The 144,179-nt window shown below is 34.0% G+C and overlaps 11 protein-coding genes across 12 annotated transcripts in view; 3 read left to right on the forward strand and 8 right to left on the reverse strand.

The window, feature by feature from the left end:
• The first annotated feature begins 4,720 nt into the window (after positions 1–4,720).
• Positions 4,721–5,872, forward strand: LOC120125155 (probable methyltransferase At1g27930). The gene has a single exon (XM_039143652.1). The coding sequence runs from the start codon at positions 4,766–4,768 to the stop codon at positions 5,633–5,635; it is 870 nt and encodes a 289-aa protein (XP_038999583.1). The 5' UTR covers positions 4,721–4,765; the 3' UTR covers positions 5,636–5,872.
• Positions 5,873–13,484: 7,612 nt separating this feature from the next.
• Positions 13,485–14,460, reverse strand: LOC120125157 (REF/SRPP-like protein At1g67360). Of its 2 annotated transcripts, XR_005516337.1 has the most exons (3): positions 14,391–14,460; positions 14,043–14,276; positions 13,813–13,895 (listed from the first exon to the last, which is right to left on the reverse strand). XR_005516337.1 is itself a non-coding variant. In XM_039143654.1 (2 exons), the coding sequence occupies exon 2, from the start codon at positions 13,875–13,877 to the stop codon at positions 13,494–13,496; it is 384 nt and encodes a 127-aa protein (XP_038999585.1). In that variant the 5' UTR covers positions 13,878–13,895; positions 14,043–14,293; the 3' UTR covers positions 13,485–13,493. The 2 variants fall into 2 exon arrangements, 1 of the variants encoding a protein (XP_038999585.1); XM_039143654.1 differs by lacking the exon at positions 14,391–14,460 and having other exon boundaries at positions 13,485–13,895; positions 14,043–14,293.
• A 12,601-nt stretch (positions 14,461–27,061) lies between these two features.
• LOC120125060 (meiosis-specific protein ASY1-like) lies at positions 27,062–30,241 on the reverse strand. The gene is given in 16 exon segments (XM_039143563.1): positions 27,062–27,165; positions 27,250–27,374; positions 27,376–27,398; positions 27,708–27,803; positions 27,892–27,968; positions 28,114–28,126; positions 28,275–28,399; positions 28,539–28,580; positions 28,687–28,729; positions 28,864–28,977; positions 29,063–29,191; positions 29,486–29,527; positions 29,622–29,691; positions 29,793–29,919; positions 30,015–30,107; positions 30,175–30,241. Coding segments are annotated over 16 exon segments (1,290 nt in total).
• Positions 30,242–32,201: 1,960 nt separating this feature from the next.
• LOC120125156 (mitochondrial import receptor subunit TOM20-like) lies at positions 32,202–34,724 on the reverse strand. The gene is made up of 6 exons (XM_039143653.1): positions 34,487–34,724; positions 34,189–34,267; positions 33,927–34,096; positions 33,729–33,776; positions 33,192–33,278; positions 32,202–32,499 (listed from the first exon to the last, which is right to left on the reverse strand). The coding sequence occupies exons 1-6, from the start codon at positions 34,583–34,585 to the stop codon at positions 32,374–32,376; spliced, it is 609 nt and encodes a 202-aa protein (XP_038999584.1). The 5' UTR covers positions 34,586–34,724; the 3' UTR covers positions 32,202–32,373.
• A 5,027-nt stretch (positions 34,725–39,751) lies between these two features.
• On the forward strand, positions 39,752–40,402 carry LOC120125159 (NCT transcriptional regulatory complex subunit A-like). Its single transcript, XM_039143655.1, has one exon. It carries the CDS (start codon positions 39,848–39,850, stop codon positions 40,223–40,225), a length of 378 nt encoding a protein of 125 aa, XP_038999586.1. The 5' UTR covers positions 39,752–39,847; the 3' UTR covers positions 40,226–40,402.
• A 174-nt stretch (positions 40,403–40,576) lies between these two features.
• LOC120125077 (65-kDa microtubule-associated protein 8-like) lies at positions 40,577–44,289 on the reverse strand. Its single transcript, XM_039143573.1, has 11 exons — positions 44,142–44,289; positions 43,846–44,049; positions 43,392–43,649; positions 43,083–43,295; positions 42,683–42,838; positions 42,446–42,605; positions 42,200–42,351; positions 42,020–42,107; positions 41,655–41,728; positions 41,071–41,145; positions 40,577–40,975 (listed from the first exon to the last, which is right to left on the reverse strand). The coding sequence occupies exons 1-11, from the start codon at positions 44,223–44,225 to the stop codon at positions 40,652–40,654; spliced, it is 1,788 nt and encodes a 595-aa protein (XP_038999504.1). The 5' UTR covers positions 44,226–44,289; the 3' UTR covers positions 40,577–40,651.
• A 12,223-nt stretch (positions 44,290–56,512) lies between these two features.
• LOC120124797 (ELMO domain-containing protein A-like) lies at positions 56,513–60,185 on the reverse strand. The gene is made up of 9 exons (XM_039143373.1): positions 59,969–60,185; positions 58,225–58,331; positions 57,984–58,052; positions 57,653–57,768; positions 57,512–57,566; positions 57,112–57,232; positions 56,964–57,011; positions 56,790–56,884; positions 56,513–56,719 (listed from the first exon to the last, which is right to left on the reverse strand). The coding sequence occupies exons 1-9, from the start codon at positions 60,066–60,068 to the stop codon at positions 56,621–56,623; spliced, it is 810 nt and encodes a 269-aa protein (XP_038999304.1). The 5' UTR covers positions 60,069–60,185; the 3' UTR covers positions 56,513–56,620.
• An 8,818-nt stretch (positions 60,186–69,003) lies between these two features.
• LOC120124898 (nuclear pore complex protein NUP54-like) lies at positions 69,004–72,300 on the forward strand. The gene is made up of 9 exons (XM_039143458.1): positions 69,004–69,604; positions 69,687–69,740; positions 69,995–70,054; positions 70,134–70,244; positions 70,990–71,055; positions 71,124–71,210; positions 71,467–71,568; positions 71,659–71,808; positions 71,995–72,300. Exons 1-9 carry the CDS (start codon positions 69,104–69,106, stop codon positions 72,109–72,111), a joined length of 1,248 nt encoding a protein of 415 aa, XP_038999389.1. The 5' UTR covers positions 69,004–69,103; the 3' UTR covers positions 72,112–72,300.
• Positions 72,301–81,733: 9,433 nt separating this feature from the next.
• On the reverse strand, positions 81,734–84,156 carry LOC120124970 (protein kish-like). The gene is made up of 4 exons (XM_039143513.1): positions 84,003–84,156; positions 83,784–83,890; positions 82,968–83,002; positions 81,734–81,954 (listed from the first exon to the last, which is right to left on the reverse strand). The coding sequence occupies exons 1-4, from the start codon at positions 84,003–84,005 to the stop codon at positions 81,887–81,889; spliced, it is 213 nt and encodes a 70-aa protein (XP_038999444.1). The 5' UTR covers positions 84,006–84,156; the 3' UTR covers positions 81,734–81,886.
• Positions 84,157–122,512: 38,356 nt separating this feature from the next.
• LOC120124890 (thioredoxin O1, mitochondrial-like) lies at positions 122,513–124,356 on the reverse strand. Its single transcript, XM_039143454.1, has 6 exons — positions 124,110–124,356; positions 123,897–124,013; positions 123,718–123,797; positions 123,412–123,456; positions 123,112–123,209; positions 122,513–122,826 (listed from the first exon to the last, which is right to left on the reverse strand). Exons 1-6 carry the CDS (start codon positions 124,243–124,245, stop codon positions 122,730–122,732), a joined length of 573 nt encoding a protein of 190 aa, XP_038999385.1. The 5' UTR covers positions 124,246–124,356; the 3' UTR covers positions 122,513–122,729.
• A 19,148-nt stretch (positions 124,357–143,504) lies between these two features.
• The window catches only part of LOC120125160, a 6,574-nt gene continuing 5,899 nt past the window's right edge, over positions 143,505–144,179 (reverse strand). Inside the window, exon 6 of the mRNA XM_039143656.1 lies at positions 143,505–144,179. This exon is cut by the window's right edge and continues 29 nt beyond it. Within this exon, the coding sequence (XP_038999587.1) occupies positions 143,781–144,179 (399 nt within the window). The 3' untranslated portion in view covers positions 143,505–143,780.

Here is a 144,179-nt window from a genome sequence, read left to right on the forward strand (position 1 = left end):
GTGCATAAATTCCAGGGATTTAAGTGGTATTTAACTTTTTTTTATTTGTTTTTAAAATATGGGATTGTTATATAAGGGCGAGTGTTCGATCGAATCGAGTTAAGTAAAGTTTTTTTTGAGTTATTCGAGTTGATGATATTTTATAATTCGAAGTTGACTTTAAATTTTCTCGAGTCGAGTCAAATTTTTGAGTTTATGTTTAAATTTAATTATAAATATTTATAAATTCTAATATTATAATATTGTTTGAATCAAATTTAAATGATATTTTATAACCATGCACAATATTATACAATATTATACATAATATTACAATATATGTATATTTATTCATATATTTTTTTCATATGTGATATACACATATTATACAAAGTCGAGTAACTCGACTCAAAATTGAAATCAATCCACTAATAATTAAAAAATTTGAGTTATTCAAGTTGTATTTTACAACTTGATTTGAGCTTAAATTTTTTCCGAGTCGAGTTTCTGAAATTACAACTCCAAGTCGATTTTTTTATCAAGTCCAGTAAAAATAATAAATTTTGAGTCGAGTCGAATTTTACTAACCCTAAAATTGTATGAAAGTACTTATGAGGAATAGCACAAAATCATAAGAACCTAAGTGGCATTAGTCTGTTACCCTTCCACTGCTAAGAAAGGGAAGTTGTCGCTGCACAGTGAAACCAGCCTCACGCTATGCCTTCCTCTCTAAAAGTCATGAGATTCGAGCCTTCGCAGAAATCCCTTAAGCCAACTCCTACCTTGAAACGGGTAGGTCAGATATAAACAACTACGAGCCTGACTCAGTGAATGAAACTAATGTCCAACCACATTAATGCCCCCACTTAGGTTACAAGCATGTGTTACCATCCTGAAATCTGGAGGTTTTGAAAAAAATACAATTTTTTTTATAAAAATATATAAATAACAATATATTTAAAAACATTAAAGTTATTTTTATAAGATGTTTACTTTCTAATTTAATAATTATATAAGATTCTCTAGCATTGTCAATTTAAGTTGAACATTTTAGTTTTCTTTTTAAACTAATAACAACCATTAATTTTATTAGATAAAAAGGAAATATATATTTTTTTAAAAAAAGTATAAAATTAAAGTAAACTAATAACATGAATACAAAATTTCCCTTCAAAATATGACAGCGTATAAACTAACAAAAGAAATAAACATATAAGAAAAGGGTTAAACCCCTAATTAAAATATCAAGAAATAATAGATACATATGAATATTATTATCGATAGTGGGGAATAAATATCATCAACACTTACATAAAAATACATATAACAATCATTATTTATTGACAAACTAACATTATCATATATCAATTGTGATCTATCTTCAATGAAAGTCCTAAACAATAATATATAAAAATGATTGTTTTCATCAATTTTTATATATTAATTGTGATAAACTATTTTTTTATTAAATGAGGTGATTATAAGATAATATATGTTTTAAAATATTCTAAATCATTTGACAATGAACGTTCAAATACCATTGCAAACGTAGGTTCTCGAATCCGTGACCACTAGGGACAACAATCATCCTTTTAACCACGATGAGGTAACTTGGTTCGTGTTTAATTGTGATAAACTGATAAGGGATTACAGTGGAGTGATGAACGTTGCTCGTAGTTGAAGAATCAAGCCTAGGGATACATACTCAATCAAAGAACGAAATGGAAGATGGATTAGATTGTTGTCACAATCTTGAGTTTTAAATGGGAAAGAAAAGTTACTAGAAAGATAAGATAAGAAAGAAAAGTTACTAGAAAGTTAAGATAAGAACAACATATTAATATGAAAATAATGAAGATTAAGACAATAATATAAACAAAGACAGAAAATATAAAGATATGATGACTTAGTCAAAATTAGGGTTTTTTTGTGACGATGAGCAAGAATGGTGATTTGATGATTGTGATTGATCGATAGTTGTCTTACGAACTCTCCTAATCGCAATTGACTAGGTAAACTTGATAATCTGCTCTAACCAGCTCTCCCAATCGTAATGAGAAGGCAAATCGGAGTGTGAGGATCTCACTCATGAAGAACTTGAAGAACTTAGTGATGAAAAAAGATTCAAAGGCACAAGGCAATTAGTAGTTGCAAAAACGAACTCTCGTTGTATTATTAATCAAAGAAATCTATTTTACAATGGTGAGTGAGCCTCTTTTATATAGGGTGAGGAGTTCCATGAATTTAAGTAAATATTGAATAAAATAATAATAAATTAAAGGTAATGTTTTGATTTTATTCTAATTTTTAATAAAATAATAATAAACTAAAAATAATGTTTTAACTTTATCTTAATTCCTAATAAAATAATAAATCTAATTCTAAAGAATAATGCATCACCCTTTATTAAATTATATTAAAAAATATTAATAATTCATAACATTTACAAAATATTGTATTAATCACGTATCAGAATTTTTGAATGCATTATCTTCACTAAAATGGACGTATCTTGAGTTTCCGACATTGATTTGACGTGTTTCAAGTACCGTTAGAAAATTAAAAGACACCCGATCGTATCTCCATAAGACATTTTTACCCAATAACACATAGATCCCATTCAAAAAGTCGTCGCAAGTCTGTTGTTGTTTTATTTTCCAAGACTTAGACGTGTGGGTCAATTAAAAGAGTTAGGTGGTGTTTGTTTTCACTGTTTAAGGTCTTCAAAGCTCTTATGTCTGCGCCGCGCAGACCACGCGCAGACATTGGGCTTCGCAGACCGTTTGTTTTTTAGAAGACAGAAGCTCTTCTAACGTCTGCGTGTCCTCTTCTTGGCGTAGACGTAGACTTATGTATTCAAAGCTCTTATAACCTCTTCAAAGAACTATTTTTGCTATTAATTTTTTAAAAATTATAAAATGTCATTAAATTTAATGAATTATTACAAAATAGTCACTATAATGTTGTAATAAATTATAAAAGTTCGATAATATAATAATTATTTTATAGTATTTAGATAAATTTATTAATAATTTTTTAATTTTTTAATAAATTTAATAAGTATTTTATATTTTTTTTAAATTTTATTGAAGAAAATGATCATTTGTATATAACTCAACGATATCTAATATACTTTATTTGAAAAAAATACATTAAACTTAGTAAAAAATATTATACAATTAAACTTAGTAAACTTTTTTTATATAAAAATTTAGAAAATCACGGGGACATACAATTATTAGCATTAAAAGACAAAATAAATGTTTTAATAAAAAAATATTCACACTATTGAAAAATCTGATTCTTATAATTTAATTCTGATAAATTACAAAATTCCCTTTATACAAAATAAATAAATAAATAAATAACAAATATATTTTTTCTAAATAGAAAAATATTAATTGATGTATATTATATGGAGTATATATTATATATATTTTTTGATGTTACTAGAATCGATTTGTACAACTCGAATAAATTAAGATGATTTAAATGATATTATAAAAACGAATATTTATATATTTGTGAATCGATAATAATTGAGAATTAAAATATATTTTTTTAACAATTACTTAAACCGAAACAAACAGATTGAATTAAAATCAAATTGATTTCATTATCGATTGATTTAATAATAATTTTTAAAATGATATATTAAAACCAAAATCTAATAGTCCGTAGATGTAATAATTTATAATAATAAAATTCGTATAATATTTATTTAATATATTTTTCAAATAAAGTATATTAGATATCGTTGAGTTATATACAAATGATCATTTTCTTCAATGAAGTTTAAAAAATTATAAAATACTTATTAAATTTATTAAAAGATTATAAAATTATTAATAAATTTATCTAAATACTATAAAATAATTATTATATTATCGAGCTTTTATAATTTATTACAACATTATAATGACTATTTTGTAATAATTCATTAAATTTAATGACATTTTATAATTTTAAAAAAATTAATAGCAAAAATGGTTATTTGAGTATAGTTTAAAAAATCAATTTATTTATATTTCAATTTATTTTAACAGTCAACATATGTTAAAAAACAAACAGTCTTCTTCTTGCAGACTGTAGACTTTTGATCCACCTCTTTTGCTGCAGATGTAGTCCTCATACTGCATACCTTTTACCTCTATAAAAACAAACACTACCTTAGTCTATCTTCTTTTGATGTGAACCTTGTGATACATACATCATAAACTTATATATATATATATATATATATATATATATATATGAAAGATATATTAAGTTCATATAATTGATAAATTGATTGCGATTAAAATCAAATGAAAGTATATGTAAACATTAAAGATTGAATATGTAATTATATCTCTTAAAAATATGATAAATAAATTTAAAAGTAATAATGACGAAATTGACTCCTAACTTTTTTTAAAAATAATTATTTTGATACTTATTTTTAAAGTACTTTTATTCATAAAATTTTATTCTAGACAAAATATCTAAACTTAAATAATTAAAAATATTTTAAAAATAATTATTAATACCTCAAATATTTTACATTCATATCGACTAGGGAAAAAAACTTTATATGCTTGTTTTCAATTTCGAAAATATCCATTTTGAATTTTCAACCAAAAAAACTTTGGTATTTTTCCACTTTGAAGAACGGGAACGAAAATGAAGAATTTTTTTCTTTTTTCAAAAGCAGAAACGCGTTTCTTCTTTAAATCTCCACTGCTCCACTTCTATATAACAAAAGCAAAGCCATACGGCCAACCATATTACCAACCAGTGAAACAAAATGAAAAGAGAAGAGACCGTCAAGAATCGGCATTTCTTCGCCGATAGAAGGTGGGTCGTCCCTCTTGCCATCGCCGGTTTCATCGCCGGTTCCATAGTTATCTCCAGCTTCGTAAAAACCGCCGATTACTCCGTCCTTTGTTCGCTCGCCAAAACCGGATCCATGGCCGTCGACAAGTACTCCGCCACGCCGATCCAACTCCAAGCCATCATCTACTACGCCACGTCACAGATCGTCCCCCAGCAGAACTTCCAAGAGATCTCTGTGACCTTCGACGTGCTCAAGAAACGATCTCCTTGCAATTTCCTCGTCTTTGGACTCGGCTACGACTCACTCATGTGGACTGCGCTCAATCCCAACGGCAACACTATATTCCTGGAAGAGGACCAGAAATGGGTCCAGACTGTGCTCAAAGACGCGCCAAGCCTCCACGCGCACGCCGTGAACTACCGTACGCAGCTCAAGGAAGCCGACGATCTGCTAGCCCATTACCGGTCGGAGCCTAGCTGTTACCCTTCGAAAGCTTACTTGCGCGGAAACGACAAGTGCAGGCTTGCCTTGACGGAGTTTCCCGATGAGTATTACGACACCGAGTGGGATCTGATAATGATCGATGCGCCGCGTGGATGGTACCCGGAAGCGCCGGGGAGGATGGCGGCGATATTCTCGGCGGCGGTGATGGCGAGGAAAAGGAAAGGGTCGGGCGTGACGCATGTGTTCTTGCACGATGTTAATCGGCGAGTGGAGAAGGTATTCGCCGATGAGTTCCTGTGCAAGAAGTACTTGGTGAAGAGCGTGGGGAGGCTTTGGCATTTCGAGATCCCACCCGCTTCTAACATGAGCAGCCCCGACAGCCGTCGGTTTTGCTAAAATGCGCCCTTTTAGTAAATTATTTTTGAAATTCTATTTTTCCCCAAATTTTCTTTTCATCAGTACTACTGGTACTGCTTGGGAAAAGCGTGGAAGTAATCTCGACCGTCAGATTTGCATGATGAGATGTACTTTTATTTCAATATAAATTTCATGAGGTACCTAGGGTTTTCTAAGTTTCATTACTGTAGCATTACTATTAAAATAAATACAGAATCGGTCCTTCTTTTTCCTTAACTAGGACAGGTGGTGGCTTTCTTGTTGCCTTTTCTATAATGGAGTGCGGTAACATGAATCCCTTTTATTTATTATTTTTCGCTTTACATTTATTATGTGTTAAAGCCTAGTTGAGTAAATGTTCTATAATATTAAAGGGATAATGCCATTTTAATCCTTTAACTTCATATAATTTTTAAGATAATCCCTGAAATTAATAATTTTTTTTACTTTGGTGCAGAGAAAATAATACGATTGGGTATAGCTTAATCTGTTCTTTTTTTCAGATTTGGAAACCACTGCAGGTTTCATTTCAAATCTATTTTTAGACGATTAAGTCGTTGAATTTTCGTTTCTTTTTTTTGCTTTTATGCTTTGCTCTTTATATGATTTGTTTTTGACTTTTAAGTAATTCTCTCTTCATTATTATTCTTTCTTGTTTCAGATCTGATCGTAGATCTTGAATCTTCATTTTTTGTACTTCATTGGTAGTTTTGTTTTCTTTTGTTATTTTCTCTTATAGATCTGAAAGTTCTCTCATTTTTTTTCCTGTGTTGAATTTTGAAAGAGTAGGATTATACTTTATATTCTCCTGAATCACACGGTTAAGTCTTTAAAATTGAGTTTGCTGCTTTTTATGTTTATTACTTACATCATATTACTTATCATTTAGGTTTTATTACTTTGTAATAGTAATCTGTAGATGTATTTTATGCTTGTGTTGTTTGAAAATTAAATCTAATCTGATTTGCCAAATTTTCCCCAGATTTACACTCGATTTGCATCTCCCTTTAAGGCTGTAAATTTTTCCTCTGATTTTCCTTAGTATTACTAATTATTAAATAAACTTATTAATAAACCAGAAACATATCTCTCTGCCTTCTGTTCTCCATTTCGATTCCCCCTTTTTTTCTCATCTTTTTATATCGTTAGTCGTTAAATTAGGTGAGCTCCATTGATTCGTTTATTGAAAATTCGAAGATTTCACCTCTTCTTGGAGGTAAGGAAGTGGAACCTTGAAAAAAATAAACTTCCATAGAATTTGTTATTTACTTGAAAAGCAGTTTTGCTTTGAGTAGGATCTACTGGATCTATATTTTTGTACTTTTCTTTTGAGTATGATTTACTGGATCTGTATTTTTTTCATTGTCCTAGACTCTTAGTATCTTATATTTCTAGCGTTTTATTTGGTGCATCTTCTGTCTTATTTGGATTCCTTTTTCATAGTTCCTCATAGCTTCAGCTATAGATGATTGCTTGAGGTCATGTCCTTCTTTTAGATCCCATAGAGCGTATAGGGAGAGGGCTCGATAGAGTAGTGTCAAGAAAACAAGACTTAGAGTTTGTTCGTTGAATGTAGGCATATTAAATGCTAAGCTGCTGGAGCTGGCCGACATACTTAGTAATAGGAAAATAGATTTTGCATGTATTCAGGAGACTAGGTGGAAAGGGGCTCGCGCCAGAGAGTGTAATGGGTACAAGTTGTGGTATTCAGGCGTAGATAACGGGGTGGGTATCTTGGTATCCTCTAAGCTCAAGGAAAATATAGTTGAAGTTTGTAGATACAGAGATATGATCATGATGATTAAGGTTATTATAGAAGCGGAAGTGGTAAATGTCCTTTCAGTGTATGCCCCATACGTTGGCCTAGGGGAGGGGGAAAACATTGCTTATGGGATCAGTTAGATGATGTACTTAGGAGCATTCCGGAGGACCAAAGAGTTTTCATAGGGGGAGACTTCAATGGTCATATAGGTAGTGCAACCGACGGGTATGACGGTGTTTATGGGGGTTTCGGTTTTGGTAGTAGGAACGAGGAAGGGCGTACGTTGCTTGATTTTGCTACTGCACACGATATGGTGGTCACTAACTCCTTCTTTAACAAGAGAGATGTGAACTTGATTACGTTCCATAGCGAGGGACATTGTACCCAAATCGACTACATCCTGGTTCGAAATCGGGATCGATGAGCTTGCATTGACTGTAAGGTATTCCCTGAAGAGGCATGTGCATCACAACAAAGATTGTTGGTTTTGGTGTTCCGCGTACGCCACGGGCGGAGCACTCATAGGAGGGCTAAAATGGGTAAACCTAGGATCTTTTGGAAAAACTTACATGGAGTGACAGCTGATGACTTTAGGAGAAAGGTTTTGTCTAATACAGGTTTTGGAACTCCAAACTCAAATAATACAGATATGTTATGGAAAAATATGGCAAATTCCATCAGAGAGGTGGGCAAAAACACCCTTGGGTTGTCGATAGGTAAGGTCAAGAAGCATAAAGAATTGTGGTGGTGGAACGACGAAGTCCAAACTAAGGTGAAGACAAAGCAAACTTGCTTCAAGGAGTATCTACAATGCAATGATAACGAAAAAAGATCGAGAGCTCAACAAAGATACAAGGAGGCAAAGCGGGAAGCAAAGAAAACGGTGGCTAAAGCAAAGGATAAGGCATACGAGGAAATGTACAAGAGATTAGACACCAAGGAATGACAACGATATCTTCAGGCTAGCAAAATCCAGGGAGAATAGCAAAAAGGATCTAGGTAGTATTATATTTATTAAGGACAATAATGAAGTTCTTTTAGCGAAATATCATGATATTAAGAGTGTTTGGGGTAGTTACTTCTTTGGCTTATTTAATGACGGTGCCTCTCCCTGTAGAAATAGTATCGTTAATGGGTCAGTCGACCATCATACTACAACCAATGACTGCCCTATAAGTAGGATTCGGGTTGAGGAAGTCAAAATAACTCTTAGAAAGATGGGGAGGGACAAAGCTGTCGGTCCAGATCAAATTCCAATCATTGTGTGGTTGGCCCTAGGAGAAAAGGGAGTTAAGTGGTTGGCCAATATCTTTAATATTATTTTAGAGACTGCCAAGATGCCAGAGGAGTGGAGAGAGTCTACGGTGATACCAATCTATAAGAATAAAGGAGATCCCCAACGTTGTGACAACTACAGAGGTATTAAACTACTCAGCCATACCATGAAGCTTTGGGAAAGGGTGATAGAGGCTAGGTTGAAACAAGTTACTAGGGTTTCGGAAAACCAATTTGGCTTTATGCCAGGCAGGTCTACTACGAAGGCGATTCATCTACGTCGACGACTTATGGAGAAATATAGGGAAAAAATAAAGATCTTCACATGGCGTTCATTGACCTTGAGAAGGCGTATGATAGCGTTCCCCGCGATATTATATGGAAGACCTTGGAAATGAGACGGATCCCAACTGTTTATATCTGGGCGATTCGTGATATGTATTGTAGATCTACTACATATGTCAGAACTACAGTTGGCGACACCGAGGCATTCCCAGTGGAAATCGGACTCCACCAGGGGTCGGCTCTTAGCCCTTACATCTTCGCCTTGATTATGGACGACATCTATTGTGCGACACCTGACGGTGTTCCATGGTGTATGCTTTTCGCTGACGACATTATCCTAGTTGCTGAAACAAAAACTGAGTTGAATAGTAGACTGGCTACCTGGAAGACTGCTCTGGAAGAAAAAGGTCTAAGGATCAATATTGAAAAGACAGAGTATTTATGTTCAAACTTCAGTGGGAACCAAAATGATGAAGATGTAGAAGTATGCATAGAATGATACGTTCTCCCCTCAAAGGATTATTTCAAGTACATAGGGTCTATGATACATAAAGATGGGGGTGTTAACGATGACGTTACACACCGTATAAAGGCGGGATGGCTAAAGTGGAGGGCTGCAACTAGAGTTTTATGTGACAAGAAGGTGCCTCTAAAACTTAAGGGAAAATTTTATAGAATGGCAATAAGACTAGCGCTGCTGTATGGATCAGAATATTGGGTTATCAAGAAGGATCACGTAAGGAAGATGGAGGCCGCAGAAATGAGAATGCTTCGATGGGTATGTGGTAGGACTCTGTGGAACATGACACCAAACTCTGCTATTAGGAAGTATTTGGGGTGGTGCCTGTATTCGAAAAATTGAGGGAGGGAATACTACGGTGGTTTGGGCATGTCCTTAGGCGACAACCGTCGGATACGGTCAGGAGGGTAGAGTCGATACAGTCGACGGTGCCAGAAGGAGAGGACGACCAAGGCGAAAGTGGGAAGACTGCTTGATATCTGATTTGAAGGATTTATCCCTTACCGAGGACATGACCTCTGATAGGAAAGTATGGAGACTTAAGACCAAGGTAGCCGAGTAGTGCGGACCACATCCATAGGGTGTATCATCTTTGTCTTCTTTTAATGTCTTTGTAGTAATTTACATGATCTCTACTTTTTATACGTTTTTGTTTTGTCATTAGAATTTATAAAGGCTTAGAACTAGGGTAGTAGAGTAGTGTTGCCTTAATTTAGGTTTTAACCCTTTTGACTTCATTCTTTTCTCGTAGCTTGCTATCGTTGACTTCTGTGTATCATGATCTTCATGTTTCCTCTTTTTAAATTTAGTCGGGTCTTACGTTTCTGTCTATATGCAGATATTTTTAAACATGGATTTATTTTCAGAGATTATTTCTCATTACAAACGCGCATACGAAGATTGCATATGAAGAGTGACCAACTATGTATTTATTTATTTATTTATACATATAGTGCATTTTATCTTTATTTTTAATTTTTTGACTGTCGGAGGTCTTCCACGGAAGCTGCTCTCAACCTGGCATTGGGGGCAGCCTACTACCCTACCTTCTCTTATCCCATTACATATGAGAATAATATTTTGTTATTGTTGTTATATTATTGGACCAGCTCCAAATGTCATGGGATCTATGCACAAAGTGGTTTGGTGTATGCCACGCCACTTGATGGCATAATAAATATCTCTAATTTTTAAAAGCTTTGCCACTTGTAAACAAACAAAACATCCCCATGAAACACGCCAACTGTCAAGGCTGTATCTTTTTTATGCTCTGTTTTGAAAATCGGACCAGACCGGCCAGTTCAACCTGTTCAACCGGGAACCGTTGCTTAGTCCGGTTCAATCTAAATCGGTTGAACCGCTATTAGTGAACCGGTCAGAACCGCTGAACCGTTCGAACCGGACCGGCTAAAAACCGGGATTTTTGTTTTTTTAAAAAAAATTAAACCAAACAACGTCGTTTGTTAAACGAGCCAAGTCGAACTCGAGTATTGCTGAGCTCGACTCGAACTTGAAAACTTTAAAAGTAAGCTCAACTCAACTCAAACTCACAAGCTAAAAATTATCAAGTTCAACTCAAACTCGAAATATAATATTGAAACTTGAACTCAAAAAGGCTTGAACTCAAAAAAAATTTAGAAACTCGATTGAAGACTAAAATTCGAGCTTGATTGAAGTGAAAGAATAGTTCACTCAATGCTCACCAAAAGGCTCTTTGATTTTGAATGCTAAATTACCTATATTATTTATAGAAGTTAGTTGTGATGCGCTTCTATATTTCTTAGCAATGTGAGATTGTTTTGTTATTTTATTTTTACTCTTTAGACTTTTGGGATGCTCTTCTATGTTTCTTAGGCATGTGTGATTGTTTTAAAAAAAAATTAAACCAAACAATATCATTTTGTTATGATTTTTTAACCCTAAATTTATTTTTTAATTATAGTTATATAATTATATTTATTATTTAATATATTTTACCTTAAATATTATGTTGTAGTTAATTTGAATCATTTTGTTTCACTTGATTTTATGGTTTTTAATTTATATATGTTATGACTTGCTTTGAATATGACATGTGATATAAAAAATTATTTTTTATTAAATATTTTTGATATTTTTATTTAATTTTTTAAATAATTATGACGTCGTCCGGTTTTTCCGATCGGTCGGACCGGTTCGACCGATTAAACCAGTGAATCGATAGCATGACCGGTTCGCTAACCGGTCCGGTTCTGAAAACCATGGTTTTATGCATTTCTGGGGGATGATTTAGACAAAGGTAAAGACAAAGCTCGAGAGAGACAAATTTCACGAGTGATTGTCCAATGTGTTTTTGTTTTAGAACCGTTTTTATGAGTTGATTTAAAGTATCTTTTTCTTTCATAAAATGAAAACAAAATCATTTTATCAAAGATTGAACTCTAAATTTAATATCAACTGATTTTTTTTATCATTATCTCATGAGTTAATGGATTCAAAGTGTTGGTGATGGATAAATTATTAATTAACGTATTTATTTTGCAGAAGAAAATTGATGGTATTTTAATTAATAATTGTAGTGGAAGGTTGAGGTGTTCCATAAAGGAGGATAGATGGGTCTTTCAACATTACGAACTGAAATAAGAGTAGATGAAAGCGCAAATCTAGGGGAACAAGAGGTGGCATCAAAAGATCTTTTCCTAACAAGGAGGCAGATAGTCTTGGAAGACTGAGCATGGATGTTATCAACCGTATATAACAAAAAGTCCGGTCAGTCAAGCATGAGTGGCAGCCGGTGACCCTCATCGAGAACCAACCTCGTCGTGTCAAGGACATGCCGTGAGTTTCAATGTGCCTCCTAGATCCAATGCATCGAATGCCTAGTCGTCTCATTTACATGAGCCGTATAAGCAAAAAACCCCTCTGGACAACGTTTACGTTTTCTTCTAAAGTTTTCGCTAAATTGAGACCTTTAATCATCGAATCCAACTATGTTTCTGGTGCCGGAATAACCTTTGATATCGATTAGCCGTTGCCTATTATTGGGTTGGTTTGTTATCGCAGGGTTCGATTATTGGCCTTTTTTTCAGGAAGAAAACGGGGTTCATTACGGAATTCGCAGAGGATTTGGTGTTGAGATTAATGGAGGATCCAAAAGAGAGGGATAGGAAATTCGGGGAACACGTTTACTCGATGAAGGGTCGATGCGCAAAGACGAAGGACATGTGGAGCTATCCGCTGCGGCCTTACGGGTTTTGGACATTTGAGCGCCACAATGCTCAGCTCCACTGGGATCCTCAGATTAGCAAAGTCCCCGGCCGTTGGACTTCTTCAAGACACCCATGCCTCCAAACGAAACTGAGGTATAATTAATTATTCAACTATTTCTGGGATTCTATTTATACCTCTTTCTAAATTTTGCTCTAAATTTTTTATGGCCATTGGATTTAGAGCTTTATATATCTGTTCCAAGATTTCGGTTTTACTGGTTCGATCAACATGTTGTAGTTTTAGGAACAATTTAGGTTTAATTCCTGGTAATATAGTTTGCTTGATAATATTTCAATTGGTATTGGAATCAGAAGCCACCGGCGGATGGTTATGGCGCTTGATCAACAAATGGGAATTGGGCATTTATATCGTTTTTACTTCCTGTTTGAATTTTGTTTTCGGTTGGAACTCGATGGGTAAATTTGAGAATTGGGGACTGATTTATGCTTGAAAATATCTGTCCATGGAACTCAATGGCCAAGTAAAATAAATGCTTTGTGATGGTGAATTTATGCTTTGTTAAAAAATTTCTCGGTTACTCCATTTCGTCCCCAAATTCCCAGATGCAATGAGTTGTGATGGTTGTACATTTTGGGTCATCACCTAAATCGACAACTCAATACATTGATTCACATTGCAAAGCGTTTACAACCCACTTCGGCTAATTCACAATGGCATAGAACGTTGCCACTACGAGAACCTGAATCCGACCCAAAATTAACACAAACGAGATAGAGACTCTCAAATCCGAGCCAAACTCGAATCATCTACTTGTCTGGCTTAACTTTCTTAACAACCTTACCAAACTCATCAGCTGGAATCAATGGCAGATACCCAAACACAGGATATCCTTTCCCACTCATCTCCTTCACCAAACCGTTGTATTTCTTCGACAATTCAGCTTCCTTGGGAACAACTCTTTCTGTCACCGAATTGAAAGTTGAATTGCGATTCAGTATAACCCACAGCTTCATTGAGTTAACCACCACAAAGTTCTTGTACTCGGCTGCAGCGTAGTGCAAAGCTCCTCGTGGACCATTGGTTCGAGCCTCGTCTACTAGTTTCTGAGCCTTTTGGGTCGCCTTCTGAACCAAGTCGTGGACTTGGCTAACCACTTGCTTGGCTGATGCTGGAACATGCACATCAAACATGTGTGAAGCTTCATCTACCTGCAGTTGTTTCAATTAGTACAATTTTATTCACATTCAAAGTAAACTCTGGATACAAATTAGTATTATAAGAAAAAAAAGACTGTTATATTAATTTATAATCATTTTAGACGATACCAAAAAAAACGAAAAGGAACGGCCGAATACCTTGTTATCAAGAAAACCAAGAAGATGATCAGGAACGTCCTTGAATTTCTGGTAAAGGGGACCGACGACGGTGGTGACGGCACTCTCGACGTTGTCAACGGCGGATCTCAGCGGACCGGAGCTTCGTTAGAAGTAGTCGTAGAGATTCGAGACGCAAACCAACGCGTGGATGGCAGCTACCCGGACGAAGTTTAGGTGCTTGAGGCCTTGATTCTTGTTCTCAAACTCTACGTCCTAAAATTAAAGCCAGAAAAAAGAAGAAGAGAGAAGCCATAAGCTTAACTTTCAACGGAAGGAAAAGAAGAAGATCCAATGAATAAAGAAAGAGAAAATGAGCAATTAAAATACCTTATCCATGGTTTGATCTTGTTGAACTCTCTGATATGCTTGTAAATGAAAACGGATCGTTACAAATACTTCAATTCTCTACGGGGAAATTAAGGAAGTGCAATTTACGTTTATTTCATAGATGAACTGATGGGACGTTGAGGATATCCAACGACTTATATTGGGATGCAAAGCAGGTGAGAGTAGCAGAGTGGGAGTCTTCGCGTTTCGGCTTTTGCTTGCTGGGTGAAAGTAGAGTCTTCCAGGACACGTGGAAGGAATCTATTTGTTGGAGTTGGAAAAATATATTATATGTGTCAAAACGATTTATTAGAAAATGAGATTTTAAAAATACCATTAATTTTATTTAATTCTTTCAATTGAATTTTAATTTAAAAATAAATACGATTTAAAAGACATATCGTTTCGATTTTTTTTTGGATTTTCTTTATGATTGAAAAAAAATATGATTCAAAGAGTCGTCATCAATCTTTGATTAGGGTATGATTGGGCACCCAAAACTATTTGTTATTTTAAATAAAAATTAATTTTAATTAAAACAACAAATTAAGGTATGCGTTACCAAAATCCGAGTTCGGGAGTCGGTTACGTGAGGGGAAGGATTAGCACCCCCACAACGCCCTAAAACGGTACCTAATTGATTAATTAATGTCTTTGCATTAAACTTGACAAATTCGAACTTAATTTGGTTTATGATCCCATAAAACAAAGATGTAAATTCAATAATATTCAAAAGCACTCAAATAAATTAAATTAAAACTACCAAGTCGTTTTAGAAAGATAAAGAATGTTCGATTATTTACAAATATCGAGATCAGATCTTAAAAGCTATAACAACATTTTCTCGATAAATATAAAGCATGGGAGAATGTTTTCCATTTGGAACTAACAGAATACATCTTTTATTAAAAGCGAGCAAAAACAAACAGCTTAACACTTTACATAAAATCACCTATTGCCCCAACGTATGAATAACAGGGAGAAAGTTCCAGTGCATTACTCTGTAAAAGATTTGTAAACTACAGGTAGTTCTTCCGCGGTCCAATTGTTTAACACGAAGCCCGGCGGTGCAGGGTAAATGCATGTAGCTCTTATTACCTCAAACTCAGCATCAGTTACAACATTAATGCCTAAATCTCCCAAGGCATTCTCAACCATCACCTCAGTGTTCCTTGAATTCCCTTGGAACATATGCCCCCAGATATGAAAATGTTGTTCAACGGCGGGAAGGTCATGGGTTCCCAGCTAAGGTCTTTACCAGCCAATCTGGCCTTTCTCATTTCCTGACCCTTCTTAATTCCCCTTAGCTTATCCCTCAAAGTTGGTTGATACCCTAAACCAAATCAATCTCTTTTAGTAATAGGGCGTATTGGATTCACCGATCCTTGCAACTGTCGACCTAACCCCTTTCTAACTTTTGCTCATCTTCCAAGAGTCAATTTAAGCCCTATCTTGGTACAGTTTGACAATCGAGGCTTTGGTATCTTCCTACATTCGGCCACAAACATGGCATTGAAAAACTCCAACGATCCGAAAGAACACTCATCTGCTTGCTCATCAACTTCAATATACAAAGCAGTAGTAGAAACAAAAGCAATAATGTCCTCTTCAGCGTGAATACATACAACCCTTCCATCAATCACAAATTTCAGTCTCTAGTGCAATGTGGACGGAACTGCACCGGCCTGATGAATCTAAGGCCTTCCCAACAAACAATTGTACGTAGGCATAATGTCCATTACGAGAAATTCCACTTCATAAGTTGTTGGACCAATAGTCAGAGGAACATCAATCTTGCCCAACACTTCTCTTTTAGTCCCATCGAAAGCTCGAACCACACTTTGGCAGGTTCTCATAAGTGTACTATCTAATGGAAGCTTCTTCATAGTCACTAAGGGCATCACATTCAAAGCCGAACCATTATCAACCAAAACCCGGGACAACACATGCCCTTTACACTTAACTGTGATATGCAAAGCCTTCTGACTACCAATCATCCCAGAAGGGATCTCATTCTCAAAAAAAGATAAAAAAATTATCAGCTTGTATATTGGAAACTAACCAGTCCAATTTTTCAATGGGTAACTCTTTCGGAACAAAAGTCTGGTTCAAAACCTTTAACAGAGCATTCCTATTGGCCTCTGAACTCAAAAGTAATGATAAAACAGAAATACGGGCAGGTAACTTGTGTGTAACTGTTCAACAACACTGTACTCACTGTGCTTCAGAAACTTCAAAAATTCCATTACTTCACTCTCAGTTACAGGTTCGTTGATAACAAGCTTATCTTCTTCTATCTGCACATCAACCTTTTCCCCCTTATCAACTGCAACCTTATTCTCAGACTCTTTAGGTGGATTAAGAGAATAACACCTACCACTTCTGGTAAAGTATTCCACCTCATCTACTTCCTCGTTCTCTTTTGTTACATTTCCCATCTGGAAATCATATTTCCAAGGCACTTGTTTATTATCCCGATATGAGAATGGAGATAGAGGTGTAATAACCACTTTCGGGGCTACCTTTTCAGGCAATCGATTCTTGGGAGTAATGATTAGGGGACAACTAGCATTGTATACCCCTTTAGACGATCCTTCTGAAGCGCAAACTTCTGCTTCCTCTTCTTCAATAATCTCTTTAAAGAACTCAATTTCTTTACTGTCCATCATGTCTTGTACCAAAGATAGGAAGCCAGGACATTACTGAATATTGTGTCATTCACTGTTATGATATTGGTATACCTCTTTACTGTTAAACTATTCACCCATCAAACTAGGCTTCAACAATCCTACCTTAACCATCTGACACCACACCCAACTCATGGGTGATACCACCTCACTAACCTTCCTTATAATTCTCTTTCTTTTTTCTTCAGTAATTGCGTTAACTCCTGCCCCTGCATGGCTTGGCAACGGATTCTGAGCTATATTCGGCTGTTCACTGTCACCAAAGTTGATGATATTCCTCATTCTCAAAGCTTGGACAACCTTATTAAACGTAGTACAATTCTCAATAGAATGCCCGAGATTCCCCGCATGATACTCACACTGAGCACTAGGATTATACCATTTGGGAAAAGGATGTTGCATTGGTGTCACATGATACGATGAGACCACATGCTGATCATACAAAATCTGAAACAATTCTTTATAAGTCATCGGGATGGGTCAAATTGAGGCCTCTCTCTCCTCTGGTCCCTTGCCCCTTGTCTATTGTCATTTTGTGTTAATGACCCTACTCCTTGAGGACGGGAAACAGTGATATTATTAGAATCATATTGCCTCACGTTACTGACTTCGTTTTCCTTTTTCCTCATTAGTGGTCTCTTACTAGACTCTCCCCCTCGAGTTTTTCACTTTTAACCCCATTTCAATCATTTCTACCACCGTAACTACATCAGCAAAACTTCGATAAGGATTACCGATAAGATGCGAGAAAAAAAGAGCCCTTAAGGTATTGACAAAAAACATATTTGTTTCCTCCTCTTCCAATGGTGGATAGACTTGTACCGCTACATCTCTCCATCTTTGAGCATATTGTCTAAAACTCTCGTTAGACTTCTTTTCCATTCCTTGCAACATCATCCTGTTGGGCCTAACATCTTTTACATGTTTGTATTGCTAAAGAAAAGACTTAGTCAAGTCTTTCCACGATTTAATATTAGCTCTACTCAGCTGGTTATACCACCGGATTGCCAAACCAGTTAAGCTTTCCTGAAAGCAGTGTATCAACAATTGATCGTCCCCTATGTATCCGGTCATATTCCTACAGAACATCGTGATATGCGCAGAGGGACACCTGGTACCATCAAACTTCTCAAAGTCAGGAACCTTGAACTTTGGAGGCAAAACCAAATCAGGAACTAGACTTAATTTCTTTGCGTCGAATCCATAGACAGTGGTATCTTCCTTCATGGCTCTGACTTCTCTTTCTAACTGTTTCCATTTCTCTTCCAGCGGATTGTTTTGGTCCTTCTTGGCTTCTTCATCAAGGTCTGAAACTTGATGATATTGATGTTCTTCCTGATACGAACTAGATTCAGGTTGTACGTTAATAGAAGCACCGACTGGATTAATGTGCACCTTCCCGACATGAACATGAGTCACTTAAACGTTTGGAGATTGTTCTGGGGTGAACCCTGAAGGATAAAGTGGGTCTTCAGTTATAGCTCCTGGCACAGGGCTTTTCCCATGTTCAAGATTTCTTCCTTCCAACAGACTCGCAAACTTGGCAAACATCTTCTTCTGGGCATTCATCATATCTTCTTGCATTTTCTTCATATTCTCTTGTAACTCCAGCTGAGTTTTCTCAAGTTGAGCAATTTTATCATCCATGACCTTCTTCCGGGTATTATAGGGATGCTTGGAAGTTCCCAGTATTACTCTTCACACAGTCCTTTTATTAATGTTGATGTTTATTAATGAATTTGAAATATATGATTATGAATGAATAAAATGCGATGCAAAAATTTAAATGCATTAAAAAATGTATATGCAAAATACAGGGTGTTGATCCTAGAACGACTCCTTAGAACAACTCTTTATATTAGAACGACGTTCAATTACAAAGTTGGAACATATCACAAATAAATCTACATCATCTCTCCTATTTGTTGTACATGTGCTAGCAACTCCACAATCTTCTGGTTTCTTCAGCTTCGGGATCCAGTTCTTCAGTCACATCAGCAGCTTCCTCAGATAGAATGACTAAATATTGAGTTATTCCACGCGCGTGTCCTAGGTAACAAGCAATAAGGTCATCTCTTTGCTTAACTCTCACCTGAGCTCGCTCCCATCGAAAACGCACTGTACATCCCCCTCATAAAGAATTATCAATAGCTCACTTGCTCGTCTCTGAAAATTTTGAACAATGGCTTCAAGCTCACTCACTTGTTTTTTCAGACTTTCAACCTCCACATGGCTCGAGCTACATTCCCTGCTTCGGTATCGTCGTAATGCAGTCTCTAAACTAGAAATCTTCCCCTTCAACTTCTAATTCTGTGCCTGACTCTCTTGTAACCGCTGCTCTAAAGAATCCTTTTCTTTCGACAAAATCTTCACTTGGTGCTTGCTTTGTTTGAGTTCTTCTTGACTCTCTCCAGCTACTCTCTTGAGGCTCGCCACTTCTTGCCTCCATTCGACAGATGACTTACTCGAGCTAGAACCTGTCTGAGCTTTTACCATTCACTGATAAGTTGACCGAAGATCATCAAAGTATAGCCGAAGTTGCTTCTCCACTTTTCTAATTTGATATGCTCTACTCTTCTGAATGTCAATCTCCTATCCCTTTTGATACACTTCATCTTCTAGCTTCTGTAAAGTCATTCTCCATTGTCTCTGTTCTTCTTCGAAATCGCGCTTAGCTAACTCTAATGGAGATGGCACTATTCTCATTTGTTCTTCCACAGGCTGAATATTTTCAGGATTCACCATCGGGATGTTATCATTTACTCGACCGCTTCTCCACTGCTCGTACTCTTGAGATAACTCGAGATCATAAGTGAACAGATTCACATGACGAGTTTTCTTCCAGGCCTCAGTAACCCCTTTAACTTTACCCTTATATTGATCTCATTTGAATGTAAAATCTGACCCTACCAAGTCCCATATGACTGGAATGAACTGCCTTGACCCATACTGTCTAGAAACTAGTATCGGTGCATACCCGACATAACCCCATATACCTGGCAAAGGAACCCAATATCACTCTCCACATCTGTAAAGTATATCCGAAGAGACATTCCACGAAGCTCGCCACAAAATATCACCATCCTTGATATCCTTAAAGATGACCGTCCATTTTTCTTCGGTGAAACCCCCAGGCCATTCTTTAGAAAGAAAATCCTTCAAAGGCGAAAACCCATCTAGAAACACTCGTCCTGGTGCCCTTTCAACATGTTTGAAATGACTTAGAATCCACACTAGCAACAATGGCGCACACCCTATAAAGCGTCATTCTCCCTCGCGTCTACAAGAACTCAAAGACCGGAACATCTCAGCTAGAATGGCTGAAACAGGATCCATGCGCTTGTCTAATCTTTCAAACAGGTCAACGACTGATACATCTACATATCCTAGCACCTTTGAAAAAATAATGAGCCCATAAATCCCTAAAGAAAACAAGTCAAGCTTCTTTCTCTTATCAGGGTGATGAGCAATTACTTCTTTCAAAGAAACCCAAGATATGCGCTCACTGTCTCCCTTCTTCTTAATGTTTCTAACTACCCAATCTTCACTCATTCCGGTCATCAATAGTAATTTCTTCTTAAATGAAGGAGTGCCTGACAGCTTGGTATATACTCTATCCATTTGGGACCTCAGACAACGGACCAAAGCTTGATACTCCTCTATTGTTGGTGTCAGATCCACCCTACCAAATGTGAAACAGTTATAAGCCAGATTCCAGAACTGCGCCAATGCTCTAAACAGATTTCGGTCAATAGGAACATCCAGAAGATAAGGAATATCATCGTACAACTGATAAAACATCTCCTTATCGGCTGCTTCCCATATTCCTCATACCTCTCTTAGCTCACTCAGATCATTCTAACGTACATTGATGTGAGTGTAACCAAATAACTCTGACACGTATCCAGGCATCACACTGTCCCCGTTGGTCAGTTGGGACTATTCCGACCACCTCAGAATATCTGCATTATCCTTAACCTCTTTCTGAACCATTTGTTCTATATTATTGGCCTTCTATATGGACATCGATCCCAAATCAACACCATGTAATGGATAGTGCAATGCAAAACAGAAAAGAAACAAGGCAAAGACAACAAAAGATCGGTTAGTAAACATAAAGCAATTAAGTCGGGATAATAATTTGTTAAAGAATCCTACCCACATGTTGGCTACCCAATCATGCTTTATCAGATCCTACCCAACATGATATCTACCCCCATGCTTTGTTATTCACAAAAAGAAATCCTAACCGCATGATTTCTAATTCGCATGCTTGTTTGAAAAATAAACCTAACCACATGATATCTAGTTTGCATGCATTTATTCGAAAAACGAAAATAAATAACTCAAAAAAAGCTTTTCCTTGTGTACCCTCCTCACATGATTTTTAAGGCTCGGGGTTGGCTCAATCTAAGTTTAGGCTTTATGTTCACTATATGCTGGGTTCGGTTCTAAAGTAATAGGTTCTCGAATTGTCCTTGTCGGTATTCCCTTGGGCTATCGAAACCTCAATCCTAGCCCATCATAGGCTTTAGGGGATCGAGTTCAATTTCAAGGGAACACACCTCCTTATATCCATGCGGAGGTGATTACCATCACGAGGACCATAAGGCGTAAGCTCCAAGAGCGATCCACTATCCCATGCAGAGGTGAAAACCACACGAGGGCATAGTCTCTCACTCCTACTTAATTAGGACGGAGCGGGGTTTTAGCTCATGTCATGAAAATGCAACTGTGCAGTGTGTGAGGAAAAGCGAAAAAGCACACAATAAAACACTCAAATTTCCTAAATTCACACAATTAGTCTGAAATTATTAGCAACAAATTAGTACAACTATTTAATTGTTAATCAAATTAAATAAAAAAAAAATACAAAAAAAAACTTATTAAAAACCAAACAAGGGATCGAAAACCAAATTAAAACGAATTTATAATTTTCAATTGCAAAGACTATTAATTAATCGACTATCGGCCTGACTCTCTAAAAACAAAGTCCCCAGCAGAGTCGCCAAGCTGTCGAAACGATATTTTCTTAAATGTGAGAAAGTGAGATTTAAAAAACCACATTAATTTTATTTACCTCTTTCAATTGATTTTTAATTTAAAAACAAATGGGATTTAAAAGACCTCTCGTTTCGAAATTTTTTTGGATTTCCTTTACGATTGAAAAAAAAATATGATTCAAAGAGTCGCCACCAATATTTGATTAGGGTGTGATTGGGCACCCAAAACTGTTTGTTATTTTAAATAAAAATTAATTTTAATTAAAACACCAAATTAAGGTCTGCGTTACCAAAATCCGAGTTCGTGAGTCGGTTACGTACGAGGAACGATTAGCACCCCCACAACGCCCTAAAATGATACCTAATCAATTAATTAATGTCTTTGCATTGAACTTGAAAAATTTGAACTTAATTTGGTTTATGATCCCATAAAACAAAGATGTGAATTCAATAATATTCAAAAGCACTCAAATAAATTAAATTAAAATTAGCAAGTCGTTTTAGAAAGATAAAGAATGTTCGATTATTTACAAATATCGAGACCGTATCTTAAAAGCTATAACAACCTTTTCTCGATAAATTTAAATAGCCGAACATTTCTTTTTCTTCCATTCCCAAATTTTAAAGTAATGGATTAATTTTTAGGTGTCACTAATGGGATACACTTTCATTTTAAAATCATTAAAAGCGGACCTCAAATGCGTTATGACAACCCACTTAAAACAATTTTAAATTAAAAGTGTATTACCCTTAATCTAATTATGTAATATGTCGAGTTATGCACATGAGGATATCATACAAATTGTGCAAAAAAGGATGTCATGCCAAAATTAATTAAACAAAATTAAAAATATCATACAACGTGACATACACAAAATTATATACATGTATTTTAACTAAAAATCATTAACCATGCATATTAACATATAATGTACAAATGTGAATAAAAAATAAAAAATAAAAACATGATATGCTAAACTACAAAATTAAAAAAAAGTATGTACTTACATATAAAAAATGACCCAATTTAAATGTACGTAAAAGTAAACATATAAAATTGGAAATAAACTAGCGACTTAAACAAAAGTGCACATGAATCTAGAGGGTCTTATATACAATTTATCCTATTCGATTTAAATTAAGATAATATGCAAAATAACATAAATAGTACATGCACATTTGAAATGAAACAAGAAAATTAATATAAGAAAATGACTGCTTTGCAAAAGAGAGCATGAAATGTGAGGGCCTAAATTCTAATTTACCCAAAACTATTAATATATGTAACCTAAGTAAACTACTAAACTAGCCTAATCTTCAAGCAGAGCCGGCCGAGCTCTTCACTTTCCATTCTTATCTCCTCACGAATGACGCTCTCTCCATTGCTCAGGTAATGAATCAAACCCCTCCTACTTTCAATTTCTCTTTTGTTACAATGAAACATGACAATGATTTCTAAATGATGAAATGCTTTTTGAATTTTTGTTTTATACTCGCTTCGCTTACTCAAAAATGGATAACCAATTGTTACATTCCCTCCTCGGTCTTAGACTCTAAAAAAAATAAGACTTCTGAACCTAAACTGAATCCCTACCACGACCACCTAACCTCAACGGCACGACCGAAAGCTCTGGGGAACCTCTCCTAACGGCGATGGCTATTCTTTTCAAAAGTAAACAACCACTCATCTTCTATTTTATTTTACTGTTCATTGTTCTAATTTTAGACCTAGTTGATTTCATAACACTAACCCCAGTCCCTATTTCCATTAATTGAACCCCAAACGACTAGAATAGAACAACCAAGACTCTATCGTCATCCACAACTAAGGTAATTTTCTAATTCCTTTCTCTGTTATTTTTTTATGCTTTGAAAGAAAAAAAACAACAAGCCACATATAAAATTGCTATGTATTTCAGAAAATAAAGAAAGTAACCTGCTTTTGAATTGCTTATATTGCTTTCGAAAGAGATAGGGAAGACCCCTGTTACACTGCTTGATCTTTGAAAATGGAAATGTTGTTTACACTGTTTATTTCCTCTTGTTCCGCTGTGTAAAAAAACAAAACTAAAAGTCTCTCTCTGGCTTTTTCTATTGTTAATATATCTCTATTGTTTCCTCTTTTTTTTCTCTCCCTTCTTCGTAACCCCCTTTTCATGTGTTAAAAACCTCCGTTATTAGTGGTTTCCAGTAGTTAAAATCCCCCTAAAAAAATTGCCCCCTTTTTCTGTGTTTCCCCTGATAGATTAAGAAAACTGAAACCCCTATTTTGTTAACTCCCAATAACTACTTTTAGTTTTTCATAGAGTATTCACGTGGGCTAGAAGCTGGATCGCCGAATTGGGCCTCTAACTGCTCTGCTTCGAGTCTGCTCTGACTTAGCCCCAGATAAATCGAGTATCTACAATAGGTAGTATGTTGAGAGGAACTCATGATTATGGAGAAGGGTGACTAAAACCCTTATTGATCGGATTAATAAAAGATTTAAGTTTGCTCTTGATTTGAATAATTTAATTACATCAAATAATAAACTTGTGTAAAGAACACTTAAAGTCGTTTGTAATTTTAAAATATATAAATTAGTCCCTATAAATGAAAATTACAAAATAAAAAGTCTTAAAATATAAATTTTCAAATATTTATAAAATTATAAGAAATTCAAAATATATACGAAATTCTAAAAAAATAGATTAAATCATAAAAAAAGTAAAAAAGATAAATTTGATACCTTGAATAAATTGTTAAATATAAAAATATTGTACCTTTCTCTTATTGTGTTTTAAAAGAGTTCTAATATATATGTTTTTGAATTAATGTATTTTCACTTTAAATTTAATTATAGTATTAATAAGATTAATTTAATATATTCTTAAAATATAATTTGAACAAGTTTATCCAATTCAATTTAAAGTAGTTTAAATTAAATTAGAATGATAAAATATATCAACTCAATTAACTCTAAAATTTTCACCTATAATACTCACCCCTAATTGTGAATACAGTAAGGGAGAATCATTATTGAGTCCATTAGATTTAAATAGAGATAAAAATTTAGTACATATACTTTAATATTTTATCTAATGCGATACATATATTTTAGGCTTAATATAAAAATAAGTGTCCAATTATGTCTCGAAAAATATTTTAGTGCCTAAAGAATTTTTTGCTAAAAATAGATATCTAATGTTTTAAACGTTATATTTTAAGGTGTCCGGACGTTAACTGCCGTTAAATATCTCTGTTAAGTGACATGTGTCACATTATGATAATTTTGATTATTTTTTTTGTAAAAAAAGAAAAGAAAAATACCCCCAAACCCTTGGTGCTCCCCCTTCCCCTTACCCCTTCCCCTGCAATAGGTCACCAGTCGACTGTTCGACGGTGATCGTCACTGCAACCACCATCGACACCGATGTTGATCCCCGATCAAACCCTCGACCTTTCATTGTAACATGCCACCGTTTGTCGTAGAGAAACATTCAAAGGTTCGTTGTTTTTAAGCCATCGTTGTCATTTTTCCTCGATTCCAGCTGGCTATGACGTTCATAAGCCACACCGCTGCCATCATTTGAACCATCGTGCTATTCCGATCAAAACCCAACCGTTCGATGATGACGACGATGGCTGGCGACCGTTTGGGTTAGGAAACTGAAATTGGGAATTAGGGATTGGATTTTGGGGGGTTTTAGATTTAGGGATTTTTTGTCACGGCAAGGACGACGATTGATCAATAGGTGTGTGGCGACGGGTGGGTCATCGTTTGACGATAACGATGGTGGCCGAAGATCGCCGACGACGGTTGGTAATGGGGTTGAAATGAGAGATTTTAGTTTATAGTGGGTTTTTTTTTTATATAATTTTAGTAAAAAAATGGATTTTTTTTTGTAAATAAATTAATTTTATTTCTTTTTTAATTAAAAATAATATTGTTTTTATTAAAAAATTAAAAAAATAGACGGTGGGTACCTAAAAGTAAAAATGAGAAAACGTTAAACACCCATTTTAAGCGAAAAAAATTTTAGACACTAAAACGTTTTTCTAGATATAGTTTGGATATTTATTTTTATATTAAACCTAAATTTTAATAAAATACTAGAATTAGAATTAAAAGAAGATTATTGTTTAATTGATGTAGCATTAGAATTAATTACACTAGTTATTGATTAGCTCACTTTTGTTGAGGTGTTGATTAGCTCCTTAAACAATAAAAATAAAATATCATTTTAAAGCGAAAGACGACTAATGTCCATTCTTCAAGGGTGTAGGGTTTGGGCATTTCAAATCACTCGTAACAAGTCAGGAGATAATGCCATTGCTTAGCTTGGGGCATTTTAAATTTCATGTTTTATCGTTAAAATGTTTAATACTTACGGGTGGATCCTCAATTTTAGACTTGAAAGGGCAAATAGATCTCACATTTATCATGTGGGTTTCTCTTTCCTCCTAATTGTTCTCGAAGGAATGGATGGATCCGCGATAATATCATCCAGGAAGATAGTGATGTGGTTAAAAAGGCTAAGGAGCTTTCGGTTGACTTCACTTTGACCAATGGAGGAGGAAGCTCCCAGGATAATCGCTCCCATGCTTCTAAAACGTATAGGTAGAGTAAACCAACAGCTGGAAGTGTCGAAAACAACGTCGATAATACATTTTTTCAGAACTTTGACGACGCAACAGAGGAAATAATTGCCCGAAGTCATAACGGAATGGTGGTTAAAGGATGTGCGCGTAGCACCAATTCAGCAAAACCAGTGGAGGTGATGACATTCACCTATGGTATTCGAATGGCCATTGAGACTGATTGAGACAAGGTGATCATTGAAGGTGATGCTATCTCCATTGTCAATGTGCTAACTAACCGGCAAGAAGATTTGTCTGTGATAGAATTGTTGCTCAACGAAGCTCATAAAGTTCTTGTTAAGCACTCTTCTTTTAAAGTTTATGTTAATAGAATGGCAAATAGAGTTGTTCGTTCTCTTACTTATTGGGTATTGTTGAGACCCAATCTTATTGGGTCATTGTTTAGAGCTCTCTTGACTTCCAGTAGCTTTTTCTCTGTCTGTTTGGAGTGGATTACTCGTTTGCCTGCGTTAACAACCGATCGATCACAAAGCAAATTATCAGAATTTATCGTGTGGAGGAAACAGTAACAAGAATAGCAACACATGCCTAGCCTACGGTTGCCTTTAGCTTCGAAAAAACCATTGCGCGTCATCTTAGTTATAATCTTTCGAACAACATTCTGATTTACTTGTCCGTCCAGCTTCTTATGAAGCTTTGCAGCTGACACATGTCATTGGAAGAGCATGGTACAAAGCCTAAAGTTACAATAATGAAGTCAGAATTTGCAAACTGAAAAGACTAATTAGGCAACCCTAGCAATATGTAAGAAATATTCCTTATGACCTCATTATTGAAAGAACCAGAAAACAGCAGAATCTTTTTCATTTAAAATTTGCAAAAACTTGAAAAGCCTCGTGCAAGTTAGATGTGAAAAAAAAAACTCATAAATATACAGAGATGAAAGGCAAAGCAAGCAAAGCAATAGAATATGTTTTACATGGAACTGAACATACAATATTCCTGTTGATAATTCCAAAAATGGAAATAGAATAGAACTTGAATACCTTCATATACAAGTGATCTTCAACCTTTGGAGACTTCTGAACAATGTGGACTTGTCCATCCATTTCTTCTTTAACCGGAAATTCACACTCGGATTTCTGGTAGGGGTATTATTTTTCACGATATCAAGGAATGTGATCTAAAGCAGGTAATGAGCATACAAATTTTAAATTTAGAAGAAATAACCTTCTGCTTGTTTATGGTGTAACTGTCTTTTCCACTGCTAGACAAAACACCTTGCTTTATGAGTTTGTTCATTATTTCTGAAATCGATCCAAAGATATTAAAGGAGTAACAGGTAAAGTTAGAAATATTATTATTATAGAAGTTTGAAAGGAGTTCAAAATCAGGACTGTAGAGTACTCCCTTTATGTTTAAACTTCAATTTCCACCAAATATTTTCATTACCTTCTGTCAAAACCTATATTTGTGCGAAATAGTAAGATTAAAATCAGAATTATTATGACAACAAAATGAAACTTCAGGATCTGGAAAGCAAACCACTCTCAACTAATTTCTAGCCCCCTATTGATTAAAAATAAATTAGGAAAACAATGTAGCGCTTTTACCACTGAGATCTCGGGGAAATTGGAGAGCACATCAGTAACTCCAACAGTGTCAAGATGAAGATTATTGATCCAATTCTTCACCCTTTCCAATTGTTGTTCATCTTCCATGGGGTCTTGAGTATCATCTGTACAGCAGGTAACAGATTAGAAGTAACGTGATCCAGGAAAAAGATCTCATAGAGAAAGAGGTAAAATAGTAGAATTAGAAAGGGAAAAAAAAACAATTAATGCCATTTTTCTGTTCTGATAACCTTAAAATGTTACCTTCATCCACCACGCTATTTTCTTCGTCTGGTCGATGCTTATATGGAAGAACAACCATTCTTGTTATTTGCAGTAAGATTTTCCCAACAAAAGCTTATAAAAACAGGATGGAAGGGGCAAATAAGTTCTTGTGAAACCATTTAATTACCTACTGGTGCCACAACAAATTCTTCATCTCGTGATTCACTAACCTGTAACCAGTAGTAAAAAAACGAAGACGCCAACTTGAATTATTTGGATAATGGGGTATCATTTGGTGTTATATAGCAGGAGCAAGCGTTAAAGGGAAAGGGTACATAGACTGAACAAAGGATGGTCTTTTTACCTCACTATCAGAATCAGAAGATTCATCTCTTTGAACAGAGTCGGCATCGAGGTTTACTTCTTCATCTTGAATGTCATCATTTTCATCCCCGCAGGGATCAAGTACACTTTTCACCTGTACAAAATTCCAGTAACAAAAACTTTGATAAATATGAGCCACAAATCTGATCGCAGCAGACAAAAAGCCTACAAAACATTACCTTGAGAGCTAACATAAAGTGATTGCTGTTGACATCTCCAACTTCCATCCTTAAAGGATTTTTGGTCCATGAATTATGAGCTTCCTCTTCCGTAGAGCCTCTAAAGAAGGGAGGCTCATAGTCCACTGGCTGTGCGTGGTTGAAATTAATGCGTTACAATAAAATACCATATTTGTTAAGGTTGAATCTAAAAAAAATCGCCAAAAAGGTTGAGTGAAAACAGGAAAATCGCAACACAGGCAAACAAGTAACAAACTGCTTGGGTTCAATATCCAGAGAAGCAAACACATGCTCAACAAACAAATACCAAATCCTCAATCATGGACAATAAGAATTTCACAATTAATTTCCCATATTTTATTAAACAATAGGGAATATTTAAATTAAATTACTCCCAAACTTAGGGTAGAGGAGAAGGCAAACCGTCACATCGTCATAGTAGAGAAGTTTCATCAATATAGTACGCTGAAACAGAAAATAAAACAAATGTTACAACTAACCATACCTTTGTACTTGAATGTAAAACAAATATTAGAAGGCTTAGTTGCTAAGATTTTACCTCTTCTGGCATCTTATCCAGAGTTCTCATCAGTTGAACCAGAGTACGGACCATTTTACAAGCAGAACTTCTGAAATTTTACATTGTCACAGAATTTTAGCATAAAAATGCCGGCTCTAAACAAAAGGGACAGAAAATTATCTTGGTTTGAATGAATCGAATTTAGATCACCTCATTTGATTGGGAGTAACTTCAGAGGTGGAGTTAGAGTTGAATGCTTTGCCTTGCTTCTTGTTTCCAGTACGATTAATATTCATAGAAACCTCTTGGGAATCAGAATTGGAATAACTAAAAGAGACTGCAAAGAGAAGGGATATTCAATTTATAAAATCAAGAATCAAATCACTAAAGCTTTGAATATGAATACAAAAACGGTGACTCGGAAAACTATACATGAGTATTCCTCAATCATCGGTCCATCCACCGATTTGCATATGCAGAACAACAGTGTTTTTAGGTACTTTTTCTGTAATGCATCATACACACCTGGGAAGAAGCAACAAATTATCAAATAATCAGAGCCAACGGTTAAGAACAAATGAAAACAACTTGCCTTTCTCCATCCAGTCAATCAGTCTACGAGACGTTGCATCCAATGGCAATAGCTTCTTGATCTTCATCTCTATTTATAGTTGTCACAATTTTCAAAGAAATCGGTCAAACAGATTTTGGAAGAAGATATTTGAGAAAGTCCTGGAGGAAGAAGAAGCTAACCTAAAGCAGGAACGGATTTATCGTTGAAATAATTTTCTGGAAATAGACCTCTGATATAGCTAATATTGAAAATAGCAATACGAAGCAAGTTCCTCGTCTGTTCGGAGAAAAAACAATAAAAAAAGATGAGATCAACTTAAAAATCTTTAACCAACGCTTCTAGCTCTAATTACTTGACAATAAAGGTAAAAAACTGTGATCCGTTTAGCAGCAAAATTCACGAGAGAAAAAAAATACAGAGCAGATTCTCTGGCGAAGTGGCGACGAAATATAGGAAATCAATACTTATAAAACATTAACAGCAGGCTTTAATATGCAGCTCGAGTCATAAATTACTGAAAATTTGAATTAGAATGGCCATGCATTGTCTTCTACGAACAAAATTTTAATCGAAGCTCCAAATCAAAATCAAAATGTCCACATCTGAAGTGTATTCGGTGCATATAAAGCTTTTAGGAATCCAAGTTCCTTATAGGTTAAATCTCAAAGAAAAACAACGAGCAAGGAGATTTTGGTCTCTGCGTATACCATACTTGAGATTTATCAACGCACTGAAAATTTGAAGATGAAAAGCAGGAACTATAACCAGAACAAACAAGCATAAACAAAGCAAAGGATAGCCGGGAATGGAACCTGCGCAACAACCGGACACGATAAATCAGTAAAAATTAAAACGAGAATGGAGCAGAGAGAATATGAAGAAAACGTGAAATCATGAAGATTGACCGGAAATGAATTGATCCAAAGCAATTTCAGAGCTCACCATTGCTGGAGAATTTTTTAGAAGACTGAGAATTCAAATGGCAGAAAGAGAAAATTGTAGAGAAAAAACCAGAGTGTTTGGCTTGGAATTTTGTATCACCGTAAGTGATGGCGGGAGTGAAATGAGCTTGGAGAATTGGGGAGTCCCAATTTATAGAATGTCGGACTCGGTGTATGGAATTTAACCACGGTTAAATTATACATGCAAACGTTGTGTTGAAGTGTGGCGAGGGATAAAATTGTTATTTTACATGAAAACATGCCGCGTTTTGATCATCACAAGATATGTAATGTCAGTGGGATGGATTTTGTTTTGTGTGACAGCCACATTTCGTATCTAATTAGATTGATTTTGTAAGTGACGGTATGAGGATGAAGATAAAAGTTAAATCGTTAAACATTTGATTAAATTAAAAACTTTAACAAGATTAATTTGATTTGATGAGTTATTTGGTTAATACTATGAAATTGATGTTATAACTGAAAAACGTTTCAGATTCTTTATGGATTTTTTATATTATATAATTTTGATATTTTTCATCAATTTTATAAATATTAAGAAAACCTTTTTTCCCCCAATTATTTTCAATGAATTCTTAGAGAAACTATGTTAATTTTCGAAATCAATAGACTCGTTGCATTTCCACCGATTTGTCAAAATCATATTGAGTTTGAGATATTTGAATTGTAAAAATTTACTTTAATTTGGATTTAAAAAAAAACTAATAATTTATTCATATCTATTTGAAAAATTAAATAACTTTGCCTTTCTGAAAAATTGCATGCCTATTTCCTAGTTACTGCAACGCACCACTTTGATCAACCAAGTGTTCATTGGAACATAATTTAAGTAAATAATTTTTAATATATATAAAATAAGAATTTCAGTAAGTGTATATATACAAAGTAATAGCGTACATATAGTTTTACTATACATCTGATATATCCAAGAAGAATATAAAATATTTAAAGAAATAAGATAATAAAATAGTAAGGGAGGCGAAGGAACTATTGAAGAACGACGCATGCTTAAACTGCCTGATCAACAAGGCAATGCCAAATATTGAAGCACCGATTGCTTATTATCGCTGTATCTGTTAAATGACTAAATCCATAACAATGTCCAACCAAGATGGTCACCCTAATCAGATTATAATAACAGGGGAAAACAAAATGTGGGAACAATCCACTTGCCCCAATTTACTACATCTCACTAGCTCAATCTTTAACCTTCTAACAAAATATAACCAGAGTGGTTACCTTGAAGCAAACGCCTTTATCGTGAAGGAGGTGGCGGAACGTGGGATTTCGCCATTCCCACCCATGCAACGATTCCAACAGCAAGTATTACCCATCCAAATATGTCGTACTTCAAATCACTGCTCTTCTTCTTCTTGGCAGCCTGCAAATATACAGATAAATCAGAAAAAATCTTCTATGACCTTAGAGCAAAGTGATGGACGCTGTTTATTAAAGTTTCTTCGGGCTCTGAAGTCCAAACTACAAGAATGAAGAACCAATGCACAAATATTTTATTCTGTTCATTAATTGAAAAACAGTTACCAAAAAAATAACAGCGATTATGTATTTGCGGTTAACAAGCCAATCAATCTTTCGAACTTGTCTGAAAAAAACTAGGAGTGATAAGAACACTTTCTTTCCTTATCAATTACAGCTCCTTGAGCTAGAATTCATACCTATCAAGCAGGACTATTTTATTACCTATACCTCACAAAAACATTGAGGGTTCGGTCATGGCTCATGGATCAGTCAGAAATGCAGAACATGTACAATTTCTAAACGATTTAGATGCCGATGTGGAAATATTTATTTGAGTCCATCCATGGTAGGTGAACGGGGTTAATGATTTGAAACCGACAATAGCAGAATCAAGGCTTACATATAATTATATGAATTAATCATTCACATCTAATAATACATAATGAACTTAAGCATACAACATAGTAACTGCTAATTTAGATGGTGCGGTAAGAAAGGATAATGCAAGCAAGCACTTCCACGGCTAAGATAAGTATTGGAACCACAATAGAAGGTTTGGAAGTCAACGAAGAACATGATTAAAAAGAAACTCACAGTTGAAGTTGAAGAAGCCGAAGATGCCCCACCCATAGTCTGTTGGCTACCTGCAGCCTTTTGGAAATCCATATGTAGCTCCGGAGCCTAAGAAGACAAACAAATTCCAAGCTTTATTAGAAAGTTTAGAGGATATAAAAGATATCACCCTTATTAAAACCTAGGCAATTCAGCAGGATACCCACTCCTCAGCCCACACTCCTTTAGATACTCTTTCTTCTCTTTCCCAAGAAAATAAAAATATCTATTTGAAACAAAAGGAGAACAAAGAAACTCAAAACTAGCTTCGCCTAGGTAAAACAAAAGGAAAACATCGATCCCACTAACCTGCTATAGTAATCAAATATCTGATTATATAATTAAGCTCAAGCCATAACTTTATCATTGATGAAGTTCATTTCAAATAATTATCAAATCAAACAATGCAGCTAAAATGCTAAAAACATCAATATTAGTTAAATATATATGAAACTGTGAGGTTTCATTCACATAAAAGCCTAAACCATTTAGTTGTATAACAAAGAAAAGCAAGTTTACCTTAGCTGCAACTTCCAAAGACTTCTGATAAAGCTCATTGCCCGGATCCTACAACCCCATAAAATCCCCCAAATTAGCTTACAAAAACCCTCAGATTTGGGGTTTTCAAAACGCTAAAGAGGCATTCATGTAAAGTCCCTCCGATACTTTTCGAAGCAATAACAAAAAAAAAACGAAAGAGGAAAACAAAGAAGTTACCGCATCAACTGCTTTTTGGAAAAACTGAGCTGCCTTATCAAAAGAAACTTTTGCCTCATCAGAATCGGTAGTCATGAATGCAGTAGTGGAGAGCGCGTTTCCCATGCACCATAAGGTTTCGTGCTTGGATGGATTTATCCCCAACGCCTCATCCAACTTCGAAATTGCATCTAAAATGATCAATATTAATAGCATTGGCAAAAATAATACTAAAAGGGGAGAAATATAACATAGGAAAAAATTCAAGAGAAAGATAGAATACCATTTATCATTTTCTTTGCATCTGCAACAGTCTGAAACTGAGCTAATTCAAGTAAAGCCCCTCCCCATTTGGTTAAATTCTGCAACCAAATTTTAACATATCACAAAGAAATTCAAAGCAATTTTTTTTTGATAAAAAAGACACAAATCTGATCCCATAGAACATTGCGAATAAAAGAACCAATACTCCATTGCCATCGAGATTGATTTACAAAGGAGAGCTATTGCAAACAAAGAAACGAAAAAATTTGTTTTTTTAAAGAAAAGGAAAAGAAACAAGCAATGAAAAAGGAAGGAACCTCGGCGTCAAGAGGGTCCTTGCCGTAGGTGACTTCAGCGGTTGTTCGAGTGTGTTCAGCGACTAACAGGCGATCGAAATCATCTTGAGAAAACTCCATTTCCGTGGTTGTTTTCTTCTTTTAGTTTCAAAAACCGATGAGCGTGGCCGCTAGGGTTTTATGTATGATATTCGAGAAGTGTGAAGAGCTCATATGATATTACTTATGAGCAATGCGAAGTCGGACAACGAGACCGTGTTGGCCTCCAATACTTGCGCTCCTTTTGCCTTACTTTTCCACCCTATTATGTTTTACTACTTCCACGTCGCGGACTGCGAAAGTCTCCCTTTCAGCCTTATTTGTATTTCTTTTTAAAGAATTTGTTTTACCTTTTAACTTAAAATGATAAATTTAAGAACCAAGTTATCATTGATGATACATTATGAGATAATTATAAATAAACATATATTTAAAAATTAATTATTGATATGTAAGGATTAGGGATAAAAGCAAGGGTAAACTACATAAATAACCACCTAATTATGGAGTTTGATCTCGAAATGATCATTATTTTTAATTTTGTGTCAATATGACCACTGAACTATTTAAATAGTTTCAATATATCCACCTGCCATTAACATTTAACAGAAGTGTTTACGTGGCAGTTAATAAAATTGGTATAATTAGGGCGCGAGTCCTTGTAAAGTTATATATTCGCGACGTTGGCACCTTTCTTTGTCGTCCACTTTGGTCACTACTTGTATATTATTTGTTTCCTTCGATTTTCATTTAATGTAATTTGATTATGATTCTGTTTTTAATTTTTCTAATGCCTTAATTTAAACATTAACTTTAAAATCTTTTTTCATAGTCATGTATTAAATTTATATATTAAATCTCTTAGATTTTAGAATTAATCGTTGAGTCATTTCTCACACTTGTTACCAATATAATATATACATTATATAAATTGTTTAAGTTTATAAAACTTGTTCAGGTTTAGACAGAAAGATAAAACAAAAATAACTTAATTGCATTTGAAGTCAAGATTAGTTTATAACCAAGCAAAGCCTTAACCGATAGGCTAAATCTAATATTTATGAATCAATTAAAATATTTTTCTATATATTATATATTATAGTTAATTGTAGAAGTAAAAATAGACATGTGTACTTAAATCTAGGAAATTTTGATAATATGATAAACACTTAAATTGCTAAAAAAATAATATATTATTAATAATTAATTTAAGATTTTAATATTTTCAAATTAAATTTATTTATTAATGATTATATATATTAAATTATATTTAAAATTAAATTGAAAAATATAACATACCTTAACTCACGAGCACAATTTAAAATCAAAAGATAAAATTATAATTTGAATCTTAAATATTTTTTCTTATGATTATAATTTAAATATATTAAACTATTTTTTATGATTTCATATATATGTATATATATATATAATTAAAAAATAAATATGAAAACAATAAATTTAGTTTAAAATATTAAAATCTTAAATCAATTATAAATCAACTATTAGATTTATTTTAGTGATTTAAGTATCATCATATTCTCAATTGACCTAGATGTAAGTTTTCACTTATCTGTTTTTTATCAATATATATATATATATATAATACTAAAATGATTCCTAAATATTATATTTAGCTTATTGGTTAAGGCTTGCTTGGTTACTATAATTCATTTTGGGTTCAAATCCAGCTAAATTATTTAAAAAAAATGCCTAAACTTGAACATGTTATATAACATATGTATTATCACAATAACAAGTGTTGGAATTAGCTTAGTGGTTAAGACATGTGCAAGTAACCCTTGGGTATCAAAACTCATCTTCATTTATTTTAACTTTCAATTCAAAATGTGTCATGTGTCTCATTCTGATTGTATTGAATATTTATTAAATTAAAATTAAAAAAAACTCTAATCAGATTGTAACATGCGTCACAATTTGATTGGATAAATAAATTTATAGAATTAAATTGAAATTAGGACATAAATAAAAAATTATGAATTAAAGTTAATATTGGTGATCAAATTAATTAATTATAAAATCTAGGGGATTTAAACTATAAATTTAGTACATGACTAGAATAAAATATTTTAAAGTTAATACTCAAATTAAAGCATTAGACAAAAATAAGGATCAAATTGCATTAAAAGAAAATCCAATGAAACAAACCATATACAAATAATGACCATAATTGAAGAAAACAAAGAGGGTTCCAGCGCCGTGAATAAGCAACTTGACAAGGATCCGCGCCCTAACTATAACAATTTTGTTAACTGTCATGTAAACACTTTTGTTAAATGTTAACGAAATGTTGATATATTGAAATCATTTAAATAGTTCAGTGATCATATTGACACAAATTTAAAAATTGTGGTCATTAAGATATCAAGCCCATAGTTGGGTGGTCATTTATATAGTTTACCCTAAAAACAAACATATTAGATGGATTTTTTAATAGTTTAAGGTGAATATAATATATTATCTGTTTATAAGTTTTTTTAACCTATTGAACTTAAAACTTCTAAGGAAAATAAATGTTCGTTTGGTTTTAGAAAATATAGGCTATTTTCCTTTTCATTTTATTGGAAAATAGAAAACGTTAACGAAAACGTGTTTGATTGTAAAATTAGAAAATGATTTCTAAAAAATAAAAACAAAAAATAAGTGGAAATATGAAAACATATATTTTCAGTATTTTCATTAAAATTGTTTTAAATTCTTGAAAATAAGGAAACATGATAGTTTAAATCATTATAACAATAATTTTTTAATTTAACGATATTTGAAACCCTCAAACTTTTATAGAAAAATAATATGATCCTTAAACTTTTTTTACACTCAATGTAGTCCTTAAATTTTTTTTTAATAATTTAAATTTGTAGTATTTATATATTTAATGTATTGAATATCTTAATAATTGTTTATATTTTATACTTTTATTCTAAATAATTTGTATTTTTTAAATTAAATAAGTCCTCGAACTTTTTAATAATCAATTAAGTTCATCTATCATATCATCGTCCATCGAGTACTACCACAACAATATCGTGAAATGTTACATCAAAATTGTAGATTGACATGTAAGTGGATAAATTATCATGTAAGTGTTGTAACTGTAAACGTTTGATTCCTCTATTTAAAAGGTTAGGTTATTTTTTTTAAGTTTAAAGATCATATTTGGTGCAAAAAAATTCAGGGATTACACTAATCATTTTTTCTCAAAAGTTTGAGCGTCTCAATTACCGCTAAACATATTTTTTATGTTAATGACACTTTTTTGTGCTATTGTTTATAACAAAATTTTATGTATCTTTCTAAATTTAATTGATGTCCAATATTCATTAACATTATATTTTTTATTATAAACTAAAATAAATTTTATGTTATGAATTTTTTTTATCAATTTTTTTGTTTTATATTTACATAATTCACATGTTAAATTTATGTAATAAATTTTATAAATAATAATTGTTTAATTTAATTATTTAATAGCTACTTGTTTATTTTTATTTTAAATAATCTAGTTTAGATGTTATACTAATTTCATGTTACTTTTATAGTATAACAATGTTTTTACAATAAACTTGTTGCTTTATGATAGAATTCACTTATCTAACTATTTTTTCATTGATTGGACCCCATCATATTGATAATATCATAAAAACGATTAAATTGATGAAAATTTTAATATGAATAATTAAATTTATTGAATTACTTTGAATCATGATGAAATTAATAGAATGTACAAGTTCTTAAGGGTGTTTAAATGGTTAATTCGGCCACCAATCGACCAAATTTTCATTAATTGAATTAACTTTTTTTTTTGTTTAGACGTTAACCGAAGCCGAACTTATTTTTGAAAATATTAATCGGACCGAATAAAGTTCATCTATTTCAGTCGGTTAACCGAATTTATTGATTTTTTAAATAAAATTGTAATTAAATTAATTTGAATATAATAGAAATATTTTTAATTTGGGTTAAAATTTAATTAGGTATTAATAATTTAAAGTGTCTAGAGTGGTTAAAAAATAATTGTTTCTAAATTCTTAATGAGTTTTAGCTTAAAATAAGTATTTAATATATATAATATATTCAATATTTAATAATTTCGGTAAATTCGGTTAATCAAAGATTTTGATCCAAATTAAGCTTTAATCGAATATTAATAAAAATATTAACCATTCCCCGACCAAAATAATTCAGTGATAGACCGAATTAACCGAATTAATTCAGTTCGATGGTTAATTCAGTTAAAACGAAAAAATGAACACCCTTGCAAGTTCTTGCTACGATACTTTAATTAAATGACTCGTTTAATTTTTTTTAAATAACTTATTTTACCGAACACATAATTGTACCTATAAAATATTTTATTATAATGTTTAGCTTTTAGATTGTATTTTTTTATTTAATTTATTTAATGTTTATTCTTATTAAATTATATTGTATTTAGATTATGATTTGTATGATGGAGGTTGTGTTTATTTTTATTTGAATTTAAATTTGAATAGTTATTTGAGTGTATTGAGTTTGGCTTTTTGGATTTCGTTTAGCCGAAATAAATCGAAAAGCATTTAAATTACGGTACTTATTTCATTTGGCGCGAAAATAGCAGGAGATATGGCGGGTTATTATAATCGTCAAAGGATAGAAGTTTTTTTTTTTTTGAGAAAATAACTTTAGTGATCAAAAATCTTAGATAATATACGATTTTGATTTTTTTTTTTTGGATTTACGAAAATGACTAACAAAATCGCAATGCGATCTCTAATTCGCATTGCGATATCCAATATCGCAAATTCGCGTTGCATTTCGCGTTGCGATTTTTCATTTCGCGTTGCGATAGTTGAAAATCGCGTTGCGATAGTCTACAGTTGTTGTTACGATAGTCTACAGTTGTCGTTGCGATTTTTCAAATTCGTTGCGAAATGAAAAATCGCAACGCGAAATGGAAAATCACTACGTGATTTTCAACTAACGCGATTTTCAACTATCGCAACGTGAAATGAAAAATCGCAACGCGAATTGAAAAATCGCAACGCGAAATGAAAAATCAAAACGCGAAATGCAACGCGAATTTGCGATAGTCGAGATCGCAATATGAATTAAAGATCGCATTGCGATTTTGTTGGTCATTTTCGTAAATCCAAAAAAAATTAATCAAAATCGTATATTATCTAAGATTTTTAGTCACTGAAGTTATTTTCTCAAAAAAAAATTTATTCTTATTTCTTTATATACCCATAAAGAAGAACAACAAAGTTCCCTCCAATTAAAAATCCTAAACCATCCTTAATTACGTTCCTTTGCGCTTCCAATTCTTTACAGTACGTCTCATCAATGACAGAAAATGAAGCCGTCGATCCGATCCGACCCGAATTTCCTACCGGAAGGGTAAAAAAAATCATGAAACTTGACAAAGACATCAAGGTAAACCCGGAGGCCTCATTCCTCATTTCCTGTTCCACCAATCTTTTCCTCCAATTCCTCGCCGAAAGATCAGCAGAAGTCGCCGCCGAGAAGAAGAAAAAGACGGTAAAGATTGATCACCTCAGAACTGCCGTCAAAAGACATAGACCAACGATCGATTTCCTTCTCGACTCACTTCCAGTTCCAGCCGAATCTATCCAGTCCGTTGCTAACTCATTGAGTGATCGAGATCTTTCCCGGCCCGTTGCTGATAAACCCGCCCCGCCCTGGCTGGAACTCGCCGCATAGACCACTTCTTTCGCAAGCCAGAAAATGAAGCTCCGATTCAGATAAACGATACGTAGAATTTCCTTTTATATTTAGAAAAATCTATATTAAATGATAGTTTGCTTTTGACAAATTTGATTGTACTCGGATTTGATCGGGTTTTAAATTATTGAGTTTCTTATTTAGGAAAGGAAAATTGAAAACTCTAGCTATTTGATTATCACGCTACGAAATAGAAAGAAAACGAAATAACTTTCATTTTTTTAAATTGCAATGACAATTGTTAACCCAAGAGTTCGAAACAAAGGACTCCATATAACTACATAGCAACTTCTTCTGACAAACTGAATTTATTTTCTGCAAACATATCATTTTCTTCTTCTAATCTTCAATGAGATTTTCCAGTTACTAGTGCATTATATCAGAATGGTTATGTTTTTCATAATTTCAAGGTGACAAGGGCCCGGAAAATGTCGATACCACTGAAGCTGTTTCATCTCTTAGTGGAGAGTTCAAATTGGGTCGAGGGTATATCCTTTTCCCTTGCTCTTTCTTTCCTTCTTTTATGAAGGACGTATCGCGGCTCACTGAGCTTTTGCTGTTTGATCCTAGCTGATGGATACCCAAGGAAAGCCTCCTGTTTAAAGGGGTTGCATTGCCAAAACCTCCATTTAAGCTCTTGTTTGAAAGGCGCCTATTACTGGTTGTTGGTCTAGATGTAATGAAGTTTTCTTGCTCAACGACTACCTGGCTTTGAACCTTCTTCATCTGCTCAGACATATTCCAGCATATGAGAGAGGTCTGGTTAAACAGGTCATTATGAATGTTGAATTTTACTTTTTTGTTGAACGTGGAATTATACTGACCCGTTGCCTTTGCTTTACTTCTTCTCTTTCTTGCCGAGACAGGTTATACTCTTCCAACATTGCCAGAAGAGGTACCTAGATGTACATAGATGTCATTCCCTAACAGCAGTTTGATTGATAAAACATGCTTGAGATATAATATGAAAAAAAAACATATTTCCAATTTAGTACATGTAGAGTTTTTAAAGCCAGCGATCCAAGTAATCAGTTCAAGATCTGAGTGTTGCACTTGCATGTCTTGATGCATTCCATAATGATATTCCATTTTAACATTAATTTTGTTTGTTAACTTATGATCTATTTGGTAATTTTCCTTTGGTGGGTATCTGATTAATGTTATGTAATCATGACCTATATGGCAAAAGCACGTGGAAGTTCAGGAATAAGTAATCAGGAGTAATGTTAAATCTGAAACCCAGAACATAAAATTGAATCACATATTCTGCGATTAGTTGTTAATTTTTTCCCTGTTGTGCTGGATTTAGATTGATGTTTTCCCGTTTTATTATATGCACATTATTGTTAAAACTATAACAGGCAACTATGTTTTGTCAATATGTAATCAGAGGAATATATGATTTTACCCCATCATACAAGAAAACGTTCCTTCTTTCTTCTTCCCAACTCTTGGTTTTTGTTACGAGTGAATCCACCAGTGCTGCATGAAACCATTTTTTGAGAATTTATATCTCCAAAAATATATACATACATTCATGCACACAATAAGATATTAAGTTCATGTGTGACGCTTGAGAAACATGCTTCAAGGTAGAATGCTGAAACATTCACACAATCTAATTGATCATGCAACTTTTGTAACTGTCTTGTTCAGGCTAGTTAATGAAATCAGTGTAACATTTGTATATGCTTATGTAACTTTTGAAAAATTTTCTGGTTTGAGTCAATTCCATGAGGGAATCGTCTCTAATAAGACAGTTTTTTTTTATACCTGGGATTTTGTTGACTATTACCCTAGCCTTTTCTGCACGTCTCAAATTCCTATGAGCTCCCCTGCTGACCGAATATCTATTCTCATCCTGAAAATAGTTATGAAATAGGAAACATGAAAAAAATTCAGCTAGAGAGATAACCAACTAGTCGTGCAGAAAATTGTTGTAAGATCATTAACCATGCTATATTCTTCCAGCCAGTGTTCCTCATCACGAGCTAGTATCCACTTCTCCACCTTCTCCATTATGGATTTTCTGCTAGAGGCCTCTTCCTTTGCTCTTGATATCTGTTCATCTATGCTCATGAGGAGCTCGACATGGTCAATCTCCCCTTTTGTACATTAGATGGTTACGCCCTGGCTGCTTTAGATATAAACAGGAAGAAAATACAAATTGATAATAGATGTTTTTTTGTTCAATCACACCTGTGTTTATCAGGTTTAGTATATTTTCCGTCTCTGATCTTGCAGGAATCTCCATGTGTGATTTATTGCAAATATCTTCAAGCTCATTCTGTTTCTTGAGAAATAGCTCTTTCATTTTGCTTGCTTTTAGTTGATCCAATCTCTTGACTTCGGCTTCAGCCTTGAAACATTTAAAAGAAACTTTTATGTTTATAGTTGCTTTGATAGATCAGGGTGATGACGATCTAATAAACGAACCTGTTGGATTATATCCAGTGTAAGGCTTCCAGGATCAGATACTTCTTCTGATGAGACTGATATTAGACCAATAACATGGGAAAACAAGTAGCGATCTCCGTAGGAAGTATCTATTAGGCTCCACAAGTTTTTCAGTGCTTTACCCAATTGGTGAAGCTGCAAAGTTGACGAAAATTCAGCTAAAGATTGTCATGAAAAAATTTACCATGTGTCAGAGTGAAGAATCTTCTTATGTCGTTCATGGCCAAAGTTGAGAACTCAAAAATTGAATGTCTTCTCTTTTCACCTTTTACTATGATTTAACAATTAAGAACTAAATGCTTTTTTGCTACAGGCCAACAGCAAAGGGCCAGCTCCCCTTAAAAGATCTGTTCAGAAGAATAATGGCACAGCATTTTACCTTCTCAAGTCGCTTTTGTTTTTCTTCGTGCAGAGACTCCACTGTGTTATTGAGTTTGGCCAAAATACTATCACTTATGTTTTTTGAAATCCCACACAACTCATTCAAGCTCGGGTGAACTTTTGTAATAATCATGGAAGATTCCATCCCCAATGTTGCAGACAAATTGTGAACAGCAGCTATATATTTTTCAACTTGCTGGAGTCTGTTGTTCTTCAGAAGAAAGATACAGGAGAGAAAAGTATATGATGTTTAATTAGGATAATTCGTCTATAAAACTTCCTTGATAGAAAATTTGAGATTATGTACCTTCTCATTGTGGAGTCTTTGTAGCTCATTTTGATATTCCTCGAGTTTCTTCAAAGAAAGATCATTCTCATTCACTATAACATTTGTTATCGAGTCATCATACTCCGACCGACCAGCAATTTCGGCCGAGATTTTCTGGATTTGCCCTTGTACAGCTTGGAACTGGTTTACTCTCTCTTCTTTCCTCAACCGCATATCCCCCAATGCTGGAGTAATGGAATCAAGTTGTTGCTTTATTGTTCCTGACATTTTCTCTGGCTGCAGTGACAATAAGTACTAGGAGGTCATAAAACCGAGCAATCAACATTTACATTTACTTTCATTGTGTTGCTTCTTGACTGGATCAAGCCCCTTGTTTTTATCCGATTCGACCAATGATAGGTAAAGTTGTTGTCAATTGTTTCGTTTATGAAATTTTCTTTTCTAATAAAATCTAGATTGATTGGTAAGGTACCCGTCCGGGAAGGGATCGTTCACCAAGGGACAAAAGAAGGTGGGTGAATTCAGCTTCAGATTCAGCCAGTTCCTGATGCAGGCGAGCTCTTGACATATTTGCACGGTCAACTTTTCTCCGGTAGACCTCTAGACATTCTTGTTCTAATTCTAGTAAAACCTTCTCTCTTTCCAACTGATCTTCTCCAACTTCATTCCATATCATCTATTGCATCACACAACACAAAGTATGATCTGATTACAACCACAGCTTATGTAAAAATATCAAAACATGGAAAAAAATGAAAAATCTCTTGCCTGCAACTCTTGAAGTAAATACCCGCATGAAGTTTCTAACAATGCAGAGCTTCTCGTTCCAGGAGGTGCTTGGAGCGATCCCATCCTATCTTTCGGTTCCGGCTTCTGCTCAGAGACTTGAAACCACTAGAAACCGGCGCTTTGGTTTGGACACTCAAACTAAAACAAAGTGGAACCTGTTGGTTTGAGAAAGAATAACCAGGGGGGTGGTGAGCTTTTTGCTTAAAACACAAGGCTGACAGAGTTAGGTGCTAGTGAAGCTTTGGGTTCAAGAGTCATCCATTTTCATGGATTTTCCAGGTTCGACCTTTCCACCTCCTCATTATTTTTGAATTTAAATATGAAAAGAATAGACAAAATGACTCTCTCCATCTTGTTTACTTTAGGTATGTATTATTAATCAGGCATTACATTGCATGCATCATATTCACATTCATTTTAGGTATATTTTTTCAGATTAGATTTAACAGTAACTTGATCCCTAAGGAATACGTGTACTGACGGAACAGGGCTACAGTCCATTATTAAAATGTCTGAATCATTAGAAAAGAATGCTACCGATACATTGGCTAGGCGATTCTGAACCATCTGATCCAGTGGTTCAATCTATGGTTCAATCTTGAGTTACTGATATTTCCTCTAGAATGGTTAAGCTTACCTAATTTTGAAGGGTCAAAGACAATACTCCAAAAATGCAATAATTTTGAGATTCCTTCCATAACTAATGATTAGGGACAAAACAAATATAATATTGATTGAGGATTTGGGAATAGTTAGATTATCATTTTCATCCCAACACATTCCACCACCCTCACCTTTCTAGCAAAGATTGAATAGGAAATTAAGGTGTCTCTTCCTTATCATTAGCCTATACGGTTAAACTATCATTATCTGCTCTATTGATTAATTGATTCGGATCAAATACTATAGACTTATCACGGAGATGATTTTGTCAGTGTACTTTATTCAATTACAACATTAGGATTCGAACTTCTAATTTTATTTAAAAATTTTAATACCTTATCCTAGACCATTTGATTATTAACATTTTAGCTTAGTTTTCTCCCATAATGAGATTTTCAACCATAGTCCTTTTCATATCATCGCTAATAAATCCAGTTGTTGGTTCTTACCAAATTTTGAATTTATTGGAATAATGCATGCATTTTATTTATTTTAAATGAAGTATTAAATAAATATCAATAAATTAATGGTTTTGAAAAAAATAATCGTATTAATTTTGGAAGGAACCTAACAACGCAAACAGCGTTCTCACTCACCTAACCTTATTATACAAATTTGAACTCTTTATTAAAATATATCTCTGACGAAGCGTATAAATTTTATGGAAAAATTAATCAAATCCTTGTGAGGTTTGATAAGAAAATCATATTTATCAAATTACAAATCTAAAAATAATTACGATAAAAAATAAAATAATCCCTTAAGATTTATTTATTAAATAACATCAAAATAAAAAGGGAAAACTTCCCTTTAATTACTTATTATTCTATTTATTTTAACTATCTATAACGTTTAATTCCTTAAAATTTAAAGTTTTTATATAAGAAAATGATAAAATCATGTTTTGCCCCTCTAAATGATGAAATTTGAGTTAATCCTTTTAAAATATAAAAAAATTGATGATAAAATTATATTTTAACCCATTGAAAATTTTATAATTTTCTTCTGATCTCTAATTTTTTCTATATTCACTTTTATTTATTTTTTCAATTATATGTATATTAACTTGAGTTCATTTCTTTTACTTTTATATTTTAACCAATTTAATTTTGCGTTTTAAAAAATGATTTCATTTTAAGGTTAACATATAGTTGGTTTGAGAATTTAAAAATAAATTTTTATTATTTTGTAATTCAAATGAAAGAAAATAAAAAAAAGTTATATGGATAAGTAATAAAAGAGTAGAATGATTTTTTTATTTGAAATTACTTAATAAATATATCTCAACGGGTTTATGTTATTTTCTTCTTCTTCTTCTTTTTGAATGAAACAGAGCTAATGAAATACAGTTATGAATATCTTAAGAAAGGAGGGTCATGCACATCCCTATGGAGGATTGAATCAAGGCCATCTGGTAGTGAACATAGACTGTAATTGATTTTTAAAAGAATAATTTATATAAATGAATTACTTGAAAATTATTTTTCAAAAAATGAATTACATGAAAATTATTTTATGTACAATGAAGTATCTAGAATTATTTTACGTAAAATTAATTATATTTTTTGGGAAATAGTTTTCACTTAATGGTATTTCAATTCGATAGGTAATCAAATTAATCATTTGAACACTCTTTAATTATTAGTATTTTATTAACATAATCTTGAATTATTATATTAATATTAAATTACAAATTAATATTACTCATTATTAATAATTTAATAGTATTATATTTATAAAAATAATATATAATATCATATATTATTATAATATATCTAAGTACATATTAATATAAAATTAAAAATATAATATTATTAAAATTATATTATATGTATAAAAAATATTTTAATAATTAACATTTTATATTAAAAAGATATTAAAATATTAATTTAATATTAAATAAATAAAATAATATTTTTTGAGTTCTTATACTCTAAAGTGAAAAGTCAAGAAAATATTTTACAAAAATAAGATAGTAAAACAATTTACAGAAAATACAAAGGAACTAAGAAAATGAATTACATTGAAGAAATCAATTAAAATTATCAATCACTGAAAAATGTTTTCCGTAAAACTTTTTACAACTATCAAACATCGGAAAACATTTTTCAAAAAATATTTTTTAGCTATCAAGCATAGAAAAATAAGAAAAACATTTTTCAGAAAATAATTTTAATTATCAAACACACCCTAAATATAACTGACATATAACTAACGAGCCATCATTCCAAGAGGTGATTTTTAAACATGAGAGTAAGTGGGTATTTCTCTACCCTAATTTCAGTGTTTATTTTATCTTTGAATTTCATTGTAATATTTAAAGTATTATATATAAAATTCAATAGATTAATAATTCATATTCTACCAACAAATGTTGACTGCAATAATAAGATATACAATATTTTTAAAGACAATATTTCAAACCAAATTTTAGAGATAATATTATTAGAAGAAATAAGAAAATATTCAAATATGATCATAAGACTACATAAAATTACCTTACGATTGATTTAAATATATTTAGATTGCTAAAAACATAATTTTATCTTATTGGTGTGCCGTTCATTTTTTTTTTCGTCTCCGTTGATTGGTGACGGACCAACTTAAATATTAATTGTTGACCGTCGATATTTTTTATTTTATTTTTCTCTTTTATATCATATCTTTATTTTTCTTTTTTCTTTTTAATAAGTATGCCTTTGTTTCACGTTTTCATCTGTCTTTGTTGCACGTTTTTATCTGCCTTTATGGTACGTTTTCTTATGCTTTTTGGTATATTTTTTTGGTTCTTTGGCTTTTTTTATTTATATTTTTTCTAACGCTTGATTTGATATCGTCACGATTGATCAAGATGACGTTTACCTGATATCTTGTGATATTCTCTACTTTGGACACTCAGATTATATTTGAATATCCAATTTGCGTTTGTAGATAGCTTTTCAAGTCGCTCTAGTTTGATTTGCGATTTGTTTTTGGTTTGTTTGTCGATGCGATCAGATATTTATCTATCTTTGTTTGAGTTTGTTGATTAGATTTAATTTTTCCTTGTATAATCCTTATGTGATCTTAATTTACTAGTTTTGTTTCAATGATTCTATGAAATTTCCCTAATTATGTGCTTAATTTATGATTGTGATTTGTAATTTTTTTATTGTAATTTGAGATATTTCTTATTTTAAATAAAATTAGTTGTTTCTATATAAAAAAATATCATAGACTAAATTTTAAAAAATTAATTCATATTATATATATATATATTAAAGAATTATTATTTTTTAACAATCTAGAGTGATTATAAGATAATATTTATTTATAATTTTTTAGTTTTTGATAATGTACGTACACATTGCAGACATAACTACATAAAATTTAGAGCAATACAATATTAAAAAGAGAAAATAACTTCAGTGACAAAAAATGCCTTATAACATACGATTTTAACCAACTTTTTTTGGATTTGTCAAAATGACCAACTAAATCGCAATGCGATCGATAATTCGCAACGCGATCTTCGGTATCGCAAATCAGTTTTCAGATTAGCAACGCGATTCTGACTATCGCATTGCAATTTTCCTAATTTACAATGCGAATACGTAAATCGCAATGCGAATTTGGAAAATCGCAATGCGAATTTGGAAAATCGCAATGCGAATATCTATTCTGTAATTCATATAACCCTAAAGAAGAAGAATAAATCCCCAAAGAAAAGTCCCCGAAGAAAATACCACGGGAGTATAACTGGAATATGCCAGAATTACTTCAGATACCAGAAGAAGAGTTGGTAAAGATAGCAGTTGATTGTTACACAAAAATTATTCGTATTAAGAAAGATGATTGTTTTGATACAAAGGAAGACTTGAAGATAGCTTTGTATACGAAATGTGTGGAAGATGACTATCAACTAAAAGTTAACAAATCAAGCAAAGATCGTTTCGAAACAAGGTGTATGATTGACAAAAACTGTACGTGGCGTATGATTGCAAAGAGGATAAAAGATTGCGAAATGTTTCAAGTTAGGACTTTTATTGATAAACATATATATTCAAGAACCCAAGTTTTTCCTTACCATAGACAGGTAAACAAAAAGGTGTTTGGTGGTTTTTTGGCTGAGTTAATGTTTTTGAATGGCAGGGTATATCGGGGACATGAAATTATGACTGACATGAATGCTCGGTTCAAGATTAGTATCTCATATTCTCAAGTTTGGAGAGCCAAATGTTATGCCTTGGAATTGTTGAGGGGGTCGCCAGAAGCATCGTTTATCCAACTGCCGGCTTATTGTCACAATTTAAAGCTGAAAAATCCTGGGTCGGTAATTTATATCAAAACAGATAGAGATAGACGCTTTGAGTTGTTTTTTATCGCCATTGGTGCTGCGGTTAGTAAATCAATATAATTTTGTTGACTCATTTTTGTTAGTTACATGCATTTCACATTTAAATGATTATATTTCTTGTGTATATGATTTTGTAGATTCGTTCGTTTATTACTTGCATGCGTCCAGTTATTATAGTTGACGGAGTACATTTAAAAGGTCGATACCTTGGAGTAAACTTATTAGCAGTAGCCATGGATGCTAACAATGGGATATTGCCAATAACTTACAGGGTTGGCAAATCTGAAATCTCTGATTCATGGATATAGTTTATGGGGCATCTTAGGGATTGCATAGGTCCTATTAGCAATCTGACAATCATATCCGATAGGGCAAACTCAATTGACAACGTTGTTAGAAGGTGTTTCTCATATGTTTTTCATGGACTTTGTGGTGTTCATTTATATAGAAATCTAAAATCAAGGTCTGCTGGTATAAAAAATCACAAATGGACATATTGGAAGGTTGTAAAAGCTTATCGGGAAGTAGATTTTAATAAACATATAAATTGTTTAAGACGTGTTTTGCCTCAGTGTGCTCAAATACTAGAAGATGTCGGGTTTGAAAGATGGTTAAGAGTATATAAACTTGGAGCAAGATATGGTTTCATGACGTCTAATAGTGCAGAATCAATCAACGTTCCAAGTCGTCATTCCCGGAAATTACCCATTACTATGTTAATAGAGTTTTTTCGAGCCTTTATTCAACAGTGGTACTACAAGAAAAGAAACCACGCATGTATTATTTCTTTAAATTCGTAACTTATCATATATTTTACTAAGTATTATTTATTTAAATTTACAGGAACATTAGAACATCGTGTTACGCCATGTATTGAAAAAAAGATAATGAAATGTGTTGTGAAGTCAACGTCATGGAGAGTTGAACCATGTTCAAACACTTTGTTTGAAGTACTGGATAATAACTTAAATGGGCTTGTTGATCTAAATACAAAGACGTGTAGTTGTATGAAATGACAAACATCCGGTTATTCGTGTGGTCATGTTATAAAAGTTTCTCTTCATCTAAACCAAGATGATTCAAGCGCATACGTTATGGATTGCTACACTACAGAAGTATATCGACAGACTTATGTCGAGATTGTTTACCCTATTCCACATCCTTCTGAGTGGGACATACCAGATGACTTACAAACAGTTTTACCACCAGCCATGGACAGAAGGCTATATGGCCGACCAAAAAGTCACGATCGTATACCGTCTAAGGGTGAAGAGAAGAAGAGATCGACATGTAATCGGTGCAAGGAAAGTGGTCATACAAGGTTGACATGTGGATTACCAGTGCCATCACAATCATCTTTTCCTCTACCAAAATATGGATCTTCATCAAAATCACAATCACAACCGGCTTCACCTTTTGGGACTGTTAACTTAGGTGATTTTTAAATGCAAATGTTGTATTATGTGTGAACTTTTAACATTTTCAGTTAGACATGTATTAGTAACTTGAGTTTGAACATTGTTATGATATGTTTAGTTGTTATCACTTATTAGACATTCATTTGACTATCGCAACGCGAATATGATTATCGCAACACGGAATTGACTATCGCAACGAGAGAATCGCAATGTGAAATGAAAATCGCAACGAGTGAATCGCAATGCGAAAATGAAAATCACAACGCGAACTTAATTCGCGTTGTGATTTTCATTTTCGCATTGCGATTCTCTCGTTGCGATTTTCATTTCACATTGCGATTCTCTCGTTGCGATAGTCTGTTTTGCATTTAACATAATACATATTGAAATCAACAAATCAACTATTACCTTTCAATCAATTAAACAATCACAAATAATAATTATGTACACATCAATTAAACAAATCAATATTTACAAATCATCTTTTACAAATCAATTAAACAATCAAAAAATAATAATGAATTATTTCCTCATCAATTATTGAATCAACTTTTGCATCCATACATCCATTTCACGCAGCTCACTCTAGGATTAACTTGCAGAAACCAAACATTGAATCAACAACACTTTCTACACATCTAAAACCTACAAACAGCAAATTATTGAATTCTAGCTACTTAACCAAACATTTTCAAACCAAAAAGAGTATATATGTTTAACAACACTTGCATTTGACTTACAAATTGTTTATGGATACTTTCATAACGCGGATGCAGGTAGGCAGCGTCTCGCATATATCGCTCTAGCCATAAAATACCGAAACCACAAGCCTACTGCACCTCTATCTCTATTGGTGGAAGTAGAAACTGTGTACTTCCTGTTGTCAAACGCTCCAAGCACATGCATACGAGAGGACCACAATCCCCTCTGGTTTCCTTCGTTTGTTGTGGCGCGGTCTCGTCTCTGATAACTGTAACATTGAACTTCTTTGGCTTCTTGTTTCCAGACTTAGTCCAATAATTAATTGCATCCAAGGATTTAGACAAATGAGAGCTCCATCCCTTAATAATATCTCTCAAATCAGACAATGATATGTAATTTATCATGCTGTCATATACTATTGTCTTTAGGGATGGGAGCTGAAGCTCGACGAGAAGCCAATGAGTACGGTCCAAAACAGAGATAAACACCTGCATCGAAATGTAATAATTCAAATTGCACACTTATTTATGAAAACCTTTAAAATATTGAAACAAATATACTAACCTTATCGACATCCCACCATACAGGATAAAGTTTAGTTTGTCCATTAGCCAACACATATGATTCATGTCGTTGATTCTTCAAGTGAATTACGTGAAAAGACGCCGGCATAATTGTATATCGCGTTTTTTTATATTTTTCTTTAATTTCTTTATAATTAGAAGACGTGTCACCTATGCATCAATATGCTGTTTTACAAAAAAAGACATATATTAGTGAATTACATAAATTAAAAAAAAAAATTAATCAAACTGAAATACAAGAAGAAATATAAGACTTACCCTCCATCGAAATAGCCGTTGTCTTCAACCCTTAATAATACACCCCACCAAGACCGTTCAATCAACAAATGCATATCATCGTTGAGTTTGTATATGTCAGCGTAACACCTTGGCTCCGTTCATGTAGATAAAAATCAACTGCGGTCTTAGCCTAAAGGGTATTATCCAGAATTGTTTCCGGTAGTTGTTTCCTCTCCACTTCATCTGCCAGAATGGTACTGGCCGGTAACTTATACGAAAGCCAACAGTCATCCATCATGTCCGGCACGTGAGGGGGCTTCTCAATAATTCGATATATTACGTCGTGTGAATCAGGCTCTAGAATGTTGGGAGGGACCTCTTCAACGATGACAGGGCCTCTTGAACGGTGGGAGAGGACTCTTGAGGGATGATAGGGGCCTCTTGAACGATAGGGGAGGCCTCTTGAACGATGACAGGTGAGTCGGGCTTTTTCTTATGGATTCTTCGCACTATTGAGGTGAACGGAGACGTAATGGCACGTGCACGCCGTCTGATATGTGAACTCCGTATTGAAAGAAAAACCCGACGTAGAGCATCCACCTTAGCGGACCGCTAAAAATAAATTAATACATAAATCAGTAAATAAACATACATGATATTAAACAGTGAAAACAAAGACAAATATATTTCAAACTTGCACGGTATTCACCCAAGACATTATTATATCATTGTTCACAAAATGCATCAGATAACATTCCAGAAGTAAGCACTTATATAAACATTTAAAAGGACAACATATAGGTTTAGTGCAGGTTCAATGACAACATAAAGAGTAGTAGTTTATTCTTGAAACTTAAATTTTCAACACTGTGTAGTTAGTATTTATCTTTTGGTTGAAGTAATGCAATTCATTCAAGTTTCAATTTGCAGAAGAAAAATAAAATCTGAAACTTAAAATTGCAACGCTAAAATGACTATCGCAACATGAAAATGACTATCGCAATGCGAAAATGACTATCGCAATGCGAATTTGACTATCGCAATGCGAATTCAACTATCGCAACGAGAGAATCACAATGCGATTTTCATTTCGTATTGCGATAATCAAATTCGCATTGCGATAGTCATTTTCGCATTGCGATAGTCATTTTCGCGTTGCGATTTTCATTTCGCATTACGATTATCTCGTTGCGATAGTCATATTTGCGTTGCGATAGTCATTTTCGCATTGCGATAATAAACTATTCTTCTTCTACAAATTGAAACTTGAATAGATTGCATTACTTCAATCAAAAACAAATACTAACTTCACAGGGTTAAAGAATAAACAGTTAAACAGTATTGGCAGCAACCGAATGAATTTACTAAGCAATCTAAGTGAAATTACGAGTAAATTTATCATCAAGTTAAATATGAAAAATATTAAACTTACCTCGTTGCGTAGAGTATGAACCTTGTTCTGCAACGATGCTACAATCTCATGTAGAGCTGCTACATCATCACGTAAAGTAGACATCTCAACACGCCATGCACCATTGTCATCGCGTAAAGTATCGACCTCCTCACGCAAGGCATTGACCTCATTACGTAACTCCCCTAACTCATCCCGTGGAGGTGGAGGTGGAGAACAAAGAGATAAACGTCGTGGCATCTTTGTCGGTCGCCTATCATGAGGTGATGATGGAGAATAGGCTCGATGATGTGACATAATAGGTGATGACTCTCGTTGTGGAGGTGTATATTCGGGTCGATCAGGTGATGGCTCTGGGTGAGGTGATTGCTCTCGAAGTGGTGGCTGCTCATCATCCGTGCCATAAAAAAAAAGCTTACTAGCTTGCCACCAATTAGTGGCAAACTCAGCTTCCGTGGGTGTCAGTCTCTGTAATGGAGTGTTGGCCTCCTAACAATATAAAAGCTCAAACAAAGTTAAACGTGTACTAGTAATAACTTGTTTATAAACATATGGTAGTATTTGTGTTAACTTACAGTATTTATTGTAGTATACGGTAATAAATCTTCCCATTGCTGCAAGGACCGTTTCCTCTTCCAGGAAATAGCCCTAGGAATATCATTAGAAGTTTTTAATGCATATGTCTGCATGGCGGGAAAGGTCTCAAATATCCAAATCTACAAACAATATAATAACAAACATTAGTAATTGTTAAAGAATTAATTATAATTTTGGAAACATTATATAAAAATTATTACCTTAAAGGCCCGAATAAAGCCTGACAAAGTGTATTTGGAACCATCGTCACGCAAACTTTTCCGATCATTAAAGGCAGACGACAACTTATTCCATGTAGCTCTCTATAGATACGAATCCCACGGAAACAGGTTTCATGCATTTAGGTCATCTACCAATTTAATTAGATCGTTAAGAATAGGTTGTCGGACCTCTCTACCTAAAAAGCCGGCTTGCAAAAGTATTAGAAGGCATACTCAGACAACATCGACGTCATTCATCCGAGTAAAACCATCTTTTTTATTCAATAATCTCGTCAAGTCTTCCACGTGTAAATTTGACTTCTCCGTTGACAACTCAGGAAAAACCCGGGAAAACCATGATAAGCGGGTAATATGTCTAGTGTACCGATCTACTTCATCGTGTCCAAAGCGTAGACCGGTGATTAAGCAAAACTCCTCCCGCCCAAAACACGTATACGCCGGTGGAAAATCAAACAATATCTCTTCATCACGACGTTGTATAGTCTCTGGTAGATCGCTAGTCATGGTTTGAAGAAACAGATGGGTCAACATAGCATCTCCACCCGGATGTTGTACTTTCAGCCATGGCCCGAAGCAAGTATCCTCAAATATTTTTTTTGTACAGGTGAAAGCTTCGACGCAATTGTTTTGGCCAGACTTACTTTATTTCTTAAGGTCAATTGAGCCGAATAAAAGTTCTGCAAAAACAATAAGCATACCAATTTAGATATACCAAAAACTACACTGTGAAGATATGAACAATAAACATAAAGAGTAGTAGTTTATTCTTCAAACTTAAATTTGCAACACTGTGAATTTAGTATTTATTTTTTTGTTGAAGTAATACAATTCATTCAAGTTTCAATTTGCAGAAGAAGAATAGTTTCTGAAACTTTAAATCGCAACACGAAAATGAAAATCGCAACACGAAAATGACTATCGCAACACGAAATGAAAATCGCAACGACAGAATCGCATTGCGATAGTCATTCTCGGTTTCAAATATTAAAATTGAAAGAAACTTGAATGAATTGCATTACTTCAACCAAAAGACAATAAAGATAAATACTAACTTCACAGGGTTAAAGACTAAACAATTTAGCAGTATTGGCAGCAATCGAATGAATATAATAAGCAATCTAAGTGAAATGGTTAATCTATTATTGAAAACACCAGTAAATTTATCATCAATTTCAATATGAAAAACCTAATAGTAATGCAAAAATTTCAAAATAAAAATAATTAAAAAAACTAACCCTCTGTGGTTGATATGGTTGATTTTCCATTTCTGACCGTGAATGATTTCGCCGGAGATGGAGACTGATATCGTTGGAGATTGGGACTGATTTCGTCGGAGATGGGGACGAATGTCTCCTTAAAGAGTGAGAGATGGAGATGAGAATGAGTTGTGATTTAGGGTTTTAGGTTATGAGTTACAATTACGGGATATACTGTGGACGGTTCAGTGTTTCGATATATTAATATATTCGTGTTTGGAATTTGAAAAAAAAATACGCGTTGGATACGAATGGCGTTATGTAAATCGCATTGCGATAGTCAGATTCGCATTGCGATTTACGTATTCGCATTGCGATTTTCCAAATTCGCGTTGCGATTTACGTATTCGCATTGCGATTTACGTATTCGCATTGCGAATTAGGAAAATCGCAATGCGAATTTGGAAAATCGCAATGCGATAGTCAGAATCGCGTTGCGAATCTGAAAACTGATTTGCGATACCGGAGATCGCGTTGCGAATTATCGATCACATTACGATTTAGTTGGTCATTTTGGCAAATCCAAAAAAAGTTGGTTAAAATCGTATATTATAAGACATTTTAGGTCACTGAGGTTATTTTCTCTATTAAAAATAAGTATTCAAATAAAAAAACATAAAAAATTATTAAATATTTAATAAGTAGAGTCAAACTAAAACATGATAATTCAATCTTCTCAAGTTTTTTATCTAATAACAATTTAGGTAATTATAAGTTTAAATATTAAACAAAATAAACATTGTATTTTGAATTTAAATATTTAATAAGTAATTGTGTGTGTTTTTTTTTAAATATAATATTTTAACCCCTGTCCCCTTCCTTGCCAATTTTATTCGTGACTCCGTCCTGCCTCGTACTATTAAAAGTAACGGAAAAATATAAATTAAGAGTAAAAAAAATTAAAAATTACACCTTTAAATAAATATATATTTTTTAAATTATAGTCGTTTTAAGACTAGGGGCAATATAGTAGGGAGAAATCCAAAATAGAGAAAAAATTAGGGATTGTACAAACTTTGAAGACCTCACCTCCTAATCCGAGTAATCATGGCTAACAGAGAAGGTTATAAGAAGGCATGTCTTCAATCCGCAACACATCCTCCATCAGGAGCTCTCTTTCCAACTGACACCTTGTTGATTTCAATACTTCCTGTACACATCATCCATTACTAATTATATTATTACTATTAGACCGGCATCATTACTATTATCATTCTTACATTGAACTCCATGTACGTCGCATTTCTCTCCAGCCATTGCTTGTCCATTACCACGAATGCCACGCAGTACAGCAAGTCAAACGCCCATTCATTCTCTGCACAAAAAACTACTTGCATTACTTGTTCCCTCACAAGTCACATCATCAGGTGCAGTGCAGGCACCTTCTTCCTTACCCGATAATATCTGTAAGAAAACTGATCTGATAAATGTCCCTGGTTTCGCTGCATAAATTGAGCATTAAGTTTGAATCAAACTAAAACTTCAATTATTTGATAGCAAGAGTTGAAATTAACATAGTTAGGGCATTCATTATCCACTTACTGGCATCAAGGTCCAGCATCTGCATGATCATGAATGTGATATTTACGCCTGCAACTGCAAATGGGTACTCCCATGCAGATCGTTTTCCGCCTTGCTTTTTTAATAACCCTTGAAATGAAGTCTGCAATAACAACCCACCACAATGCATCATAGTGATGGATTGATGGTGCCTAATTCACTTGCCACCCCAAGCTCCTATCCTAAACTATATGCAATTGGATCCCCAATATATGGGTATGTTAGTTTTTTCCAAGTTCAAATATACGACAGTTAGACATGGATTTTTTTTTTTTTTGAAAAAAAAGAGAGGACAGAACGACATAGGTGATTTGTGTACCATCGTAAACAAGGGTCAGTGCAAATGACTCGAAAAAAATGCTCACGAGAATGATATACTTGCCGAGAATGTCTTGGCAAAGAATAACAAGTTCTCCAAGGATATGAATCCAGCACCTCTGTTTGTCAAGGAAAATAAGTTAGAGAACATGAACTATAAGAAATAATTTTCCAAAAAATATAATAGCAGTAAATTAATGCCAACCTGAAATCAGTTGATGGATCCCTTCCCTGCCATCCCATTTCTTTCCACTGATCGGATGTCAAGCCATGCAGTTCCTTTCCAGGGTATGTAGCAGCCCATAGTGCTCTCAATGCTTCCTGTCGCCAAGAAAATTGTTGGTAGGTTGGCTTGAAAGAAAAGAATATGGAACTGATAGTTTAGATTACATTGTCTTTAGCTATAACTACTGCTTCAGTGTATCCTAATGAATATGGAAGATTTGATAGCCTTTAACGGACAACATTTAAGTATAAAGCAAATGGCCACCTTTAGATTCACATGTGAAGAATAAAATAAAAATGCAGAATCAAACCTGATGATCAGGTCTGGAACCATCAAAGTAAACTTTCATCCGGTGCCTCAACCTTTTCAATATTTCTTCCTGCAATTTGCTAACGAATCTATCACATATAAGGAAGCTACATATATTAGAAAAACTAAAAACTGGCTTAATATATAACATATATATGTAAGTCCAAATTGTTTGCTACCAACACAATGCATTCATATTTGTTGGTCAATATTAAAAGAGGAAATCATCATCATGTACTTGCCTGTTTGGGTGTCAAGCTAATGCAAGCCCCTTCATAAACTCCCTTCCGCTTGAAACAAACACAAGTAAGGCCCTTACCAAACCAAGCTGGCTTTCCACATGTACCATCTGCATACATTGTTACAACCATTGGGTCTCTTTCTTTTTCACATTTGTTACAATCACAGCTTCAAACCCAAAACTATTTTTGCTAAAAGACATATAAAAGTAAAAAACAAAACAAAAGAACTTCCATGAAAAAAGCCGAAGCAAAAACCGTTTTTGGTGCTCAGTGACCTAGCTGAAGATCTGAACCGTACCATTTTACATCAGCCGATAGTTTTCACTTGACATTAAAATTAAATAAATTGAAGCAAAAGTAACAGTTTCAGGTGGTGCACAAGCTTTCTCAGTGACCCATCCAAAAATTTAAGAAAGAAATCTAAAATTTTAATATTCTTTTATTAAAAATGATAAGTATGTAAGTTTTTATTTTATTTTTTAACGTATTACATTAAATTTAATCATTCTTCCAAATAATGGGAATACAGATTAGTGCATCCGCCAATGCTTTCTATTTCCACAGCTAATGTTGCTGCATCCAGGAAAGAAATTAGTCCATGAATTCTGGACTTCATCAAATCATTGAGTTACTGGCCCAAAAAAATTCAAATCATTAGACTGTATATAGCAGTTCTTGGTCCTTTTCAGTGCCGCTCGCAAGTCTAGCATGCAAGTGGTGGGGACCACTACCCTATGAGAAAATAGATACAAAGTGTTCGGAGTCTGCAAACACGCTCTAAAATAACGCGTGAGGAAACCGTCGGCAAAAAGTCAATATTGTGACTTCAAAGCAAATATTAGGGTGAAAAAGCAAAGTGGGTTATGAAAGATGAGACTTTTTAGTCATAGTATACTAAAAAAAACTTCACATCAAACGGTCAGCATCATACCTAAATCGGGTACATAAAAAGTGGTTCATCTTGTGACTACGCAAACTCTTTAAAATAAATTTGTTTTTACAGACACGTCAACAATGTGATTTTCGTCAAAACTAATTACATTGTATATTATTTATGTAGTCTAATGTTTTAGGTTAAGTAGTGGGCGGGCTATGATCAAGTGCGGGTGGCATTATAATATGTCCGATAAGGACGAACCTAGAGTCCTAGACTAATCACGGGCCATCGACGGAAGATGATTGGGTTGGACCGCTACAGAAACCCCAAAATGCGACAAATCCCGCATTATTACGCCATAAATTGCAGCAACCGTTCCCAGTTCTATGACGACAAATGGAGATTAATCATGATTTTTTTCTTCTTTTTCTTTTACTCAAAGTCAAAATGAGCTTAACATTTCCAGATTCTGATCGGAGGAAGCGAATCATCCACCATTAAAACAACATATTCATTAGTAGTGTAGGACATACTCATCTCTCTCCCAACCACCACCCCCCCCCACAAAAAAAAACACTAAGAAAAAAATTCTTAATTATAATTTTTTTCCTCTACAATTTTTCTATCGCAAAATAAAATTTTGGCGAAATTCAATTTTTCTTCAATTTTACAAAACCATAAACCTGACAGGATAAGAAGAAAAAACGAAACGAGAACTCCGTAATCAACACCATTGCTGTGTTGGGAGCATCAAAGAACTAAGAATCTCTGCAAATACATACATATATATACACATAATACAAATTTCATTTACAAATTGAGCATGGAATTACAGAGGCCGAGAGAGAGAGAGAGAGAGAGAAATACCTGAAGAAACAGAGCCGTGAGAGCAACGGTTAAAGGAAGAGGAAGGGGAGAAAGCGCGGATTGCAACACAGCTTCCTTGATTCCTAACTATACTACTCATTTTCTTTCTAATCTCAGCAAAACGCCTTTCAGCAGCTTCTGGATCTTTATAATTATAAATATATTGAGGGCATACACTATATAGAAAGAGGAAGGTACCTCTCTCTGTTTCTGTTTGGGAACTGTGTTCTTATGCGAGTGAGTCAAGGAAAGTGGGCTAAAATATTAAAAAGTCAAAACTACCCTGATTATTTCTTTTGTTTTGTTTAGTTGTTAGGAAAAAGAGATTAAATAAATTAATCATGTCAATTAATAGATAATTAAATAAATATTTGACTAAAATATTGTTTTGATTAAATATTATTTGAAATTTTATAATTAAATAAAATTTCAATAATAATAATTTAATTGAAATATTTTTAAACTTTAAAAATTTATGATTTTTTTCAATTAAACCCTTAACATAATTTAATCAAATAACAAACTTCCCTAAACCCTAAGTTTAAGCCGAACTCAATAGATGCATTTCTAGGTGATTTTAATCATCAATCAAGTTTAAAAATTATTCTACAACACCAATAACCTCAAAATCCATGATCAATTTACAAAACCTTAACATGGACATAAACATTAAAATTTGAGATCTTAGCATTCAAGCAATATTAGCATGCAATAATGATACCAAATGATAGAACTCATCGAATAGAATTTTTTTTATTTCACGCTTTAATCCAAAAACCAAAGAAAATTCTTTGAAAATGAAAAACAAGCTTTCATGAAATTTCTTCTTAATTTCATGTTAATTTGCTATTTATTTAAATTTAAATTAACGAGAAATGACAATTTTACCATTAATAAAACTTGATAATTACATTTATACCAAGTCACATGTCTCTTATCATATTCTCAAACTCAAAGATGAACAAAATATTGTATCTTTTACAATTTTATCCATACAACTTTCCAAAAATTTCAATGTTGTCATTTTCATCTAACGATCCAAATTGAACATAAAAATAAATTCTTAAATCCAATGATCCATATTATTTTCCATCATTTTAAAATGTGGAAATACTATTATTAAGCTTAATTTATTATCTTTTAAAATTTCTCAAAATTTTTATTCGTTTCGATTTACCGAATTTTTACTAGACTTTAACCCTTTCTAACTTTTAACACAAATTATAGATAAAAAATATGATTTCCACCAAACCGTCATTATTGGGGTAAACTATTCATTATGGGATAAAAATTCTTTTTGAGAAAATTACCATTTTGATTCTTAAACTTTTTCTAATTTTATATTTTAGCCACTAAACTTTCAAAATTTATATTTTAATCACTAACAAAAATTTCATGGTGTAACAAGTTTTTTTCAATGATTATAAAAATTATTCTAATTTTATGCTTGATTTACTATTATGATTAGAAATTTTTGTTATAATTAAAAATAGTGACTTTTTTTTAAAAAATCTAACCGTTAACTTTTATTGAATGAAGAAAATGTAATGAATATATAACACGTGTTATGTATTTTTTATTTTAAAATGTATAAATTTTAAAAATAAAATCGATAGATGAATTTTTCCCTATCAAGGTTTTTCTTTTACTACCTTCTTTCGTGCAATTGAGGACGGTTTTGCACGACAAAATTTATCCTCTCCTTTCTCTTTCCAAAGAATATGATTTTAAGTTTATATTTAAAGAGAAAATCGCCTCAGTGACCATAAATGCCTTATAATATACGATTTTAACCAACTTTTTTTGGATTTGCCAAAATGACCAACAAAATCGCAACGCGATCCCAGAATCGCAAATCAGTTTCCAAAATCGCAACGCGATTCTTGAAAATCGCAATGCGATAGTACAAATTCGCGTTGCGATTTTCCAGAATCGCAACGCGAATATGAAAATCGCAACGCGAACACATAAATCGCAACGCGTATCCGTAAACCGCAACGTGTATCCGTAAATAGCAACGCGTATCCGTAAATCGCAATGCGTATCCGTAAATCGCAACGCGTATCCGTAAATCGCAACGATAATCCGTAAATCGCAACGAGAATCTGTAAATCGCAACGATAATCCGTAAATCGCAACGAGAATCTGTAAATCACAACACTGAAATTTTGGGTATATAACTACGCAACAGCAGCAAATCATAAACTAAATCCCTAAATCGCAACTCATTCCATCTCCATCTATCACTCTCTCCGGCGACATCCGTTCCTATATCCAACGACATCCTTCCCAATCCGGCAACAGGTTTTAGTTTCGCAGCTCGTCTGTTTAGTAAATTAATTTACAACCATGAAATCATCTAATGTTGATCATGTTTGGATAGATTTGTGTTTTGGAGGGTCATGGGAGAATGTTCATGGTGTTTTACAATATATGCCTTTACCCATGAATCTTCAACTAAAATTGTCTTTACAAAAGTTAACTTATGAAACTCTAATGCTACGTGTTTCAAAGAAATTGAAAATCGCAATGCGAAATGAAAATCGCAACCAGAGAATCGCAATGCGGAAATGAAAATCGCATTGCGATTCTCTCGTTGCGATTTTCATTTCCGCATTGCGATTTTCATTTCGCATTGCGATTCTCTCGTTGCGATTTTCATTTCGCATTGCGATTTTCATTTTCGCATTGCGATAGTCATTTTTGCCTTCAACATAATGCAGATTGAAATCAACAAAATCAACCATTACATTTCAATCAATTAAACAAGCACAAATAAGAATTATGTTCGCATCAATTACACAAATCAACTTTTACAAATCATCTTTTACAAATCAATTAAACAATCAAAAAAATAAGCAATAATTCTTATTTCCAATCATCTACTATTGAATCAACTTTTACAAATTAATTAAACAATCAAAAAACAATCAATTAAACTATTGAATCAACTTTTGCAGCCATAAATCATTTTCACGCAGTTCACTTCTGAGATTAACCTGCAGAAACCAAACATTTGCTCAAACAACACTTTCTACACATCTAAAACCTACAAACATCAAATTATTGAATTCTAGGTACTTAACCAAACATTTTCAAACCAAAAGTCTATAAACTTACCAATTGTTTATGGACATTTTTATAACGCGGATGCAGGTAGGCAACGTCTCGTATATATCGATTTAGCCATATAATGCCGAAACCACAAGCCTACTGCAGCTCTATCTCTATCGGGGGGAGGTAGATACTTGGTGCTTCCCGTCGTCAAACGCTCCAACGCCAAGCATACGAGAGGACCACAATCTCCTCTGGCTCCTTCCGTTTGTTGTGGCGCGGTCTCGTCTCTAATAACTGTAATATTGAGCTTCTTTGGCTTCTTGTTTCCAGAACGAGTCCAATAATTGATCGCATCCAAGAATTTAACCAAATGAGAGCTCCATCCCTTAATAATATCTCTTAAATCAGCCAATGATATGTAATTTATCATGCTGTCATACACTATTGTCTTAAGGGATGGGAGCTGAAGCTCGACGAGAATCCAATGTTTACGTTCCAAAACAGGGATAAACACCTGCAATCATAAGTAATAATTCATTCATTTGCGCACTTATTTCATAAAACCTTTAAACTCAATCTAAAATAAATACTAACCTTATCGACCTCCCACCATGCAGGATAAAGTTTAGCTTGTCCATTGCCCAAATCAAATGATTCATCTCGTTGATTCTTCAAGTGAACGGCGTTAAAAGACGTCGGCATAATTGTATATCGTATATTTTTATTTTTCTTAAGTTTTCTTATTATTATAAGACGTGTCACCCACGCATCGATATGCTGTTTTACAAAAAAAGACATATATTAGTGACTTACATAAATTTTAAAAAAAATTAATCAAATTGAAATATAAGAAAAATATAAGACTTACCCCCCCATCGAAATAGCCATTGTCTTCGACCCCTAATAATACGCCCCACCAAGACCGATCAAGCAACAAATAGATATCATCGGTGAGCTTGCATATGTCAGTGAAACAACCCTGGCTCCGCTCATGTAGATAAAAATCAACTGCGGTCTTAGCCCAAAGGGTGTTATCCAGAATTGTGTCTGGTAGTTGTCTCCTCTCCACTTCCGATACCGGAATGGTACTGGCCGGTAACTTATACGAGAGCCAACTCTCATCCATTATGTCCGGCACGTCAGAGGGTTTCTCAAGAAGCCTACATATGACGCCATGTGAATCGGGCTCTTGAATGGTGGGAGGGACCTCTTCAATGATGACAGTGGCCTCTTGAACGGTGGGAGGGGACTCTCGAGGAATGATAGGGGGGGCCTCTTCAACGATAGGAGTGGACTCTTGAGGGATGACAGGCGAGTCGGGCTTCTTCTTGCGGTGTCTTCGTACTATTGGGGTGTACGGAGACTTAATAGGACGTGCACGCTGTATGATGCGTGAACTCCGTCGTGCAAGCATAACCCGACGTAAAGCATCCACTCTATCGGGCCGCTAAATAATTAAATACAAAAATCAGTAAATAAACAGACATGATATTTAAACAGTGAAAACAAAGACAAATATGTTTCAAACTTGCATTGTATTCACCCAAGTCATTATTCTATCATAGTTCACAAAATGCATCAGATAACAAAGAAAAATATGTTTCAAACTAATACCCTGAAGTTAGTATTTGTCTTTGTTTTGTCTATTGGTTGAAGTAATGCAATCCATTCAAGTTTCAATTTGCAGAAGAAGAAATAGTTTACTCTCGCAACACGAAACTTAAAATCGCAACGCGAAATGAGAATCGCAACGAGAAACCAAAATCGCAACGCGAAACCAAAATCGCAACGCAAAATGAAAATCGCAACGACAGAATCGCAATGCGAAATGAAAATCGCAACGAGAGAATCGCAACGCGAAATGAAAATCGCAATGCGATTTTGGTTTCGCGTTGCGATTTTGGTTTCGCGTTGCGATTCTGTCATTGCGATTTTCATTTCGCGTTGCGATTCTCTCGTTGCGATTTTAAGTTTCGTGTTGCGAAAGTAAACTATTTCTTCTTCTGCAAATTGAAACTTGAATGGATTGCATTACTTCAACCAATAGACAAAACAAAGACAAATACTGACTTCAGGGTATTAGTTTAGCAGAATTGGCAGCAACCGAACAAATTTACTTTCAACCAAAAGACAAAACAAAGATAAATACTATTTCACAGTGTTAAAGAATACACAGTTTAGCAGAATTGGCAGCAACCGAATAAATTTACTAAGCAATCTAAGTGAAATGGCTAATCTAAGTGAAATTACGAGTAAATTTATCATCAAGTTAAATATGGAAAATCTTAAACTTACCTCGTTGCGTAGAGTATGAACCTCATTCTGCAACGATACTATCATCTCACGTAGAGCGGCAACCTCACCACGTAAAGTTGACACCTCCACACGCCATGCACCATCGTTATCGCGTAGAGTACCGATCTCCTCACGCAAGGCATTGACCTCATCACGTAACTCATCCCGTGGAGGTGGAGAACAAGGAGATAAATGTCGTGGCCTCTTTACCGGTCACCTATCATGAGGTGATGGTGGAGAAGAGGCTCGATGATGTGACGGGATAGGTGATGGCTCTCGTTCTAGAGGTGTATAGTCGGGTCGATCGGGTGATGGCTCTGGGTGAGGTGATGGCTCTCGAATTGGAGGAAGTGGATGCTGCTCATCATCCGTGCCATCAAAAAAACTCTGACTAGCTTGCCACCAATCAGTGGCAAGCTCTTCCTCCGTGGGTGTCAGTCTTTGTAATGGAATGTTGGCCTCCTAACAATATAAAAACTCAAACAAAGTTAAACGTCTACTATTAATAACTTGTTTATATATTATATGAAAGTATTTGTGTTAACTTACATTATTTATTGTCGCATATGGTATTAAGTCTCTCCAATCCAACAGATTTTTCCTCTTCCAGGAAATAGCCCTGGGAATATCATTTGACGTTTTTATTGTATATGTACGCATGCTGGGGAAAGCCTCGAATATCCAAATCTACAAACAATATAATAACAAAATTAGTAATTGTTAAATAATTAATTATAATTTTAGAAACATTATATAGAAATTCTTACCTTAAAGGCCCAAACAAAGCCTGACAAAGTGTATTTCGACCCATCGCCACGCAAACTTTTGCGGTCATCAAAGGCAGTAGACAACTTAGTCCAGGTATCTTTCCATATATACGAACCCCACGGAAACAGATTCCATGCATTCAGGTCCTCTACCAATATTATTAGCTCCCGAGGAATAGGTTGTCTGGCCTCTCTACCTAAAAAGTCGGCATACACAAGTAGTAGAAGGCATACTCGGACAACATCGACATCATCCATCCGAGTGAAACCATCTTTCTTATTAAACAATTTCTTCAGGTCGTCGACGTGTAGGTTCGGCTTCTCCATTGACTCATCCGGAAAAACCCGGGATAACCATGATGGGCGGACGATATGACGAGTGTACCGGCCTACATCATCGTGTCCGAATCGTAGACCAGTGATTAAGCAGAACTCCTTCCGCCCAAAACAAGTATACGCTGGTGGAAAATGAAACCATATCTCTTCCTCACCACGTTGTATACTGTCGGGTAGATTTGATGTCATGGTCTGAAGCCACAAATGGGTCAAATTAGCATCTCCACCCGGATGCTGTACTCTCAGCCATGGCCCGAAGCAGGTTTCCTCAAACAATTGTCTTTGTGCAGGTGAAAGCTTCGAAGCAATTGTAGTGGCTAGGCTAACTTTATTCCTTAATGTCAATGAAGCCGAAAAAAATTTCTACAAAAACAATAAACATACCAAGTTAGATATACCAAAAAAACTACACTGTGAAGATATACCAAAAACAATAAACATAAAAAGTAGTAGTTTATTCTTGAAACTAAAATTTGCAACACTGTTTTGTCTTTTGGTTGAAATGAAAATCGCAACGAGAGAATGACTGTCGCAACGAGAGAAATGAAAATCGCAACGCGAAATGAAAATCGCAACGAGAGAATCGCAACGCGAAATGAAAATCGCAATGCGATTTTGGTTTTGCGTTGCGATTCTCTCGTTGCGATTTTCATTTTTCTCGTTGCAGATAGTCATTTTCACGTTGCGATTTTCATTTCTCTCGTTGCGACTCTTCTGCAAATTGAAACTTGAATGGATTGCATTACTTCAACCAAAAGACAGAACAAAGACAAAGACAAATACTAACTTGAAAATCGCAACGAGAGAATAGCAACGTGAAATGAAAATCGCAACGAGAGAATCGCAACGCGAAATGAAATCTAAGTGAAATGGTTAATCTATTATTGAAATGACCAGTAAACTTATCATCAGTTTCAATATGAAAAACCTACAATAATGCAAAAATTTCAAAATAAAAATAATTAAAAAAACTAACCCTCGGAGGTTGAATTTCCATTTCTGAATATTGTGAGGGATTTCTGACCGTGAATGGTTGTGAGGGATTTCGCCGGAGATGGGGACGGAAATCTTCGGAGATGGGGACGGATTTCGCCGTAGAGAGTGAGAGATGGAGATGGGACTGAGTTGTGATTTTAGGTTTTAGGTTATGAGTTGCAATTACGGGATTTTGTCTTAATATTCGTTTTTGTAATTTGAAAATAAAATACGCGTAGCGATTATAATGGCGCTTTAAAAATCGCGTTGCGATTTACGGATACGCGTTGCGATTTTACGTATTGTCGTTGTGATTTACGGATACGCGTTGCGATATACGGATACATATTGCGATTTACGGATACGCGTTGCGATTTACGGATACACGTGGTGATTTACGGATACGCGTTGCGATTTATGTGTTCGCGTTGCGATTTTCATATTCGCGTTGCGATTCTGGAAAATCGCAATGCGAATTTGTACTATCGCGTTGCGATTTTGGAAACTGATTTGCGATTCTGGGGATCGCGTTGCGATTTTTATTTCGCGTTGCGATTTTGTTGGTCATTTTGGCAAATCCAAAAAAAGTTGGTTAAAATCGTATATTATAAGCCATTTTTGGTCACTGAGGCGATTTTCTCTTATCTTTATATATTTTAGAGTTAATTTCATCATACATCCCCAATTTATGACTCTTATTTTAAATTAGTCTTTGAACTTTTAAACATTTCAATCTCATCCTTAAACTATGACTATCGCTCTAAATTAGTCATCAATCTCTTGAGCATTTAATTTTCAGCCATTTGTTTTTACTCAACGATACTAAATCTGTATAAAACTAGAAGAGTTTTACACTGTGTAAGAGTATCCTATATTAATTTGTTTAAAAAAATAAATAAAGTTCATAGCTTGATTTAGTGATTAGGTGTCAAAAGACTCTTCTCATCAACCTAAGTGAGTCTATATATATAATAAAATTTGGTTTGTTTGATTTAAATCAGTAAAATGACATGTCATATTATTTTGGATGAAAATAATTTAATACAACAATTATAAGAAATTATTTTTTAAAAGTATTGACATGACATATGTACATTTAATATTGTCATATCAACATGTAATGTTATATTGGTTTAATGTTAATTGATTAATGATTTTTATAAAAAAAAGTTATTTTAATTTAAAATTAAATATTGAGGATCAAAATAGTTTAAAAATAAAAAATAAACCAATTATTTATTGTCTTATTGAAAAGCTAAAAATATTTTTTTGACATTATGCGTTAATGATTTTGATCTAATAAAGAAGAAATGAAATTTGGGACATTTAGGTCAGTTTATTACACTCTTAAAGAGAACTTTATTTTAATTTTTTACATTTCACAAAAAAGTGACTGGAAAAAGTAGATGTAATAAAAATAATCTAATTTAGTATCATAGAGAAGATTAACAGCCAGCCTAGGTGATTGTTCATTTTCTAACCCAAAAGGAATAATTTATAATTTATGAATAATTGGACGATCAATTTATAACTTTCTATAATTAAGAAACTCAATAAAAAAGTAATTTATTCTCAAGAACTATTTGCATGTTTTACCCTATTTTGAAAATACTCTAGTGGGAAAACTGAAGCAAAGTGTGTTCTTGAATGGCGCCTTCACCTTGAAAAAGAACTCATTAGTCTCCACAATCAAGCCGATCCAAAAATGTTCGGAGCTCAAGGTTCTACTTCCGCCTTCGGGACTCCCTCTTCCACCCCGGCGTTTGGAGCTCTTTCTTCAACACCGGCGTTTGGTACTCCGTCCTCGACACCGGCGTTTGGAACTCTGTCCTCGACACCGGCTTTTGGAACTCCTTCCTCGACACCGGCTTTTGGAACTCCTTCCTCGACACCTGCTTTTGGAACTCCTTCATCGACACCCGCGTTTGGGACTCCGTCCTCGACACCCGCGTTTGGAACTCCTTCTACACCATCTTTCGCTACAGGGTTTGGCGGCTCCTCCCTTTTCTCAACTCCTTTCTCTTCTCAAACGCAACAGCAACAGACTCCGCTGTTTCAGCAACATCAGCCGTCCATCGCTGCCCCTTCCAGTGGTTTCGGATTCCAGAATACGTTATACGCCACTCCTTTCCCCAATGCTCAATTGACAACTCAGATGTCTCCCGTCGCTCCTCTTCCCTTCTCTCTCGCCGATCGTGACATTCAAGTAATTTATCTCCTTTTTAAGTGTTAAACCCTAACCCTAGGTAGCAATTGTTTGATTCTTGATTTTTCTATTTGATTTCTAGGCGATTGTGGATGCTTACAAGGAGGAGCCTGGGAACCCTAAGTATGCTTTCAAGGTTTTGTTTTTTGTCCCAGTGCTTAGTTTTACTTTGAATTGATTTTTGATTCAAATCAAGAGGAAGAACAAGATACTGTAACCTGAAGCTACATTGTTTCTGTTTTGTGTGGTTATCTAATTCTGAGAAATGCAATATCTGGAATCATTTAATTTGATGATTTTCCTTTTCAATCCATGGAACTTGATGAAGACCCAGAATGAGGCTTTAGATGGTTTGCATGTCTATTGATTGGTAAGTTAATTTTTATGCAGCATTTGTTGTTCAGTGTAATTGACCCGCAATTCAGGGGAAAGCCAGCCGGTGTATCAGATGTGAGTTTACTACTATCATTTTTGTTGGGTTCATGGAGTTCTACTTTCACCAAGGTCGGATGATGGTTTACATTTGTAGATAATGTGGGTGGAAGCTATGGCGAAACTGGAGGGTATGGAGAGTGCTGATCGTGAAAGACTCTGGCCCCAGCTTGTTCAGGGTTTTAAGGATCTTTCACAGCGGTTGAAGGTAATAATTGCTTATATTTGGGGCATGGGGAGGAAATTTTCTTCATTGTCTTTTTAAACTATGTATTGTTATTGCTGGAAAATCTTCATCAGATATGGTCCTAGTAGCAACTGTATGGTTTTCTATAAGATTTTGAAACTGGTATGGTAACTAAATGATGCCAATTTTAGAAAGACTTGTCCTGATCTAATTACTTTATGGGAAGAATCTCATGTGCTATTGTGTGTTTGTGTTTCTAAAATGGTGGATTTTGTGTTTCAGTACCTCTGGGTGTTAGAAATGGCATGGAACCTTGAAAGTTATTGGATAAGGATAAAACAAAGAATATTTTGCAATTGAAATGGGAGAGATCTCTCCTATCAAAAAAAAAAAATCCTATCAAAAAAAGAAATGGGAGAGATCTGGCTGAACAGTGTTGTATGTTGTAAGTTTTGTTGCAAGTTTTTTTGGAAGAAAAGTAATGAATGTGGTCAAAGATACAAGAGTTAAAAGAATATTTTGCCAATTGAAATGGGAGAGATCTGGCTGAACAGTGTTGTATGTTTTAAGTTTTGTTGCTAGTTTTTTTGGAAGAAAAGTAATGAATGTGGTCAAAGATACAAGAGTTCTATGAGTACTTAAATGTACCAGAAGACTTGCTCTTACCAGTTATTATGCCTTTTCATTTTATGTCAATTATATTTGTGAGAGGAGGAGTTCTATATAGGCTGAACTATTTGACTTTTTGTTTCGCTGATTATTGCAGCTCCAAGATGACGTAATCCTTTCAGATGCTGAAAGGTTACGAATGACCCAGAGCAATGTGAAAACGGTATTCTCTATTAGTTTCAATAGGTTACTCTCCGTAGCATGCTTTTCACATTCTGTTTCTTTTGGTAGCTTCAAAGGCATTTTCAAGCTGAAACTCTTCCATGGATCGAGAGATTGAGACAAAAGGAGCAAAGCCTCCAAAGGTGCCTCTTAAGGGTGAGACAAAATTTGAATTCTTTTTTATCATAAATGATTGGCCTGAACCTAGGAGCTGATCAGAAACCTAGTTTTATAAGAAAGTTGACTGTTCATGTTTCTTTTTTACTTGATTCTATGCCCTCCCCCAACTACCAAAAATCATATAAATAAATCATGAGGAAAAAGGAAAAGAGAATGTGCTCGATACAACTGCCTTTGGAGTGCAGTCAGTGTACTTATATTGAATTTTTGTTATTGTATGATGGCCATAAAGGTGATGAGAATAGTGGAAGCATTAGAGGGTAAGGGTTGCCGTGTGCCTTTAATGAAAGGGGAAGTTGAATTGGCTGAGAAGTTGGCTACAATAACTAGACAGGCTAGTCTTCCTATCCTCTGATCCTTTACATCTGTATTTACTGCTATACTATCATCAAGATCTTTTACTGACAAACAGATGCAATAACAGTTGAAAGGATCTGGAGCAGAACTTTCTAGGAGGGTTCAAAACCTACTAGCTGAATCTCGTGTTCAAGCAAATGCTATTGGTGCCGGAGGTTCTCTTTATCTTCCAGGATCAACTAAAATACACGAGCAGAGTCTTGCTGATATGCATGAGGTATGACCGAGCAACCTATTAAGCTTTTCTGTACTCTACATCTTCCGCAGGTGGGGGAGTTATGACAAGAGCATTCATGCCATTTTGTTTTAAAGGATAATTACCTGTCATTTCGACTAACAACCATAATGTGCAATGCATCTAGACATTTGTGACTTGACCATGAATGATCTTTCTGGGAAATAGGTATTACAACAGCAAACCGAGGCCATTGCAAGGCTTGGCAACGTTTTGAAGCGAGATATCAGGGATATGGAGATAATAATGGCTGAAGACACAGATATGATGGACAATGTGAATTAGAAGGTGGATTCTTTGCCATAATGTTCTTTTACTTTAAAGTTTTGTATGTGGATTGGACAGGAATTTAAATCGGCTTTTAGACGGCTCGCTATGATATATTTATCCCATTGGTATCGGCCAGGTGACCCCAGGCCTACAAGCCTAACCTGCCTGCTTCAGGCCAAACTTGAATCAAGATTTCAGAGTTTTGAAGCTTGACCTAACCTAGAGTTATTGTTATTTCATTAGACGATACATTTTTATTTGAGAAATCATTTAAGTTTCATCTTAAAACGAGAACTGCTTTATGTTCACGTATTGGATTGGTACATTGAACGCCTCGCCGCACACTCATGCACAAAGGAGACGAACTTTTGCATATGTGGGCATCCCCTTATCTATGGGCAGTGGCAGATGCACTAAGCCTCATAGAGGTCAAGTGCATCCCATTATTTTGAAAAAGTTGTTAAATTTAGTTTAATGTGTTAAGGAAAAAAATTACAATTTTTGCACTCATTATTTAAAAAAAAAATTAAAATTTTGGATCTTCATTTTTAAATTTTTGGATCCGTCACTGTCTATGGGCCACCTAATATAACACCTATAATTCTCTATCATATAATCCAATTAAATTTGAAGTATCATTAACAATCATTAATACAAATTTCAGTCTTTAACTATCGTTTACTAATCCAATTACGACAAGTCAATTATTAGCAAACAATAAAAAGAATCAATATTTAAAATTACTCTGAATGCACTAAGATTAGTTTTAGATTGATTAAGCAAAATCAACGATAATTCCCACCACAATCATGTTTGATCTTGAACTCCAACAATAGACATTGCTTTGTTCTAGGGTTTTCTAGGGGAGATCTTGGCGGTGTTGGCATGAAATATTTTTATAAATTCGACAGACTTGACACTCCATTTGTCATTTTATTAAAATCAGACGGATTTGACCTGATCAAAACAGTATTGTCGTGGTATGATCTTATTGACCGACAACTTTGAATAACTAGGTGATAATTTGAAAAATGTTTATAAACATTAAGAGGAAACTTCTAACAAAAAAATCATTTAGGTACCGAGTAGTAAAAAATAGCTCAAGTTAATTATCCAAAAAAAAAAAAAGCTAAAGTTGACGGATGCGTTGTGATTGACAAAATATTTTTAATTGGTGTTATCTTTTGGAGCAAAATAGACAGTACTTTGTATACTTTAGAGGTACTATTGAACAAAATCATTAAATATCAAGTGGGAAAATATGCAAACATTAGGGTCCAGTAAACCAAGTAAAAATAGATATCTTTCTATGGCTCATTATCGATTATCCTAATATTATTGAGACCCAATTAGCTAATATCATGATGTAAGAATTTATGTTAGGGGTGAATTTGAACTTATCAAATTGTAAGGGGACGAAAACAAATTTTGAATAAAAACACATAGAAAAAAAATTAAAATATACGATAATTTTATATTTTTAGGGGAGACTGAGATGTTCTAATCAAATACAACCCGAAGATCAATGAACCAATGCATCACACGGGACCACCAGAGTGGCTAACAAAAAAAAATTACTTTTGAAAACAATTAAAATTGTAATTTAATTTATAGTTATCCGTAACAAAAATAAAATAAAAGCATAGTGGTTAAGTTTACAAAATACGGGAGCCTCCAAAATACATTCCAAATAAGTTTAACAATTATTTCAAAATACATTTACGACTTGAATACAAATAGGTCCATATATAATACATGTCCTCAAAATATACTCAAGACGTACTCAAAAGCTTATGCCGGTCTGGAATGCGGACTACACTTTACGCTCCTCGGATGCTCTTCCTAACCTGCACACGAAACAAATTTTGAACGTTGAGCTCACAAACTCAACGCTACACTAATAACCAAACTATACTACATGCGTCCTCTATATGCACGTGTTGGTAAACATAATTTTTTTAGCACACGAAGATGCTAAGCTAAACATACATACAAAGATGGGCAACATGGTGTGGTCGGAGGGTTTCACTACATCTCATAATCACACATCCCTCTAGCCTATCTAGGGTGAGATCCGAAATTTCTACATCGGAAACTTTCACCCGACCAATCAACTCCTTATGAATATTCGGGACATCTACGCCCAGTCGGTAAAAAAGTGCCTTGTGCACTAATTGAGACTTGTCCAGATATTTCTAACAAACGAACGTTCACCATGCTACTATAGTGTCTCGGGTGTCCTGGGCATTTCCCGAGTTTCATACAATGGTTACTTTTAAATGATTCATTATTTTAGATCGTTTCTAGATGTAATTAAAATTATTAACGTTGTTCTCACTTGAAGTATTATTTGGGGAAGTTTAAATGGCCTTCGAATTGCCCTACCCAGACTCTTAAATTCAAGAGGACTTTTTACCAAATTTAGGGCAATAGTATCGATACTCTTAGTTGGAGTATTAGTACTGGTATACTAGGGTATCGATACTTCCTTTAATATCAGTACCATTTTTGGTTTCGATGTATTAGAAATTTCCTAGGTATTAACACTCCTAGTTGTAGTATCGATACTTCTGTATGAAAGTATCGATACTCCTCTGAGTATCGATACTAAAAATAGATTCGATGTTTTAAAAAAATACCCAGGTACTGATACTCCTTCTGAGGGTATCGATACTCTACCCTCAGTATCGATACTCCCATGAGTATCGATACCAAATTTGGCTACTGGAATGTGCTAAGAACACCCGGTATCGATACCCCTCCTATGAGTACCGAGACCCAACCTTCAGTACTGATACTTGATGAGTATCGATGCTTCTAACTTAAAACTAGGGATGTAAAAAGCTGACCCGACCTGCAAAACTGACTGAAACCTACTGTAGTCAAAACTGTTTGTGACCCGAGTGGTGGTGATCCGAAATTGATTCGAGTCCAAACTAGTGTTGTTTTGAACCCGAGCTGGACCTGGAAATTGTGAATATGAACTCGACATGTATCCGATCTGAGAACGACCTGAAACCGAATTGAACTGATAGTATGATAATCGAACCCGACCTGCATCCGAATGATATGAACCCGAACCTGAGATTAACTTAGTAAATAATTAGTATTATCTGACCTGTTATGAACTTGACCTGTTATGAAGCTGACCTGTAATTGACTCAACCTGTAAATGATCTAACTTGTTATTGAACTGATCTGATATTTATCTGACTTGATATTTACTTGACTTATAAGTTACACTTGATGAAGTTGTGAGATTTTGAAATTATAATAAACTATTTTACTTATAAGTTACAATTGTAGTTGTAAGATTTTGATGAATATGTGAGATTTTGAATTTGTAATAAACTATGATAATTAATATGATTACATTTTAAAAATTCAAACAAATTATTAGTTATGGTAATTAAATTAATAAATTTACTTTCTATATTAATTATAATCTTTATATTATAAATCTTAATAATAATAAATTATTTAATTTCATTAAATAATTTATTTATTTATTTAACATTATCTTACTAGATTATATAAAATTAATTTAAATATTTATAAGTTTCATTTATTTTTATGTAATAATTAATTAATAATTTAAATATAATTTAACTTAAAATTTTAAAATATATATAAAATATGAATTTATTTGAGACTAAAAATTTAAATTTTAAAAGAAAGATTGTTTTTGGGAGGGAAAATTGATTTTTGGAGGAAAAATTGATTAAAAGAAATATTTTTTAAGGAAAATTTGATTAAAAGAAAGAACGTTTTTTCGGAGAGAAAATTAATTTGTTGGGAATTTAAAAGTGGTAATTGGTGGGATTAGTTTTAGCGTCCGATAAAATGTTTTGGGTTAATTAGGCTCGCGCCCCTCCAACAATTATTTTCTATTTTGTTATTTGATTTTTGATTTCGGTCACTTCAGTCATGGTTTAATTGTAAAATTCAATTTAGTAATGTATACATTCTAATTCTAGTCATTAAATGTGAATGTTAATTTTAGAATCTTTTATTTTAGTCACTTATGTTTATATATATATATACTTATGTATATATGCTTATATATACTTATGTATATATGTTTATATATATTTGTGTACATACATAATACATATATACTGTTAAAACATGCTTTATAATATTTTGATATAACAAATTAAGGGTAAAATATTTTTGGACTTAATTGAATTTATTCAAAGTTTTCAAAAATAATTCAAAGTCCATTAGCTTAAAATTTGAGCAAAAAATGTTTTTCACGTAAGTAGTACCGATACTGTTCTTAAAGTATCGCTACTATATGAACAATACCGATATTGTTCATGTGGTATCGATACCAAAGGCAAGAGTAGTATCAATACTCTCTAGGTAGTACAAATACTACCAGTGTTTTCCAAATAGCTCAAATTCCAGAATACAAAATAGGTACCGATACCCATAGGGATACCGATACTACTGATACTACTTTACATAAGAGTATCAATACCGTTAGGCCTAATGGCTAGTAACAACTAGTTTTATTTAAATATTACAAAGTTAGTATCAATATTCCCTGTAGGGGTACCGATTGTCCTCTGTTCTGTGCAGTTTTATTTTGCACAAAATTTCATCCCCAATGGCTAGAAACGACCACAAACACATTCCAACATATAAAAACAAGTTGAGGACACTTGAAGAAGGTTTAGAACACCTATCCAAGCATTCATACACAAGAGAAGAACTTTTCACTCTTTGTTTCCTTTCTCTTGTAAAAAGTTATGTTTTTGTGAGCTTTAAATTGTAAACACCCTACCTTATAGAGGTTTTTTTGTTTACTTTCTTTTCCTTTTTGTAAAAGAGGTTTTGGTTCTATCTTAGCCATTGAAAAGATAGGGAGTTGTAAATGTTATCTCTTTGTCCTTGAAAAAGAAAGAACAAATTAGTGAATTTGTTGGAAAAATCCTAAGCGAGGAACTTAGGTAGCGGATGCAAACTTTGGTTGAGAAAGTCGAACCACTATAAATCGTTGTACAACAATTTTTCTATCTCTTTTTACTCCTTACTCCATAAATTATCGAAAAGTCAATTCACCCCTCTTGAAAAATATCATTCGGTTGTTAATTAAACTTCTTCGAATCCGAACACACACACACACACACACACACACACACACATATATATATATATATATATATATATATATTAAACTTATATTCATACTTATGTATATACATCATACATATGTACATATATCATTGATTAATGATAAGTGTGTATATATATATATATTGTAATACAAATGGGTTAATATTAATAAAATGAACTTATATATATATATATACCTAATTGTATATTGGGCTTATAAATGTGTTTGATAAGTATTGGGTTATATATTTGTAATGCAAATGGGCTTATATTAATAAAGTTAACTTGGATTTATTTATAAAAATATATATAAATAAGTATATTATATATATATATTATAAGTATAACTGATGCATAAGTATAATGTACATTATATATACATGTATCATAACATTCATCATATATATATTATAGTTCTTTTAATTTGATCCTTGAATGTTGTTTAATTTATTGAAATTATAATTTGTAATTTCATGTTTAATCAATTTAACCCTTAAGATTATATTATAAAATCCAAAAACTAATAAACTTTTGTTCCTCAACTTTTGAAATGAATGCAATTCAGTCCATTTTTATATTAATTTCAGCTTCACATGTTACAATCATTTCAATTTGATCCATATATATATTGTTTAATTTATTTAAATCTTAACTTGTAATTTCATATTTGTTTAATATAGTCCTTAAAATTATATTTGTATATGAAATTGACCCATACTTATTTATATTTTTATAATTTACTTCAAAACCAATAAATCAAATAATTAACTTCATTTTAAATTCTATAAATTATTTCATAATCTCCAAACCCTTTAAACTTTTTTCACCATCTTTTTAAATGAATTCAATTTTGTCCATTTTTATATTAATTTCAACTTAACACTTTATAATTATTGCAGTTTGATCCCTCATCCTTGCATGTTGTTTAATTTATTTAATTTCTTCTTTGTAATTTCATGTTTATTTAATTTAGTCCTTAAAATTATTATTTTTATTAAAATTAATTCATAATTATTTATATTTGTTTTGTAATTTACTCCAAATCATATACAATTAGAAATTACAATTTTTTTGTTCATGAAAGATGAAAATAATTAACCCAAAAATGACCGACCTGAACTCAATCTGTACCCCGTAAGATCAGACTTGAATTTATTTTTGACTTAGTTATATGTACTCTTTTCTTTCGCCTAGGATTAGGAAGGTTTTTAACGATGCATATAATCAAATTGGCAGTTAATTTTGATCTAATAAAAAATTTCTCGCCTATAAAAAATGTGCAAATAGATATTAACATAAAAACATAAATATTTAAATCAATATAATATAACAAACAATATGATAATTAGTCAAATCAATAAACCTAACTACCCATCATCCTCAATTTCATATGCAATCAAGCCCTTTCAAGTTAAACCACAAGAACATGAATTTCTTTCTCTCTTTTTTTTTGAGTTGCACATGAACATGAATTTCACTTAATTAATTACAGACTATTCTTTGAATATCTAATCCTAGAATCAAGGTGTAACATATAAATTCTTTAAAAACATGAATGTCATTCTTGGTGGGCAATCTATAAATTCCTATGTAAATTGCAATGAGGTTTTAGATATGACATGGCCTTAGACTGGGAGAACCACCGTTAATAACTTTTTGTAAACAAAAAAAGAAGAAGATGGTTTTCGAAATAATGGTTTAATGAAATGTTTAATATTATTATTCATTTGAACTAACTTCTAAGATTTTTGTAAAGTATAATTAAAATAAAAATAAAAGAGTTAACTTTTCAAATTTTATAAATAGATGCATGAAGATTAATTATAAATTATAAAAATTGTTAAAAGTCACATTGATTATTTGATAAATCTTCTCCCATAGGAGGACAAATAAACCGGTAGGAAGACAAATAAATTGGAAGGCATAACATTTTTATAATTATCATTGTTATTATATGTAGATATTGACATCACATTGGAAAACTATATACATATCCTTGAAATACCTAACTAAAGTCAAATGTTCAACATCCCCTAAAAACACATGAATATTATTGACTCTCTGTTTAAAAGCTTGACAATTTTGATTAATGGAACTTGAAAAATATAATGATAAAAACTTGATATCAATATTTTTTTTTAAAAAATATTATGATAGAAACTTGATACCAGCCCTTTTTTTAAATAAAAAAAGATACAAACTTAATTAAAGACAAAAACTTGAGGAATTTATTTTATTCAGAATAAGATATATATAATTTCCTCAGCCTTATAATATCAGTCAACTTGTTTTTATTATTGTTATACCAAACATTTATATTATCAATATAGTACATATAACACTTGTATTCATACTCTAGTCTCCCTCGAGCCCTTTGCATCTCTTCCTTCGAGTCAAACATTATGAGAATGAAAAATTAGTCCTGTAAACGAATCTAACGGTAAACCATTCGTGAACCGTTTGACTGGAAGTTCGTTTATTTATTAAATGAACAAACATGAACATGATTTTGTGTTTTTTTTAATTAAATGAACGAACACGAACAGAGGGCCCGTTCGTTCATTTACGTTCGTGAACGTTCGGTAATTTGTTCGTTTATGTTCATTTATGTTCGTTCGTTTATGTTCATTTACTTTCATTTGTGTATGTTCGTTCATTTATGTTCATTTATGTTGTAGCAAAATGACAATATTATATTTGTTGAGCTTCCTTGAGGAATGAAGATGAATGAATTGGTATAACTTCGTTAATTTAGTATATTTTTCTTTTGTTATAACTTATTTAATTTAATATAATTTCATTTGTTTGGTTCTGATTAGGATGAATGATGAATTGACGATTGTTCATGAATGCAACTTGAAGTTTGTTGAAGACGTTTGGATTTTAAGAACATCGTTTTGTTGAACACTTTAAGACTTTAACTTTATTATTTTTCATGTAGCTTATTATTATTTATGCATGTTTTTGCCGTACTCGAACAAATTAACTATGAAGTTGCAACTTATACTAACGAATTTTATGTGATTATTGGTGTTGTGGTTTATGTTCATTTATGTTCGTTTGTTTTCTTCATTTATGTTTGTTTATGTTCATTTATTATGTTTGTTTATATTCGTTTATTGTGTTCATTCACATCCATCAGTTTATGTTCGTTCATTTGTGTTCGTTTATCATTTAAATGAACGAATATGAACGAACACGAACAAACTACATTCTTTAACGAACGGAAACGAACAAGATTTTTTTTTCGTTTATGTTCGTGTTCGTTCATTTGTTTGGTTAAAGTTAAACAAACAAACATAAACATACCCCGTTCGTGTTCATTTGGTTCATTTACCGGCCTAATGAAAATATATGGGCTCGAGCTTCATCATTGGTTTTCCTTTATTCCGTAGAGCAGGGTTATGGATCGTTACCATAGTCCTGGAGTATAACATGTTATTCCCGTTTTTTCCCCAATAGGACAGCCTGGAAAAAATTGCGGTATTTTCTACAGTGCATAGAACTCGTCACGTCGAGGTGACGAGTTTCAATAAAAAATATTTTTTATTCAATTTTTTTACCTTGATATGTTAAAAGTTTAATAAAAAAATTATATTTTATTGAAACTCATCGCCTCGAGGTGACGAGTTCCAACTTCACTGTAGCATTTATCGCATTCTTCAAAATAAAAACCGCCCTAATGAGCTAAATAAGAAACCCGGATGCCTAATGGGTAAAAAAAACATGTTATTCCAGGTGTGATTGTTGTGTTTGATTGTTGTTTTGATGTGCTTCACAGAATGATCGGATGCCTGTGAAATTTGCTTAGCGGTGGTGTTCGTGGCTACAGCCTGCAGTTGTGTATTTCTTCACCCTAGTTGAGTATTCTTTTATTTCATTTAATTCTAGGAAAGATTTTAATGAAGCTCTTAAGTTTTGATTAATGAATTTAAATTTTCAAGCAAAAAAAATGATCGAAAAATAATAAAAGAGCCATATTGAGAATTTCACTATAATATAAGGGCCAAAATTTTGTTCCCATGCTTTTAGACTATACTTGAATCATAATCTTAGCTGCCGATATTGCTTGCTCTTGTGTTCAGAAATCCATGTTCATAATATATCCATTCTAATCTTGCCATCTGCAATCATTTTCCTCCGCACAGAATTTGTTATTTTTTAATAGTTTGAGCTCACTACAAGATAACATTTGTTCAAAAATTTCTTAACCAATCGACAATGAACTCACAGACAAATTACAATGCTGCTACTCAAACCCGGGACCCCTCGGGAGAACAATAGTCCCTTTTACCATTGAGGTCACTCAATGAGTTCAGAATATGTTCATCTAAATAGAAGTGAACTGAAATTATAATCGGCAATGGTCAATGGAAGGGTTTCAGTAAAACAGTTAGAAGATTAAGGAAGACAAATAGGTTCGAGTGATAGACTATAAACGAAAAGGAAACGAATTAGGCAATTGCATGTAATGTTAGAAGACAATATGAACGGAAAAATAATCAATAAGCAACAGTCAGCCAAAGAATACTAAGGTACTTTTGAAATAAGTTTTTATAGAGTTTTTCCAACAGTGTTATCAAAACTCTTTCCATCAACAAGAGGCACATTTGCTCACATGGCAAAGACTGGATCCGTCTTCCGAACAACATGACGGCGTGCTCCTTGTTCAGAAAAATATTATTGAGACACCCATTGTGAAGCAACCTACAGCCACCCAGGGACTTAACCGTTCACCTGATTCAAGAAATATACTAGTTAGTCCCCACAGTTGTAATGCATTGCTAATAAAAGGGTAACAGCGAATAAGTTAGGTTTTTCTTCCGTAACCGACATTCCAAAATGGTTCCACTAAAGTTCCATATCATTTTGATTCACTAATTGAATCCAAAATATATGTCGAAATATTATATGGTTGGAACACAAACTACTAAAAAGAACACTTGTGTTGCAACTTTACTAATATAATTGTCAGGAAATGTAAAATATATCTTTGTTTTTGCAGAAATTGTGAGGTATAAATGAGATATTTGGCGGCCAAACATTGACATTAACATGCGCATTTGCACATACATACTCTTGAAATATAATGGCAAGCTGCAACTGCAATCCTGTGAGATAAATAGCACAAGAGACAACTTATCTCATAATGGATTTCCAGCAAATAAAATCTCATATCAACTGTTATAACAATCATTGTTCATTCAACACCAATTGAAGCAGTAAACTCAAAAGTCAATGGCATTTTAGCTGGTATAAACAACTAAATCTCATATCAACTGCAACCCTATTAGATTAATAACAGAAGAGACAACTTCTCTCATTACATATTTCCAGCAAATATCAACTGTTATAACAATCATCGTCCATTCAACACCAATTGAAGCAGTAAACTCAAAAGTCAATGACATTTTAGTTGGTATAAACAACTACTATCTGGATGGAGCATCAGACTCATATTCTTAAAGTTAAAATAACTGATCTAAACCCCAATTTCAAAATATCATCGCAGTCCAATTCCAACTCAGGAGTTTATGAATTTTTAAATCTAAAATAAAGCACAAGCTCACTATGCTATGTAGTTACTTTATATAAAAATGATAGATCTAAATTTTGTCTCATTTCCAGCATCGTTTTAGATTCACATTATATGTCCAGAGAAGATTCACAAGGGGGATAATAGAAGCATGACTATTCCATATTTTTAATAAGATCAGAAAAATGTAAACCAAGCAGAAAAGGAGACCTACCTATTCTGGCTGCCTTCCAAAAGAAACCACGAAACCTGTCATAAAAGCATATATCATGTTAGCTCCAATTCTCACCACTTCCTACAAATGAATTGTGATGTCAAAGCAGAGCCTATAAATGCTCGACATATAAACAGCACCATAAACCAATAAAGATACAAAAGAGAAAAGAAGAGGACCAAGATTAACCGGAGTCATGCAACAATATCATTGTGACTATATTTGCTGCCTTGCATTAGCATCCAAAACAATAAATTTAATTTGCAAAATTACATCAATATCAAGACCTAAGATGAAGTAATTTTGAATGTTCAAAAACGAGAGAAGGCAAAAATCCAAAAATAGACTAGATAGAGATCATCTGTTTTCCTTTCTCTTTCTCTTTTAATTTCTTTTATGCAACTGTTGGTTATAATATCAACTGCCCCAACATTCCCATCTCAAATACTTTTAGTTCAAATGTAGCTATTTCAAATTACAAAGCTAAAACATCCGTACAAACTCCAAGAAAAAAACTGCATGATGTAAACACATAAACCTAGGCTATAATAGCAACCGCCCCAACATCCACAGTCTCGAAATCTTCCAGCTCAAAGGTAGTCATTTCAAATTACAAAGTTAAAATAGCTATAGAAACGCTATGAAACTGACTAAATGATTATGCCAAGCCACAAATCTAGCATTCAATTACCAAAATCAGTATTCATTAAACAAAATGTAAGCTCAAATCAACTACAGATATAGTAACGAGAACTATTCAACAACAATGGAAGAAATAAAAAGGAAGAAAATTATAAAGAGAGCGAGAGGATGTACCCAGTTCTCTGTTCAAGAATTGCTGGAAATTGCATCTTCAAGTAAGTGCAGGTGCAGATGCCCAAAAGAACAACCGTTAAGAATGAATGGAAATTGAAGAGTGCCGACTGAAATCACACATCATAAATATGTCAACTTCCTACTGATTTCGAAAAATTTAGAGCAAGAAGAAAGCGATCTCCCAGAATGGGGAAATTAGAAAGTTAGGGTTGTTCTTACCATGGTTTTGAGATCCTCCTTGGATTGATTGATTGATTGATTTTCCCACTTCAAATGCCCAATAGGAAAAACAAAATGGGCTTTGGATCGAAATCAAAATAGAATTTGTATAGAAAGACAGAGGAGGTACGGATTTTGATGTTACTGAATATTCGGAAATTTTGGAAGTTATAATTTGAGCAAGAAGTCAAAACCAGGCAGAAGCTTGAACTACTTCATCCAACGAAACATGTTGCGCCACGTCAAATCCATTTTTCCTTTAAAATTTAAATATATAAAAAGTGTAAATTAAAATTTAACCAGTCAACTTTATTCTCACTCCTTTTTTGATCATTAAAGTATAAAAATTTTCAATTTACTCATTAATATTTTTTTATTTCTATTTTAATTGTTCGGGTGTTAAATCATAAATAGAAGGGTGACATGATAATCAAATATCTTGTTGTTGCTTTTTATTTATATGTAATTCATGTGTCATTCGTGTCATTTTCTTTTTTTATTTTACTTTCTCCTTCCAAATATGAAAGTTTTATAATTTCATCTTTGTCTTACGTCGGCGCTACAATTAGGCATCTTCTTTGCACTCAAAATATTCTATGAACTCATGCCATTGTTGCCTACGACTCTAACAATTTAAATTTTTACCTAGACCACTTTAAAACCCATTCTCCAACACAAAACTCATAAAACCCCAAACCACTTTTAGAGACAGAACACAGTGAAGAATAGTGGGGGCCATGGCCCCCCAATTTTGAAAAATTATAATTTTGGCCCATAAATTTAAAAAAATTAATTTGAACCCATAAAATTTTTAGGAATTCATATTAAGCTATAAAAGTTTTTAATATTCTTAATTAAACCCTTCCCATAAGTTTTAAAAATTCTTATTAAGTCTCTCAAAATTTCAAAAATTTTAGTTAGACCTCACTTTTTTTGAAAAAAATGTAAATTGAATCATTCAATCTTTTTGAAATTTTTTAATTTTAACCTTTAAAGTTTTTAAAGTTTTAAGTTGCCCCCAACTCTATCACCAAGTTCCGCCACTGACCACTTTGATCTATAATAGCCACTATCCGATTAACATGGAATTAAGACCTACAACTCACTTGTTCCTTCTCTATCTTCCCACAATTGGGATTTGTAAGAAGATGATTCATCGTCGAGAAACAAAGAGAATTCAAAATTAGATATTTTCACAAAAAAATGAAGAAATTTTTGAGATCATTTTAAAAATTAGAGGTGTATGTTTAGAGGTGTCGGTTATTCAAAGACTTTGATGGATAATGAGATTTTTAGAGATCATATTCTTTGGTATAACAATAATCTATTTTGCCTCTTAAAATTTTATAATTTCACTCCTGCATTGTAATATCCCAAAATCGGGGTTAATGACTAAAATGTGAATTTTGAAAGCTTTGTGGTTAATTTTGAAATAAGTTAAAAGTTTAGGGATTTAATTGGAGAATTTTGATGTTGAATTTAATAATAAAGTTTGAAAGTAATAAGGGAAAAATGGTCTATTCAAAGGAAAGATTTTACCTTCCCTTTATAAGAGAAGTAAACACGTGGAGATGAAGGGACTTCTGGAGCATTAGGTTATCTTCTTCCTCTTCTCTCCCGTGGCTCCATTAGTAAGGTAAGTTGGTCTCAAGTTGGTTAATTCTTTCTTTTAAAAGTTGGTTTTAATTCTCGGAGCGATAGAAAAGCTTAAGGAAAGCTTAGGAGTACTTAAAACTCAAAGAGTATTAAGTTATGTAAGATTGAATATAAAGAGTTTTTAAAGGAATTATTGAGATGGAGTTAATAAATAAGTTTTGAAGTGAAATTTGACTTGTCAAGGATCTAACTAAGAAATTCAGAGTGTTAGAAACGAATTTAGAACATGTTGATTTATTGGCTTGATTATTGAATTCAAGTGTGTATGTATGATACTGGAGATTAGAATGAATTAAAGTGATATAAGTTGATTTGAATAAGTATAGTTAAGTTTCAAGGATTAAAAGGAGGCTATGAAAGCAAAATTAAGTGAGTTTAGTATGATTTTCGGGCTTAAAAGTGAATTCTGGGCAAAGGGGTATCGGTACCCATTCAACAGGTACCGATACCTTAAGAGTAAAATCAAAGAAAGAATTCAAGGGGTACCGATACCTTGAAGGACAATATCGATACCCAGGGATACCGATACCTTAAGGAAGGTATCGATACCATCTTGAAGGAAAAATTACAGAATGTAATATGGGTACCGATACCTAGGCATGGTATTGATACCTCAGTTAAGGGATGTACCGATACCCCTATAGAGGTACCGATACCCTTGTAAGAGAAAAGTGGGATTTACTCTTTCTTATAGCTTAAGAAATCAAGGATCGAATCATAGTATTTGGAATATTGATATGTATACATGATTGTGCAGATATCAATCGAGTGCAACGTCCGGACAAGTTGACAAGAAATAGGCATCGAAGAAAAGTTAAGAGAACAATATTGACTAGTGATGCCAAGTGAGTGCATATTAGATAATATATGATGTTTAATGGAAATAAGACTTGCGACAAGTCTTTCTTATAGTACTATGCATGAATTCATGAACATGAGCATGTGTTTGTTATGAGTGTATGAGTAATATGTTATTATATGTATGCCATGTTTTATATTAATATATGTTAGTGTGATAAGATATAGGAACCAATATAAGTAATATATATGTTTACATAAGTTATATGATGATATAAGAATAAATATGAAATTTTATGAGTATAAAAGATAAGTCATGTGATAAGATTTATGGAATTTATGGAAATGAAAATATATGTCTATGAAGGGTCATAATAGGACAAAATATAAGTCATATGATAATGAAATATAAGATTACGTGAAGACATGGTTCTAATATAAAATATGTAATAATAGGATAATATGATGAAAGTGAATTCATGAAAAGCGATAGGAACTAGGTAAACATGTGCAACGGTTATATGAATAATAGAAACATAAGTTGGACAAGTACATAGTGGTATGATCAATTATGAGAATTTGTATAATAGAATTATATAAGTTAATGAGAATGGAGGAAAACTAAATAGGATTAAATTATAGAATGAAATAGGAATAATATATCAATTAAGAAATTTGCATACAAAGTGATGATACGAACCTATAAGATAAGTTATATGCTAAAGAACTATAGAGATATATAAAAAGGTTATAACAAATATATGAAATGGACTTAAGTAAATAGATTAAATTAATATATAAATAAAATACTATTAAGTGAGATATGTTTATAATATAACATAGATTAGGTAATCCAAGTGAATACAAAAGAATGAAGTATAAAATAGATGATAGAATATATGTTATTAATTAATATAAAAGGACTTGAAAGTTGATATAAACTATGTGAAAGTGATATAGGTGTCTATATGTAATATGTGAATTAAGTGACAATAAGTTATATGAGAATAAGTTCAATGATTACATGATTACCAGAGATAAGTAAGAGAATGTAAATGATATGATAAGATGCTATGAGCCTATGTGATATGAATAAGTGAATATGTGACATCTGAATCATATGGAAGTGAACTATGTGTAAGTGAATTAAGTGAATATGTGAATGTATGATAATATAAGGATAATCCCCATGATATGTGTTATGAGAGCTAGGGGTATAGTTGGCATGCCAAGAGTCGAGGGATTAACAGTGGTCCTTCGGGACATAGTGGTTATTCGGGACAAATATTCAGTGCCCTAATGGGAATTATACGAGTTGTGGTGACAACATAGTGCACAACCTCTATGTACTCACGTACCTTTAGTTCTCAAAAGTGTACATGGGCTAAATAAATAAATAATATAAAGAAATCTTGTATGTTCTAAATGGATTAATGATAGTGATAATGACAATAATATGACTAGAATAATGATGATATGTGTACATGTTTGTAATTGGGTTATATGAATTGATACATGATGTTTGTATTATATTTTTATATGAATTGTGGAATGCTCATGCACTATTGATTATAGAGAGTTCAGATTAACATGTTTTATGCCTCACTAAGTCATCGACTTAGCGTGTGAGTGTTTAACACGTAGGTTCTGGAAAACGAGAAGAGAAGCAAAGAGGAGCAAGACAGGTCAGACTCTCCTTTCCACAGATCAGATCAGAATTATAGTTAAGTGTAGATATTTGGTTGTATATAGTGTGTTGGCATGTAACAAAATTGTGAATTAGTAATGCTCTGATTGATTTTGTTTATTTTGGCCCAACTTGTGTACATTAACATCTTTTATTTTAATGGAAGTTTACAATTTTCATGATATTCTTTAAGAGTCAAAGTTTGAAAAGTCAATGTGATATCTCGGACTCGGATACGAGTTAGGGGTGTTACATGCATGATTTTTCCCTACGTTTTGCAGGTTTTTTTAGAAATTGGATTCATTAAGAGCCAATGACATCAACAATTACAATATGTTTAATACATTCATGTTCATCCATAAAAAACCACATCGATTGCAAAGCCCATTGGGATAGACCATGCGATGCTCTATTGGCTTCCAGGTTAACATTAAAAAGTTTACGGCCTGAGTTTGAAGAAAGCAACCCTCGAGCTTCGTTAAGTAATAATTCAATTGTAGAAACATCATCTTTGCAATTTATGTGCCTGCTAACGATTGTAATTGCATCAATCCCTATCATAATTGTAACACCCCGGAATTTTGGTTAGTGACCAAAATATAAATTTTTGAAAGTTTAGTGGCTAAAGTATAAAAGTTAGAAAAAGTTTATGAACCAAAAGTATAATTTTCAAAAGTTATGTGTTTTGACCCCATAAATGAATAGTTCACCCCAAGAATGACGTTTTGGTGGGAATCATATTTTTGATCCGGAATTTATGTTAAAAGTTGTAAAGTATTAAAGTTAGGTAACATTCAGTAATTCAGATCGAACATAAATTTTGAGAAAATTTGAAGGATATTAAATTAAGCTTAGAAATATTATTTCCACATTTTAAAATGATGGAAAATAATATGGACCATTGGATTTGAGAATTTATTTCCATGTTCAATTTGGACCGTTAAATGAAAATGGCATGATTGAAATTCTTGGAAAGTTGCATGAATAAAGTTGTCAAGGGTATAATATTTTGTTCATATTTGACTTTGGAAGATGATAAGTAACATGTGTCTTGGTATGGATGTAATTATCAAGTTTTGTTAATGGTAAAATGGCCATTTTCCAATTAAATGAATTTTAAGCTTAATAAATGACAAATTAACATGAAATTAACTAGAAATTTCATGAAAATAAGGCCTTCTTCAAGCTCCAATTCGTTCTCCTTCATACCCTAGGTAAGAGAAATTTTATTTTTCATTTTTGAGGCAATTTCCTTTGGATTTTGGATTAAACCGTGAAATAGAAAATTGCTCTATTTGATAAACATTATCATTTGGTATCATTATTGCATGCTAATCTTGCTTGAATGATAAGTTCCTAAAATTTAGGGTTTATGTTCATTTTAGGGTTTCATGAATTGATGATGGATTTAGAGGTTATTGATGTTGTAGAATCATTTCCAAGATTATGTGATAATCAAAACCACTTAGAAATGCTATTAGTGATTTTCAGCTTAAACCCTAATTTAGGAAAGTTTATGATTTAATGAAATTGAGTTAGTGGTTTGATTGTAGAGGTCTTGAAACGTTGAATAGAGGTTGATTTCATGCTTGAATCAATTGAAATCAAGTGAAAATCAAGGAACCCTAACCTTGAAGCATTCAGCCTAAGCTTTGTAAGGTGAGAAAAATTATGTAGGGGTTGGAAATGAGGTAGGAAGGATTCCACAAGCCTTAGAAAATTTTTTGGACCATTTTATAATTTTAAAAAGGTTGGGAAACCTATTCAACAATTTTAAAAGTTATGGGGTTGATGTGTAATTATTCAATACATGAAGTAATATTCTGGAAATTAATGTTAGAGTGATGAATTTGGTGTTAGAATATGAAATTTGACTATTTTGGGAAGTTGTCAAAGTTTGAGTAATAAATGACAAATATTGAGAAAGTTAGTGACTTAAGTAGTAATAATGGAATTTTTGAGGTATTGGGCTAGAAATTAGATGCTGAAAATTTAATTAATTTGTTTGAGACTTGAATTGAAGTAAAAAGGCGTAGAACTATTTAGAATAAAATGGAAAAGTTGAGATGAATTCTAAGAGAATTCATAATTAGTAGTTAAAATGGAAAGTTGAAAAAGGTTATGTTAAGTTTGGGTGAATTTGGATAAAAAAGGACTTGAATGGTCAACTTGAAGTGTTAAAGTCAAAATTTATGTTGTGATGTGGAATTAGTATCGAATGAGCATCAAAAGATTTTTAGGATTTTATTTTCTATTTTGTACCTATGTTAGTGAGATTCTAACATGTGGTTTGAAATGTACATGTTTTGTAAATGATGTTCATTTAGATTGTGTGCTTGAAATCAAGATCAAACAATGTTAAAGCTAAGAAGAGCTTAAGGATGAAATGTGAATTTCTAAGAAAAGTTGCAAGCTAAGGACTCCAGGTGAGTGCATATTTAATTTGTATTTATGATATCGTGCAAACTTTGACTTGCGATGAACCAGTGACTGAGTTACTATGGTAAGAAGTAACTACTAAATGTTATGAAATTTTGTGATTCATGCATATATGTTCATTTGGTATGCTAATAGAATTAGTGAATAAGCTGAAAATATAAGTTAGTGAAATCTGCCCATATTTATGTTCTGAATAATAAGTTTAGAAAATCATCATAAATTATATAGAAATGGTTAGGATATGATTTTTATTTTTTTGGATTATTATATCATTCTAGTTTTGTTGAGAACAAAGGGATACTAATTTCAAGAAGTATACAAAAAGATTTGAATTTTTAATTTAGGATAGGTCAGAAAACAGGGCAGCAGATTCTGCTCGAAATAACTTATGTATGTTAACTTTGAAAATTCACTATAAAGTGTACAAGATGAACTAGAAGGAGTGACTTATATGGATAGATTTATATTCGAGTCTAGTTTCCATTGATATAAATGAAATAATTTTTAAGTGTGTATATTAATACATAAAAATATTTCTTTAAAGGTAGCGCAAACTGCCAACATATGAAACTTGTCATAAATTATGTTTTCATGTTATTCCTTTGTTATATGCTATTATAAATGCTTGAAATGAGTCAACTTTATCACATTTGGAATGTTAGTTAAGATTATTTATTTCATGATGAATTTTATGTGTTTATGTTCAAGAAAAGTAATTGATGATGATATTGATATATAAATGTTATGTGGAAATGAAATGTTTAGGGTATGAACTGCCCATTATGTTGTGATACGAAAAGTTATTTATGTCGATATATTAATATCTTTGATATTCAATAACATATAATACTTAATGGAAAAGTTCATTGTATGTTGCATTGAGAGTTGTAAGTACACTTGGCATGCCAAGAAGTTGACTAAAGTTCAAGTTAAGTCAAATTATGGTACATTTGTGTACATTACGTATGACACCGCTGGTGCATATGATATGTTTTACACTTGGAGTGCATCTTATGATGACGATTGGCACCGTGAAGTGCCTATTGCATACATTACGTATGACTCACGTACCTTGCATTCTCATAAAAATGCATTGGGCTATGAACTTGAAAATATGAATCTGAAATTAAGTTATAAATCTGAAATAAGTTATGAGTCCGAAAACAAGTTCTGAAACTGAAAACGAGTTCTGAAATGTGAAAGTACATATTATGAAAATGAAATGTGAAAGTGAATATGAAAGTGAAAGATGAAAATGAGATATGGAAGTTTTGTATTGTATATGAATGAAAAAGAATATGATATGACTATTATGTATGATATTGTTTATCATTGTTTTGATAAAATCATGAAATAATGATTTTCATGTCCTTGATGAGGAAAAATGGATTGAATAAATTGATTTAGATATTTAGTGATTTTATAGGAATTTAAGTTAATATTTTAAATTGTTAAGATATTATTAGGTTTTATACAAGTGAATATGTTGTTTAGATGTTGTTAAGTTGTTTGAATTTTCATTGCACACATAATGTAAATAGATGATGATACTACTCTTTCATATCTTGTTCTCTGCTCCAAATAGATTTTCCAACTTTTTATTTCTCTAATGAACTTCAATAAGTACTAGTTTCATAATTCAAATTCTAACTGAATTTAATATCCTCTGGTGTGATAACATGAGAAAGATATGATTGATACTTTAAAAACACATCACCAGATTAATAGAATATCACTTTTTTTCAAATCTGAATATGTCTATTATAGATCGGTAGCTATCTTGAGATTATCTTAAATAATCTTTACCCATTATAAAGTTCATTGTAACTTGTTCCTATTCCCACTAAGGGTTAGAAATCGGTTACAATAATCCAAAAGGCACTTAATCCTCTACTTTAACTTGTCGACATATCAGGTATTTAGAAACAAACTCGTTGATGATTCTTTCCATGCCTGCCACTAGTATCGACTATTTCTTCGATAATACAAACATCCATCAGGCTCAACTTCAAGGTCTTTGGTTTTAACTTTTTCCACTTGTTCAATCTTTGACAAGTTATTTTCATCATTTCTTTGAATATTCTTTACTCGATCTAGCATCTTTAACTTTAATTCTACAATCAAAGTACCACATTTATTTAAAGACAATTACGTATTCGAAACTCCCACAGCAAAATTTTCTTTTGATCTTATCGTATCAGCCACCACATTAGCCTTTCATGAGTGTAATCTATAAGCACATCATTATTCTTTAAGGAACTTAATCCATTTCCTTAATTTTTCACTCATTCAAGTTAACACATACCTTTGGCCTTTGCGATCTATGTAAATATAACATCGCTTACCATATAGATAGTGGCGTTATATTTATAAGGTGAACACAACTCTTGCTAACTCAAGATCATGTGTCAAATAATTTTCTTCATGATTCTTAATTGATATAAAGAATAAGCTATAACTTTTCCTCTTACATGAGTATACATGCCCAAACCATTTTGAGATGCATCACTATAAATCACATAATCCTAATAATTATACCTTTAATTCTTTAAGCTCAGTCAAAGCCACTCAATACGAGGCTATAAAAATAAACGTAGTACCTGGTAATATCTCCTTTTTATATCTAACATCTCAATCTAGAGGTAATCCAGATAATTATTCCAGAAACATATCTAATACTCTCAATTAGTTGGAATTTCTTCCAACCCAACCTTGAAATTTTTCATATCCATCACATTGATTAAGAACACTTAACAACTTCACATAACACTTTCACTTAAGTTTCTAACTTTTCCATATTTATGATTTGACCTTCAACTTTTACCAACTTTCCAAAATGACCCAAATATAAACCTAAAAGGACCCTGGGTATTCGAGTCAAATATATGCACCGTAGTGCTTACACAGAAGGTGGTACCCACCATATGCACCAAAGTGCTTACACATAAGGTCGTGCCCACCATATACACTAGGTATCCTTTAGTGCTAAATCGATATGCAACTGCTGCTAGACTCTATGACATACCAACTATAATTCACATATTCTTTTCCAGATTCTGAGTACATTAACCCTAGGCTTATGTTAGTGTTCTTTTTAACATCTCAAAGTTTTCTTGGCACTTATCAATCCAAAGGAATGACACATTTTTTCTCAATAGTTTGGTCAGAAGGGAGACAATCATCGAAAAGTTCTTTATAAACCTTGGATAGTAACCAACAAGTCCCAAAAAACTTCTAATATCATAAATACTCTTTAAAATTTATCTTCGACTATAGCTTGTACTTTCTTGAGGTATATTCTAATCCCCTCCTCTAAGACCACCTGGTCAAGGAATACAATTTCAGACAATCAAAATTTACACTTTGTCAACTTAACATACAACTTTTTCTCTCGAGAAGTTGAGAGAATTATGCAAAAAAAAAAATACTCATCGTATTCTTTCTTAATCTTAAAATAGACCAACTTATCATAAATACTATCACCAATTAATCCAATTATAACTGAAATACTCAATTTATCAAATCCATAAATGTCATAGGAACATTCGTTAAACCAACTAACATTACCATAAACTCGTAGTGTCCATCCTGAATTTTGAAAACCATCTCAAAAAGATCTTCTTCCTGAATCTTTGATTGATAATATCCAGATCAGAAATGACTCTTAGAAAACATCAATACTGTTAGTTAATCAATCGACGAATCGGCCAAGAGGGGGTGAATTGGCAATTAAAATTTTGGTGGAAGCTTTTGTAGAAAATTGAAAATATTTGCACAGTGATTTAGAGTGGTTCGACTTTCTCAACCAAAGTTTACGTCTACTACCTTAGCTATTCACACTAAGGATTTTCCAAAAAATTTACTAATTTATTCTTTCTTTTGAGGACAAAGAGTAACCTTACAACTCCCTCAAGAATTATACCCCAAATTCTTGAGAACACTCTCTCCCAAAGAGAATATTACAAATTTCGCAAACTTATAGAAAAACCTCACAAGGCAAGATGTTTGCACAATTCTAGAACAAAGAAAGAACACTCAAGAATGAATAAAATTGAGTACAAATGGTATTCTTGAAAGCAAAAAGAATATTGAATGAAAAATAGGCTTGAAATGCTCAAATTTGATGTTTAAGGCTTTCTCTTTGATTATCTTACAATTGTTGTTGATCAATGGCTCCTAAGCTTGTTTAAATACACCTTGAATCACTTCTGAATGTTTAGGATCATTGGTGAAGTCAATAGAGCCATTATTGTGTAATTATCATTTAAAAAACTGGTTGGGAGCGTAGGTGCATCGGTACATACTTAAGGGTGCATCGGTACACTATGTGTAAAATTCAAATATTTCGACCGTTATAAGACTTAGTGCATCGGTACACTTGGGGTGCATCGGTACACTAATTACATTCGATGTTTCAAAAGAGCCAGGAGTGTATCGATGCATTATATGTGCATCGGTACATAAAATGCATTCGATGTTTTAATAAAATCAGGAGTGCAACGATGCATGGCTGTGCATCGGTACACAAAATGCATTCGAATTAGGGTGTGCATCGATACATCAAAGAGTAAATCGGTACATCCCTTCCTAAAAATAATTTTTGGCTCTATTATGGTTCGAAATACTTTATAAGTTTAAAACACAATTTTACACTTTAGTAAGGATTGAAATTGACCTTTGAAAAACTTGGAGTAATATTTTGATATTCGAATAATTTAATCGAATATACTTTAAAAATGATTATAAAATCTTAAAATTCAATTACACTTAATTTGTTATATAAAAACATCAAAATGTATTCAACAATCTCCCCTTTTTTGATATAACAAAACATTAATTTTAAGATTTTCTTTGAAAATCAATTTTGAAATCAATTTTGAAAATTACTCCCCCTTACTATATTCTCCCTCTTTTTGTTAAATCAAAAAGACTCTATAAAATGTTTTTAAACAAGTTTATAAGACAATTAACCAATTGATTTTTAAAATTTAAATCTTAAGCTACTAAGATCACAATCAAGAGAAAGATTATCCATTAGTTCCATAAATCAATATTCATAATATGAGATGATAATTGGTCATATTTCAACTAATATGTAAATGATGCAAAAACTAATAAACATTAACCTAAAATTAAAAATTCAACCAAACCAAATATATAAATATAAGCATTTAAGTTCAAACATTTCCAAACATCCATATCAAATTCAAACATCCAAAATATATCAATCCAAAAACATCCAAAATGTTTTAATAATAAATTCTAAGTTCAATCCAAGAAAAAACAAAGCAAGGCAAGGTCTAATCATCCATAGGTGGATCGAGAGGAGGAGGATAATGTGCTCACATCTAGAGTGTAATCGCATTTAACCATTCTTTCATAGCTTAATTGTTTGCGCGCATCTCCCATTGAATTTCCAATTGTTAAGCCCCCTTAGCAATTAAATAAGACTCTATGGATGCAAACTTCAGATCAAATGACTCAAAAACGATCGAAAGTATGGAGGCATTTGATCCTCTTGCTGTGCCGGCGCGTCATCGGGTATGTGATTGTCAATATCTCGCATAAGCTCTTGAAGCTCTAGATCATCATCATCTGCCGGTGTCGGAGGAGTTCGTAAAGAGCTAGCTCCCGGTGTTTTCTCAGCAGATCGAACCCATTGATCCTTATCCACGGACCAACCCGATTTCTTTAAGGATGTGATATTTATTTGGTTTTAGAGAGGGATGTGAATATCAAGCGTGACCCTAAGCCCGAGTTTGATAAACAAATTACTAAGAAGACAACCGTAAACTAAAGTTTATACATTTTTGGATGGGACAGTGTTTACGGTATCTACTAATTCACCGAAAATGATTTGTGGCAAATTTATTTTCTTATTATGTTGGATATAATGTATCCACCATAAATCTAAGACTCAAAGAGAGGAGTGCCTACCTCCGGATACTCTAAACCACCAAGAGATCATCAAGTGAAGGAATCGCTCGTGATGAGTTCTTAAGGTACTAGCACTAGCTTTGGCTTTATAAGGCGTAGCCACTATCTATTTATCGTTGTCTAAACCTTCATTCTCTAGTCCAAAAGTATTAGTGATAGTATCTGAGTCAATATAAACGAATTGACTTAGAAGATAGAATCAAATTCCCATGGTTTCAGTTCGACGCTCGTTTTGGACACACACCGCATTATAATAGAAAATGCAGACTAATTAGTGATAGACAATCGGTTTAAGGTGAAAAAGTTTATCAAATTTCCAGGATGTAAGGGTAGGAAGATATTGAAAATTTATATCAACCATTGCTTGCATAGAGGGAATCCGCTCTTCTCGGATTTTATATGACTCAAATGAATTATGGTACCTATGGTAGAGATCTTGTCTACGACCAGGCACATTAAAACAGGAGTTTAGAATGGTCATATTCGGGTTGTTTGGATTTGGATTTTGAGGTGGAGGTAGAATAGAATGTCGATTTTGGTTTGAACGACTAGATGATGACCTAGGGCGCTTAGAGTGAGACATGGTTAAAGATCGGAATGTGTAAGGTAACCTGCACATTTGAAACACATGTATGCAATATAATCAATCCCAAAACTCAATAAAAGTCCGCAATATTCAAGGTTCTCTAAACCAAATCCTAATGGGCAATGTTTGAAAATAATTTTGAAAACAATGTTTGAAAAATTATGATACATATAGTTTTCATGAAAACAAAATAATTAAATCAAAAACAACAATTAAATCAAAACAATTTTTTTAATTTTTTTTATTTCGAAATTTTTGAAAGATTTTGAAAAATTGTGTATTTTTGATAAAAATTTGTTGTAGAATCTAGTTTAGAAACATCATATAATCAATGCCCGATATATAATTCAACCTAGAACTAATTAAAACTAGTCATAAGTTCAAAAATTAATAAAACAGGGGTTTTTGAAATATTACCTTGAAAATTTTTGAATTTGAGAGGAATATGATGATTTTTGTACGAATTTGATGATTCTAATAGGTTTAGAAGTTAAAGACTATTGGATTCTAACTAGTATTCGTTGCTTTGAAGTAAAAGAGAGATTAGGGGTGATTTTGCAGAGAACGACGGGAATGTTTTGGGTTTATGGGTTTTGATAAAAATGAAATTTTAGGGATTATAAACCTAAAACACGACGAGTGTATCGATACACTGCAGAGTGTATCGATGCACATTCAAAGAATGCATCGGTGCACCTTCATAGTGTATCGATGCATATTCAAGAGATGCATCGGTACACTTTCATAGTGTATCGATGCACAGTGCACAAAAATGTTAAAATCTGTTTTTTAAACACTCAAAATGCTAAATTAATTAGCTCTAGTGGTATTGGCAACTCAAAGATCGAAAATTAACAATGTTCAGTCAAATAAGACTATCCTTAAATTTTATTTGAACATACAATTAATTTTCACTAAGAATCATAAACTCCCCCTAACTATTAGCAAAGAATGCAATCAAAAATATTATTTTTATAAGTATTTTTCAAAACTGATTAAAAGTGCTAAAATTATTTTAAACACTAAGTCAAGATAGGTTTGTTAAACCTAATTCTCTCCTAAGTGTCCAAAATCTTTCTTTATCTAAAGTTTTGTAAAAATATCCGCTAATTGTTGCAAAGTATCAACATATTCTAGAACTATATCTCCTTTAGTGACATGATCTCTAATGAAATGATGTCTAATTTCAATGTGCTTAGTTCTAGAGTGTTGGATGGGATTTTTAGTGAGACAAATAGCACTAGTATTATCATACTTGATAGGCATAATACTAACTTCAATTCCATAATCTAAAAGTTGTTGTTTCATCCATAAAACTTGTGCACAACAACTACCCGCTGAAATGTATTCTGCTTCAGTGGTAGATAATGCAACACAAGTTTATTTCTTTGAAAACCATGAAATCAACATATTTCCTAAGAATTGACAAGTACCAGAGGTGTCTTTCCTATCTATTTTGCATCCTCCATAATCCGCATAAGAGAAGCATGCAAGCTAAAGCTAGAGTCTATAGGATACGAAAGTCCTAAACTAGGAGTGTATTTAAGGTATCTAAAGATTCTCTTAACGACTAGTATATGTGATTCCTTAGGGCATGATTGAAATCTAGTACATAAGCAAACACTAAACATTATGTCAGGTCTACTTGCGGTTAGATATAGCAAAGAACCAATCATTGACTTATATAATTTAACATCCACACATTTACCTCATTCATCTTTGTCAAGCTTTGTTGATGAGACCATTGGAGTGGTATGAGGTTTTCCATTTTCCAATCCAAATTTCTTGAGCATATCCTTGACGTATTTTGCTTGATTGATGAAGATGCCATCTTTTCTTTGCTTGATTTGGAGTCCCAAGAAAAATGAGAGCTCCCCCATCATGCTCATCTCGAATTCACTCTGCATTAGCTTAGAAAATTCTTGGCAAAGAGCATCATTAGTAGAACCAAATATTATATCATCAACATAAATTTGAACTACTAATAAATCTTTACCTTTATGCTTTAAAAACAATGTAGTGTCAACCTTCCCTTTTGAAAAACCTTTTTCAATTAAAAAATTTGACAATCTTTCATACCAAGCTCTAGGAGCTTGTTTTAAACCATGTAAAGCTTTTGTCAATTTAAAAACATGATCTGGAAATTTTGAATCTTCAAAACCAGGAGGTTGTTCCACATACACTTCTTCTTTTATAAAACCATTTAAAAATGCACTTTTAACATCCATTTGATATAATTTAAATTCATTGAAATATACAAATGCTAATAACATTCTTATTACTTCCATCCTAGCTACGGGAGCGTATGTTTCATCATAATCTATGCCTCTTCTTGAGTATAGCCTTGAGAAATAAGCCTAGCCTTGTTTCTCACTATATTACCACTTTCATCAACTTTATTCCTAAAAACTCTTCTAGTACCTATAGTAGATTTATTACTAGGCCTTTCAACTAATGTTCATACTTTACTTCTCTCAAATTGATTTAACTCTTCTTGCATAGCCATAATCCAATGTTCATCATTTAATGCTTCTTTAATATTCTTAGGCTCTATGCATGAGATAAATGCAACATAATTACGTATATTTCTAAGAGAATATCGAGTTGTTACGCCTTTTGATGAATCACCTATTATTTCACCATCCTTGACATAGTTGTATTCACTTGGATAAAATACTTCCCTTTCTTCAATGGTTGGATTCTCGAGAGCATCGTGAGTTTCCTCATCTATCGTTTCTTCCTTTGATGATGGTTTTCCAACGTCATGTCTAACGTTATTTGTATTTACAATACCTACGTCATCATCAACACAAGAATCCTTCCTCAGAAGGGGATTATCATCAAAAACAACATGCATATAATTTTCTACCATTAAAGTTCTTTTATTAAATACCCAATAAGCTTTAGAAATTAATGAATAACCCAAAAAAAATCCTTCATCACTTTTAGCATCAAATTTGCTAAGATTTTCTTTACCGTTGTTTAAAACAAAACATTTACATCCAAAAGGATGAAAATAACTAATGTTAGGCTTTTTATTTTTGAAAAGTTCATATGGAGTTTTTCTTTAAAATTGGATTTATCATTACTCGGTTTATAACATAACAAGCAGTACTTGTGGCTTCAGCCCAAAAATATTTTGGCAAATTGTTTTCACAAAACATGGTTCTAATTTTTTTTTCTAAAATTCGATTTTTCCTCTCAATAACTCCATTTTGTTGAGGGGTTCTAGGTGCTGAAAAATTATGGTTAATACCATTAGAATTAGAAAAATCAGTAAATCCAAGATTTTCAAATTCAGTACCATGATCACTCCTAACACTAGTTATGGAGTAACCTTTTTCATTTTGGATTACTTTTGAAAACGTGATGAATTTTTCTAATGCTTCATCTTTAGTACTTAAAAATAGAACCCAAGTATATCTAGAATAGTCATCTACCAATACAAAACAATATTGTTTTCCACCCAAGCTAATAGTCCTAATTGGCCCAAAAAGATCTATATGGATCAATTGTAATACTCTACTAGTTGATACATCATTAATGGACTTAAAGGAAGCTCTTTGATGTTTTCCTTTAGCACATGCATCACAGATTTTATCTTTATCAAATTTTAGCTTTGACAACCCTCTTACTAAATCTCCTTGAATTAGTCTTTGTAAAACACTTATGCTAGTGTGTCCTAGTCTCCTATGCCATAACCAACTATCATGTTCATCCTTAGCAACTAGGCATAAATTTATAGAATTAATGGAATCTAAATGCACCATGTAAATGTTTCATATTCTATGACCAACAAACATAATCCGATTAGATGTAATGTCAATGACTTTACAACCATCTGTTTCAAATAAGACATTGTATCCTTTATCACAAAATTGACTAATACTCAATAGATTATGCTTTAACCCATTCACATATAATATTTTTTCTATTTGTATGAAAGAGGTATTACCTATAGTGCCTATACTTTCAATATAACCTTTTGAGTTGTCACCAGAGGTTACTACTCCTCTATTTTTATTGTTAAGCTCTATGAACCGACTCTTGTCTCTGGTCATATGTCTTGAGCATCCACTATCAAGGTACCATGAGTTTGAATTTGTATTTTGCGCCTTGTAGCAATGCTCCTTTTCCTGAGAATCCTTCCCGAAAGCTATCAAGCACAAGTTTGCTACTTGTTGTTCCTCTTCATCAGAAGCTTCATCATCGCTCCATGTAACCACGTGTGCCTTATGCTTCTTCTTGGATTGACCTTTTTTCTTTAATTGTGGGCAATCGTATTTGACATGCTCGACTTTTTGTATTCATAGCAAATGATCGGGTCTTTCTCATTTGGTTAATTCTTGAAGCCTTCATTACGTTTGAATTTTCTTCCTCGGTTGAGCTTTATCAGTTTTTTGAACCGTTTGGAAAATAATGACATTTCCTCATCATCGTCATCTTCATCCGAATCACTCTCATTCTTTGTGGATTTGAGAGCAACTACAACGTTCTTCTTCTTCTCCGTCTCTTTCTTTGGTTCGTCCGTCTTTTCGAGGTTTACCTCATCTTGAAGCATCATTTTATGCGTGAGGAGAGAACCAATTAGCTTATCGAGGGTTAAGGATTTTAAGTTTTTAGCCTCGATGATCGCCGTCTTTTTTTATTGCCAAGATTTTAGAAGAGAGTAAACTAACTTCCTCACAAGCTTCTCATTTGGAATGATCTCTCCATATGATTTGAGACCATTGAAAAATTGGAAAATCTATTCGTCATAGTTTTGATATCTTCATCCGGTTTCATCCTGAAATTTTTATAATTATGAGTTAGAAGACTAATTTTATATTCTTTTACCTTTTGTGCCTTCATGAGTGACTTGTAGTTTATCCCATATCTCCTTGACGGTTGTACAAGATGAAACTCTCTCGTATTCATCTGGTCCAAGAGCACAAAAAATAATATGGATAACCTTTGAGTTGAGCTGTAACATTCTTGTCTCTCATTCACTCCACAATCTTGAATGAGTGGAAGGTATAATGTATCTGTCTTCTGTGATATTCCATGCTCCCATGTCGCTTGGTTGAATGAAGTACCTCATTCTATTCTTCCAATAAGCATAATTTGCTCCATTGTAGAAATGAGGCATGTTGACTGGCATTGAATCAAGACCAAAGTCGAAGTTTGAAGTGGAGGCCATTGATGACTTGAATATCGATGTAACTCTTCCCGAATCGACTTAAGAGGTGATTAAACCTTCAAATAAGTAAGGTTCTGATACAAATTGTTAAGTTAATCGATCGACGAATTGACCAAGAGGGGGTGAATTGACAATTAAAATTTTAGTGGAAGTTTTTGCAGAAAATTGAAAATATTTGCACAACGATTTAGAGTGGTTTGAATTTCTCAACCAAAGTCTACGTCCACTACCTTACCTATCCATACTAAGGATTTTCCAACAAATTCACTAATTTGTTCTTTCTTTTGAGGACAAAGAGTAACCTTACAACTCCCTCAAAAATTATACCCCAAATTCTTGAGAACACTCTCTCATAAAGAGAAGATTACAAATTTCACAAACTTATAGAAAAACCTCATAGGGAAATATGTTTGCACAATTCTAGAACAAAGAAAGAACACTCAAGAATGAATACAATTGAGTACAAATGGTATTCTTGAAAGAAAAAAAGAATATTGAATGAAAAATAAGCTTGAAATGCTCAAATTTTAATATGGATTGGAATTGACCTTTGAAAAACTTGGAGTAATATTTTGATATTTGAATAATTTAATCGAATATACTTTAAAAATGATTATAAAAACTTAAAATTCAATTACACTTAATTTGTTATATCGAAACATCAAAATGTTTTCAACAAATAAACCTTTTAACTGATCAAAAGATCATCAATCATCGGAAAAAGATACTTGTTCTTTATTTTTCCTTATTTTGACTGACAATAATCCATATGTAATTACATAGACTCGTATTTCTTTTTCAAAAATAACACTGGTGTGTCCTAGATGACACATTTGGTCTTGTAAATAATGGATCCTAACAATCCTAATGGCATGTATACACTTTTTGACTTAAAACATGTTCGGTTTAGGCCTAGAATCGGTTAAACCTGTAGCTCTGATACCAATAAATGTAATACCCTTAACTCGTAAACATTCTCGAATATGAGTCAAATATGTCACATAACTTTACATAAATTGTAAGGTTGAAAATCCAGTACAATTTTAAACTTTTAAAATTTATTCAATTTAATCATTTCAATAAATAATATAGTATTTCAGCCTCCAAATCAATATCAATTTTAGGTAACAACTAAACAGTTCTATATTGTTCCATATCATAAGATAAATTGTCTAATTTAAAATATATATTTACTCTGTCAAAATTTAATTTTTATCTAAAACAAAAAACTTAAATTCGTATTTATATTCATAATAACATATCTTAGACTTTTCTTATTCGTATACATGTCATCTAGAAAATTTAAAGTAATATGATGTCATTATTGATACTTGTAACTTTTCTTTATTGATTGATGCACACTCAGCTCCTTACTTCACTTGCTCTTCTTTACCTACGCGTGAAAATCATCACACGCTAAATATACACTTATTGAGGCATTATAAACAACTAAAGTGATATAAATATCAAAAGTTCAAACTTTTACTGTATTTTCAACCTTATAATGTATGTAAAGCTATGTGACATCTTTGACTTGTATTCGGGTACGTATACGGGTTAAGGGTATTACAATGACTTTGTCCCAACTATTATCAATTTCAAATTTGATCCCTTGGGTGATGACTTCCACTTCAGCAACTTCCGTAGTGCAATGATTTTGGATCCTCTTACACATACCTCCAAGCACATGAGAATTTCATGCTACCACTCATATGGCTGTAACCTTAGCTGTAAAACTGTACGCGCCATCCATATTTCTCTTGATAACCTCATCAGGGGGTTTAGACCATCTTCTCGATCTGAAAGATGTTTCTTTTGATGCGCCCTACTCCCATTGATTTCTAAGAATTTAGAACAAAGATTATATGCAACAATGATGATTTCTCTATCCTTCTAAACTTTTCCCTCATGGACTAACTTGTTGCGCCTATTCTAGACGTTTCAGAGTAGTAAAACAAATAACGCCAGTCCAATGAAATCAAGTTGAGAGGCTGCCCAATCCAACCACTCTTTATAGGTGATTCATTACCACTCTAAAATATCATTTTTGAGGCCCAATGATTGTAAAATTCTTCTTGGCTAATGAAAGTATTTAAGAGTGTGGATCAGAGTTTCAATATTGTCTTTACAAAAAAATGGCACTACCTCTTAGGAAAAAAAACTAGGGCAAGTTTTTCACCTGTTGGAACTACATTATGGTTGATTTTCCATCCAAAAATCTTGATTTGAAGAAGAATTGGGATCTTGTTCAATGTTTTCCAAATTTTTTCACTATCCATTAGGATCTCTTGCGAATTAAAAGCCAGTTGTAGCCCAATTTTATAGAAGAGCACCCCCAATGAGTGATGGCTCTATATGACTTTGTCCCCTGATGTTGGCGCAAACAAAATATCCAGAACCTTGTCCGAGTCTTCAATAGGGAGGGTTCTCATAACCAAAATTTTATCCCATCTCAAAATTCCAGGAAGGATGAAATCATAATATTTAAAGCGACGATGGCCATTATCCGCGTAGGAGTTTAACTAGCAAACATGAGAGGAATCTCCCCAAGAATCACTAAAGAACTTCCTTTTACTTTCAAATTTAATTCTCTAGAAGAAGCCTTCTTTTAACACCTCCTTAGCCTTGAAAATGTTTATCCGCGCATGAGAAGGTCACTCACCTAGTTTTTCTTCTAGAAGACCTTGGTTGGGAAAGTACTTTGCACTAAGAACATGTCATGCTAAGGACTCAGGGATATGAATAAACCTCCAAACTTGATTACCCAAAAGCACAATATTGAACAATTTAAGGTCCCTAAAACCTAAGCCTCATTCCCTCTTGGATCTACAGATTTTCTTTCACCATCGTCCATCCTTTTTTTATCTTGTTTGCCAGACCACCAGAATGAGCGAATATGAGAGGTAATATCCTAAATGATACCTTCCAAGAGAAGATAACAAAACATGACATAAGTGGGCAGAGCCTGAGCAACCGACTTAAGAAAAACCTCCATGCCCCTGAACGAGAGAAGATTCTTTGTCCATCCCTGGATACACTGTAACACCCTCAACTCATACTCGACCCGGATACGAGTCCAAGATGTGACATTGACTATCAAAAAAAATATTCTTAAAAAATTATAAAACATTTGGATTTATATAACTAAAATACGATAATATACATAGGTTAATACAAGTTTATCAAAATACTCAGAGCATTCACAACTTAACCATTTGATTACATGCTAACATTCATTTACATAACAAAATGACCTACTGATTAAGTTGCTTCTGATCTGATAGTTGCAGGAGTAATGTTGTCCAGTTGCTTAACTTGTCTCGTCTACTTTCTCAGATCCTACGTGTGAAACAGTCACACGCTAAGTCATCGACTTAGTGAGGTAATATAATAATAATAATAACAATGAATTGTAATGAAAATGCCATAATGAGATGAAATGAAATGAAATTATATACGTAATCAACACAGTTATATCACCATGTTCCTTACCTATAAGCATATTACATTAACATTCATGAATTCGTATTAATAAGTTTATTGGCCCATGATACCATACTGAGAACCTAATGTATGTGAGTACTGTGAGGTTGTGCACTATGCTGTCACCACAGCTCGTATAAATGCACCGAAGTGCCGTGTAGAATTACACCGTAATGTTATATAAGATGCCCCTAAGGACCACGTAGAAAATTCCTTAAGAATCATATATATATACTATATACTAAGGACCAAGTATGTGTCTCAAAAGACATCAAACATGTTCCAAGGAATACATATATGTCCCAAATGACCGCGTAGACCCTCTACTCTTGGCATGTCAACTATACCTATAGTTCTCATCTACATAACATGGGCTTTTCTCAACTTACATAATATATCACGTAGACATGTGAATTCCTCACCTTCATCACATAGCTCATATAACTTTGCATACATATTCATTTAAACATACTACATAATACACATAATATGAATTCCTATTATGTTTCATAATATGAGATGAATTATGCATCAATGTATTGAATCTAGACTTATCACAAGTCTAGAACTGGATACACTACGATAATCATGTTATGCATATGCACTCACCTATATTTCTTTGCCTTTCCCTCGATCGATCTTACTGGGCAATTGTTTTGGAACTTGTTTAGGCTCTGTATCTACATAGTAATACATTAATACTTATCAGTATACTAATTAATATATTCTAAACTATCATTTCTTAGGTTAAAAGAAAAGTTATTTTCATCTCCTAATAAAGGTATGTATCGATGCACTCTACAGTGTATCGATGCACTACCAGTGCATCAGTACACAAATTACATTATATGTTTTCTTTTAAGGGGGTGCATCGATGCACTCCTTATGCATCCATATACTAATTGCATTCGATGTTCATTTATTTGATAGTGCATCGGTACACATTGAATGTGTATCGATGCACATAACCCAGAAATGTTATTTTTAGCACGAAATAATCCTCTCAACACTACATAATTCACCACCTTTTATATCCCTAACTTGCATACACTTACTTAAACTAATTATTATCCATTCAATACCTCTAAAACTTAAAAATCCAATCCTCCATATAGAATTTAAGAATCTCACTCAAATTCCAACATGTTCTAATTCCTATTCTAACACTTTCTATTCCTTAATTAGCTTGATGACAAGTCAAATCCCACTTCCAATTCTTATTATGAACTCTATTCCAAGATTTCATTCTTTTACTTCTTTTCTTTAATTCTTCATATACTCCTCATCTTATGGTTTTAAAACAAATTAAACTTCCTTTAAGCTTAGCTATTGTCTAATGGTCATAAACCAACTATAAATTCATCAAGAAATTCACTAAAAAGATATCTTACCTTTAGCTTGGGTCTCACGTATGAAGAAGAGGAGAACTCTGGAAACTTGTTTTTGGTTTCCTAAACTTCCACGTGGGTTAATATAATACTAACCCAAATAATTATCCTGCTATGAAAAGACAACTTTGTCCTTCTAATCCTTATTCTTTATAAATTGATCCTACACAATATAGCTCAAATAAGTTATTGAACTTTTCAATCATTCTACTTTAATCACCAAATTCTGAAACTTTACAATATAATCACTAACCCGGTATGGAGGATGTTACATACACTTAGCAGTTTTGTTCCTTACAAAACTGAAAGTATTTATCTTTCATTTCCCTACCACAAGCGGGAGCCTAAGATATTATCTCAGATCATCTTTCTCAACAACATTAAAGATCCTAAGAATGTTGTCTTTGTGTTATCGTCGTGTATAGTTGTTGAAATAGATACTCGACTTATCATAATTAATTTTCTGACCAGAGGCGTCTTCATGGATGCTGAAAAGACTTTTAATCTTTTGGGATTCCTCCAAAGAGTCCTTAAAAAATGAGATTGTCATCAACATAAAAAAGCTGAGGTATCCGGGGACCTCTCAGACTAGTTCTAACTCCTTTAAGAAATTCTCTCTGTTGGAAGTCAATCAGTAAAGCGGAAAGCCCCTGCACAAAAAAAAAACAAATACAGGGAAATGGGGTCCCCTTTCCGGAGACCCCTATATGGGATGAAATATGTAACACCCATTTCTCGTATATGTTTTCGTCCACAAGTAATATATGTCACTTAACTTTTAAAAACATTGCAAAATTTTGAAAAACCATTAAAATTTTGTTTCTATTCATAAAACATTTTAATTTAATAATAATAAAATGTTCATTAACTTTTAGTATGTAAACAAATCTTAAAATTCGAACATATTAAATATTACATCATCATAAGCCAATTACTTTTCAGAGCATTATCATAAGTCTATTACATGCCATCTAATAACATCAAAAGTAGACATAGTTGTCGTACAGTTACTGATGAGATGACCCTTGATTTACGATGTCAGTTGCACTCTTACTCCGCCTGTACTAATACCTACATGCTAAATAATCACTTAATGAGGCATAATAATAACGAGGTGAATTTAAAACATAAGTATATCATAAATATCAAAATACAAATTGAATATTTCAACTCATTATAATTTATGTGGTTTTGCACACATAGTGCTGATACGGTAATTCACAAACTCATTATGAATTAAGTGGGTTGCACACATAGTGTCGATACGATAATTCATAAACTCATTATGAATTATGTGTGTTACACACATAGTGTCGATACGGTAATTCACAAACTCATTATGAATTATGTGGGTTGCACACATAGTTCCTATACGGTAATTCACAAACTCATTATGAATTAAGTGGGTTGCACACATAGTGCTGATACGATAATTCACAAACTCATTATGAATTACTTGGGTTGTACACATAGTGTCGATACAGTAATTCATAATCTCATTATGAATTACGTGGGTTGCACACATAGTGCCGATATGAATTACGTGGGTTGCACACATAGTGTCGATACAGTAATTCACAAACTCGTTATGAATTACGTGGGTTGCACACATAGTGCCGATATGGTAATTCACAAAATCATTATGAATTACGTGGGTTGCACACATAATGCCGATGCAGTAATTCACAAACACATTATCCTTTGTCCCAACTAACTTACTTCCATAAATTTCTTTATAACATCCAAAATCTCCAAAGAACACTCAAAATAAGAATCACACCCAAATTTCTAACATGTTTTCAAACACTTTTAAGGCTCCAAATCTCTTATTTACCTCTTTGACAAGTCAAATATGCCTTTAAACTCCAATAACTGACCTTATTTCATCAAATCACTTAAAAACCCATTTTATTAAACCTCTAATAAATCACTAATCTCTTAGTTTTATTAACTCTTAATCTTTTCTTAAACTTTTATATCACTTAAGGTTTTAAAACCAACCCATAACCGAAAAGAAAAATCAACTTGAAGGAAATCTTACCTTTTCTATGGAGGGCACGGGGACAACAGGAAGAAGAAGAATAAGAGAACAAAGTTTTCAGCTTTTACAATTTTCCCCTTATCCCCTTAATAAATATCTCAAATAAAAATGAATATGAAATTCATTTCCTTCTAAAAGGCCATAATGCCCCTTCATTTCTTTCATTCTTACTAATAGGTCTTAAACATAAATTTCTTAAATGAATCATTGTACTTTTCAATTTATTCAAATTAACCCACCAAATTTTAAATCCTTTCACTGTAGTCACTGACCCGATGTTTGGGGTATTACAAAATATCTCGACAGATGTCTATTAACCTTAACTTGGAAAGAAACCATGCATACACATTTCTTCAGAATTGAAATAAAATTATCATTAAACCCCATACGCTCCATTATAGCAAACAACAAAATCCATTCGACCCTATCATAAGCTTTCTACATATCAAGTTTATGTGTTGCCCCCTTATTAGAACCATTTTTTGGAGCCTTGAAGATAGTGAATAACCAGGAAGTTATCTGATATTCTCTGACCAAAAACAAAAGCACATTGATTAATAGTGATACATTTAGACATGAAAGGTTTAAGCTGGTTAACTACAACTTTAGCCACTATCTTATATACAACATTACACAAACCAATTGGCCTACAATTTTTCATGGTTCTATGATTAATAGTTTTAGGAATAAGGGCAATGACCATTTTGTTAACCAATTCAAAATCAGAACGACCACTCAACAAATCAAGGCACAGAGATAAGGTCAGTTCCAACTGTATCCCAAAAAGAACGACAAAATGATACAGAGAGACCATTAATACCTAAGGCTTTGGAATGATTCATATGAGAAAAAGAAGAAAGAACTTCTTCATTAGTGAAATCCCTCGAAAGTAAGGAATTATCCTCTATTGAGACACATCTTTCCACGATGTTAAGGATTAAGTTAGGTGGTTCCACCCTTGAAGAGGTGAATAGCGAGGTAAAATACTTAGTGGCCGCGACAAAAAACTTCTTTCTGTTGTTCCACATGCCTCCTTCCATTATCTTTCAACCCCTTAATTCTATTATTTTTCTTTCTGTCATTTGTCGAGCATGAAAGAAGAAAGTATTCTTATCTCCATCCTTTAGCCAAGCGACTCTCGATCTTTGCAACCAGTATTTTTTATCTTTATCAATAAGGTCCCTCAAAGCTTTCTTTGCATGAAGGAGTTTTCCAACAGTTTGATTCGTGATACGATCCTCTTCAAGATTGTTGATAATAGATCGAAGTTTTCTCTCCTCCTTCTTCACTTTTGATTGACGCTCTTTCTGCCAGGGATTCATCTTGAGGCCAATAGCTTCAATTTTGTTAGTGATGGGCCCCAAGGTTGCCCTTCAGGTCTCACTAAACAATGTCTTACACTTTTCCTCATTGGCCCAAAAATAATCAAACTTAAAATACCCCCGACCACCCCGAGAACTCGTATTAAGATCCTTGAACGAAGCTAGAACAATGGCAGCATGATAAGAAAAACACTTGACCTCAGTTGTCACAACACAATCACGAAAAGTACAAAGCTAACTCTGACTAGCCACAAAACGATCAATTCTTTCTCTGATGTGATTTCTTCCTGAATTCCCAGAACTCCAGGTGAACCAACCTATTTTTGGTTTGACATCCCATAAGTCAGCACTCTAGAGTGTGTATCTAAAGTCATCCATATTCATTCTTGATCTTCTACGACCCCCAACTTTCTCATCATGATGAATGATTTCATTAAAATCACCCCCATGACCCATAGAAGATTAGAAGTGCTAGCTAAGTGGCGCATTATGTTCCAGTTATCTTTTTTCCTACCTCTGAGACAACTACCATAGAACCTAGTAAAGCGAAAATGCAGAGAATGCCAATGAACTTCAACATCAATATACTCATGCAAATAGCCAAAAAGGGAGACATTGATTTCATCATTCCATAACAAAAGCATGCCAGTACAATTGTCAGAATTTTCAACCACAAAATAATTCGACATCCCTAGCCTAATCCTAAGTCTCTCTGCCTTAAGCATGTAGAGTCTAGATTCAGAAATGAAAATAATCTTTGGGTCCTTAGATGAGATTAACCTGCTTAGTTCATAAACTGTCGACGAGTTCCCAAGCCCTCGACAGTTCCAGTAAATGATACTCATGGTTTCGGCGGGGCTGCTTCGGAGCCTCCACCGCTGGTTCAAAATGAAAACCCATCTCAGTAGGGATCTCTGACGAGTCCTACTCCTCAACATCTTCAGCTTTGGAACTCTTTTGATCCAACATACACCTCTTTGTTGTGGTCCTTCTTGGTCCTTTTTGTCCCTCCTGGTTCCTCTCTACTCTTTCATTTTCCACTGCTCGAAGACACAAGATCCACCATCATATGAGGCTGCCGCTTCTTCACTGGTCCGTTACTGTTGAATCAAAATAGATTAAAAATTCTGATTGATCGAGAAGAAGAAAAACTCTCTTTAGAATAATCTCACAAAATTGCAAAAGGGAAGAACTCTTAGAAAGCTTTCAAATGCTTATAATTAAGCTTTGATTGTTGGATGATAAAACTCAAATACAAGTAGGGTATTTATAGGTTACAAGAAATAATCTAAACCACTCATTAAAATAATCACTAAATAATCTAAACCATTGAAATTAAAACATGAGAAAAATACTTAATTTTCACCTAACTAAATTGATGTAAGCAATGACATCAAAACTAAATTGATGTAAGCAATAACATCAAAGTAATTTAGGTGTGAACTTATTTAAGCTAATATTGAATTTTCAACACTCCCGCTCAATGTTAGCCTCTATTCTTTGAATCACGGCATGTTGACGACGGAAATGTTCAAACTTTCCAACACTCAAGCTTTTTGTAAACAAGTCAGCAATTTGCTCATCTGTCTTAATTTGCCTCATCTCAATCTCTTCTTGCAAAACTTTTTCCCTAACAAAGTGGTAATGTACTTCCACATGTTTAGTTCTTGCATGAAAAACAGGATTCTCCGCCAGTCGAATTGCTGATTGCTTGTCACAAGACAACGAAATTGCATAATCTACTGGTTAATGTAGATTATTCATCAACTGTATCAACCATGTACTCTCTTGAGCTGCCATTGTTGCTGCTTGATACTCAGCTTCAGTGGTTGACAATGATACCGTTGGTTGTCTCTTTCTACACCAAGAAATTGTTCCGGAGCCAAGCTTAAACACGTACCCATTTGTTGATCTCCTGGTGTCATGATCTCCTGCATAATCAGCATCACAATAACCAACTAACTTGCAGTCTTCACCTTTCTTGTACAAAAGACCATAGTCAATTATACTCTTCACATATCTCAGTATTCATCGAACTGCTTCCAAATGAGGCTTCTTTGGATTTTTCATATACTGACTCATCACACCAACTGCATAAGAAATTTCAGGTCGGGTCAAGGTTAAGTAGATCAGACTACCTACCAATTGTCGATACATTATTGCATCTTCCAAATATTTTCCTTCATGTGCACACATTTTGACATTTGGTTCTATTTGCGTTGAAGTTGACTTGCATTCGAGCATTCCAAACCTCTTCAACAAATCTTTAGCATATTTCTATTGACACATAAATATTCCTTCGTGTATGCTATTAACCTCTAGACCAAGGAAGTGCTTAAGTTGTTCAAGTTCCTTCATCTGGAAACGAACTGATAAATTCTCCTTCGTTTGAAGAATTTCTTCCTCATCATCACCGGTTATGATTAAGTCATCCACGTACACTAGCACGATAACTAGCTTACCTTCATTGACTTTGACAAACAAGCTAGAATCTGCATGTGTTACTAAATAGCCACTTTTCGTTAGAAATTCAACAATCTTACCATACCACGCCCTAGGTGCTTGTTTCAATCCATATAGTGCTTTTCGCAGCTTACACACACATTCAGGATGATATTGACTTTGAAAACCCATTGGTTGGGTCATGTAGATCTCTCGATCTAGCTCTCCATAAAGAAAGACATTCTTCACATCCATCTGCCACAGATTCCAGTCTTTGTTGGCTGCAAGTGCAAGCATGACTCGTACGGTTGTAAGTTTCGCCACTGGACTAAATGTTTCACCATAGTCTAGTCCATACTGTTGAGAAAAACCACGAGCTACCAATCGTGCCTTGTACCTCTCAATTGACCCATCAGGACAACACTTTATCTTGTAAACCCATTTGCAAGATATGAGTTTCACATATTTTATCTTTGGCACAAGATCCCAAGTTTGATTTTGCTGAAGTGCATCGATCTCTTCTTTCATAGTTGTCATCCACTCAGAACTCTACGACGCTTCTTCGAAAGTCTCAGGCTCTGTTACTTCTTCAATTATGGCTGCATTGGCATATTTGGGATTTGGCCTTCGTATTCTTGTTAACCTTCAGAGTTGGGATTATGGAATTTGTTCTTCTGTTTCACTAGGCCCACCTTCTGTGTTTGGTTGTTGATACACGCCAGTTTTCCAAGGATTCTGAGTCACTCTTTGTTCGATATCATCGCCACTTGGATCTTTTGATTCATCTAAACTTGTTTGGAGTTGAACAACATGCTCCCCCATCTTTTGTTGTAGTTTATCTCCAAATTCTCTCGAATCTGACAACACCTCCTTCTCTGAGGACCACCAAGAAGATGCTTCATCAAATACCACATTTCGTGACGTGTAATATCTTCCACTAATTGGATCACAATATTTCCACCCCTTTCTCTGGCTGTCGTATCCCACAAAGATACATCTAACAGTTTTCTTGTCAAATTTGCCCCGTAAATGATCAGGAACAAACACATAACATACACAACAAAATACTCGAAAGTAGCTAACTATAGGTTTTATGTTCCATAGTTTCTCAAAGGGTGAAACAAATCCTAACCTTGGTTGAGGAAGTCTGTTGATCACAAAGGCTGCAGTCCTCATTGCTTCAGCCCAAAACCTTCTAGGTTCGTTCTTTGCATGTAGCATACTTCGACAAATTTCTGCAAGATACCGATTTTTTCTTTCCGCTACACCATTCTGTTGTGGCGTGTTGGCATAAGTGTATTGATGACGTATTTGACATTCCCTTAGGTATTGAGAGAACTTGTTTCATCTATATTCTCCTCCGTTGTCTGTGCGTAAGCAACATATCTTCTTTCTCACTTCTCCTTCAGCTGAGTCTCTGAACTCTTTAAACTTTGAGAATGTGTCAGATTTTTCTTTCATAAAGAAAACCCAGACATACCTAGAGAAGTCATCAATGAATGTTACCATGTACCGCATACCGCTAATTGACTATTGCTTAACCAGTCCGAACACATCAGAGTGAACCAACTCCAACGGTTCTTTTGCTTTAAACTTCGACTCTTCATATGGTAATTGGTGTGCTTTACCATACTGGCATCCCGCACAAACCGTGTCTGTTCTCACGTCTAGTTGAGGAAGTCCCTTAAGCATCGACTTCTTCACCATCACACTTAGCTTGGAATAGCTAACGTGACCTAACCGTATGTGCCATAGATCTGATGTCTAATTTTTTCTTATCCTCTCTACATATGCAGACTCTGCTGACATCATGTAAATTGACTCCAAACGTCGTCCCTCTATTGTTGGTGTTTCTGAGATTTTAACGTCACGATAAACCTTCACGTCTTGGGGACCAAATAAGACATAATGGCTTGATGATGTTAGTTGAGCCACATATAGAAAATTTTTCTTCATTCCTGGGACATGATAAACATCTTGAAGTTGCACCTGGTTAGAATTATATCGAGGCGTAACTATCGTCTTACCAATGTGAGTTATTGGTAACCTTGAATTGTCAGCTGTCACCACCACACAACCTCCATTGTACTCAGACATGTTTTGCAACTTCTGTTTGTCACCCGTCATATGATTTGAGTAGCCCGAATCTACGATCCAATCATTCTTGTAGTCAATCCGTTCTGGTGTTGTTACCATGAGAGATAATTCTTCTTCCTCCGTAGCAAATAACGCTTCAGCGTCCCAATCATCTTCACTATTCTCATTCGAACTAGAAGTAGCAATATTACTTTCAACAGGCTTTTTCTTGGTCCAACAGTCTTTTGTCATGTAGCCCATCTTCCCGCAGTTGTAACACTTGCCATCAAACTTTCTACTATTACCGTGATTCTTGGAAGCTCCCCCTGAATGAGGGCCTCCCTTTCCTTGGTAATTTTTCACCTTGTCACCATCCTTTTTAGATCCACTGCCAGTATACTGCTGAAAAGTGCCTCTACTTTTGCTGGTGTAGAGTGCTTCCTCTTCACCCTTCAGTGAGACTCCTCCCATTTGCTTGGCCATGGCTTCTTGACCTGCAAGCAAATTTTCAAACTCAACAAGTGATGGTTGTATCGGCCATCCTTGTACAACGACAACAAACCCTCGATATTCGGGTCTCAAACCATGGACAATTATTCTTTTTATCTTGGCTTCCCCAATAGCAGCTGTCAGATCTAATTCTGAAATTTCATGGCATATCGACTTCACCTTGTGAAAGTATTGGGCAACCGCCATGTCGCGTTGCGCCATTGATAGAAGTTCATTCTCGAGAAGTTGCAATTTTGTATCATTCCTCTTCGAAAAGAGTGTAACAAAAGTGTCTCATGCTTCTTTTGGTGTTTTAGCATCCCGAATGTGCTCCAATATTTCTTCTTCAATTGTGGTCTTTAAAGCAAACATTGATTTGCCTGCTTTAATTTTTCACTTTCGCAAAATGTCATTGGCATCTTCTGTCGCTGGTTGTGTAACTTCACCACCACCGACAACCTCCAAAAGGTTTTGACCTTGTAAGTATGACTCCATACATGTTGCCCATGTGTTGTAGTTTTTGTTGTTGAGCTTCTTGATTCCTCCAACTATTTGAAGATCACCCATCTTAATGGAAAGGTTTTGACTACACCGAACAAGCTTGAATAACAAACGTGCAGAGTACTAAATTACTCTAAACAAAAAGAAGCTCCACAAGGTTTGTAATAACCCCGACAATAATCTCAAGAAATCTTTTCTGATGTGGAAGATCAGTTAAAAACTGCAGCCACAGAGCATACTTGGAATTTCAAGAGACCTTAAAAAACGTGGCTCAGATACCAATTGTTGAATCAAAATAGAGTAAAAACTCTAATTGATCGAGAAGAAAAACTCTCTTTAGAATAATCTCACAAAATTGCAAAAGGGAAGAACTCTTAAGAAAGCTTTCAAATGATTATAATTAAGCATTGATTGTTGGATGATAAAACTCAAATACAAGTAGGGTATTTATAGGCTACGAGAAATAATCTAAACCACTCATTAAAATAATCACTAAATAATCTAAACCATTGAAATTAAAACATGAGAAAAATACTTAATTTTCACCTAACTAAATTGATGTAAGCAATGACATCAAATTAATTTAGGTGTGAACTTATTTAGGCTAATATTGAATTTTCAACGGTTACCACCACTTAAAGAACCATGCATCGGTTAAGTTGGCATTGTGTCCTCTTCCCCAGCAGCCCTTTTTACATTTTCAACCACATTCTCGGCCAGCTGCTGCGACTCAAAGCTTGGGTCTTCAGCTGCTTGCAGCTAAAGAGTGCGTGGTGTTCTTCTAGTACTTCCCAAATAGGAGCTCCTATCATTGGAAGCTGAGTTAGAATCACTTGCAATATAAACCAGCCCGCTATTTCGATTGTTGCTGCTACTTGCTTGATCCCTAGGCTTGTAAACCCGTAACCAATCACCGTCTTGAAGCATCTCCTGTTGGTTTGCGATATACGTTGGACACTCGATTATCGTATGCCCGATCGTTTTGCAGGAAACTATACTTTAAAGAAAGTGGGAACTCCACTTGTAATAAGATCTTTTATGGTATTTGGTATTTTATATCATTAACTTGCAACCAAATCTAGCAGTGAGTTGTTCTTATGGCTAATTCCCATGTGTATAGAGGAATATATTAATTTTTTATATATTTAAAAAAATATCTTTACTGTTATATTCGAATATATATGTAAGATATATACAAGTTTCCAAACAATTTTGTGAAAAACTGAAAACTCCGAGTAACATAACTTTACATAATTTAGAAATGAAGCTGCAACCAGGCTATATACCCTAACAATTACGCTAAATTGTATACAAAACGCATAAGCTAGAATTATCAATATAATATTTTACAATGACAACAAACTGAAAATCTTTGATATTTCCCCCGAGTGTATGAAACAAAGATTGGAGTGACCTTCAATGGCGGTTTTCACTTGACAAATCATGAAAAACCATCCAAAAATTCATTGATCTTCAGCTGCAATCTCATAACATTCACTTTGATTCATCTTCGCAACATCATTATCGGTTGGCTTCCCGTTTTCATTGTTTTCTTTTCTGTAATATTTTCTCTACTTCCCCTCTCTAATACGTCCTTATACGATCCCTTCGATCTTAATGTCTTCGTATACGATTCTGTCGATTTTAAGGCGTCTTGATTCGATCCTGTCGATTTTATCATGTCGTTATCCTTTCCTTTCGATTGCAATGCATCCTTGTACGTTGCTTTCGATTTCAATACATCCTTATATGTTCCTTTGAATAACATTCCTTTGTTAGTACTTGTATTAGCCTTCTCACCAACATTTTTTTCTGTTTTTTTTTCTGGTTTTTTAATCTTTTCATCATCTCTATAGTCAACATTAAGGGTTTCAAAGGGTGGCTTTGCTTCATAGCGATCAATTCTTGCTTTTGATACATGACCAAAATTAAGGGATACTTTGGGGAGCTTCACTTTATTGCGGTCGGTTTTTGATTTTGGTGTACATCTTGAATTAAGGGATTCTATGGGGAGTTTTGTTTTGGTATGATCAATTTGCGCTTTTGATATATGACCAACTTTAAGGGGTTGTGTGGGGAGCTTCACATTGTTGTGATCAATGTCTGCTTTTGATATGTGACAAAAATTAAGGGAAATTGTGGGGAGTTTTACTTTATTGTGATCAGTTTCCACTCCTGACACGTGACCGACATTAAGAAATTCTATGGGGAGCTTTGGTTCAATATGATCAATTTTCGCTTCTGATAAACAACCGACATTAAGGGTTTGCGTGGGGAGCTTTGCTTCGTAGTGATCGGTTTCCACTTCTGATACACGACCAACATTAAAGGATTGTGTGGGAAGCTTTACTTTACTGTGATCAGTTTCTGCTTCTGATACACGATCAACAAGTGATTTTGTAGGGAGTTTTACTTCTTTGTGATCAGTTTTCACTTCTGATACATGACCAACATTAATGGATTCTATGGGGAATTTTGTTTCGGTATGATCAATTACTTCTGATACACAACCAACATTAAAGGATTGTGTGGGGAGCTTTACTTCGTTGTGATCAGTTTCCACTTCTGACACATGATCAACATGAAGGGATTCTATGGGAAATTTTGGTTCGATATGATCAGTTTCCACTTTTGATACACGGCCGACATTAAAGGATTGAGTGGGGAGCTTGACTTTGCTGTGGTCAACTTCTTCTGATACACAACCAACAAGTGATTTTGTTGGGAGCTTTGGTTCAAGATGATCAATTTTTGCTTCAGATACACGATCAACATTAAGGGATTGTGTGGGGAGCTTTATTTCGCTATTATCAGTTTTCATTTCTGACACATGACCAACATTCAGAGATTCTGAGGGAAACTTTGCTCCAATATGATCAATTTCTATTTCTGGTACACGACCATCATTAAAGGATTGTATGAGGAGCTTTACTTTGTTGTGACCAGTTTCTGCTTCTGATACCCGATCAACATGTGGTCTTGTAGGGAGCTTTGGGTCAGTATGATCAATTTTTGCTTCTGGTACACAATCGACAATAAAGGATTGTGTGGGGAGCTTTGCTTCACTGTGATCAGTTTCCACTTCTGACATATGACCACCATTAAGGGATTCTATGAAGAGTTTTGTTTCGTTATGATCAGTTTCTGATACATTAAGGGATTCTACGGGGAGCTTTGCTTCATTGTGATCAATTTTTGCTTCTGGTTTGCAGCTAACATTTTGGTATTTTATGGGGAGCTTTGCTTCATGATGATCATTTTCTGGTTCGTGTCCAAAATTTAAGGGTTCTTCACGATCAACATTAAGAAATTGAGTCGAGAGCTTTGCTTCATTATGATCGGTTTCAACCTCTGATACAACACCAACATTAATGAATGCTGTGGGGAGCTTTACTTTATTATGATCAATTTTCGTATCTGATATGCAGCCAACACTAAGCGATTTTGTGAGGACCCTTGCTATATCATGATCGATTTCTACTTCTGATACTTTGGAGAATTTTTCTTCATTGTGATCGCTTTCCATTTCTGATACGCCGCCATTGATGTCCCCATTGTAGGCCGTACCAAAGACAATCTCTTTCTCCTTAATATTTTCATATCCCCAACGAGTCAACATCGATATCAAGAGCTTCAACCACGAGATTGCCAGGCATAATCCCCAATCCAAAAACGGAACTTGCTTGATTATCACCTGGAATTCATTCAAAACATCATCGAATTTCCCGGGGAGAGCCTCAATGATTTCGACGGCATAGTCGACCTTGTCGAAAACATGCCTCGACGACGGGAAAAGGGTCTCGACCATATTTTCAAGTGCCAATATACAATCATCGACGAAGAAGAAGACGGCCAACCAGAAATGCTGAATGCAATGGAGAATATGGTAAACCATATGTGCTGTTAACGATAGAAGCCCTATCGCCATTAAAGCAAACGGTTCCTTCAAACCTTGTGTTTTCATGTAAGCTTTGTGAGATATAGCAATGGCGGAGACTACCCAGGTGTGCAATGGACGTCGCCTGCAATTCATTCTAGTGCTTGCAGCTCGGTCCTGATCAAAATATTCAAATATTTTTAAAAATTAAAAAACGTGACTGAAAATAAATAAAGTCAAATAAATTTCGATTGGAGTCGAGAATCATACCATTGAAGACTCGAAAATCAACAAGAAGTTCCCCTAGAAAATTAATTAATTTTACTAATTAATAAAAGAAAGAAATCAGTATTTATATATATAAAATCAAATATCTATTTTTTTTAAAAAATAAAAGAAAAGGGGATATCTCTTAATAGAAGATGCCACAAAATTGACGTCTGCCGTTCCGTTTCTGATTCTTCCGCTAAAGTCGCGGTGACATGAACGGCAGTTATGAAATTTAGCGTGAATAAAAGTCAACGGTTATTAGCACTTGTAAACCAGTGGTCCCCACATTGATAGTCTTTTTCCGACGTGGCGAAACGGTTAAGCGCCACGTACCAGACATTCTCCACTTGTGTAATTAAGACGTTATTTTAAAATAAGGGTAAATTACAAATTTGTCAGTGAACTTTACTCTCTCTCCTATTTCACTTGATATTCTTTAAATCTTTTCAATTATTTTCATTGAACTTAATACATTGTCTTTTTGGTCACTCAGCCGTTAAATAGTTAACGTCGTTAAAATAGGATGTTATATAAATGCAAAACGATATCATTTTGGTGAAAATTTTGTTATTCTAAAACGGCATCGTTTTAATGCCGTTAAGTATTTAACAACAGAATAACCAAAATAAGATAGTAAAGTTCAGTGGAAAAAAAAATGTGTATTAAGTTCAGTGAGAAAATTAAAAACTTTAAGTTTAGTGAACAAAATAGGAGAAAGTAAAATTCAGTGATGAAATTTGTAATTTACCTTTAAAATAAATAAAACTACTTGTATTCTTTAGGACATTAATGTGAAAGATATGGTTTTGAAGTGTATTAAAGGAAGAAATTATTATTCGTTTGAATTGGAATTGGATTCACTGACAAATGCTCCGTTAAATTTGCTCTTTGTGCTTCAATCTCCGTCTCAAATTATTGTTCATCGGTAAATCTTGCTTTTTGGATGAGAAATTCATCAATAGGTAGAGCTGTGGACATTTCTTGCTAAATTTGATTAAAGAAGCAAAAGAGAAAACAATGCCTAAACAGCACAGCCATATCAGTTTACGTGAAGAAGAAGACTCGAAGCCTCAAAATTATATCAGAATAGGGTCAAGAGTATGGAACGGGAAACCCAATCAAAGTCCTCTATTATGTCATGGTTATTGACATTATGATGTATTGGGGTATCCTGTAACCAGTGCCTCCTCTAAACAGTACGATTTCTTACTTTTACCTGTTCTTATATATATAATTTGGCATGTTCCTGCTTGTGCTATCATTTTCGAGATCGATTCGAACAATAATGGTGGGTATTTTGTTTTACAGGTGGAAGAAGAGATGTGATAAATTGCATGGTCAAATTGGTACTTTAAGGAACTCAGACAGTACTGTAAACGCCTTTGTGGATGTATGTATACATGCATCTATTTTAGAATTTAATAGGGAAGAATCAATTCATGCACTCAAAATAATCTTGTATGACAAAAGGAAATTTCATCTATGGAACTTGAATGTCTCAACCAATTTTATGTATTGTGTTTTGATTTATTTTCTTGGCATAATACCCAAAAAAATTGGCGTTAAATTAAATAATTACTTTGATATTTATTATTTTTATCCAAGCAGATAAAAAATCTATGAATAAAAATTATTAGTTAACAAATGATCAACACTCCAAAACTCCAAAATAATGGTATCTTTGCCCCATAATGAAATATTAAGGGCCAAAACGCTCAAGAGATAATAATCAAAGTGACTATTAGGTCAAATATTAAGAGTCCTTTTGCGCTATAATAAAACGTTAGAGGCTAAAATGCTCCTAAAAAGTAAAAGTCAGTAATTATTTAATCATTTAATCAGGTGTATTTTTTTCAGATTATGCCTACTTTCTTACCAGCAACTTGTATCCTAAATCTTCTTCTTCATGGTAGAAGGGGAGCCACTGATAATTTCCAAGTTCACCAACAAAGTTCAAAAGACGAGGTGATTTCATCGTTTTCAGAATGAAAACAAAGCTATAATGCAACAGGTAAAAGTTTGTGCATGTAACATCTCAAATCTCAACTCAAGCTCGAGACCAACTTAACATAAGATCACATATCTGGGACCATTTGAATAAGCTCGTTTATGCGATTAACATATTCAATCTCGAGTTAAAACTCGAGTCATATACAAAAAAAGACTCGACCAGACCTATATAAACTTAAGAAGCATTAATGTTGCTTCTTGGATGAATGGAAAAAAATCATTTATCCAGAAAAGACTCGACTAGTCATACAAACCACTTGAATAAAGAATTATTTAAACTCGGCTTGCTCGATAACTCGAGTATGGCTCGATAAGACTAAGAAGAAACCTATTCTTTTTTCAAATCGTACGTGAGTAGCTTTACAATCACAACTATGCCATTAACATCCCTGGTATGGAATCTCAAAATTTTAAAGGCAACTATGCCAAATCAACCTACGCATTACCATAAAAATAGTCTACATCTGTGAAATTTAAAAGATATTAACAAATCAAACCGCACATATGAATATATCATACCTAAATGAAAAGGATGAGAGAAGTATCCTACAAGCCTTCATTTCCCTTATTTGCTTGAGAAAAGGCTTGGTAATTGCCATCAAGCATCAATTTTGTCAGGTACATCTTCGATTGAATCCTCCGCCTTCGGATCCATTCCGGAAAACAAAACAACGGATAATCAACAAATTACAAAATTTTTCGAGGAAACCAAAATAATACACTCCAAATTTATAGCTTTCAACAAAACAGAAAAGGCAGAAATGCAAAATCCACAAGTTCAAACAGAATACAATAATTGGATAATTTAGTAGACAATATATCAAACATCTAAATCATATATATATATATATATATATATATATAAAGTGAATAAACTCATTTTCAAGAAAGCAGCAAAATAAGAAAGTAAAAAGCGAAGAATGGTTACATGTTGTAAAGTCTATTCATTGTAAGAACTATGTGTGTAGCATCAGCCCCAACAACTTCATCCTCCATTTTGCCTTCTTTAAAGTAATGTATGGTTGGCTGTATCCAAAGATGAAATATTAGTGATAGAACAAAGAATCGTGTTCATATAAAGAACGGAAAACACTCTCGGAAACTTAATATCGAAAAAAAATATGATTAACCGAACTATAATCATTCAAGAGAACAAATGAGGAACAGCAAAAAAATGTGGGTTGCACTTCAAGTACTGAGCAACCAGAATTAAAAGAATGTTATTTACCACAGATGTTACATTTAGTTCTTCCAATATGCCAGCAAGACCTTCCTGCAACACGCGGACAACATTAGCACACACACATATAAATATATATAGAGAAGCAGGACTTTATGTTAGACGACATACTTCTAAAATTTTAGGTATATCGTTATCATGTAAGGAACAAACTTCTAAAATTTGAGGAGATGAACTTATAAAATTCTAGAATGCGAAAACATATTACCAAAAGAACGTATATACACACACCCCAAAACCAGAAAATTATGAAGCTAATAAATTCAACAAACGAATATATATATAATTTTTTACCTTATCGGCATCTATCTTATAAAACGTTACTTCGGGAGTTCTCCGAGCCAACTCGACCATGAGAGGACCGATGAATCGGCCTGCAAAGAGATGGAAAACAACAAATATCAATGAAACAAAGCCAATGCCTTTGATATTAGAAAATTAAAACAAGTGAAATTGAATTCAGAAAAACTTACAAGGAGTACACCATGTAGCAGTGAAATAGAGAACAGCCGGCACGGATTGGCCTTGAATTTTGCTAGCTGCGGTGTAGAACTCTTCTTCCGTCTTAACGGGGACAACGTTCTTTGGAACTGACATCAAAGAACCAAATTACATTTTGGGTTAAAAAATACTCTTTTTTCGATGTTCAAAGGGGGGAAAATCTAACAAAGACGGTAAAAGAATACCAAGCGCCAGTTCGTGTTCGAGAAAGGCTAGTTTTATAAGATTGGAAATTGAAATCTGAGAAGAAGATGATGAAATAGAGCGGACACTGAATGCTTGACGGAAAAGAATTGGACGCAGAATTGACCGCCCTCTCATCTCTTTCTCCTTTTCTCGGATACCGGATAAGAGTTGCTGGAAATAGGAGAGTGAAAGTGCAACTCCGAGGCTTTGTTTCCGCCATTTTTGCAGCCCTACTTGTAAAGTGCAACTGAGTTAGGCTACCGAGTTAGAGCGGCCTGGTTTATTCATTTTCAAGGCCCAGATATTGTTTGATCAATTTGATATAGTAAATTATGCGATCACAAGCACACCGTTGTCGTTGGACTACCGTGTAAAGGCATGGGGTATAATAATAGGGCGTTTTTCTCGAAAAATCATCAGTTATTGGTATATTTATTGATCTAATATCAGTCAGATTATATTTTTTGATCTAACACCCGTAGAGTAAAGCGCGCTCTCTGACCCGTGTTATATGTTGATTTGGCTCCACGTGGGGTGTAGCGTCCCCTATACCGCGCTATACGCTGACATGACTTACACGTGGATATAGCGCGACCCCTTATCCACGTTATAGTTATTTATCTGACACGTGAAGTATAGTGCGGTACAGGAGGCGCGATATACCTTTAATTACCCCCAATCCTCCTATAAATACATCCATCCTCTATTACTTTCATCACATCATATTCTTTCAAATTCTTTCAAATTCTCTCAAATTCTCTATCTATTTAAGGTATATTTTATAATACTTTTAATATTATATATTTAATTTATTTAAGCATTTTACTTTATTTAATATTTTACTAATATAATTTTTTTGCATATATATAATGGAAGGCGGTCTACTTCGCTTGGATGAAAATCATATATCTCGACACTTTGCTGATACGGTAACATTTTAACGTTTTAAATTTAATTTAAATTATTTGTAATAATTTGTTGATTTATTTAATGCATGATTATTAGATTAAGAATTAATTTGTGTAATTATTTAATTTTAGTAGAATGACCGTGTATTAGATCTTTTTATTAGGAATCTTAAGTTAGTGATACCTAGCCGTGTATTGCCGTATTTAGTAGAGGTTGGATTTGGTTACATAGGTAGATATCAGGGTCACTATAAGATAGAACTAGACCTTATTTATGCCTTAGTAGAGCGGTGGAAGCCGGAGACCCACACATTCCATCTTCCGTGCGGAGAGTGCACGATTACACTTGAGGATGTTGCTATGCACCCAGGGCTTCCGGTGGATGGAGATGTGATATCAGGGATCTCGCAGGGTTCCTGGACTACTTTGTGCCGGGATAATCTAGGACGTGTCCCAGAAAGTTTTATCGGAGGTAGGATACCGTTAAAATGGTTAGATGCCAATTTTCGGGAGTTGAGCGCAGACGCCTCTGAGGATGAAGTTAATATGTATGCACGAGCATGCATACTGCGGTGATCCCACCTGAGTTGAGGGGCCCATCAGATGTTTGGATGGCGATGATCCCTCTGATCTGTTATGCGACCGTCGAGTGGCACTCTACTGATCGCATGCTCCGACAGTTTGGTTGTTTTCAACCAATTCCGGAAGCACCTCGCAATATGGATGAGTTGCATAGCTTAGATAGACGCGGCAAGACATATACAGATTGGCTGGTCAAGCATCATGAGTGGGTCGTGTTGTGGGAGGATCGACATCGACGTCTTCCCCATAGAGAGCCCATTTTACTTGACCTCTTGAGTGTTGCTGACGGTTATTATGAGTGGTTCAACAGTAACGGGAAACCATTTCTGCTTCCCAAGGATGCACGAGGGCAGACCTTTCTGCGACGTCGACAGAGACATTCACCGACACAGCAACATCGTCCCCCGACTCATGGATGGAGAGCAGGTACTTCCGGTTCATCCTCAGCTGCACCAGCAAGACCTTCACAGCAGCCACCGCAGCCATTTATGATGTCGCATCCATATATGATGCCGTCGTCTTTCCATTACCAAATGCCGCCACCGCCGCCTTCACCTGGTTTTATGACCCCGCCGCCGCCACCGTCATAGATGACCCCTCCTGGAGGCTATTATGGGTCTATGTTTACATATCCGACTTGGGGTTCATATGCTGGATATCTGGCGGGTTCAACCTCATCACCCATGGTCGCAGCACAAACACCTCCCGTACAGTTTTCACACTCAGCGATGTCTGAGATTTATGAGTTTTTCCAGTTTTCGCAGGCCAGTGGGATAGTCAGTCATATACCTCCAGGGTCCTTATTCTATGGAGGTGTTTCATCGTCATCAGCTCCTCATTAACCTAATATACCTGCTCAGGATGACAACGACGACAACGACGACGACGACGACAATGGTGATGATGATGACAACGATGAGTCAGAATCAGTGATACGAAGAAATCCTCCTCGAGACCGACATCCACCGCCCTGCGAAACACATTTGCGTCGCAAACATCGATATATTTTTTTATTATATTTGTATTTACTTTATTTTGTTAAATTGTAATTTTTTATTATTTCTCATTTAATACTTACTTTATTTTGTTAAATTTGTTGGACTTTTTTTAATGTATTTCAGTTAATTTTGTTTATTACCATTTAATATCAGTTATTGTAATTTGGTTATCATTTACCATTTAATTCTTATTGTAAGTTTGTTGTATTTAAAATTATATTCAAATACCAAATTGTTATTAGTTTGATAAAATTTAATGATTGTGTTCGTTTTTTTAATCTTCATCAGCGATTATCGAATGACATTAACTTGAAGTAAATGCAAATCAAAGTACAATAATTATTATTTGATAAACAAATACATCATTTCCTCATCAATTGTTACTTGATGGCAACAAAAGTGGACATGTTTTTCTAGTGTGTCCTGGGTTTCTACTGTAACACCCCCAACCCGTACCCGACCCGGATATGAGTCAGAGATACTACATTGACTTTAAAACACAACTTTTAACAAATAATAGCAAAATATTTGAAATTATATTAAGAAAATACGATAATATACATATTGTAATATAAGTTTACCAAAATATTCAGAGCATACACAACTTAACCCTTTAATTACATGACAACTGTCATTTACATAACAAAATGACCTACTGATTAAGTTGCTTCTGATCTGGTGGTTGCAGGAGTAATGCTGTCAAGCTGCTTAACCTGTCTCGTCTACTTTCTCGGATCCTACGTGTGAAACACTCACACGCTAAGTCATCGACTTAGTGAGGCAATGTAATAATAATAACAAAGCAATGTAATGACCTTGTCATAATGATATGAAATGAGATGCAAACATGTACTTAATCAATGTAGTCTACATCATCAATATCCATACCTGTAAGCATATTACTTTAGCATTCATGAATTTGTATGAATAAGTTTATTGGCCCATGATATCGTATTGAGAACCTAAGGTATCTGAGTAATGTGAGGTTGTGCACTATGCTGTCACCACAGCTCGTATAAATGCACTGAAGTGCCGCGTAGAATTGCACCGTAGTGCCATATAATGATGTCCATAAGGACCACATAGAATTCCTTAAGAATCATATACATATACTAGGGATCAAGTATGTGTCTTTCCAAGACTTCACACATGTTCCAAAGAATATACATATGTCCCGAAGGACCGCGTAGACCCTCTACCCTTGGCATGCCAACTATACCTATAGTTCTCATCTACATAACATGGGCTTTTACATTTCACGTAGTCTATATCGCGTAGACATGTAAATTCTTACCTTTTCACATAGCTCATAACTTTTCCCACATATTCATGTCATATAATGCATTTTATATGAACTCATGTCATGTCTCATAATACATGATATGCTCATGTACCAAGATATAAAATCTAGACTTATCACAAGTCTAGAATTGAGTATATTTCTATAATTATGCTATGCATATGCACTCACCTATATTTCTTTGCCTTTTCCTCGATCGATCCTACTTGTAGATTATTCCCGAACTCGTGTAGGCTCAGTATCTACATAATAATTCAATGATACTTATCAGTATACTAATTAATATATTCTAAACTATCATTCCTTAGACTCATAGAAAAGCCAATTTCATCCTTTAATGAAGGTATGCATCGATGCACTACTGATGCATCGGTGCATAAAATGCATTCGATGTTGTATTATTATTGGGATGCATCGATGCATGACTTATGCATCGATGCACTAATTGCATTCGATGTTTCTATTTTAAAAGAGTGCATCGATGCATTACCAATGCATCGATACACCTTCAAATAATTTCTGGGTTTTAAACTTTATGCATCGATGCACTATGAATATGCATCGATGCACTCTGCCCAGAATCCTCTTTTATGCCCGAAAATCCACTCTTTTCAGCTTAATACTTCATATATCATCCTCTTTCTTATTTCCTAACTTGCATACTCTTACTTAAGCTAATTATTATCCATTAAATATTTCTAAAACTTAGAAATCTAATTCTCCATGTAGAATTTAAGAATCTAACCCAAATTCCAACATGTTCTAATTTGAATTCTAACACCTCATACTTCTTAGTTAGCTTATTGACAAGTCAAAAATCTTATTCAAACTTCAAAAACTCATCCATATCAAAATTTCATCTAAAAACTCATTTTCCAAATCTATCTCTAAAACATTTATCTTGTTGTCTTAATGTCATATAAGCTTTCCTTTAGCTTATATAACATCCAAACTTCAATTTCCAAGCTAAACATCAAAGAAACTACCAAGGTTCAAATTCTTACCTTAAACTTGGGTCTTCACGTTTGGAAGAAGAGAAGAGTGAAGATAAGAAAGAAGGAAGAAGAAATGAGAGGATTCTGGAAACATTTGTTTCCTCCACAAGCCCCACGTGGGTTATAATATAACCCCATAACATTTTTTTAATTATAATTTTTCCTTACAAATGACCATTTTGTCCTTACATTCATTTCATATTTACTAACCATTATTTTTAAACTATATAATTATTCTACTTTAATCACCAAATGTTAAAACTTTGCAAATTAATCACTAACCCGGCATGGAGGATATTACATCTACAATGCCCACATCTTCTGTCTTGTCTAGATATTTCTCGAATATCCATATCGCAATGAATTCGATTGGATTTTGGACGACCACGCACCCTCAATAAACTCGAATTTGGTACAATCGGAAGCCAATCTTGAACCTCATCAGGGTCTTTGTCATTACCTATGGGGGAAACTCAAATTCGTATACCTTAAAAACTTCAGATAGTAGGTATACGGGATCCACAAAATGGTTATAGTCTTGACGTGTATGCGAGCAAGCTGCTATCACATGAGAGCATGGATACTTCAGAGCTTGAAAAAACCCGCAGTCGCACGTTCTGTCCCTTAGATTTACTCTTAACGACACAACTTCAATCCCTTGAAGAGGTCGCGACAACTCTGTGACACGAAACATTTCATGCCTTCTAGAGAAGCTTGTTACAGACATTCCATTTGATGCATCAATTTTTTTCTGTAGATCTGCAACTAATCTAGGGTGATAGACATGACCGCCTTACATCCAGGTTTGAGCTTGTCCCCTGAGCTTCGCAAAAAGAGCCCCCAAACGAAAATATATAGTCTTTACCAAAGCCGCTACTGGTAAGTGACGTGCACCCTTTAAAGTTGAATTGATTGCCTCTACCAAGTTGGTCGTCATGTGTCCATATCGATATCCACCATCATATGCGTTCGTCCATATTTCTTTATCGATGAGACTGATGTAATCGTATCCTTCCTCGTTCTCCGCCCGCAAATCTTGAAGCATTGATTCAAACGTTCGAGGAAGTAGTTCGTAACCTGATAAAAAAAAGTATAACTTACTAACTTGATTTCTTTGCAAAATTAAAACGATTGAAAGAAAACAAACTACATCAGTTTCACTTACCCATGCGTACAATTAATTGACGCTCATCATTCTTCTTGTACATTCCATGATAGTTCGCAGTAATGTGTCGAAGACAATACCTATGTTGGACAAAGGGTGGTTGCCACATTGGACCCAAAGACTCCATTGCTGCTTTGATCCCAGCTCTGCGATCTGAAATGACACAGATGTTTTCCCTCGTGATAACATGTGCACGTAAATTTTGGAGGAAAAAAGCCCAAGAATTTGTATCTTCTCCTTCGACAAGAGAAAAAGCAACTAGAAATATGCTGCGATTGCCATCTTGGACAACTTCCAATAATAAAACTTGCTTGTATTTTCCATACAAGAAAGTCTCGTCGATCTGGACCACATGCTTGTAGTATTTGGCAACAATAACGCACAGTGGGTAACTCCAAAAAATCCATTAGAATTGGCTTCGATCGCGAAGAATTCGATCATTATGGTATGTATAGGAGGTTTCGAAGTCCACAATTATCCCAGGATTCAACGTCCGCACCAACCTAAACCAACCTGAAAGTTCGTTGTAAGATGCATCCCATTCGCCATGAAGTTTGACAATGGCATTTTGTTTTGTCAACTAAGTTTTTTTATAGGAGACAGTGTACTCATACTGCGATTGTATAGCTAAAATCAACACTGCAACAACTATATGAGAGCTTGTTTTTACCATGGGCATGATGGCTTGACATATCATTTCAGAGTCCAAGTTGGGATGATCTTGGTTGACCCCTCCAGCACAACATGTGTGAGGACCGTTGTATACTGTTAGTTCCCATATGTTATTTTTCCTCTTCATTTTCTATAAGTGAACCATCCAATTGCATCCGTTTTCGCGTCGGGCACAATAACATACATATTTTTCAGTCGTCGATCGATTGACTCTGGACTGAACAGAATTACAGATATTGTAATTTTTTATAGCCATCACCGCTTCTTCTTTGCTTGAAAACTCCATCGAGATGAGGCATATCTGCAAATTCTGGCCCATACATTGCACCATAATTAACTTCATACATGTGTGCAGGAGGGTCAGTTTGTGCCACATTTCTTGGAACTTCATCATCATCGAAGTTGAATTGTGGTGATTCTGGGTGAATGAATAGTCCAGTCTCAGCACCATCCGCACCAGGCTCACGAAGCGGTTCTTCTGGTGGAGATGATGGTTCCTCCATGCTCTCCATATTTAGGTCGAAGAACCTACTACTTGCACACCTTCCCTTTGAACTTGAAGGCATATCGACATTGAGATCGAAAAAGCTCGCAGTCGAATGCCTCCCCCTAGAGCTTGAAGCCATCATGTCAAATGGAAACTGCACAGATGGTTGCATCGATGGCATCTCCATATGGTCAAAGAAATTTGCAGATGAATGTCTTCCCCTTAAACTGGACGCGTAGTGTTGTCATACGGATTGTTCGTGGACCCACCTCGGTATATATCGTAAGGAGTTGCGGATGAATGTCTCCCCATTATGGCATTAAAATCATTACACATTACTGTAGTCGGACTGTCAACTTGATCAACTTGTTCAGCCAGCCCATAGTTGGAGCTTAATGATTGACCCCGAACATCACACACTTGAACAAAATGTGCATATATCTCAATAGCAGCGTCTGAATATTTACTTTGAGCTTCAACCATCATTTGAACATCATCATTGTTCGAAAGTTCGAACACTGTATAAGTTAATGGCAACAATGATGTTGGAAATATGTACTGCAACGACGACATTCTTCTACTACTTCCAACATGAATCTTCCTCGAAATCTTCGTTATCAGCTCCTCAAGAGTTATGTTTCTCTTGAATGATATTTTAACACGCTCATTTGATACGAAAACAACGTCGGTTTCATCTTCTCGAATTTCACCATCATAATAAACAATAGTTGAAAGTCGCGCCATTCTTTGAGTTTAAAAGTGCGACAATATTATATCTGCAAAAAAATAACTGAAACAAACCTGATTAAATAAATTATATATGAACGAAAATATAACACAATAATTTTTTTACACGTCAAAATAATTTAAATAATATAATTTTATATTATTACCTGTACCGCAAAACTATTTTGACATATGCTCCTGCTTTTCAATTTTACAAACACAAAAAAATAATTGAAAATAATTAGTATAATATTTTTTCAAATAATCATAATAAATAATAAGTATAATAAAAAAAATTATAACAAAATTTATAACGAAAAATTGCACGAACTTCTAAATCAAATATGAGAAAATTACCAGAATTATTACTCGTTGGTGGAATTGTTGTATTAATTTATAAGTTGAGAGGAGAGATGTGAGAAACTTAACCGGAAGTGAAGGGTATTTATAACCATATAAGGCGCGATACCTGCACCGCGTTATATGTAATTATTCAGATAAAAGATATAGCGCAGACCAGGGTCCGCGCTAAATATAATTCATACCCAGGTATAACGCTGAGCAGGGGCAACACTATACCCCTACGTGGCGTATAGCGCGGATCAGAGGGCGCGTTATACCCACGTGTAAACCATGTCAGCGTATAGCGCGGTATAGGGGGCGTTCTATACCCCACATAGCGTCAAATCAGCATATAACGCGGGACAGAGAACACACTTTACTGCTACAGGTGTTAGATCGAAAAATATAATCTAACCAGTGTTAGATCGATAAATATATCAGTCACCGGTGATTTTTCAGGAAAAACACCTAATAATAGCCTAACAATTTTTAATCTAAATTTTATATAAAAAAACAACCTTTGTTTAATAAAAAAAGATGATTATATTTTATAATAGATAATATTACTTATAAACACCTCTAAATTAATAAAAAATGACCAGAATTATTATCAATTTAAAAATATATTTTCAAAATTGATCTAATTCATACGGACAGAATTTAGTTTGTATAAATTTAAGACCTTTATCAATATTTTCTATTGTTAATTCGAAGTTAAATTGTAAAAATATATATTTAGTTTGTACAAACAGAATTGTTTTCTATTGTTAAATTGTTAATTTAATATAAAAATAACTTTTTTAAAGTACACAAATAATTTATTTTTATTACTAATATAATAATATAATATCATTTATAAATATATTTAAAATAATATTTATTTAAACATAAATAGCATATTATTATTACTTTTTTTTAACCAAAGCGAAAGTGTCGGCCTCTATTGTTAAAACCAAACAAAGAAATAAATAGTTATTGGGAATCAAAATAATGTTTTACAGCTTTGGACCATAAAACTAAAAGATAACAAATAAATGAAATTAAAAATTGTGGTCAGCCATTCACCTTCTCTGAGCAAAAATAAAACTTTAATACGTTCAAACTTCAAAAAAAACTTAGGAAATCAACCCTAGGGGGTCGATCCATCTTCTATCTTTATCAGCTTGTTCTGTGATTTGACGGGGGGCTTCCTCTATCAAGTAACTGTCGTTCTATCCCATTCCATCTCCAGCAGCTAGCAGGTGAGCTGCTCGGTTGCTGTTTCGAGGTGTAAATCTGAAGGCACATGTACTGAAAGCTTTCGATCGTTGCCGTGCTTCCCAGATAAAGGCGCCTATTTCAGAAAAATCCGGATCGGTGGAAGATAGTCTGGAAACGACAGATGTAACCCCCACATACCGATAAGGGTAGCCCGATCCGATCCGGGAAGTCACATTAGGGCCACCGGAGCGACCCATTGTAAAAATAGCGGAAAATTTAAATCTTTTTATCAGAACATGTAAACTTATAAAATCATTTGTCACTATTTAAAAATAAAACATATTTCCAGACTCGTATATAAATCAAAATATAATTACATGCCCCCTAATCACATGTACCATACTCTGCAACAACGCCGGAAGAACTCCCTTACTGAAGTCGATAGATGCACTGGTACAATTCTTTTAACCTGAAAAGGTGAGTAATAGAGTGAGCTTTGGAAAGCTCAGTAATACAGAACTACCAGATGATGCTGATGAACGTGCAGATACAGATAAATATTTATTTCCTTATTGCTTCTGAGCATTTACATATTTTTATGCTGAGCAGAGATTCTACTGATATTTCGGGTGGTAACGGACAATGAGCTTTCAGTTCAGAGAAATATTTCGGATGACTGAGTTGAGGAGATCAGAATAGGTTTTCTAGTGTGTTCTCGAAAAATTCAGTAAAAAGATACAGATCTTTTAAAACATATATATATATATACCCCCATCCGTTCACATCATAAATGTGTAGGTTCCCCAGAACCATACACCCAACCGCACATGCCATTTAGACCCTGAGCACAAAGCCGAGGAGTCTGCAGATAATCTTCCTCCAACAATAAACCCCCAGATAAAACATTTATCCGTCGGTAAACGGAGATATTAGAAATCAAAATATAATTCAGATCAGATATCAGAACAGAATCCAGGTTAGGAATCAGAACAGATTTCAGATCAGATGTCAAAATAGAATTCAAATCAGAAATCAGATAAAATATTCATATAAGTAGGGAACACACCAGAGTTTACAAATATTATTCAAAGGTACTGGATAATCTTAGCAAGTAGAGAAATATGGATCTTCAGTATACCGATAGAATGTCGGAATTTAGAATCACTATTGTAAAAAGTTCAATAACTGACGGAATCATCAGTTATTCAGAATGTGAATTATCAGGATCATATCTTATTCGGACAATTTTCAGAAGTTGTACGTAATCAGAAGGGTATTCAGAATCCTTTGCATCCATGTCAATTGATCGGATAATCGAACAACTTGAGAACGAAGATTCAGAACCTTAACAATCTATGTCGACTGGTCAATTCATTTTCCTTCCAGGGTATTTACCCTTTAATACCACAAATTCTTGTTCATATTTCATTTTCGAAATTAACGTTGAATAAATCTTCTAATGTCTTTATTTCATGTTCACGTTTTCACCATATCATGAAATACTGACGTACTTGATTTTGTAATTCATAATCCATAAGAACATTACATCATATATGTTCATTAACATTTCCAAATTCATCCAACTCACTTATTCAATCCTCAGTCCTTGTGGTTACTTAATTTATTTAGCATTCAAGTCCATTCCAGATACTTCGGGATTTTCCAGAGTAATTCAAGCGTTCCTGATTTTTCAGACACATACTGCACTTCCGTTACATTCAATTTGGTCTTTGTGGTTGATTTGTCGTGCAAACGTCCAATTCTTAGTACTGAATGCGATCCAGAGTTGAACTAAGTTGAATACTTCTAAAATTTATCATCGAGTCAAACTTAAGAAGACGAACACGCATTCCAGTAATATCTCTGTCATTCAGGTATTGACATAGCTTTAGGGTTGATCTACTCACTTAAATTGTGTTCCATTACTTTTAAAGGTAGGCCAATACCTATGCTTATTTGGATTCTTTAATTAATCCAAGACATTTACTTACTTTAGGCCATAAGGGTATTTTGGAAATTTTGATGTTCAGTTTTATTCCATTCATTTCAGAGCTCGAGGATATCCAATCATTCCTTAGCTTGGTGACATTCTTGAGTCATTTCCATTACAGGGGTATTTTGGTCATTTTATAGATCCACGGTATTTCAATCTTTTTCCTCCATTCGGTCTTATTATTTAATTCCAATTTATATCTTTTACTTTAGTCCTTTCGAACAATTCTGACAGCAAAATACCCCCATTAAATTATTCTTCAAGTATTTACTCATTATTCGGATATTTTCGAGTCAAGTGTCTTCTCAAATTTTACAAACGGAATATCATGAATTTTCCTGCTAAGTCATGATCTTAACAATCAAATCTGTACTTAATCGACTTAAGTACGAATCCTCTAAGTATTTTCTCATTCAGGGTTAACTCAGACTATTCGGCCTCTTAAGGGTATTTCTGTAATTTCATAACCAGATAATTTCGATATTAGCTTTTAACGAAAATAATATAATTTAGAGATCCTATGATTAATTGCTTTCCCGAACCTTCTCTGATCTTGAAGTGATTCCTTAACAGACTTATAGTATCTTGCATAAACCCTCTTGGTGTTAAAAACCGGTTATCCATAATTTCCAAGTAAAACTAACATTTCCTTATGCACATGAATAGTTTTAGCAGATCAATAATTCTTTTCAGATTTATTAATCTACTTCCAGAGACAATTCTTGTCATTTTCCACCATAAGGGTAATTTCGTAATTTTACCTAATCGAAATATTCTCATAATTTATCATCTAAGTACCTTTAATGAGATAAATTATAATCTACAATCCATGATTGATTCTTTTATCACTTAATTTCAGAACTTGTAATTTAATTCCAACTGTCCTCCAATTTCTTATAATAGTCATCTGAGCCATATTCAGTTATCTATTTTCTACCGTATTCATATCTAGTGTAGATCTTCATTTATTACACATATAAGACCAAACATTTCCATTCATGCATTTACCAATACCAACATGTTCTATAAAGCATAAAGAGGTAGTAAAGTATTACCTCGATTTCCGTGCAATACTGATCGACCATAAAATTCCATTCGAACGCCTTTGATCTTCAATTCAACTTCCAATAATTCCTCAGATACATATCAACATAAATTATATCAGAAACGGAGCTTAATTACGATAAACGGATCGAATCGGGTGATAAATCAGTGAAAGACGCTTACCGAGTTCGAATTTGGCGAAACGGACTTCGGATTCGGATTCAGGACGTTGAAAGCATAAAATATGACTTTTCGGAAATTTGGAATTTTTGGTCAAAATCAAAGTCAACGGGTTTGACTGACAATTTCGAGGCCTTCGGGTTTGAATTTCGAAAAACGGACAGCGGAATCGGATTCGGAACGTCGAAAAATGTCAGGATAGGTATACTCGGTCGAAGTCAAAGGTCGTTTAATGCCCGATCAAAGCCATTCAAAGTTTTGGTCAACAGTGGTCAACTCCGGTCAACGGTCAACGGGTCGGGTCAACGGGTCATGTCGGGTCAACGGGTTGGTAAACGGGTCGGGTCGGGTCAATGGGTCGGGTCGGGTTGTGACCGGTCAAACCGGTCAAAACAGTTCCAAAACCGGTCAAACCGGTCACTTTTCCCTTCCCCACGCGCAGTGGCGGCGCGTGGGGGCGCGTGAACAGTGATAAAATCCCGGAAAAATTTCTAAAAATTATTTTGAGCGATTTCGAGATACTTACAAAGCTCGGTTCACAATTTTGAACGGCGGAGAGCTCGATTTCAACAAATCGGGAAGTTTGACCGGTTCACCTCCCAACGCGCCGCCGCCGCCGGAGAAAAAGGAGAACACCGGTGGACTCGGAACGGCACAAGGAACACGATGGTGTGGGAGGTGTCGTAAACGGATGACCCGATCGTCGTGAATCGATGAAAAACCAACTAAAACCGAGTTATTACCGACGATACTTCCGACTGAAATTCACGACGAACGACGATGATTCACGACGAAAGGTTTGAGGGGTTTTGTTCCTCGGTTGACAACGAACACGATGGTTGTTTCGGCTTGTCGTTTGGAGGTCGGACGACGAGTAGATCGGAGTTGGAAGTAGGGAGAACGGGAGAGGAAAACTGGAAAATTTTCCAGAAACATACGGGAGTCTGGGGGTTTATAACATCTCATAATTAAAAATGGCTAAACCAAGAGTTTAGCCACTGAACTTCCTGCACTTCTTAAAACGATCTATCAACTTTGAAATCTTACAATTTAATCCCTTATTTCTTTCAAAATACCAAATTAAATCCACCAATTTATATTTTCTTAAATTTAGCCCCTAAATTGGGGTGTTACAATTCTCCCCTCCTTAAAAAAAAATTTCGTCCTCGAAATTCATTCATGTCACATAATTGCATAAATGAAACTTCCATCAGTTCTTTCAAATCTATCAATAGCTTTTATAAAAGTACGATTCCTCCACTTATCCTTAACCAACTGAGCATACATTCTTATCATAAATTTTCCTTATTTCAATAAAAGAATTTAAAATTTTCTCGAGTAATCAATCTCTTCAGAATTCTCCCTCAGTCCAAGTAAATAATCAGAACAACTTTATTCTTGTGAAATCAATTCAGCATTGGATACGTGAATAGGCTCGTAGAGCAGCAACATATCTCAATTTCATTTCTGGAGTCGAGTCAGAAATTCTCAGATGAATAACTCTCACATGGCTCATGAGATACTTTACAGCGTTTAGACAAATGTTACTGGTATTCCTTTTTGTACAAGTATAGCCTTAGCAGATAGACACTTTGATTTACTCAATACAGATAGGGACTCAGCCCTGGAGTTCCGGCTCAGAGATGTACGATTGCAGTCTAGGGGCATGTACTGATCAGACATATTTTGACATTTGACCGGCCGGTCTATCTTGAAAAATTTTGACTCAAACCATAGCTCTGATACCACTAAATGTAACCCCCACAGACCGATAAGGGTAGCCCGATCCGATCCGGGAAGTCACATTAGGGCCACCGGAGCGACCCATTGTAAAAATAGCGGAAAATTTAAATCTTTTTATCAGAACATGTAAACTTATAAAATCATTTGTCACTATTTAAAAATAAAACATATTTCCAGACTCGTATATAAATCAAAATATAATTACATGCCCCCTAATCACATGTACCATACTCTGCAACAACGCCGGAAGAACTCCCTTACTGAAGTCGATAGATGCACTGGTACAATTCTTTTAACCTGAAAAGGTGAGTAATAGAGTGAGCTTTGGAAAGCTCAGTAATACAGAACTACCAGATGATGCTGATGAACGTGCAGATACAGATAAATATTTATTTCCTTATTGCTTCTGAGCATTTACATATTTTTATGCTGAGCAGAGATTCTACTGATATTTCGGGTGGTAACGGACAATGAGCTTTCAGTTCAGAGAAATATTTCGGATGACTGAGTTGAGGAGATCAGAATAGGTTTTCTAGTGTGTTCTCGAAAAATTCAGTAAAAAGATACAGATCTTTTAAAACATATATATATATATATACCCCCATCCGTTCACATCATAAATGTGTAGGTTCCCCAGAACCATACACCCAACCGCACATGCCATTTAGACCCTGAGCACAAAGCCGAGGAGTCTGCAGATAATCTTCCTCCAACAATAAACCCCCAGATAAAACATTTATCCGTCGGTAAACGGAGATATCAGAAATCAAAACATAATTCAGATCAGATATCAGAACAGAATCCAGGTTAGGAATCAGAACAGATTTCAGATCAGATGTCAAAACAGAATTCAAATCAGAAATCAGATAAAATATTCATATAAGTAGGGAACACACCAGAGTTTACAAATATTATTCAAAGGTACTGGATAATCTTAGCAAGTAGAGAAATATGGATCTTCAGTATACCGATAGAATGTCGGAATTTAGAATCACTATTGTAAAAAGTTCAATAACTGACGGAATCATCAGTTATTCAGAATGTGAATTATCAGGATCATATCTTATTCGGACAATTTTCAGAAGTTGTACGTAATCAGAAGGGTATTCAGAATCCTTTGCATCCATGTCAATTGATCGGATAATCGAACAACTTGAGAACGAAGATTCAGAACCTTAACAATCTATGTCGACTGGTCAATTCATTTTCCTTCCAGGGTATTTACCCTTTAATACCACAAATTCTTGTTCATATTTCATTTTCGAAATTAACGTTGAATAAATCTTCTAATGTCTTTATTTCATGTTCACGTTTTCACCATATCATGAAATACTGACGTACTTGATTTTGTAATTCATAATCCATAAGAACATTACATCATATATGTTCATTAACATTTCCAGATTCATCCAACTCACTTATTCAATCCTCAGTCCTTGTGGTTACTTAATTTATTTAGCATTCAAGTCCATTCCAGATACTTCGGGATTTTCCAGAGTAATTCAAGCGTTCCTGATTTTTCAGACACATGCTGCACTTCCGTTACATTCAATTTGGTCTTTGTGGCTGATTTGTCGTGCAAACGTCCAATTCTTAGTACTGAATGCGATCCAGAGTTGAACTAAGTTGAATACTTCTAAAATTTATCATCGAGTCAAACTTAAGAAGACGAACACGCATTCCAGTAATATCTCTGTCATTCATGTATTGACATAGCTTTAGGGTTGATCTACTCACTTAAATTGTGTTCCATTACTTTTAAAGGTAGGCCAATACCTATGCTTATTTGGATTCTTTAATTAATCCAAGACATTTACTTACTTTAGGCCATAAGGGTATTTTGGAAATTTTGATGTTCAGTTTTATTCCATTCATTTCAGAGCTCGAGGATATCCAATCATTCCTTAGCTTGGTGACATTCTTGAGTCATTTCCATTACAGGGGTATTTTGGTCATTTTATAGATCCACGGTATTTCAATCTTTTTCCTCCATTCGGTCTTATTATTTAATTCCAATTTATATCTTTTACTTTAGTCCTTTCGAACAATTCTGACAGCAAAATACCCCCATTAAATTATTCTTCAAGTATTTACTCATTATTCGGATATTTTCGAGTCAAGTGTCTTCTCAAATTTTACAAACGGAATATCATGAATTTTCCTGCTAAGTCATGATCTTAACAATCAAATCTGTACTTAATCGACTTAAGTACGAATCCTCTAAGTATTTTCTCATTCAGGGTTAACTCAGACTATTCGGCCTCTTAAGGGTATTTCTGTAATTTCTTAACCAGATAATTTCGATATTAGCTTTTAACGAAAATAATATAATTTAGAGATCCTATGATTAATTGCTTTCCCGAACCTTCTCTGATCTTGAAGTGATTCCTTAACAGGCTTATAGTATCTTGCATAAACCCTCTTGGTGTTAAAAACCGGTTATCCATAATTTCCAAGTAAAACTAACATTTCCTTATGCACATGAATAGTTTTAGCAGATCAATAATTCTTTTCAGATTTATTAATCTACTTCCAGAGACAATTCTTGTCATTTTCCACCATAAGGGTAATTTCGTAATTTTACCTAATCGAAATATTCTCATAATTTATCATCTAAGTACCTTTAATGAGATAAATTATAATCTACAATCCATGATTGATTCTTTTATCACTTAATTTCAGAACTTGTAATTTAATTCCAACTGTCCTCCAATTTCTTATAATAGTCATCTGAGCCATATTCAGTTATCTATTTTCTACCGTATTCATATCTAGTGTAGATCTTCATTTATTACACATATAAGACCAAACATTTCCATTCATGCATTTACCAATACCAACATGTTCTATAAAGCATAAAGAGGTAGTAAAGTATTACCTCGATTTCCGTGCAATACTGATCGACCATAAAAATTCCATTCGAACGCCTTTGATCTTCAATTCAACTTCCAATAATTCCTCAGATACATATCAACATAAATTATATCAGAAACGGAGCTTAATTACGATAAACGGATCGAATCGGGTGATAAATCAGTGAGACGACTGCTTACCGAGTTCGAATTTGGCGAAACGGACTTCGGATTCGGATTCAGGACGTTGAAAGCATAAAATATGACTTTTCGGAAATTTGGAATTTTTGGTCAAAATCAAAGTCAACGGGTTTGACTGACAATTTCGAGGCCTTCGGGTTTGAATTTCGAAAAACGGACAGCGGAATCGGATTCGGAACGTCGAAAAATGTCAGGATAGGTATACTCGGTCGAAGTCAAAGGTCGTTTAATGCCCGATCAAAGCCATTCAAAGTTTTGGTCAACAGTGGTCAACTCCTGTCAACGGTCAACGGGTCGGGTCAACGGGTCATGTCGGGTCAACGGGTTGGTAAACGGGTCGGGTCGGGTCAATGGGTCGGGTCGGGTTGTGACCGGTCAAACCGGTCAAAACAGTTCCAAAACCGGTCAAACCGGTCACTTTTCCCTTCCCCACGCGCAGTGGCGGCGCGTGGGGGCGCGTGAACAGTGATAAAATCCCGGAAAAATTTCTAAAAATTATTTTGAGCGATTTCGAGATACTTACAAAGCTCGGTTCACAATTTTGAACGGCGGAGAGCTCGATTTCAACAAATCGGGAAGTTTGACCGGTTCACCTCCCAACGCGCCGCCGCCGCCGGAGAAAAAGGAGAACACCGGTGGACTCGGAACGGCACAAGGAACACGATGGTGTGGGAGGTGTCGTAAACGGATGACCCGATCGTCGTGAATCGATGAAAAACCAACTAAAACCGAGTTATTACCGACGATACTTCCGACTGAAATTCACGACGAACGGCGATGATTCACGACGAAAGGTTTGAGGGGTTTTGTTCCTCGGTTGACAACGAACACGATGGTTGTTTCGGCTTGTCGTTTGGAGGTCGGACGACGAGTAGATCGGAGTTGGAAGTAGGGAGAACGGGAGAGGAAAACTGGAAAATTTTCCATAAACGTTTATAACATCTCATAATTAAAAATGGCTAAACCAAGAGTTTAGCCACTGAACTTCCTGCACTTCTTAAAACGATCTATCAACTTTGAAATCTTACAATTTAATCCCTTATTTCTTTCAAAATACCAAATTAAATCCACCAATTTATATTTTCTTAAATTTAGCCCCTAAATTGGGGTGTTACAATAGATCGTGAGTCTCCTTCAATTATTACTTCCCTAAATCTCAGATCAAGAGCAAAAACCGCCACATGCACTGTTGTTCTAAACCTTCTTCATGTGTCTTCAATTTATATTTATTTGTTAGAATGTTGTTAGGATCGTTTCTACAGTTGAGATTAATTTTTATACAAAATAAAATTGTCTAAATCAAGGGGTATCGATACTCCTAAAGGGTCTTATGGTATTGATATTATATCTTTAGTATCGATACTACTATAAAAGTACTGATATTATTTTTATATTCTAGAATTTGAGCAATGTTAGTAATATCAGTACTACTTAGTGAAGAACGATACTTTTCTTATTTTGGTATCAATATCATATGAATAATACTGTAAGAATAATATCGGTATTACTTGTATAAAAATAGATTTTGTGTTCAATTTTATTTTTAATGACTTTAAATTATTTTAAATTTTTTTTAAATAAATTCAATTCAAATTTAAAAATATTTTAATTTAATTAGTATATCAAAATATAGTTTAACATAAAAAAAAACAAATAGAGATCCAGGATGAAAAGTTCAAAAGAAAAGGAAAATCAGCATGAACAGCAAAGGAACATTATTCACTTCATATTACAAGTCCCCTATTTTGCCCACATTCACCATAACTGTCTTGAAGCCAAAGACAGAATTTGTACATACCTGTAATGTCGTGCCGCAAAATCAAGCATGAACATTATGTCTCAGTACCCGTTACAAGGAGATGGAGGAGAAGCTAACCAAATTGAGCTAATATTATTTTCAATAGTCATAACAATTGAATATGAATGAGGGGGCAGGGTCTTGTTCACACTTTCTACTACAAAGAAAAGGACCCAAAACAAACAGTAATAACTAACAAAGAATTTGGCGATTCGGGAAAAAAATACAAATGCCCCCACCCCCACACTGCCTTAACTAATATCAACCTAGATAACTTTACAATTTATGCCACTACCAACAGCCGGTGGATTTCTTACAAATAAATGTGGAACCAAAGACAAACCCATTGCCAACAAATTTAACCACAAAATGATTTTAAAATACAAAGCATTTGCCAATCTCTCCAAGCACGACCGGATGAGTAGCAAAGTTATGATGAGGCTGGTGAAGCACTGCATGTTTGGTCTGACTGAAAAAGTTGCTCTCACATTATAGAGCAGTTACACTTGGATTCTAGCTTTGGAGGGTTCATACTGTCCATCTTATTAGGAATATCAACATTGAGATTTGAAGGCTCAAAGGCATTTTCATCATTTACAATCTCAGTAGGCAAGGATTTTACAGCAGTTTCTACCCGCCTCTGCCTGACTTTACGAGATTTCGAAGTCCATCTACCAACAGTTCGCCCCCTTACATTTTTCCTGTCAGAAGTGGATTTCCCCAAGATCGTCACAGTTGGCCTGGAACCTTCCAATGGCACTGAACTTTCGGTTTCAATGGCAATGGTTGCAGCCTGGTAGGCAAGATCATGGATAATGGAATTACAGAAAAGTATTGTATCCGTTGCTTCCTCAAGTGTTAGGCTTCTGGCCTTACTTCCTCC

The sequence above is a fragment of the Hibiscus syriacus genome, unplaced genomic scaffold (assembly GCF_006381635.1).
Source record: "Hibiscus syriacus cultivar Baekdansim isolate YM2019G1 unplaced genomic scaffold, ASM638163v2 tig00110429_pilon, whole genome shotgun sequence".
In the NCBI taxonomy this organism is placed as follows: domain Eukaryota; kingdom Viridiplantae; phylum Streptophyta; class Magnoliopsida; order Malvales; family Malvaceae; genus Hibiscus; species Hibiscus syriacus.

Bases quoted from the DNA above. Each gene is read 5' to 3' on its own strand.
- LOC120125155 (XM_039143652.1), top strand. From the start codon at position 4,766: ATGAAAAGAGAAGAGACCGTCAAGAATCGGCATTTCTTCGCCGATAGA.
- LOC120125157 (XM_039143654.1), bottom strand. From the start codon at position 13,877: ATGTTTGATGTGCATGTTCCAGCATCAGCCAAGCAAGTGGTTAGCCAA.
- LOC120125156 (XM_039143653.1), bottom strand. From the start codon at position 34,585: ATGGAGTTTTCTCAAGATGATTTCGATCGCCTGTTAGTCGCTGAACAC. The intron at 33,279-33,728 runs GTAAACTTGCTT...TTGTCTTCTTAG, and splicing joins CTTTGGAAGTTGCAGCTAAG to GCTCCGGAGCTACATATGGA. The intron at 32,500-33,191 runs GTGAGTTTCTTT...GTATATTTGCAG, and splicing joins CGGCTTCTTCAACTTCAACT to GCTGCCAAGAAGAAGAAGAG.
- LOC120125159 (XM_039143655.1), top strand. From the start codon at position 39,848: ATGACAGAAAATGAAGCCGTCGATCCGATCCGACCCGAATTTCCTACC.
- LOC120125077 (XM_039143573.1), bottom strand. From the start codon at position 44,225: ATGGGATCGCTCCAAGCACCTCCTGGAACGAGAAGCTCTGCATTGTTA. The intron at 44,050-44,141 runs GCAAGAGATTTT...GTGATGCAATAG, and splicing joins ATTTACTTCAAGAGTTGCAG to ATGATATGGAATGAAGTTGG. The intron at 43,296-43,391 runs GTACATAATCTC...TTTCTTCTGAAG, and splicing joins AAAGACTCCACAATGAGAAG to AACAACAGACTCCAGCAAGT.
- LOC120124797 (XM_039143373.1), bottom strand. From the start codon at position 60,068: ATGAGTAGTATAGTTAGGAATCAAGGAAGCTGTGTTGCAATCCGCGCT. The intron at 57,769-57,983 runs GTTTGATTCTGC...TCTTGGCGACAG, and splicing joins GTTCCAGACCTGATCATCAG to GAAGCATTGAGAGCACTATG. The intron at 56,720-56,789 runs GTAAGAATGATA...TGATGTGTACAG, and splicing joins CGACGTACATGGAGTTCAAT to GAAGTATTGAAATCAACAAG.
- LOC120124898 (XM_039143458.1), top strand. From the start codon at position 69,104: ATGTTCGGAGCTCAAGGTTCTACTTCCGCCTTCGGGACTCCCTCTTCC. The intron at 69,605-69,686 runs GTAATTTATCTC...TTTGATTTCTAG, and splicing joins TCGCCGATCGTGACATTCAA to GCGATTGTGGATGCTTACAA. The intron at 71,569-71,658 runs GCTAGTCTTCCT...ATGCAATAACAG, and splicing joins TGGCTACAATAACTAGACAG to TTGAAAGGATCTGGAGCAGA.
- LOC120124970 (XM_039143513.1), bottom strand. The intron at 83,003-83,783 runs GTACATCCTCTC...CTTTTATGACAG, and splicing joins ATTCTTGAACAGAGAACTGG to GTTTCGTGGTTTCTTTTGGA. The intron at 81,955-82,967 runs GTAGGTCTCCTT...TTCTTGAATCAG, and splicing joins TTGGAAGGCAGCCAGAATAG to GTGAACGGTTAAGTCCCTGG.
- LOC120124890 (XM_039143454.1), bottom strand. From the start codon at position 124,245: ATGAGAGGGCGGTCAATTCTGCGTCCAATTCTTTTCCGTCAAGCATTC. The intron at 123,457-123,717 runs GTAAAAAATTAT...CGCGTGTTGCAG, and splicing joins ATAAGATAGATGCCGATAAG to GAAGGTCTTGCTGGCATATT. The intron at 122,827-123,111 runs GTAACCATTCTT...ATGGATCCGAAG, and splicing joins ATGAATAGACTTTACAACAT to GCGGAGGATTCAATCGAAGA.